Source organism: Akebia trifoliata, chromosome 4, assembly GCF_017979445.1.
Source record: "Akebia trifoliata isolate Shusen 1 chromosome 4, ASM1797944v1, whole genome shotgun sequence".
Lineage (NCBI taxonomy): Eukaryota > Viridiplantae > Streptophyta > Magnoliopsida > Ranunculales > Lardizabalaceae > Akebia > Akebia trifoliata.
In genome coordinates, this window is record NC_141378.1 from 18,641,161 (window position 1) to 18,766,554 (window position 125,394).

The 125,394-nt window shown below is 34.1% G+C and overlaps 5 protein-coding genes across 9 annotated transcripts; 1 reads left to right on the top strand and 4 right to left on the bottom strand.

The window, feature by feature from the left end:
• Window positions 1-9,353: 9,353 nt before the first annotated feature.
• On the top strand, window positions 9,354-10,037 carry LOC147404306 (uncharacterized). Its single transcript, XM_086437725.1, has one exon. The coding sequence runs from the start codon at window positions 9,476-9,478 to the stop codon at window positions 9,872-9,874; it is 399 nt and encodes a 132-aa protein (XP_086293851.1). The 5' UTR covers window positions 9,354-9,475; the 3' UTR covers window positions 9,875-10,037.
• Window positions 10,038-14,489: 4,452 nt separating this feature from the next.
• On the bottom strand, window positions 14,490-54,836 carry ABCD1 (peroxisomal ABC transporter 1). 2 transcript variants are annotated; one of them, XM_086440188.1, is made up of 27 exons: window positions 54,527-54,836; window positions 51,301-51,499; window positions 50,505-50,636; window positions 49,081-49,357; window positions 48,539-48,763; window positions 46,630-46,827; window positions 46,009-46,463; window positions 38,975-39,113; window positions 38,802-38,880; window positions 34,647-34,885; window positions 34,249-34,553; window positions 34,042-34,153; window positions 33,708-33,866; window positions 32,472-32,571; window positions 32,285-32,393; window positions 26,725-26,815; window positions 25,492-25,616; window positions 24,897-25,046; window positions 24,694-24,766; window positions 21,664-21,844; window positions 21,422-21,580; window positions 19,346-19,495; window positions 19,016-19,252; window positions 15,903-16,063; window positions 15,747-15,799; window positions 15,594-15,672; window positions 14,490-15,176 (listed from the first exon to the last, which is right to left on the bottom strand). In XM_086440188.1, exons 3-27 carry the CDS (start codon window positions 50,564-50,566, stop codon window positions 15,066-15,068), a joined length of 4,029 nt encoding a protein of 1,342 aa, XP_086296314.1. In that variant the 5' UTR covers window positions 50,567-50,636; window positions 51,301-51,499; window positions 54,527-54,836; the 3' UTR covers window positions 14,490-15,065. The 2 variants fall into 2 exon arrangements, with proteins under 2 accessions (XP_086296314.1, XP_086296315.1); XM_086440189.1 differs by lacking the exon at window positions 51,301-51,499.
• Window positions 54,837-56,323: 1,487 nt separating this feature from the next.
• LOC147404308 (4-coumarate--CoA ligase-like 9) lies at window positions 56,324-61,644 on the bottom strand. The gene is made up of 2 exons (XM_086437835.1): window positions 61,624-61,644; window positions 56,324-57,307 (listed from the first exon to the last, which is right to left on the bottom strand). Exons 1-2 carry the CDS (start codon window positions 61,642-61,644, stop codon window positions 56,324-56,326), a joined length of 1,005 nt encoding a protein of 334 aa, XP_086293961.1.
• Window positions 61,645-69,890: 8,246 nt separating this feature from the next.
• LOC147404309 (serine/threonine-protein kinase SAPK7-like) lies at window positions 69,891-87,240 on the bottom strand. The gene is made up of 9 exons (XM_086440190.1): window positions 86,594-87,240; window positions 86,433-86,507; window positions 86,252-86,353; window positions 86,099-86,152; window positions 85,912-86,004; window positions 85,735-85,827; window positions 80,652-80,756; window positions 80,457-80,555; window positions 69,891-70,466 (listed from the first exon to the last, which is right to left on the bottom strand). The coding sequence occupies exons 1-9, from the start codon at window positions 86,711-86,713 to the stop codon at window positions 70,131-70,133; spliced, it is 1,077 nt and encodes a 358-aa protein (XP_086296316.1). The 5' UTR covers window positions 86,714-87,240; the 3' UTR covers window positions 69,891-70,130.
• An 18,372-nt stretch (window positions 87,241-105,612) lies between these two features.
• On the bottom strand, window positions 105,613-116,332 carry TH1 (thiamine biosynthesis protein). 4 transcript variants are annotated; one of them, XM_086440194.1, is made up of 11 exons: window positions 116,095-116,332; window positions 115,430-115,472; window positions 115,224-115,318; window positions 114,426-114,500; window positions 113,483-113,558; window positions 113,320-113,395; window positions 111,469-111,603; window positions 109,643-109,707; window positions 109,391-109,518; window positions 107,798-108,051; window positions 105,613-106,321 (listed from the first exon to the last, which is right to left on the bottom strand). In XM_086440194.1, exons 1-11 carry the CDS (start codon window positions 116,137-116,139, stop codon window positions 105,787-105,789), a joined length of 1,527 nt encoding a protein of 508 aa, XP_086296320.1. In that variant the 5' UTR covers window positions 116,140-116,332; the 3' UTR covers window positions 105,613-105,786. The 4 variants fall into 4 exon arrangements, with proteins under 4 accessions (XP_086296320.1, XP_086296317.1, XP_086296319.1 ...); XM_086440191.1 differs by having other exon boundaries at window positions 115,224-115,472; XM_086440193.1 differs by lacking the exon at window positions 115,430-115,472 and having other exon boundaries at window positions 115,224-115,429; window positions 116,095-116,331.
• Between the last annotated feature and the right edge of the window lie 9,062 nt (window positions 116,333-125,394).

Genomic DNA, 125,394 nt, shown 5'->3' on the forward strand with positions numbered 1-125,394 from the left:
TTCATGAAATATATGTTATCAGAGGTGATGTAAATGATCCTTCAATATTCAAAAAAGCCATGGACTCAGATAAATTTCAATTCTGGTAGGAAGTAATGAAAAAAATTGAGATTTATAGAAAATAATGAAGTATTAGAACTAACGATACTTCTAGAAGGTCGTAAGGTAGTATAATGTAAATAGGTTTTCAAAACTAAAAGAGATTCATAAGGTGAGGTCGAAATGTTTGAAACAAGGCTTGTGACGAAAGGTTTTAGGCAAAAGACAGGTATTGATTTCAGTAAAACTTATTCTTTAATTTTTTTTAAAAACTTACTAAGGATCATCTTGATAATAGTAATGCACGATGATTTAGATTAACATCATATGGATGTAAAAATTACGTTTCTGAATTATAAACTAGAGGAAATTTATATGGTATAACTTGATGGTTTTAAAGTTGATAAAAAAACATCTTATGTGCAAGTTGAAAATATCAATTTATGACTTCAAACAAGCCTCAAGACATAGTACTTGAAATTTAATTAAGTGGTGACCAGATAAGGATTTAAAGAAAATGTCGTCGACAAGTACATATATCTCAAGATGAGTGGGAGTCGATTCATCATTCTTGTGCTCTATGTTGATGATATGTTATCGGCAAGCAATGATGTTCATCTCTTGTGTGATACAAAGTCTTTTTTGTCAAAAAGTTTTAACATAAGAGATATGAGAGATGCTCAATATTTTCTAAGAATTAAAATTCACAGAGATAGACAAACTGGGTTTTTGGATTTGTCACAGAAGGAATACATTGAAAATGTGCTCAAAAGATTTGGTATGAATAAATATGTCCTTGATGAGGTTTTTATGGTCAAAAAATGTATTTAACCAAGATCAGCGTTCCAAGAACAAGATTGACAAGATGGAGGTAGATGCATCAGAATATGCCTCAACAGTTGGTCGTCTTATGTATGCAATGATTTGCATCTGATTCGATATCAATTACATCGTTGACATGTTTGGAAGATCTCAACAGAACCTCGATATTACTCATTGGATAGTAGTAAAAAAATACTTTAATATTTGTAGAGACAAAAGACTTTATGTTAATATATAGAAGATCGAGTGAGTTTTGAGTTGTTGGTTATTTTGATATAGATCATGTTGGATGTCGTGATAACTTAACGTCTACTTCAAGTTATATTTTCATACTTGGTCATGGAGTCATTTCATGGAAAAGTTCAAAACAGACCATTCTGATAGATTCGATAATGTATTTAGAGTTCATTGGATGCTACGAAGCAACCCGTCAAGCAATTTGGTTGAAGAATTTTATTGATAAATTAAAGATTGTGAATTCCATTGATAGACATATTGTTATTCTATTGCGATAACAATGTTACTACTGATTTTACGAATAATGAAAGAGTGATTAGAGAAAATAAACACATCAAAATAAAATAGTTTTAATATGTGAAAAGGATCGTGAAGGATTGATCGAGATTGTCAAGATAGATTCTATCAATATAATAGTTGACTCTCTCACAAAATGACTCCTACCAAAAATTTTCAAGGAACATGTAACTTGTATGAGAATTATCATGTCATTTGTTCATGTTATTTAAATGCTGAGTTTCTTTTAAGATTATTTTTTATTTATTTATATTTTTGATAAACTATTTATTGTTGTTTAAATAAATTAATTATGACTAGTCATTATTTATGTATTATTGTATACAAATATTATCTTTGCCTGTGAGTAGATGTACTCATAAAGTGTTAAAAATGTTTAGGTTAGATGTGACTTGGTATCACGTTGATGAAGTATTCATTATGGAACATCACATAATTGGTTGCCAATAAAATATTAAAATGACATACAATGAGTATGAAGCTGGACACCTAGGGAATGTATATACAGACTACATTGAGGAGCGTAAATTGTCTTAATACCACAGAAAAAGTTCATGCAAAGGTAAACTCCTAAATTCATTGATGGTACTAGTTTTGAAACCATAAAACTGTCTTAGGGCTAACAAATGAGCACTTTGTTACATTTATGATCCATCATTAGTGATATCTTTGAATGAAGGTGACAGTTAAAGATTATCTAAATTGTTTTGAACAATTATTTATCAAAAGAGTGTACTCGATTATTCAAAAGTTAACAATTCAAAAAGTCGTTTTAAACAAAAAGTATATATAAAAGCCAAGTGGGAGAATATTGGAATATTATTAGTATTTTCTTAATTAAAATTATTTTGTAGTTTTTTCACAAATACAATTTTCTATGTAAATACTGGATTGTAATTTGTTTAAAACATAATGGATAAAATTGAAAATCATGTTTATGGTCTGGCATTGGTTACCAACATCAAATATGATGGGTTAGTGAACATCTTATCAAAGTTTAAATGGTATTCACCTAATACTAGAATTCCACGATGGGTAGAAAACCTAGTATTTTTTTTTTAAATAGTTGGGGTAATTTGCCTATTCTTCGCAAATCAGGATCGGTATCAAAGTATTCTTTATGGATTATCGAAATAGTGAATCTAGGTATTTTAATATTTATTATTTCGATTTGATTATTATGCTTTGTTTAAGATCAAATTCTAAATCCATGTTTATTATGATTGTAGTTTTTTTCCCAACAAAATGACCTAAATGTGTAGACACCCCATTTTTGCACTCGCCTGATTAATCAACTCGTCAATCCGATTGCAATGATTCCCAATGATGGATGTGTATTCCATTGCTTTATTTTGTTACCAGATGTGTTTCAGAAATCCGGATGAGGTATCTCGAATTGACAAAACCTTAGAAACCACGCTACGCTAGGAAAATACGACCCCAGAAACATAGAAATCATCATCTTGCATACCAAAAAGAAGCTTCACGATAAAAATCACTAAAAAATTACCAAATTACCAAAATACTCCTAACCTCAAAACAACCCTAGAGCTTACGTGAAGCTTAGGAAAACTCTCTCGAACACATAAAATAACAAATCGGAACCAAATAAATCATTTCACCAATTTTAACAGAATTTGACAAAATTATGAAAATGCCCCTCATAAAGTTCACAATCATTTCACATAAAATTTTTCATAAATGACACAAACCAACATTCTCATTGAATTCCTTATGAAAAACCGATTCTAAAACATCCTAGAACATTAAAAACCGACTTGAAACGTGAAAAATCCTCTCCGGGGGCAAAACGGTAATTTCACAATTTTCATAATTAAAAAATTCAAAATTAATAAATAAAATATTAAATAATTAAAGTGAAACATTGATGAAATTAATTTAAAATTTTGAACCTAAAAAATCGATCAATCGGACTTTCGGGTAAAATTGTTGAGGGTTCGTGGGATATTTCTTTAAGGACCCCTCCATTTGGGGGTCCAAAGAATTAAAGAAATAATGGAGGGGGGTTCTCCAAAAATTAAAAATAAATCAAGCAAGACTGGAGTCAATGTATTAAAGTCAATCTAGTGAGACTGAAGTCAAAATTAAAGTCAATTAAGCGAGACTAGAGTCAAGATATTAAAAGTCAATCAATTAAGACTAAAGTCAAAACATTAAAAGTCAATCAAATAAGACCAAAAGTCATAATAGAATTATAATTGATTAATAACTCTATCTAATAGAGTTCTAACTTAAAAACAATTGTACCTAAAACAATTCTAATTAAAACACAATTCTACCTAAAATAAGTCTAACTAAAACACAACTCTAATTAAAAGATCTCTAATTAAACACTTACTCTATCCAAATCAACCCCTAAAAAAATCTATAAATAGAGGTGCTCACACCCTATTTTCGTATCAAATCATAAACCCTAAGAGAAGTAGGTCTAGAAGCTCCCCTAACCCCCCATAAACCCTAGTTTTGGAGCCCCAACTCCTTACCTAACATCCCTCCTTCAATTTTAGTCTAGAAAATACCTAAAATCCCTCCAAAAACACCCCCAAATCCGCAACAAACTTGAAGAGTTCAGATTAAAAAACAAGGAGATACCTTGATCTAGGAGATCCGAAGTCAAATTCGGAGACAGAACGAAGCAAGGGAGTACAGTACAAGGAGTTCTTTTTGTCAAATCTGAGGGAACAAAATCCTTGCTATCGGAAAGGTATGTAATTTTTTTTATTTTTATCTAGGTTTTTAGCAATGTGATATATTTGGGAAGTTAGTAGAGACCGACTTTGGCCGGGCGGGGTTGGTGCCTAACACCTTCCAATCCCGTAACATGATCCCCGAATTCAGATTTTTTGTGGTAGATTAGTTCTTTTTATCCATGTTAGAGTCAGTTTGGTTCCTAGACCACAATAACTAGGTGGCGACTCCCAAACCTCAAGAGTCAAAAGCGGATCCGCGCACCCCGCGGATCGAGGGCGCTTTCAAAATGTCATTGTCTTCAACCTCAAGCTAAAACCCTTGATTTTTCCTCTTAGAAAATATGTATATTCGCGTTGTTAAATTTTGGAAAAAATTAATTTTTTCTTATTCAAATTCATCTTCAATATACTGTAGAAAATCACTAACTTCCATACCCAAATCCAAGATCCTATATTATCATTGAGGTTTAAGGTTGAAGGAGACAAAACCTTAAAGCCTTAAGGTTGAAGGTGAGAAAGGAAAGATCTTTCAGCTTCAAGCTTTTAACCTACTCAATCTTTGTCTTCAACCCATCGTCTTTAATATCTAATCTCAATATTTTCTATTCTAAATTCCATGAGACTTCTACTTCATTGAAAATCCATTATTGTTCTTAAGGTTTGAAGGTTAACAAAAATAAAATATTAAGTTTGAATAAAACAATAAAATTTTATCCTAAAGTTGAAGATGACTAGTTTTGATGAGAAAAATCAACTTGAGGTTGAAGATGAAGGCATTTAGTTGGCCTCTCATAGAAGACTTAAGTCAAATGAGGCATGCCGTCAGTTTGAAAACATGAAGGATCTATCTAAATCATCCATGCTTAACCAACCCAAGCCCAATTATAGTTTAAATAGTTAGTGGACCCTAAAATCAAGTTTGGGTTTGGCTTATTAAACCAATAATAAAGCCCAGGCCCATTTCAATAGAGGTTTGGCCTTTGGTTTAAAAACTTATGCCCAATCCATTGACTTGACCAATCTCGATTATCCGTGTTTTAAATCTCTTTTATTGGTTTATCATTTTGGCTCTTTTTATGCAAGTTAGATATGAATAATATGCACCAATCCGTGAATAGGTGATCAAATTGGGTGATTTGGACTTTTGACATACCCCTCTACATTTTGGTGAATATTGAGCACCCCTTATATTTTCAAATTGATGACATGCCCCTCTTGACCTTAGCTTCCTATTATTTTCAAAATTATTTTATTTATCTAAAAATCATATCTTGCTTTAAGACTTGAAGGTTGAATTAGTTAAAATCTTAAGGTTGAAGATTATTGATTATGGGAATGAGAGAAGAGGTGAAGTTGAAACAACTCCTCCCAAACCTTGCATTTTAAACTTAGTTAGAAATTTTAGGAGTGTAAATTGGTCTGGTCCAAACTGAGAACCGAACCAAACCAATGGCTTTGGGTTGGTTTGGAACAAGTTGTGGTTCATTTATGAGTTAAGAAAATGAAAAATCAATCAATTTGGTCCGGTTATTGGCTCAAAACTTGTATAGAATTTGTCGTGTATGTGAATACTTTTGTGAAGCTTACTTAGTAATTTGATGAAAGACCTATTGGGTATTTTACCAAACACCTTGTATGTTACACCTTTCAAGACCTTGCTTGATAATGACAATAAATGATAGTCCAACTAATAGAAGTAAATGCAAAGAAGATAAACAGCTATACAAATAAAGAGTAAATAGCACAATACCCACAACATAAGATTTTACGTGGTTCACCCAAAGGCTACGCCTATGGAGGCTTGCACAAAGACTTCGTCATCCATCCCAAGCCAACAAGATACAATCAAGACACGACTACACTCCACCTGATATCACTGTATCTTAAACTCAAGATGTTGTATGGGCAACTGGCCTTAGAGTAGTGTATCAAGCTATAGGATAGGAGCAACCCATAATCATTGATGAAGAGAAAGATTTGGAAAAGGGATTTCCCATATTGTGGATAGCGTTGGAGTTTGATTTTACTATAAAGAAAACGGGACAAATTGATAAAAGGAAATACACCCTTTTTATTTAACTTCACTTTTTTCTAGATCTCAATATTCTCGAACCTCTCAAATTGTCCTCTATTGGGTTTCTTTATTTTTCTACTCTCTTTTCTATAAAAGTTTTAGACTTGAAGTTAGATTTCTCAACAAAAGAAAACAAAACCCTTTTTAGAAACACCACATAAGTAGGCATTTTATATAACTTACAAGCCCAACCCAAATTACTTTGGACCGACCCAAAAAATATACATACTTGGACCAAACCTAATTGATTTTAAGTCATACTTCAATAGAGTTGAACTAAACTGACAATCGAACTCATAATAACTTACTACATTTTAAAGGATTATTTATTATATAGATTAATTACTTTATTTTATGGATTAATGAATGACATTTTTGTATGGATCAATTAATTACTTATTAAATGAAATTTCATATTCATTGTTTATTTATTTTTATTTTCATAACAAATATGTTGATTCCAAGTAAAAATAAAAAGATACTGGCAAATCATAGAACTGAACCAAATTGACCTTTGATTGGTTTGGTTCTATGGGCATCTCAGTTTGGTTCTAATTCTTATCTAGTGGAACTATCCTTCGTCGGTTCAGTTCTAATTTTGCTACAAATCGAGCCAACTTGAACCAAATTGCCCGTTTAACAAATTCTCCTTTCACTAAAACATTTATTTTCAAGTATTGGGTGAGGGAAACTACCTCCGTTGGTTCCTCCATGCCTATGTTAGGATGTAAGCTGTTTTCTTCTTATCTTATCGGTGGGGGTTAACTTAAACTCTAGGAAAAAAAAGTCTTTTTGGTTGGTGTAATTCTTCAAGTTTTATTGTGATAAGTCAAAGAATTTTTTGATAATTAACTTGGATATGTCGTCCATTAAAGTGAGTTGATGGCATCAGGTCCTAATCTTGACTTTCATGCAGGTAGTGTTGTTTAAAATTAGGGAGAAACCCTTTCCATTAAATGAAATTTGGCCTTTTATGTTTTTGAACTGATTCTATACCCTTGATCTTGGTCTTCTTTCTCGTATTAATGCAAAATGACCTTAAAACCATTATCATCATCATCCAATTCATTTGATAGATGACTATTCAAATCTTTTAAATCAACGTAAAATTATTTATTAATACACACACATATATCAATAATAAACCTTTAAATTATTCAATCATTGATTATATTGACATAAGATCTTGATTGTGTAAACACAAAATACAATGATTGATATTTTATGCGCATCTCAATGATACATATCCCTTTAGTTCTTATCTTAAGAATAATTTTCAACCATGGAGTTTTGTATCTATACGATCAAGATCTTGTGTCATTTCCTTAGTAAATGGAATCCAACCCTATATTATATTTTTATATATATATATATATATATATATAATATATATATATATATATATGGGTCCTGCTCAGCAACAAACATTTTGGCAAATATTTTGACAAAACATTTTTCAAAACATGGGTTAGAGGTTTTGGAATGGGCTGATTTTTGGTGAGGATGATCTCTACGGTGAGGAGATCATCCTCACCAAAAATCAGCCCATTCCAAAACTTCTAGCCCCAGTTTACAAGTTGAAAAATCATGGACCGTCCATTTTTTGTAAACCATTTTTGATGGGGTTAGAAGTTTTGGAATGGGCTGGTTTTTGGTGATGATGATCTCCTCACCGTAGAGATCATCCTCACCAAAAATCAGCCCATTCCAAAACCTCTAACCCATGTTTTGAAAAATGTTTTGCCAAAATGTTTGTTGCTGAATATATATATATATATAAAGAAATATGATTAGATTGACTCAAGATACTAAAGATATCAACCGAGTTATCTTCAATCTCGAATAAATCAATGTGATGACTCACGTTGATAATCTTGTCTGTTAGCCTCTAAGATTGGAATGACTTATGTGATGAATCTCAATCTCACACAAGTTCTAAAACCATTAGTAACATTTTAAAAATCAGATCGATGATTTGAACAAAAGCTTGTCAAATTGGTCAGACTATGGTGTAACTTGGTTGTACTAATTTATATCTATTAATGTCTTATAAAAACATATATAGTTTTCTCCTAAATTACCACCATATATTTTCATTAAAAAAAAAACTCACAAGATTTGGTTGTTCACCAATCGAACAAATTTTGATCAAACTTGATTAAACCATTGATTTAATTCGGTTTTTAAAACCCTGGTCATGATTAGGCCTTTTCTTAAACATATACATTTTTAGAATCTCCAAAAATCTAGGGTTTCACATTTTCTTAAAGACTAATAATAAAATCACACACTAACACATATGATATCTATCCATAGTTGACATGGCAGGGGAACGGAATTGTAAATCTTTTTCTTTGTATATCTGGAAGAATTTTACTTTTATGGTTATGTGCCTTAGCCATGTCAGCCGCGTACAGACCATGTACATTTTAGCGCGTAAGTTTATCATAGGACTTAAAATGAGTCGAATTTTATCTGAAATTTGAGTAAACTAAATTTGATTTTTTAAAATATATCCGAATTAAAATATGGGTTGGATATGGGTTGATGTCCCTATATCCGCTTATATCTGAATGATATATTATTTTGTATATCGTATGTTATATTTTTATATAATTTTTAGTCTATCATTCATCAACAAATGAGTATTAAGTGTAGTGGTTAGGATTAAAAATTTGGATATGAATACAGGTAGACACATATCCGACCCAAACCTAACCCGTTTTAAGCCCTACTTTACCATGACTCTTTTAAGAAAGAGTCGTGATTTTCTAAATCCCCCCCAAATTCTTGTGGCGTATCTGTAGAACCATAGATTTTTTTTCCTTGGGATACAAAATTGCATATCCTTATAAACATGTACAGTTGTGTATCCCGAAGAAATTTATGATTCTATGCATATGCCACGTAAGGAGAGTTTGGAGGCAGTTTGGCAAGGGGAGTTGGAAAATAGAAAATCATTATTCTTCTTAAAAAGTGACACCCTTAATAAGGTGAGATGCGTTACCATGGTACTCTATATATATTTTTAAATATGTACAGGTGTCACTTTTGAAGGTCTACACTCATCAAGTTGCTATCTAATAACAACAGCCAAAATTTTCCCACTTATATATATATATGTGGACATCACATGTGCTTTTATATATATATAAATAAAAAATAGAAAGAATTATTATAATAATAAATTGATAAATTAAAAGATTGGGAATGGCGGAGAAGAAAAGAAGAGCAGAGGCGGGAGACATCGAGATTCGAGAATGAGTGGGAAGCGGAGTGGAAATCAACGGTGGTGATGATGCTGATGAGGATGATGGGGTGGTGGCGAAGTCGAAGGAAGCTCTTTTTATTTCTGATTCTGTGTTTTTCACCACTTCTCATCCCCTTTCTTTGCGTCACTTTCCCTTTTATCTGTGTTGCAGAGCTATGTTGTCGAAGACGAAGAAGCAGAAGTAGAATCAGAAGCGATAGTAAACTTAAAAAGGCTTCGATCGATCGAGATGGAGATCAAGGGAAGTCCATCTCTATCTCGGTCAAGAAGGATGAGGAGGAGAGTCAAGAAGGAAGATTGTTGCAGAGATATCTCGAGGATCAACTTGATCTAGCCGTTCGATCTGTTTCCTATGATTGTGGTGATGTTGATGATGATGAGTTTGGTGATCTCGAGGATGAAACTTCTCTTCTTTTGCCTTGATGGTTGGCGATTCGACTTGGTTGGTACGGCTGAGTTCGGAATTGGGATCAATTTCACTAAACTTTTTTTTTTTCAGTTATTTAATAATAACTGATTAAATTAGACTTGTAAAAGATCAAAATTACAAGACATGAAGTTGAAATTTTAGGGTTTTTTTTTTTTTTTTGTTTTGTGTTAATTTTCTTTTCTTTTCTTTTTAATTTTAAATTATAATAATGTAAATGTATTTACTTATTTTAGATACACAAGTCAACAAACTTCTCGGTTTTGGTGATAATTTGAGAAATCCCTATGTTTTTAAATTGATGACATACCCCTTGACCTCAGTCCTTATTAAACGACTAATAGAAAATTATCTAATGCTCCCTTCTTCAACCTTTAGCCAAAAGAGAGATGTGTTGAAGAGTTTGAACTTTGAATTTGCTAAAGATTGAAGCGAGGGTATTTAGGTCATTATTCATTAGTCTATCAGAAAATACTGAAGTCAACAGGGATATGTCATCAGCTTGACAGTTGAAAACGTCTGGGGGTATTTAAAATATTTACTAAAAATCAAAGGGGTTATCTAAAAATCATCCAAAGTATATAACTTGGGTTCACACTTGGACGGTGGGCCATGTTAAATGCAAGATCTTGGCGAAGACGGCAAGCATAAATTCGCTGTTCTACCATGATATAAAGTTTGATGTTAGGTGAGTCTATTTGCAAACAACGAAATGGCTCAACGAAACCACTTAATTGACTTTTGTAAAAAATTATAAATTATCATTTTACCCTTTCATTTTGACTTATCATACACATCACCACCTACCCAACAAAAATAAAAAACCCACTTTCTTCTTCTTCTTCATTATTTCTTTCATCCTCATTCTTTTCTTCTTTTTCATATTTATGTCCATCTAAGTTGCGTGAGAGGTTGAATCACTGAAGATTAGGTTTTAAGGTTTTTCTTCTTCTTCTTCAAATTATCTTATTTATTTATATATATATTTTTTATTTTTAATCATCAAGGAAGATGAAAAATCGTTAATAAAACCTTAAATTCAGAGATTTGTTATAGTTATTTTCAATAGGCTCAAATCGAACTTGTTTTAGCTAATTCAGTAAGTACTTATGAATATTACTAAATAGATTCGGTAGGCACCAATCAAACGAAATTTTATACAAAACATTATAAGATTGATTCAGTAGGTACCTACGGAACAAAACTTTCTCATATGAACGACTTCAACTTGATTGAAAGTATTAGGGTAAGCAAAATAAGTAAGATCAAAACTTTAAACCCTCATTGAAATCTTTCAAGATGTGAAAAAGAAATGAGAGAGAGAGAGGGAGAAAGAGAAGAAGAAGAAGAAAAAATAATAATTTGATACCTTTAAATACGTGTAATAAGCAATGGAGGTTAAAACAAATTATTTGATGTGTGCAAAGGGATATTTTAAAGTTAAAGTGGGTATAAAAAGCAAGTGGGTGAAATGAGCCATTTCGACGTGTGCAAATAAAGTCATCCTTTGAGGTAGCCCTCTACATAATGAAATTAGTCAAATGTACTTATTACACCCAGTTTCTTAGATTATTTATCACATCATCTCAATTAAAGATTAAAAAATACAATCTTCAAACATTGCAAATGTTTGGCTCAAATTGTAATCTCAACATACAAAACATTTGAACAATCGTTCAAACAATTTCAATAGTTGTTTACAATTATGATTAGGTTCATTCACTTAATTTCTTTATTTTTAACAGAGATTTGCTGGACAGACCTATCTATTACAATTTAATTACAAAACTTCCATGCTTTTATCAAGTTTGTTACTGAATGAACATTACTTATAATTAGGGTTGTAATGTGGGCAGGTTGGATAATCAACCCAGGCTCAACCCAAGTTGTAGAACCCTCAACCCGAGCTCAACTCAACCCGACCATTGGTTTAAAGTGCATTAACCCAAGCTCAACCTAAGATTGAGCTTCTAAAATTGGGTTGAGCTTGAGTTAGCCCAAATTAGGTAATTTTAGGCGGATTGGGCTCATTGAGCAATCCTAATTTCAATTTGATTAACACATAATTTTTATTTTATATCTTAAAATATATATATATATATATAATATAATATATAAAAAAATCACTAGTAAATAAATTTGCACACAGCCTCTAAATTCATAAAGTTTTTTCCTTAGTTATACAAATATATTTAGGAAGAGAAAATAATTTTTTTTTAAAATAAATAAAATATTTATATGTGAATATATACCATCGGGTTTGGGTTGAGTTGGGTTATTCGGAGCCTCAACCCGAATTGAATTCGAGTTGATATTTCTTAGTCCAGACTCAACTCATTTTCCATATAACCTAACCCGGGCTCTCCCATCAATCAGGTTGAGTTTAGGTTAGCCCACTAAAGTTGCAGTCCTACCTATAACCCCGATGCCACAAATTGACGTTGGTAGAATCCACTCTAAGGTATGTTAAGTAACAAATTAACCACAACAATTTGAACATAATGATGTGAAAACCACTCTACAATTTGTTGGGTAACATATTTGATAAAGTAAGGTCTGATAGGTAACAAACTTCATAAAGTAAGGTTTCTTGGAGTTTTCATAACTCTAAGGGAGTTTTTTAATAAAATTACAACAGTTAGGCCTTCCGTGTAAATTTTTCTATTTTACTGGGGGCCTAATAAGTAAAAGTTGGAGTGCCAATGTAGCTCTATAATAATATAATAGTGAAAGTGTTAACCAATACTGGAGTGATCAAACGTTTTGTGTTTCCATGAAGTATTAAATTCGAATTTTTAAGCGTTTTTACAGTAGCTTATAGCGGAGAAGTATTGATTCAAATCATTTTGATGTGAAGCTTCCGCATCAAACTCAGTTTTGAAATTGATATCTAACCGTAGACTGCCTTCGATACCTTCCAGGCCCACTTAGATGTGTTTGCAAACAATATATCTCTAAGAAAAGCGTTGGTCATGTAATTTTACTATGAGAAATTTAGAATATTTTCTCGATAATATAAAAAAAGGAAAAAAAAAAAAAAAATTCTTGACTACTCGGTTGAATTGAAGCTTAAATTTTTAAACTTAATTTTTGGGTGGCATGAACGATTGCGAATGAGTTACAAAAATTAGTATTTATGTAAGTTTAATTAATGTTATATTTATAATTATTTTAAGAGACTATTTTAAAATTTTCTCTCATTATGACATTCAAGATTAAAGAAATAATGAAGATAAAATTTTAGGGAAAATTTTCTGAACTTTAATACCATATTTAAAAAAAAAAAAAAAAAAACTGGCTCAGCAGATGGTCAATGTGAATTGTCCATCAGTCCCATAAATATCGACAGATTTTAGATGTACTAGTCAACTGTTATTTATTTATTTATTTCTTTTGTCAAACGATTTGACTAAAGTTATTAATATAAAAAAAGATTTTGTGAAGCTCATTTCATTGACTCAATATAATTAAGATAAAAATTCCTAGTAATTGATGATGGTTAGTAGGGCTGCCAATGGATCGGATCAGACATGTGGAAGGTTTTTTAGGTCATAATCCTCGGGATGTGTTATGCTCTTGATCAGGCTTGATTGACCTTGATCTGTCGACTCATCCACTCCAATGAATGTCTCCTCAATCTTGTTCCCTCGCTTTAAGAGGTAAGGTCGGATCCGAACTTCTACTGATAAAGATGGAGACGAATGAGACCCTGGTGTGATGACTACCAATAATTCTTTGAAGATTAAGTTAGATTAGAATGATATTGAAAGATAAAATTGAATTCAGATAAAATTTAGATAGCTTAGGAAAGATGATGAACAATTAATTAGGAAGGGTGATTGTGTTAAGCCTGATTTATTCTCTAAAATGTCAACCCCTTGGCTTAATGTGAATGTGGTTTTTATAGTCCTGTGTTGTTGGACAAGTTTCACTATATGCCTTATTCAAATGTACAAACTGAGTTAGTTGTGTTCTTGAATTCTATTCCCATAGCTTCATTAATTAATATTTGCACTATATTCTAATAAGTGTTAGTATATATCGCATTAAATGTGAAGATTTTTTTTATTTATTTTCAATTTAGACCACCTTGAATTCTTTGTTGAGGTAAATGCTTGGATGTTGTAATCTTTCCTTTCCCGCGATAAATATTTCCATGTATTCTAAGGTGGGGTATTGTAATACCTCCGGTTCTTTTGACACACGTGTCATTTCTCTGTGTTGTGATTAAAATAGGCTCCCAAAACCCAAAATAAATCTGATCATTTGATTGACTCCAGAAAAACCCAATGGCTACAAAACCCAGGGGTGGAATCCACTACTTTTGAAGATCAGAAAATCAAATTTCTTTAAAGATTTTTGTGGAGAAGCATTTTTCCGAGTACAATTTTTTTGGGGTCAAGGCATGAAAATGATCAGACCCCAAGAAAATTTATTTTCTTCAGCCCCTAAAACAATGAATCAACCTCATTTCTGACAATTGCCAAATTGGGAAAACATCCCCTTGAAAAATCTACTTTCTCAAAAAATATTTTCTCTATAACATTCATACACATTAAGAATCGGACTAGGCTGTGCTGACAGACCAATTGGTGATAAAACATACTGTACTAAATAACCTGATTAAACAGGACTTCTTTAAAGAATTGTTTCGTTGATTATTCTTGTGTAAGTAGTCTCAAACCACAAAATGAGTAACTAATTGGATTACTTTGTTTGATTCCAATTACACATCATTTGAAGAAAAATCCTATTCGAGGAATAAATCTAATAGCAAACACAGACAGACGAAACTTAGTTTCTCTCGTCATTTTATTTTATAGGTAGACTGATCAAATGAAATATATTTCATTTTACATTGAAAATACAAGCATTGAAATAACACAGGCATGCTTGTAAACAAAAGGTTTCTGTGTTACATACAATTATTATGCTCCACCCTAGTTAATAAATCACTTTGTTCTTTGCTTTTGACTTGCTTTTCACCTCTTAGGCTCCAGCATTGTTTTTGCGAGTTGCGATCAGTTTATGCTTTTGGTTCAGAACGGACATATATCCCCAACGCTGGCCAGGTATCACTAAATTACAAGAATTCCCTGTACTCAACATTCAATCTCATCGGGGCTTAGATAAGCTAACACTGCAAGATCCAGCCAGAAATGATACCCAATGATATGGAGCAAAAGCTTAACTTTGCTGATGTTGACCGACTCCTTGTTTAATTAGACGTAGTTCCCATTTGCCCTCACCATCGATCAAACGTAACTCCATGGAATGAAATGGTATCAGAGCTGGCCGCTGAGATAATAGAAGCACAGCACAAACAAAGGTGAAAAAATGGACAATCGTGTAAATCTTGTCCGAGACCTAGATGACTTGTCCAAGTCATCTCAATATCATCCATTAATGAGACGGATAGATAAGGCATCTCACATGTGCAAATCTCACGAGATCACTTGGACAATATTTCGAAAACCTTGGCCGAGTAAGCAAAACTTGTCCAAGTCAACCAAGATTTTGTATATTTTAATTAAAATAATTTTTTATATATTAATATATAAGAATAAATAATTGTAAAACGAGTTAATGGTTATCATGTCCAAGATTCGTTGACTCGTCCAAGACAACTTGGTCTTGTTCATGAACGAGACAAGATGTCAAAACGAGTTTTGAAACCATGGTAAGGGTAGCCTGAATAATGAATGCAATACTTACTTGAGAGGAGGTCACAACAGTGATGCCCATCTCATTTGCTAGCCTATAGAGGTGTTCTTCAACATCGATACTTGTAGCACTGTCAAAGGAAAACAAAATGATGAATCCATGAACAGGTACAACTTAAAAATAAATGTGGTTTTTGCAACATACTTGGTACACTCGTCGAGGATGGCAAATTTAGGGTTGTGAAAGAACAGCCGAGCCTGGCAAGTGTGGAGTGGTATGTTGTCAATTCGGGGAAAAAAAAAAAAGAGAAACTGACAAATATCCAAATGAATTCTGAATTATTGGGTTTATTGAGCTCACCATGCCAAGTCTTTGTTGTTCTCCAAGAGACAGAACGTCTTCCCAGTTCAGGTTAGCATCCCAACCTCCCCCTCTTTCAAGAAGGTAGACTAATCGAACATTCTCAAGTATGGACAGTAAATGTGCGTCCAGCACACTTGCAGCATTATCAGAATTTTCACCTAATACATACCAACAATTACTAAAGAGAAATAAATAGATTTCCTTGTCAAAATACCTACAAGAGAATTGGGTAATGTTGGACTTTCTATGTGCCTGAATGTCAAAACACAGCTCAAGTTTCTCTTATGCATTAAGAAACCATCACAGACTTCACCTCCTCTACAAACCTTAGCAAAAAAAAGGAAAACAATTGTGTGCGTGGGTGGGGGGTTTTTTTTTTTTTTTTTTGGGGGGGGGGGGGGGGGGCGGCGTTGTTAAAGGTGGATTTTTCTTTTTAAATCAGTAACATAATTTCTATTTAATATAAACTGGGGGGGACTAAATGCACAAAATACCAAACCAAACACAATTTTCTTCAATGGAAATAGAGAACGTTGTAGGAAATAGGTTCAAAAGTTGATTTTCAGAATTCTCCAAGTAGAGCTATAAAGTTTGACTTGTTTGCAAATTTTTTGAAACATCAATACCATACCAAGTGCAATTTTCTTCCATGGAAATAGATAACATTGTAGAAAACAGGTTCAACTCTTTTCTCCAAAGAACTTGGCATAGTGAACAGATAGGTGATGGAAAGACCTTTGGCATGAAAGTTTCATTTGGTGAATTGGAATAGTGTTTCTTTTCCAAGGAAAGGAGGGGGCATTGGGGTTTTGAATTTAAAGAAGATGAATCAAACGCTTCTAGGAAAGTGGTCATAAAGATTTGGAACCTATCATAATAGCCTTTGGAGATCAGTCATTGCGGTGAAGTTTGGCGAGGGGAATTTTGGTTGGCTTAGTGGTTGTTCTCAGATGTCGTATGGCTGTGGTGTTTGGAAAAGAATTCTAAAAATTCACCCTTTGTTCCAAGAAATGATTAGTTTCAAGATTGGGAATGGACCAAGGGTGAGGTTCTGAGAGGATCATTGGTGTGGTTTGATCCCCTTAAAGAACCAATTTCCGGATTTTTTTGCTGTGTCTTTGAAAAAGGAGCAAATGTCATTTCTAGGGGCGGAGCGAGTAAGGAGCTGGTGGGGGCAATTGCCCCCACAGAACTTTGAGACACCCCTATATTTTCAATTAATTACATGTCCCATTTATCCCCACTCCCTCACCTCTCTCCCCATTTGCCCCCACACTCATCTCACTCCAATTTTTGCCCCCAGACCCTCATCTCCCTCCATTCAAGTCCTTCAACTATACAACTAATCATAGTTTGCCCCCACTACAAAAAAATCCTGGCTCCGCCCCTGGTCATTTCCTTCTTGATTCCGTCAGACAAAGGTGTGGTGTGGGACTTTGGGTTCAGACGTGACTTCAATGATTGGGAAGTAGATCGTGTGGGTATGACAGCAGCGATATATAAGCTTAAGAGAGTATGATGCATGTATTTGGGATCCGGGTAAGAAAGGGTCGTTATTCGTCAAGTCTTTTTAAAGCGAGTTGGTGTGGGTGCATTATCGGTCTTTTCCTGAGGAGGATTGGGGACCTAAGGTTCCTTCTAAAGTTGTCTTTGTTGTAGGAGGAGCTTCATTAGGTAAAATCTTGATGGTGGATAATGTTATCAAGAGAGGCGTCATCGTGGTAAATTTTTGCGGATTATGCAAGGAGAATGGCGATTCCATGGATCACATTCTTGTCCACTGCAAGGTGGCTTCAAAGATTTGGGCCCATTTTCTTGGGCTATTTGGGGTGGCTTGGTGTGCTCCAAGCTCCTTTCGTAAGCTAGTGGAAGAGTGGCTAGCTATAAGAGTGGTTTTTTGGCGTTGAGAGAAGACTGGAGCATCACTCCTTTTGTGATTTGCTGGGAAATTTGGAAGGAAAGGAACCTAAGAACTTTCGAGGGGAAGGAATCTTCAGTTCAAGGGATTATCATGTCTATCTTGGGGTCTTTATTTTTGTGGAGAAAAGTTTATGGTGAGTCAAAGGGGGTCTTCTTTGAAGACTTTGTATTTAAGTGGGATTGAGTGTGCAGTATTGCTGTTTAGTTTGGGTTTGTTTTTAGCTTTCTTTTGGTTGTTTGTACTTTGCTGCATGGTCACCTAGACCATGTTATGATTAAAAATCCTTGACTTGTAAAAAAAAAAAAAAAGGTTCAACAGTTGATTTTCAGACTTCTGTAAATAGAACTATAAAGCTCGACTTGTTTGCAATTTTTTTTGAAAGATCACCCACCGATCCAGCCCTAAGGTTATACAACAAAATCTTCTTGTAGTGGACAAGCAAGTGTAACCGGTTCTAGAAGAACAAAGGGTCAATTTCCTCTTTCCGCAATTAATTCAAATATAGTGTACTGATACTCCCTGAATGTTGAAGGTTTTACTAAAACATATTAGTCATTTAGTTTAATATTTTGAACATTGACATTCATTCAGAAATGCAAGAGGTATCCTTGGGTACTTAAGAATGCAATTAGGACATATGACTTTCCCCCAAAAAGAATGGAATGCATGGACCAAAATATCCCGTAAAGCATTTCATTTTTACTACTTTCCATACATAGTAACAAGAAAGTGAAGTATAGAAAACTGAGTTCTTCCAGTCAATAAAAAAAGTAAGATTTATTTTCATCATCCTTGAAAAAAGTGATATTTTGATTATTCTGAAAGAGAAGAGAACAGAAACAGTTTGCAATTGTGCATATTCCATTAGAGGACAATTTTAGAATCTAATTGAAGAGAGGGGGATAATGGCAAGATATACATCATCCTTATCTTGGGTTTTCTTTTCTTTTGGTGTAAAATTTTCAAAGGTTTCAAGAAGAAAAAATTCCCAAAGATTTTCTGTGGAATTGGGTTAAGGTTTTTAGTTTGATATGTGACTCCTAATGGTCTGTTGGGATTGTTTGTTGTAAGGCTTGGTTAGCCTTTGCTGTTTCCTCTGTGGAGTTGGTCTCCTCTACCGCCTTCTTCAAATGAAAAATTTTACTTCTCAAAAGAAAAATAAATAAATAAATAAATGCAACATGTTTACCTTTACCAGACATTTTTAATGCCCTTAATTCTGCTTCCTCGTGGGAGAGAGGGTAAATTATTTGATCCCTTAGCTTTCCCAAACAAGTATATGGCCCCTGAGGAACATAAAACACACCACAACTGGATCCTACCCCAACATTGACATTTTGGACAGGCTTAGTGAGTCTTCCATTTGCAATGGGCCACAGACCTCGAAGGACTCTGAAAATAGAACTTTTTCCACTCCCATTGGGACCTTGAAAATTGATTCCAGAAGGAATTATTAGATCATTTCCAAATAGTAGTTCAGAGGAATCCATGGAAATAATGAGGAGATTATTTCACTAACCAGTAACAAGCAGGCTCTTCCCTGGTAATATATCACATGTCAACTTCCCGGCCAATAATTTCTGGGATGGGGTTATAATATCCACCTCAGAGAAGGAAATAATATCTTCAGCAGAAACATCATTCTGAGAGGTATCAGGTAGAGGAATCTCTGTGTCAACAACATTTGTTAGTATTTCAATTATCCTTATGCTTAAAATATGAAAGGACACCGGAGGCTAGCATCTATTGATGAATCACACAATTCACAACATCAACCAAGTGATCTTCATTTGCGAAAAGTACAAAAAAGAAAAAAAAAATCAAATCAACAGTGGTCCAGCACTTCTTAGCAATCTGCTGTTTTATTCATGAAAAATTCATGAATTGTTCATTTTTTTAATAAAAGTATTAATCTTCCGAATACTAGAATGATTCAAAAAATTTGTGTAGTTTAACGAGAAAACAAATTATTTGAGAAGCGAATAAAATGAATTTTTATGAATATTGTAATATTCAGCAAAAAAATGGCATTAACGTAGGTTACTAATGAAGCTTCCGTCTCCTCCATCAGTCGGACATCTCAATCTCTCCATTGTTCCCACTCATTAAATCATCCACTCATCGGAATTAACTGTTTTTTGGATTCTAATTTATTATATGTATGCCATGTATTCTAGATTCTAGAGCTCACATAATTGAAAAATCCCTAACTTGAAAACCATTGGATTATGATAATTATATTACTATATAGGAGGATGACTCCCTTTCGAAGTATACCAAATTATTTGTTTCCAAATTTTTGATGTGGGAGGTACAAAACACGTATGAAGTATATGACACATATTTCCCGTTTAGCAAATTTTTGACTGGATTTTTGCAACCCAAAATCGAATAAACCCCGAATTTTTCACGTATCGAATTTTTGCCATATTCGGAATTGCTAAGAAGGGTCCGACACTACAATATTAAACTCTGTCGATGCCAAAACCTCTTTCAATGATCGGTACATCCAAGGTATTAAATTTCGATTTCGGTGTCTATTTCGCTTAGTCTGGAAATGGAAACATTTCGTGGAAATATTTCGATCAGTGTGGAAATGAATACAATTACTGGAAATGATTGAAATATTGAAGAAATTTTCAAAAATGACAAAATAGGCATTAAAACACACTCGTTAAGTCATCAAAATAAAATAAACTACCATATGGAGTATGAAATTGAATATCAACAACATTTTGTTAACACATACGCACATGTATTGAGAAGTTGACAGTGGAAATAAGAATAGTAATGTTGCATTAACTACATGCAACTTAATATGTAAGACATTAAAATGAAGAAACTATTAAGTATTGCATTTCATGCATTATTATATTTTTTAATTTTTTGAATAAGTATATGAATAAATTGCTAATGTATCCAACTAATTGAAACATGATAGATCATATGCGTACTTATATAAATGTACTAATATGCTTAGAACATATTAAAATAAGATGATATAGATAACTAATTAATCATAATTCATTTATATTAATGGATGAATGTTATATGCAATTTTTTATTGGTAAATACTATGTAATTTATAAGTTCTTTTTAAAAGCAATTATAATTTTTTTTTTCAAAAACAAATATTTCTATCAAAATTTACTATTCATCAAAATATTTCCACCAAAATATTGCATTTTTATACCTAAGATTTGATCATTTCGGTCGAATTTCACTATTCATTGAAATATTTCATGAAATGAATAGTGATTTCCATCGAAATATATACAAAGAGAAACTGCCGGTTAAATTTTGTGTTGGAACTTGAGGAAATGGAAATATTTCAGTATATTTCGTGGAAATATGTCGAAATTTAATACTATGGGTACATCATAATAACAAACGAAATGATATTTACAAGCTCAAGTCCTAAGCACTTATTATAACTGATCAAAGAGAAAAAAATCTCTTTCAAGATCTTTAAATCAATACATAGAATAAATCAATAAAAACTTGAGAAGGAAAAGGTTATAGAAAGAAAAGATCAACATTCAAATGATTTTAGTTTAAAAAACAAAAAAATAAATCAAGATCACAGTGGACATACCGTTTTGAGCAGCATCAAGAAGCTCTTCAAGCTCAAAAACCCGATTGATACCACCAGAAAGTTCAAGAAATTTTCTATTCAACTCAAGAATGTCACCGAAAGCTAGGAAGCTTTGTGATACTACAGATGCTAGGAAACGCAAAGCATGTGCCAGCTCACCTGAAAATTTTATAAGTATAAAGAAGGAGACAACATAGTTCTTCTAACCCGTAAGTCTACAAAGTTATCATGATCTACTTCACCTTGAGTAGATGTTAATGCTCGATCTCCCTTGTGGTCCATAGCATATAACAAACTCAGTCCCCATGTCACATTATGCGGGAGTTGCTTCGTGACAAAATCGTCCAGTATACCAAACACCCATTTCTTCCTTAGAAGCATCTTCGAATGATCAAGCAATTCTCTGAATCTTGAATCAACCATCTGTTTAATATGAGAAGCATCATCAAAGGACTAAAGACTGCAGCAAACTAGAATAATGGTGAATGGAGATATCAAACCATAAGTGGAAGATATTGTGTAGATGTGCAGAGAATACCACAAGCGTTGGAAAGTCAATAGAACAGTGATTCATGAAATATACATAGACAAACTGATCGATGCCTTTATTAAAGATTTTGTTTACAGTAGTCTAATGTGTTAACCAACCAACTAATCCAAAAGATCAATCTTTTGGAGAGGGGGAGAACTATAAATATAAGAGGGTCACGGAGCTTAACTGGGGTATGACACACCCGGGAGTGGAGGAAAATATACACTCGACACTACCCTTCACCCATAAAAGGGTGGAAAGATTCAAACCTGTGACTCATACGAACCTAACGCTCTGATACCATGTTAACCAACCAACTACTCCAAATGACAGATCTTGGAGGAAAATATACACTCAACATAATGCACATATAAAATCGGGATAGAGAAAAGTGTCAAGGAAAAGCCCAATCCAAGTGGAAGTCAAACCAACACAGGCGAACTCTAAATTGCATGTGAAGAACATTCTACAGGAGAAATTTATTCCTACCATGCAGCTAAAATAATGGTATATAGAACAAGATAGAATTCAATCACTGTTTGAGCCAGATTTCTAAGAGGAAAACCAGAGAAAACATCCTGCAAACTGCTCCTCCCAGAAACCTAGAAGTACTCAAACAAACTAAGAAGCCTAAAGGTAAAATCTTCATTCAGTTTTTTAAAAGTATCCTTGCAATGACCCATCAACCACTGTTTATAAGAAACTAAAACCCTGTCGCTAATTTAAGGCCAATGTGAAGCAAATCCCAACCATCAATCTAAAGTAATATATTACATATCTTTCCATAATGATCCATCATCATCAAAGCTTATCCCAAAAATTTGAGGTCAGCTACCCAATTATCCCTAAATTGATTCATTAACCACATAGTTAGAAACGACACATTTTTAAAGCCTTGAGACGTTACAATGTTGACAAAAGTCTGGATATAGCTGTTGGCCAAATCTCAAAAAGAGCTTTCCAGTGCATCTAATGACTTCTCAGTTAAATATTTGAGTAAAAAGGTATTACTCTAAACAGGTGATTGTCTCTAATCAACAAATTAAAGAATTTGTCGATATTTATCACTTTCTGCCACTTGATTTGGAATAAATAATGGGTTGCATCATTCTCCCTAATTGGTTTAGAACTCGACACCAAGTTTGATTTGAAGCCTTCTTTAGATGGGTCCACGATGCGTCACCATACCTCGCTTTTAGATAATTCCTTCCACTCTTGAAGATGTTTTAGCAACAACGTAAAATATCATTGAAGGATTTTCAAACAACATAAATAGAAATATAACTGAAAGTCAACAAAGATATCAATATGCACTTTTCAAACTAATCCATCTCTTGAATCTATTGGACGAGCTGATACTGAATCTATTGGACGAGCTGATACATACTCCAAAAGGAGTTCTTTTGATTCTTCTATCACCATTATCAACAAAGCCTAATCCAAAAATCTTGGGGACAGACGAACTGTGTTCCAACACTGTTTTTGTCTAAAGCCGTGTCTTACATTAATTTGTGTGGGCTATTAATGATCTACATTGCACATGAGCAAAACATGTCAATCAATTTCCCCTTAGTTTATCACCTATTGTAGCTACTACATTTTTGCAAATGCATTTATTTCTAATTTTATTTTGCTTAATTTTTCCACACATCCATCCTAGCGCATAGTTATTACCTTGACAACAAAGGAGAGTTTTATCCAACGCTTAAACTTTGTCCTATTTGATCCTGAATTGATAGTAGAATTATTCTCTGAATAGCTGAATCTATGAGTATGTCTCTTGATTGTCCAACATTCAGCTCCACAAAGCAAAGCCAGATTTACTGACGTCCCATAGAAAATTTTCTTTTAATCTGATTAGGATAAATCAATCACATGGTACTCTAGAAGCTACTTCCACTTCAATTCTATGCACAACATTACCAATCTCTTCATCCTTATGGATAACAGAACCAAGGTAACGAAATGTCACTGGGGTGTTTCATTATCAATTTTTACTAGGTAATGCTTCTTCTCTTGACAAGTATTACCTAGGAATGTTCAAAAACCCATCAAGGTTTAAAATCCAGTTTTAAACCATTTTTTTTTATTTTTCAAAAACTGAAAATGGAACCAAAACATTGGGAATGTATCGAGATATTTCCTTTAAACCGATAAAAATTAGTTTTTATCCACAAATAAATAAACCAAAAACTTTGGGATACGACTTTGATGATGATGGTTCATAAACAACTAGAGAAAACTGTTTTTCAGCGTTAAAATGAAAATTAGAAAGAAAAAAAAAACTTTAGAATTCATATGCATTATAAATGTTTTGAAACATTCCAAAACAAACAGAAGTACCTTGAAACATGGCACTTTAAAGCTGGAAAAGATTGTTTAATTTCATTAAAGGAATCTTAGGAGTAGTGAAATTTGTTTAATGCTTAGTTTACCACATTTGGCCTAATGGTAAGGCATACGTTTTTCTGTACGGTACTGATAAATTACAAAGAATTCGAAATTTCAGTTAAGCTCCCCCCCCCCACAAAACAAACCAACATACACACTATTTCAGCCTATTTCACAGAACATTACCACATGCTTGAGATTTGAAACAGATGGCAAGGTTTCATTTCGATGTATTAAAAAAAAACTGGAATGTTTCAGCTGAAACATCTGGCGTGGAACAAACTTTGAACCATGCATACACCATCTAAAATATAAATATGAAATGAAGAGTAAACTGCAAGTAGCTTACAGCTCTTTCTCGTGCACCTCCCCCGAAGAAAGCAACAGATTCGGCATGAGTACGGAGTCTTGTGTGCATGAACCTAGTTAATGAATTATAACTGATGTTAGATTCCCAAAATTTAAACAAAAGTGATTTACATTTGAACACTTTCAATTTAACTTAAATTGCATATTGCAAGAAGCAGGAACCAAGATGAAGCACAAAATAACCTAAAGGTTCCTTCAAGTTGTTGTTCTCGACTTGTTAGGTCACCAAATTCAGGTGTGACACTCCTTAGAAAACCCAGACCCAGTAACATATATGCATACAATATAGCAACTCCTCTTTGGCCAGTTAACAGCTTCATCCTCCAAGTGAACCTGCAGGGTAGCAATTTGAAAAATAGAATTGTCAAATCTGACATGGCATGCTACAAATCAAATTTGAGAGAACTAAATATATTATTCAAGTATCATGGCCATAAATTGTTAAGTGTATATTTTCCTCCACTCTTGGGTGTCATGCCCCAGTTAAGCTTTGTGACCCTCTTATATTCATAGTTCTCTCCCTCTCCAACAGATCGGACTTTTGCAGTAATTGGTTGGTTAACATGGCATCAGAGTGCTAGGTTTGTACAGGTCACGGAATTGAATCTTTCCACCCTTATGCGTGAGGGGGAGTGTTGAGTATATGTTTTCCTTCACTCTAGGGTGCGTCGTACCCAAGTTAAGTCTCGTGACCCTCTTATACTCATAGTTTTCCCCTTCTCCAACAGATCAGTCTTTTGGAGTAGTAGGTTGGTTAACATAAACATCATGGATTTACCAGAGAATATCCACAGTAGGCTTCACCATTCCCGTGACAAGTCCTGACAAATCAGTCGTCAACTTCTCCACATCATGTGTTATTCTCTGATCTGCGTCAATATCTTCACCTGCCATATTGAATACCTACAAAGAGAAGTATTTTTAACATGTAATTTTTGTATAAGTACAATTGACAAATATTTGGCACCATCAATATCTGCTTAGTATATGATATAACATGTATAAAATGCACAAGATTGTATAGAAAATCTAAAACATGGTATGCATGAAATTCCATGATATAATTTAAACACACTTAACAACGGAAATTTCAAAACAAAATTTATTATAGGAATTTGAAGACCCTACCAGTCTATTGCACGTTCAAATGCATGACTACTTGTTTTATGTATCCAATTATAGATTTCAATTTCGATATATTCCACAAAATATTTCATTTCCACACTGATCAACATGAAATTTAACTGACAGTTTCTTTTTGTGTACTCCATGTGGAAAAATCACTACTACTCATGTCAAGACATGTTTTGGTGAACAATACATTTTGACTGAAATAGTCAAATTTTAAGAGTAAAAATGCAAAATTTTGGCGGAAATATTACAATAGGCAATAAAATCAGACAGACAAATTCTTTATGGCAAAATTCTATGAATATTGATTAAGTTTATAAAAAATAATAACAATGATAAAATACTGGTAAAATCGACTTGCAAATTACACAAACTATTTATCCATTAGTAGAAATGAATTACTCTTTACTTAGATATCTATATATAGCTCATTTAAATGTAATAAAAGCTTAATATTAAATTTTGATAGATTTCCACAAAATATACCAAAAGATTACTATTTCTACAAGGGTTGACATTAAATCCAACCAACAGTATCATTTTTTAAAAATATTTCTCCCGAATTCACTATTCATTTCGCGAAATAATTGACGAACAATAAATTTTGACTCAAACAATCAAATTACAATTATAACTGCAATGTTTTGGTGGAAATATTTTGATAGACAGTACAAATCGACCAAAATATTTTTTTGGAAAAAAAATATTCTAAAGCATTTCCATGAAAATTTATTACTTCTATTTTCCACATTTATCAAAAATATTTCCATTTTCAGAATGACCAAAATAGACATTGAAACTGAAATATAACACTGTCATCCCACAAACAAGATAGGTTGAATTTTGGAATTAATTTATTCCCAGGACCTTATTTAATTACCTTGTAAAAAGCATTATTTCTCAAGTAGCTTCTCAGTAAATGTTGAGTCAAACGAATTCGCCACCCAAGGGCCAGCTTGGCTGCCAAGTATCTGTAACAACAAAAAATGATACACTTTAAATATTTTATGTAAAAAAAAAAAAAAAAGACGTCTAAGCAAAATTTTCCTGTCTTTTGTGGCCAATAGTATTGTCGTTGGTGGACATACAACATGTAATACTAGACTTTATAGTGATCTAAATGAAAAAGTTTAGTGAATGGAATTTTGATGGAACCTTCACGTGAATCAAAGATGTTTGGTTAAGCTTGTTGTGATAGTGCAGGCATACAAGATGCTTTAATTAAGTTAAGTTGCCAGAATTATCTCTTTGGGGTGCAATCCTTTCGAGTTTTTATTGGTGCTCAATGAAATTGCAATTTTTAATGAATGATGCTCCAACAAACTGTTTAGCAACATATAATGAGTGGTGGAAAGATTATAATTGTGTGATATCATGGTTACTAAATAGTATGAAGCCCCATATTAGTGAAAATGTAACATTTCAACAAATCGCAGAGGGAATTTGGAATGCAATAAATAAGATGTGCTCCAATGACAATATCTCACAAGTTTATGAGCTATATATGAAAAGATAGTAATTTTCAAGAAGGTGATAAGAATCTCAATGAATACTGTAGCACTCCCTATGGTATGTGGGAAGAGTTGACTGTGCATAAGCCTCTTTACTTCTAACGTAGAGGTCTGACAAAAGCAACGAAGAATTTCAGGTTACTATATTTCTATCTGGACTCCATCTAGACTATCAATCCATTAGAGAGAAAATGTTGACTAGCGACAGTATCTCATCATTGACTAGGTAGAGGTCATGGTACCCATGCACGTGGTCGAGATTTGAGGGGAGCTTGAGGTAGAGGTTGTAGTAATTGTATATGCACACATTGTAGTCACTTTGATCACAGTTCTGATAAATGATGGGATACGTTTAAGAAACCTTCATGGGTCAGTCTGGCCTCAATTGTAGCTGATTATTATGATATTCATCAAAGTAACATTGTTGAGCACAATCCCTATATTTCTCCCTTGGTGGTGATGTAGTGATTGTCCTTTCTAAGGAGAACAACAAGTTAATGAAGCAACTGCAGCAACTTTCTACTTAGAAGCCTTGAACAATTTCTAATGTTGCAACTACTTTGGCACTCATCAAGCACCATTGCACTTATTACTTCCCACCCATTCTTGTTTTGAGTAATAGATTCCGATGCATCCACCACTCCTATGACAGGTAATTCTATTTTTTTTTTTTTGTCTTTGCCCCAAACAGTTCATCACTTATTAGTTGTTTTGGAAGAATTGTAGAATGTGAATCTGTCTAGTCTCAATGACAGCTTGGCAATGTATTTATAATAATCAAGGTGAATGGACATAAATGCCCTTACATAGAGAAGAATGGAAAGCTAGAAAAAGTAAAATAAAAACATAATAACAAAGACATATTTCAAATACTCCCCCTCAAGTTGGTGCAAATATATCAACTAAACCCAGCTTGACAAGATGAGAGTAAGTGACAGAAGGATCAATAGACTCCGTAAGCATGTTGGCAAGTAATATGAAGAAGATACGAATACTGTTTAAAGGGTACCAAATCGAACTTTCTCCCTGAGAAAGTGACCATCAACCTCTATATGTTGGTTCTCTTGTCAAAGACAGAGCAGAAGTAAGCATGATAGCACACTTGATATCGCAAAACAATGTGGAGGAATCAGAAACAGGAAATCCTGACTCCGCCAGTAAAGAACGAAGCCAAATAAGCTCACATGTGCCAATGGCATAACTCGATACTCAGCTTTAGTAGAATAATGGGAAACCACACTTTGTTTCTTACTTTTCCACGAAAATAGGACGCGACTTCAAGTAGAAAAGAAAACGTAAACAACATCAAGATAAGTAGTTTTCTAATTCTATTATATTTATATTTCTATTTCTAGTAGGATTTCTATTTCTACTTCTAGTAGGATTTCTATTTCATAGTTATATTAGGAGTACAATTCATTGTTAGTTTTAAATTTGTTTTAAATTCGTTTTTATTATTTAGACTATAATTATAAGTACTTAGAAGTCTCCAATTTGAGTTCTAATAGGATTAGAAAGTTACTATTTTGTTATAAATAGGTTGGGAATATTAATTTTTAGTATTTTAGTAGGATTACAAGTTGTTATGATGGAGTTATCTATATAAAGAGCTCCAAATCCGAAAATCAATCAATAATCAATTCAATTATCTTTTCTATTTTAATTATTTTTTTTAGCTTTATGCTTTATTTTATTTCAAGTTATTGCTTGTTTATCAATTGAATCTATTGATTCAAATTGATTTTGATTGTTCCATTGAACACAATCTATCGAATCTATTGATTCACACGCTTCTACTACGTCAAGTGGTATCAAAGCTCTTACTACGATCCACATTCATGGTTGGTGAAGGAGAATTCATCACTGAAACTGAATTGGAAGCCCAATTCGAGAAGTTTGAAGAAGGTGAACATCTTAGTTGTATTATCCGCAACTTATTGCTAGTACAACATGTTGATCCTTCAACTCGACATAGTCTTTTTCGAACTACATGTAAGGTTCAAAATAGATTAAATTGCTTTGTCATCTATTTTCGTGCGATGATAGGTACGGTCCTAAACAAAACAAGTGCACCCAAAACTCTAGATGTAATTGGAAAGATGGTGTTATCAAGGCGAAGAATATAAAGAGGCACTTGTCCCCCTAAGGTGCAACTTGGAACAAAGTTAAGAAGAAAAACTGTAATGAGGATCGCCATATTCCAATATAACTTAGGAACATGTATTCCTCGAAGAAGGCAGCGGACAATGTTCATAAGGTGGTGGTTCTTGTGTTTCGCCACCCCATTCTACTCAAGAGTGTAGGGACGGGTCAACTAGTATAGCATACCATGCTCATGAAGGTGAGAGCAAATCCCATCAGAAATATATTCACCTCCATTATCAGACCGAAGGGCTTTAACAGTTATGTTGTACTGGGATTGAATCATTTTAAGAAAATTAACAAAAATAGAAAGCACTTCAGACCTAGATCGCATCAAATAGACCTAAGTACAACGAGAATAGTCATCTATAAATGTAACATAATACCAATGACCGATCAAAGTAGTAACAGAGGAAGGCCCCCATACATCAAAATGAAGTAAATCAAACATCGCATTAAATCGATGCATGCGAGGGATATATGAAGTACGTGTATGTTTGGAAAGCTCAAACACAAAGCACTGAAACTTATGCCCACTACAATAATGTTTTAAAGTAGGAAATAAATAATATAAGTGCTAAAAATTAACATGTCCTAAGCGAGCATGCCACAAATCTAAAGACTAAGATAAGAAAGTATGATTCCCAGAGGAGGGTAGCATAGAGGTCAGAACAACAATATGCGGAGATCCAAATAGGTACAAATAGGAAGACTACAATTTGATGAGGAATAATGTATGATCAAATTAACATACACTTAATGTGCAAAGGGGAGAAGAAAACAAGCAGAAAAACGGCTGAGGCATAAAAACGAAGCTTTGCCTTGAAGGAAGGTCTGCTGCGATCATCGAAGAGGCTAAAAAATCAGCACAATTGCAACACATCAACATCATCTGATCACAGAAGGACACATCAACTCAATCAAGCAGTATAACTGTGTTGCAAAAGCACCCCAGAAACAAAACAGCCAGCAGCCTTTATCGCAGCCTGCAGCACGGCCCAACACAACCAGCAACCTAATCACACAGACCAGAAAAAACCAGCCAACCCAGCCAGCAGCCTAGTCATGCAGTCCAGCTCTCTCGAACATACCAAAAAAAAGCAAGGGTGGGGATCGAACAGACCAGAAAACAACATAAACACAGCAGCAGCCTAGCCTCGATCATGTCGCACAGCCAGTAGCCCTATCACAAGGCAAAACCACAGCAGTTCTGTCGCACAGCCAGCAGCCCTATCACAGCAGTCCTTGTGAACCTTGTCACAACCCAACAAAGATGGGGCAGCCAGAAAAAGAATTGCAGGGGATCAACAACCCTATCAAACCAGAAAAAAAATCCCTATTGCAACAAGCAATTATGAGATATCAACCCAAATAATAAAAAGAACCCCCGAAGGGGAGAAATCCCAACGAAACTGCTACTAGGGTTTAGGTCTCAATAGTCTAAAGAGATGATGAGGAGAAGAGAAAAGAGAAGAGAGAGGAGTAGCGATGGTGGTGAAACTTCAAGGATCCAAAAAATCGAAGAGAACAAGAAAGAGGGGCTATCGATGGGTCCTCAACCTGTTTTGATACCAAAAAGAATTGTAGAATGTGAATCTGTCAAGTCTAAATGAGAGCTTGGCAAGGTATTGATAATAATCAAGGTGAATGGACATAAATGCCCTTACATAAAGAAGAATAGAAAGATAGAAAAAATAAAAGACAGACGTAATAATTAAGACACATTGCCAATAGTTCTTGTAGATAGTTCATCTTCTATTGTTATGAGAGAAGGTGATGTTCATGTAAATTATTCTGTCTCTTTCATCTAATTTATATGTACCTAAGTTTTTGTGAGCCTTTTGTCTGTTCGCAAATTGACAAAATCATTGAACTACTCTATAACTTTCTATCCCTCTTCATTTATCTTTCAGGGTCTCCAGATGAAGAAAACAATTGGTGGAGGGCTTGAATCGAATAGATTATATTATCTCAAAGGAAATCAATGACTACTAAGATTGCTCTCCATTCTAGTGTCGTCTTCAATGGCATTTTTGGCTTGGTCATCCTTCACAATAAAACCTCAAGCAACCAATTTCTTCTATTTGGTCCATATTAAGGGGTGCGAAGTTAATGTCATGATATTATGCTGAAGTCATAAATAATACAGTTGTTTTCAATCTTAGGGCTCTCAGACAATTTGATGGGTGTGAAGTTAATCTCATATTATTATTCTGAAGTCACAAAATAATACAGTCGTTTTCAATCTTAGGGCTCAAGATACTTTGATCTTTGTTCCACATTTGATTTATTGATGATCCATGAGTATGTCTTCATGTAGTTTTATCATTCCTAAACTTCAAATGAAATTTCAAGAATATTTCCATCATTTCCATGAAAACTGTGTTAATTGCCACACTGATCAAAATTCGGAATATCTCCCATTTCTAAGCTAACTGAAATTGAAAATTTAATACAATTCCACATTTGTTATTGTAATTTGATTGTTTATATGTAAGCTTTCGTGCTACAGTTTAAAAGAAACTTTTTTCAATATTTCCATTATTCCACATTCGCAGCCCATTCACCGTGGCATAGAGCCATAGACAATTAAGAACTGAAATGACAAATATGGTAATATGTGATGGAATAAAAGTTCAACAGAAAAATGCACAATTTTGTGAAGACGTAACTAAATCAACCATGTTGGAACAAATATTCCAGATCATATTTCTTTTTCTATTATAATAGCTTTTCAAATGAACAAGTCAAGTTTATGCTGTTAACTTCCGAACTACAGAGAATTACCTCAAAGAAGGTGCAACAATAGAAGATGCGGCACTTTGGAGAACACTAACACCAGTCAACCAAATAAAGGATGCCTTGTCCTGTTCCAAAACATATTTTACGGTTGTCCCTGTAAAATCCAACAAGGTTAAATAGCAAAAAGGAAATTTGCTAACTTTCACGTGTTGATCAGATAACTTCAGATTACCATTTAAAGAAGCAATACGGTCTGAAATCCATGTCCTTGATACAACAAGTAAAGCAACTGCAAACAGTTGTGCACCCTGCTTATCAAATAATGTGGGTACCTAGAAACACAGCAGTAACAAGGTCCGAAAAACCCATTAAAACAGTATTTTATTTTATTTTTACTTTAGTTTTTGGTGGGTAAACTGGACTTGAACCAAAAGTCCTGTATCTCAATCAACAAAGATCTTCTTAAGAGAGTATCGTAATTCCTATATATTTCACATAAAAAATATTTCAACATAACAGATAAACCAAATACTATACAAACAGTAATCTTGATAAAAAATTCAGATAAGTTCAATTGTTTCATGCCAAATAGTTTTGAATCCATAACTTTAACTACAGAAGTAACTTGATAGGTGAACTAAGAAAAAATATATATGCAAGCTGTTTCATTAGTTATGACTTATTCCATAGTATTCTATGATATGCATATGGGATTTTTTTTTCTTCGGTAGACTTCATGGAAAAGCAATAAAAAGAACCCATCCCCAGCCCAATTAGGTTGTGATGGCCTATAATGGAGGTTATATGATGAATAACATGGGAAAACAAATACCAAGCTCCCTAAGATATATCACAATTCCTTACTAAGGATATAATCCCACCTAAAAACAACCCTCTAAATTCACTAGAAGATTCGTCGATGCATAAGACCTATAGAAATAAATTATATTCTGAAACTCATCTTCATTACTCAAAGATTCCTATAATTTTTTTCTTTACAAATATCCCAAAGAATCATGAAAGAAGGATTCTCCCAAATCTCCCCAGCCACTTACCTAGTAGAGGTGTTTTACATATTATTTACATTTAAAAACCCCATGACTACGACAGCTCTTCGTTTAACGTTAGCATATTATAATGGATTTACTCTGAAGACTTAGGGTTTCTTTATATATGTTAGCTGCCTCTGTTTAGCTAACAAAAATCATCATCAACATCAAATCCTTATCCCAAAAAGTTTGGGGTAGACCAAACTGAAATTGTTCCCCCATTCAATTATATCTAAATCCATATCTCTTGTTAATTCAAGTGTGTTCATATCCGCTCACTACCTCAACCCTTTGGTTCTCTAATATTGAAAATAAACAGCCAAAACTAGTCACTCAGTAATTGAAAGCTCCCTTTCAAACCTTCCTACAATATTAATTTAAAATAATCCAAAATAATCATCCAACTACAAGATACTTACTAGTACTTTAACCATTGCAGCTACTCGTAACGGTAACACCCTTGGATTCTTTTTCAGCTGGGGAACAACAGGCAATCGATGCTTATAGTCAACATTAGGAGATGTTGCTATTACCTCTTCCACATATGATTGTGCTTTGGAATCTGAAAATGCGTTTTCCTGGTAAATGAGAAAATGTGTAAACCCAGTAAAACAACTGTAGACATTCCAATACAAGTAGCATAAGCCCTATAATGAGAAGAAATAAAATGTATTTCTTTTAAGAATGATGACAACAAATTGCACACACAAACAGTTTTATGTGACTTAAAGGCTTGCTAGCCTTGCATCAGACCTTCCTAGAGAGAGAAAAAGCTCGTTGAACAGTCATTGCATCACTTTGGCGGTCTGTCTCAGATGATTTTGTCGGGATGGACCCAACTTCACTTGGTGCTGAAGAATCATCCCTGTAATTTTCAGGAAATTATGATGTTAAAATGTCCACAAAATCACTATTTATAACTCAAAAATGATAAAGAATTCAGAAAGTCACAAACACAACCTTTTAAAGTGAACACTCCAGCCTCCTTCCCCATCCAAAGACAAAACCATATCATGAAATGCAACAAGTGCAGGGCGGTGTGATATGGTTATGCAAGATGTCCCCATTGCTCGAACTTTAGCACAGAAACGTTCCTCCATATCAGTAGTCACAGCACTGGTGCACTCATCAAGAATAGCAAACTTTGGTTTATGGTAGAAAAGTCTCGCCATCCCCAATCTTTGTTGTTCTCCAAGAGAGAGTTCATCACCCCAGTTTATCTCCTTTTCAGGTGGATAACGATCCAATAAATATTCAAGATCAACCTACCAAATGATTCAAATTAAGCCTTAAAACTTATAATATGGATATGAAGTCACAGAAAAAGAGAGACAATACAGAGACTAGAGTGAGTATACATTTTTCAACAGCTCAACCATTCCACTACGAGTGAGTGGTTCCATCTCTTCATTTACTGTAAGAGGATAAATTAACTGGTCACGAAGTGTTCCTACAGCTGTATATGGTCTTTGAGGCACATAAAAAATCTCCTTATTGAGATCAGAACCAATCCCAGGTTTTACAATGTAGCCAGATATTAGTGGCCAAAGACCTCCTAGAACTCGGAAGAGGGAGCTTTTTCCGCTGCCATTTGGACCTGTAGCAGAAAATACAAAAATAAAACATGAGTTCTCAATGCCAGAATTATGAGCACAATAGATTTCAAAGCATAAGCAAGTTCTTAACACTATTCACCAAACATTTTTCAAAATAAGGGTTAGAAGTTTCAGAATGGGCTGATTTTTTGTGAGGATGATCTCTATGGTGAAGAGATCATCCTCACCAAAAATCAGCTCATTCTGAAACTTCTGAACCTAGTTTATAAGTTGAAGAATCATGGACTGTCCGATTTTTGTAAACCACTTTTGATGGGGTTAGAAGTTTCAGAATGGGCTGATTTTTTGTGAGGATGATCTCTATGATGATTTTTGGTGAGGATGATCTCCTCATCATAGAGATCATCCTCACAAAAAATCAGCCCATTCCGAAACTTCTAACCCATACATTGAAAAATTGTATGGCTCTCTTTAGGGCCTCCGAACGCCACCCTATATATCTCTGTGGAGTATCACAAATCATCATAAATTTTTACATTGAAAAAAGCACTGTTAAACAGAGTTGCGGAATTCCAGTGAAGAGCTCAAGGATAAAAAGGCTACAAGACAAGCAAAACAAACTTATATTCAAAGTATACAAGTAAGTTGCAAGTGCATCATGTTTTTTCGTATTTTCAAAGTGAGATTAAAAAAAAAACTTAAATATCGATGAAGAAAGTGTTTCTGAAAATGCAATGAATGCTAAGGGCCTGTTCGTTTGGGCTTCCGAAGCCAGCTTTTTTAACTTTTTGGGCTTTTAAGCTTAAAAAGCTAGATCAACCACGTCTGTTTGGGCTTTTTTGACTCCAACGAATATCAACAAAAGCTTAAAAGTAGCTTTTAATTAGAGTCGTGTAAAGCAGGCTTCTTTATTTGCTTTTGCATAGAGCTCGTAACCGAAAACAATTTAGGTAAAAATATCGAAATACCCTCCCTCTTTTTTCGAATTTCCAACGAAAATGTAAATCGATCTTCAGGTTTTCAGCACAGACGGCGTCATTCTCGGTTGCAAGAGACAATTGAGAAGGGTTCGGAAAAGGTAGATACAAAACCCCAACTCTCCTCTTCACCTCTCTGTCATCTCTTCTTCTTCCCCAAAATTACTCATTAGCCAACTCCCCTCTGTTTGTTGTTTGCTATGAACAAGAAGAAGAGGAAGGAAGAAGAACTCGGCTTAACTTCCTCACGAAGTAGGAAGCGGTAGGGGAACAAAGTGATTCATCCTAAGGTGGTTTTGGGTTTTAAAACCCACATCTCTCTCTTCTGAGTTTCAATCTTCAAGTCTGTTATAGTCTTAGTCTCGGACTACCACCAACACTTCTCTATTATTCAGTGTTTCAATCTAAAGCCCATGTAACAATGGAGGCCCAAAACCCACCTTCTAAGCTTGCTCACTCTTCAGATACTAGTACTCTCTTTCTTCTCTCATCATCAACCACAAAAATTTTGTTCTTTTGTTCTTGTTTCTGGGTTTTAATTCTGATCTAATGTGTTTTTTTTTTTTGAAAAGGAATGGGTTTGATATGTGGAAGAAAATCACCAGCAATTGGGCTTGATCTTGGCCTTGGGTCTTGTCTCACCCATGGAAAATCTACTTTCACTCTACTTCAATTTCAAGAACTAGAACACCAAGCTCTCATCTTCAAGTACATGGTTTCAGGTGTCCCTGTACCCTCTCATATCATTCTTCCAATTTGGAAAAGCTATTTTAGCTCTCCTAGCTGTAAGTCCAAAACCATCTCTTGGGTTTCTCTTAATTACTCTAATTTCACTTTTTTTTAATGGGTTTTTAACATATTTGAGATGGGTTTTTATTGATTTCTTTGATTTTCACATTTCTTTTTCATGGGTTTTAAACAGATTCGATTTGGGTTTTTGTTTTTTTCCTTTGATTTTAATCTTTTTTTCATGGATTTTTAACAGATTTAAGATGAGTTTTTGTTTGTTTCTTTGATTTTTTTTACCCTTTTTTCATGAATTTTGAACAAATTTGTGATAGGTTTTTGTTTGTTTATTTGATTTTTACTTTTTTTTTTCATGAATTTTTAATAGATTTGAGATGGGACCTTACATGATGATGATGATCAAGCTTTCAAGTTTTAAAGAGTGATTGGTATGTTATTCATAGATAATTTGTAACCACTAGATTTGATCATTAATTACTAGCTAGATCTAATGGATAGAAATTACTAATCATGTTGAGCTTTTGTATCTTGGGCTATGAAGAGGTTGGTTCAATAATTGTATTTGTTTCTCCTAAATTATCCAAAATTATGAAACATACCTAAATTTACAAAGTTTTCATGCAAGTTGAAAATTTATAATAGTTAAAATATTAGAATAATTATTTTTAAAGAATAATTTGTATAAATATGAATGAGTGTACAACTTGTATAAATTATTCATAATTTTTGTAAATTTAATAGGAAATTGGCCAGTGATCTTTAGGATTTTATACAATTGTCTCAATAAAATTATAATCATAAAATTTTATAATAAAGTTTTGATGCAGGTATTTTTTTTATCAGGAAAATTTCATACGTCCATTTTTGAGAAGAGATGTTGTCGAAATTTCAATAGAATTATAAAATTTATAAATTTATTTAAATTGAAAATAATTATTTTTATGATTTTTTTAATATAAATTTATTATATATATAATGTAATTAGATATTTATTAAGGTATTCTGATAATTTTTTATGCATTCTTGATGCATTATAAATATTAAGGGTATTCTGGTCATTTTACCAGAATTCAATACTAAAAAACTGTCAAACGAACATCAATTTATGGCTTTTGTGTTTCTGTAATGAACAAACTTCTGCTGGATATGGCTTTTTAGGCTCTGGGCTTCTACTTCTTCTAGAAGCAAGCTTCTGGAGCTAGAGCCGGTTTATGTAAAGAACAGACCCTAAATATCGAATCAAAGGTACCTGCCCTTCTTAATGGACCCTCAAAACAACAATCTTTTGTAGGCTGTTACATCCTTGTCTACACCACACGCGATGAAGAGTAGGTCAGATTGAAGTCGTGCGATGTTGAAGACATGGAAGAAATTGATCACGAAAAATAATGAATCACATTGGCTCACTTTTCAATTCCTCTTGATGTATCATGTAAATGATCCTTTTTTACTCTCTTTAGAAGTCTTTGTCAAGACAACCCATCTCTCATTTCCTTCTTACGAATGTGAGAGATGTTCAAGTAGTTTAATGGATAAACCTGAGAACAATTATCCTTTTAAAGGAGGAATAGATTGCAGATCTGGCATCCTCATTTTCCGGAAAACAACATAATATTGCATGAGGTTAATAAAGAGAAGATTCCCAATTGAAAAGGATAAAAGACAAAAGTTTGAAAAGAAAAACATATTAAAATGTTTCGAGATAATATTGGGAAAAGATCAACTTAAGAAGTTTGGATAACTGAATTTTTTTGTTCCTTTTTTTTCAGAAACCCATCAGGAATCACTATCCCCACTTATTGACAAACCTTGGTGATCCTCATCAAAGGAGATTTGTGTATCTGACACATTCAAAAAGAATGTGCCATTATCTTTTTTTTTCATAAGCTTTCAAGCGTCTAATGTTACAAGCTCGTATACAAGAGCATATCTGCAATTATTCTCTTTAACCTTAGTAATGCTTTTAGACAATATTTATTGTTACATTATCAAAACAATGCCCACAAAACCATTAACAAATTTTTAAACACTAAGTGTTTAAGTAAATGACAAACCATAATATTGAATTTAATCAAGCCCCCATTTTATTATTTACATTTTTAAATGGTAAGGATTTATATGGGACAATAACAAACCAAGGATATACATGCTAGACGTCAATGAGATAAATAAACATTGAAAAATAAAAGAAAAGGATGCCAAATGGAATTCCTCTAAAGTTAAAAGAAACTACCTGTAATCAAAAGATTGGATCCTGATTCGACCCTAAGAGTCAAATCGTCCACCAATACATTACCAGATGGTGTGACTACCTGAAAACACCCACTTAAGAATCAGAAAATTATAAACAAAAAACAAAAAAATAATTTGAAAAATCAAGGTAGTTGCCCACTGAATTTCGAGTACCTTGACACCAGCAAACTCAATGTAGTTAGCTTCGCTAAAATAATTTCTACTACCATTCCTTTGAACAGAAGATTTATCATGAATAATACTTAGCTCCCTTGAAATGGCAATTAATTCGTGAATGCGGTCGGCGTAACCACTGCAAATATCATAGGTGCAAAGTTAAAATAAAATTAAAAAACACCCATAACACAAAAACATATAATAGTTCCCATTAATCAAATCTGTTACGTACATAAAATTTCATGACACTTGAAAATGTTTAAGACAACCAGGAGATAAGACACAACAAAGCACTCCTTTTTTTGTTAAGTGATGCATAAGATGTAATATTATTAAGTCATTATTTAAAGTTTTGTACTGTCTCAGCCGAAACATCACGATTTCTATAGAGACCCAAAAAAACTTTGAATGATTCAAGATTGTCTTCGAATGTCTTAGATCATTTCAATCTATATAGTCTCAATTTTCTCCTTAAAAATATAATGCCTCGAAGCCAGATTTAAACCTTGGTAATAGTGCAACAAAAGAGTAAATGCAAAACTAAAACCATGGAGAGAGAGACATCATAAAGTAAATGTAAAGACAAGTAGTATTGGAAATAATGTAGTTAGCTGATTTTAACTCTATGTAAGGGCATTTATGTCTATTTACCTTTTAGATTATATATATATATATATATATATATATATATATATATATATATGGGAAATGTTCAGCAACAAACATTTTGGCAAAACATTTTTCAAAACATGGGTTAGAGGTTTTGGAATGGGCTGATTTTTGGTGAGGATGATCTCTAAGGTGAGGAGATCATCATCACCAAAAATCAGCCCATTCCAAAACTTCTAACCCCATAAAAAATGGTTTACAAAAAATGACGGTCCACAATTTTTCAACTTGTAAACTGGGGCTAGAAGTTTTGGAATGGGCTGATTTTTGGTGAGGATGATCTCCTCACCGTAGAGATCATCCTCACCAAAAATCAGCCCATTCCAAAACCTCTAACCCATGTTTTGAAAAATGTTTTGCCAAAATGTTTGTCAAAATGTTTGTTGCTGAACGGGACCCTATATATATATATATATCAAGCTCTCATTAATGTGACTTGAGAATTACTTTTCTAAAATTCTTCTTGGTATCAGAGCCATAGAGGACGTCACAAACTCTTTTTGGGTTTGTCTCTTCGATTCCTCTTGAAACCTTGAATCCATTTTCTTCTCCTCTTCCTTTTTCTCCTCCATTCCCAACATCTCCAGATCTTGAGACCTAATAACCTAGCCGAAGCTTCATTAAAAGGTCTCCCCCTTCGGGGGCTTCTTTTATTTTTCTGATTCTTTTATCGCATGTTGCGATAGGATTTTTTTCTTGTTTTCTTCACATGCTGCAATTCTACGCTGTGTATATTTCTGCCCTTTCATAGGGTCCTTTTGTTCTACTCTTGTTGTCCTACAGGACTTTTGTGGGGACCTACAACAGCCACAGGTTGCTGTTTTTGGACCTACGACAACAACAAGGTGCTGTTTTTTGGACCTGCAACAACAGTAGGTTGTTGTTTTTGGATCTGCGACAACAGCAAATTGCTGTTTTTTGGATCTGCGGCAACAGTAAGTTGCTGTTTCTAGACTTGAACAGCAATAACTTGACTCTCTGGACCTGTAGTAACAGTAGAAGTGTTGTGTGGGTGCCCTACGATAGCAGTAACAACAACATATTTCATTTTTTTGAGACCTACGATAGCAGCAGATTTTTTTTTTGACACACAGCAACAATAACATCACATCAAGAAACCGAGGACTCCAACATCAATCTTGGAACAAACCTCTCAGCCCAACGCATTACTAGTACCCTATTAGATGGTCGAAAGTTCCAGTCTTGGTCTCGGTCAGTAAGACTTTATTTGGGAAGTACAGAAAAATATGGATGGCTTTTGGGTAATAAGCCACCTCTTACTGATCCAAAAATTAAACAATGGGAAATTGACAACTGCACTATCCTTGGATGGATCTTTAACTCCATGGAGTAACGTATATACACCATGTTCATGTATCATGAGACAGACTCTTCATTGTAGTTAGCCCTTACTCAGACATATGCGCATGCTCAGAATAATTCGAGGATTTACGAACTTTATCGAGACATCGCCCAGGCTATCCAAGGGACTCAAAAGTGTAGTTGATTACTTTGCATTCCTTCAGTCTCGTTGAGAAGAGCTCTCTCACTATAATCCTACGTCCGAGTTGTCTGCGAAGGCAGCCCAGTATGTGGTTACGAGAATTGCTCAACATCAGACATATCAGTTCCTCATGGGTTTACGTCCTAAGTTTGAGTCACTTCGGACCCAGATCCTTAACAACACCCCATTACCTCCTTTATTTGAGACATTTGCGACCATTGATAATGATAAGCGACATCGTCATGTAATTCCCTCTCAGACCTAGACGCCTAGTATTATCTCTGCTCCAGGTACAGATTAGATGGCTTTAGAAACCAATTCAGGTTTTTTTAACTCTCGTACTCAGGGATATAGGAATAAAGGTCGTGAAGGCCGTTGCCATGGTGAAGGAAGTGGCCTTACTTGCAATCATTGTGGGAAGATTGATCATGAGAAGGCCCCCTGCTCCCAACTCAATCCCCATCTGTTGCGATCATTTGCCGCTCCTTTGGGACAGTCTGTTCCCCGCGCTGCAGCTGTGGAGTCATCATTAGTTCCTCCTATTGATACTTTTACTCCCATTGACACTATTGATCTACGAAAACTTCAGACTCAAATTATTGCTATTATACGGGATCAAATCCATGCTCATCCTCGACTATGACATCAGTTACTACGCCTCCAGGTACATCTTATGCATTCTATGTTACTTAGTCTAGTTCTACCCCTCTGACTTAAGTAAATGATTCTAGTGCCTTTAATCATATAACCGGTGAGTCTAGCCAATTTACTTCTTTTATTTTACCTGCTACCATAAGGAGGTTCGCCTTGCTGATGGGTCCCTTACTCTTATCCTCAGCAAGGGTACCATCCCCTTATCTTATGGTTTTTCACTTGACTTCGTGCTTCATGTTCCTAACCTATCTCTCAACCTTTTGTTTATGAGTGGTATTACCAAATCTTTAGATTGCTCCGTAATCTTTTTTCCTACTCACTGTACTTTTCAGGACCTGACTTTGAGGAGAATTTTTGGCAAGGGGTATGAGAGAGATGAGCTATACTTGTTTGAATCTCAACTTACTACAATTATGACGTTTGTGCTTCCACTCTTCGGAAGTCATTTTTTCTTCTCAGACCCTAGATTTATGGCATGCTCTCTTACGACATGCTAATTTCCAGCATTTATATTCTTTATTTCCTGCCTTAAAAACTTTTTATAGTGGACATAAGTTTAAGTGCTCTGTGTGCAAAGTTTCTAAAGACACGTACCTCTTATATTTCTTACATGCATCAATTTAATAAAATGTTTGATTTAGTTCATTCTGATGTGTGGGGGACCTTCCCCTATTACTGCTTTTAATGGTCATAAGTATTATGTTACATTTATTGATGACTATTCTCATTGTATTTGGATTTATTTGATGCGTTCTCGTTCTAAGGTGCTCTATATTTTTGTTAATTTCCTTAAAATGATTCAGACTCAATACAACATCACAGTTAAATCTTTTAGGTCTGATAACAGAGGGGAATACATTTTTGATGGGATTTGATCCCACCTCCTTGAGCATGGTATACTTCATCAGTTGACTTGTCTTTACACTCCTGAACAAAATGGAGTGGCAGACGCAAGAATCGTCACCTCATAAACATTGTCCGATGTCTTCTTCGAGATATACATGTTCCCAACTTATATTGGAATATGACAGTCCTCATTGCGGCCTTTCTCCTTAACCGCGTTCCGAATCGTACTTTATGGGGACAATTGCCTCTTCATGTTCTTTGACTTGATAGCACTTTCTTCCCCATTACACCCAGAGTCTTTGGATGTACTTGTTTTGTTCAGGATAGAGCTCCTCAGTGCACGAAATTAGATAACAAAGTCATTCGCTGTGTTTTCTTGAGTTACTTATCTATGTCAAAGGGTTATCGTTGTTATGACCCCGTCTCATTGCGTAATTCATTCTCTGGATGTAACATTTTTTGAAAATGTTCCTTTTTTCGTACTACATCATCTTTGTAGGATCATTCTTCTATAGTACTACCCTCTCCAGTTTTCTCTCCACTTTCATCTTCTTTGCAAGACTCTTCTCCTTTGTCGGATCCATCTTCCTCTTTGCCACCTCTTAATGTCTACACTCGTCGCCCTCGCCTCTCATTGGACTTGCCAACCTCTTCTTTTAACTCAGGTATACCCTCTTCTACTCTAATACCCATTCCTTCCATTTCTGACTTTCGCTTACCTATTGCACTTTGCAAAGGTAAGCGAGGGTGTGTTACTGATCACCCTATTGCCCAGTTTGTTTGTTTCCTATCAGAGACTTTCTCCTTCTTATCAAGTCTACTTAGTTACCACTCATTCCATTCGAGTTCCCCGGTCTATATTAGAGGCTTTTGCAAGATCCTAAGTGGACTGAAGCCATAACTGTTGAGATGGATGCTTTGCAGAAAAATCACCTAGGAACCGGTTCATCTTCCCTCTGGGAACGGACTGTTGGTAGTAAATGGGTGTTCATCGTCAAGTATCTCGCAGATGGCACTGTTGATCGATACAAGACCTACCTAATCACTAAAGGATTTACGCAAACTCTAGGAAAAGATTTTAATGCTACATTTGCTCCAGTAACTAAACTCTCTGCAGTCCGCCTCCTCATCTCTTTACCTACTTGTCATTCTTGACCTCTTCACCAGCTTGATAAGAAGAATACCTTTCTAAATGGGGATCTAACTGAGGTTATCTATCTGGACCCCCCCTCCCGAGTTTCCTCTTCAGGGGGAGTATTCTGGGAAAATATGTCGTCTTCTCAAATTTCTGTATGATCTAAAGCAGTCTCCACGAGTATGGTTTCAACGTTTCTCTGAGGTCATTTAATCTATGGAGTTTTCTAAATGCCATTCAGATCATACTTTTTTTGTTTATTGAGGAATGGATGGTCGTTACACTATTATATTGGTCCATGTGAATGATATTATAGTAACTGGAGATGATACACAGTGGATTGACAGGGTAAAGATGTTATTGGGTCGTGTGTTTGAGGTTAAAGACTTGGGTTCCCTCAAATACTTCTTGGGGATAGAAATGGCCCGCTCTCATCATGGTATTTCGCTATCTCAGCGCAAATACACACTGGATCTCCTTCAGGACACTAGGATGCTTGAGTGTCGTCTTGCATCTTCCCCCATAGATCAGAATCATCGTCTTTATACCAAAGTTGGTAATTTATTATCTGGTTCTTCTTTTTATCAGAGACTTGTAGCCACCTAATTTATCTGACTAACACAAGATCAGACTTGACCTCTGTAATTAGTGTGGTTAGTCAATTCATGCATGCTCCACGCACTTCTCATCTTGATGCAGTTTATCGTATTCTTTGATACTTAAAGTCTCGCCCTAGTCTTGGACTTTTCTACTCCTCCACTGCTCAACCACATTTGTCTTGCTTCACTGATGCGGATTATGCTAGTTCTCTTATAGATAAGAGATTTATCTCTGGGTTCTGTACTTTCCATGGTAGTAACCTGATCTCATGAAAAAGTAAGAAACAAGATGTAGTTTCCCGCTCTTCCGCTTAAGCTGAGTATCATGCTATGGCCCTTAGCACTTGCAAGCTTATTTGGATTAGATATGTGTTGATAGAGCTCGGTTTTCCGATCTCTGGCCCTTCTACTTTGTTTTGCGATAACAAGTCTGTCATCATGCTTGCCTCTGATTCAGTCCTTCATAAAAGAACCAAACATATAGAGATTGATGTTCACTTTCTTAGAGAGAAAGTTCACTTTGGTACTCTACAGACAATCTTTGTACCTTCTTCAGAACAACTTGTTGATATGCTTACGAAGTTTGTTGGTGCTTCTATTAGTAACTCTCATTTTGTCAAGTTGGATTTAGTTGATATATTTTCTCCAACTTGAGGGGGAGTATTGGAAATAATATAGGTAGCTAATTTTAATTCTATGTAAAGGCATTTATGTCTATTCATACTACGTAAGGGTATTTATGTCTATTTACCTTTTAGGTTTTATATATATCTATCAAGCTCTCATTAATGAGATTTGAGAATTACTTTTCTAAAAGTCTTCTAATAGTACCAAGACCAAAGACTAAACACTAATCAAATTGATAGGCATGAGATACATAAGGTGATAGCTCCATTATTTAAGTTCAGCTATCCATAGAGAAGAAAAGATTTGTGAGGATTTGATCCATAGAATTTGTGTTGGGTTGCTAAATTGAAGACATGCTTCTAAAGTTTTACTAATGACGTGTACAGATCAAATTAAAAGAAGTGCTACAATATGGCAAGAAGATCAGGTACATTTTATGAAGCTGAATCTTGACAGTCAAGATACGTCATGCATAGAATGGGCATAGCAAAAATGAGGCTGTTGAGGAGGATTAGTAATACTATGAAAGCCAAAATTAAACCAAGTACCTTCGATGGAATTTAGGAAAGACACATTTAAGACAGAAACAAATGCAAGCCAATTTATTCACTGAATTCATCTATTACCATTTGTTATAGCTTCTTTTCAGTAGCTTAACAAAGAAGTATCCCAGTTTTATCCTACAATATAGTCAGTAAAATAAGCAACTAAATACCAGAAAAAAGTCGAGCAAAGGTACCTACAATTTATTTCCACTACGGAGTTTAATATAAAATTAAGCACTATGAACAATTTGCCTCACGTATGTGAGACTCTACTTCTCCAACAATAACTATATCATATCTTAAACATTTGAAGAAAAAAAATGTATGAAACATACACCATGTATAACAAAATCGATCATATTAAATGGCTGTGATAGCTTCAAATGGTAAGGTCTCTAGTATAACTTTCAAAACACATAAATGGACCAATCAACAATAGCTAAAGCAACAACCTGAGGCGATTTAATCGTCTTGAGCTGATAGAAAGAGTCCCTAGGGACTGAAATAAGGATATTATAACACTTGTATGATATCTGAGATTACTTAACATCTCTGCTCGTCCTAAAGTTGAAGCATCAGGTCTCAGATTGCCAGAAAAAAACGGCTCAATAATCAAGATAACTGCTACTGTAGCACCAAGATACTTCAACAGGAAGTCTTGAATCATTCCAAACCACCAATGGTCATGAAGAACAAGCTTCATATGCTTCACAAGACTCCTGAACTTCTGTTGAATGTGAGATTCTTCTCTATTTTCTCCTCCATAAAATGCTATACTTTCTGCATGTGTCCGCAACCGTGAATGAAGCTGCCGATACTCTCCTTCCAATTGTTGCTCTTTGGACATCAGAGTTCCAAATGGAGGAGAGAAATTTCTAATCGTAGTCCCAGCCCCTAGAACATAAGCCTGAGAAAGTAACAAAAAATTTTACTTGACACTAATTACAAAATTATCTTTGAATGGGTAAAAAAGGAATTCAGTATCCTATGGAAAATAATTGATATTAGAAGCCCTAATCCTCACTATTCCAGAGAAAGTCTTAAGAACAGTGATTCCATGGGGAAAGAAGTACCAAAATCCAAAAAAAATATTTTGGGCTCGCATAAGAACACAAGCGCCACGTATAGAGCAGACCATCAGTAACTGCTGTAAGATCCTCCTGTACAAGGTCACTCAGTTCTGAACAGAACCTCGGTATGTCACTCGCGATTCGTTGTTCAGGGTTGGTGATTCGACCATCGACATGTGACATTTTGTAGTACGCCATATTCTGAACCCCAAAAACAAACTGATAAGTATGCATCAAGAATCCAATGTGAATATTTATTAAATATCATGTCCCATCATCAGGGTTGCACATTAAAAATAATTTAAAAGAAAAAAAAAAAAAGTTTACAGGAAATTATGCAAAAGGTTTTACCTGTTGACATGACATAAAAACATTAAATTGTTGGAACCGTATGGATTCCCATTCCTAAATTGTTTGATCTTACAGCCATTAAACAAAAACATAATTCTAGTTTACCTAGACTATCAGTATAGGAATATCTCTCCACTAGGCATTTTCCGTGAACAGTAAATAACAAGTGGAAAAAATCCAGATTCCTGGTATGAAAAATCAAGATTTTGGAGGAAGATTTCGATAAACAGTAAATTTCAACAAGAATTCTTTTTTCAAAAAAATAATTCCATATAAATTGATAAAATTTATATACACACAAACGTTTATAAACTGCTTGGCGAAAGGACTTCTAATTACACATGATCTTTGTTCACTCGCAGAAATGAGTTATACTGGTCAATCAGATGCCAAGATCATATGGCTTAAGTTCCAGTCATAATGGACAGTGTTGAAATACATGAGATTATATAATGTGATAGGTCGCAGAGTATTAAATTCCACAGTATTCTTTTTGAAAAGGATTCCAAATATATAATAATATCTATAAAAATAGAAAAGTAAAGAAATTGCTTGGAGGACTTGTATATTACCCATAATATTCATTCAGTAGCATAAATGAGTTGTGATTGGTTTTATACGTACATAAATATATATACTAGTTAGTTGGTTATTGATCATCATCAATATCATGAAAGCCCCATGCAACAGACTAATAGTTTATTGATAAAAACAGGATAATTCCCATTTCCTAGTACAATATATTAATTTTTTGGCTGTCGGGCTCAGATACCAGCGCCAACTAGTAGTGAACCATTATCAATCTTCATTTCGACATCCTATATTGTTATTTATTGGACTTATCACTATGTTTTCATGTTAGTTTTTATCAGTTGTCCAAAGTTTCAATTAAAGTGTCCCCATTATTTCCACAACATTTCCATGATAAAATCATATCAATTTCCACAATAATTGAAATATCTTCATTTCCTGACTGACTGAAATAAACATCTAATTATTATTTAATACCTTGGATCATATTCAGTGGATTGTATTTAATAAGATATTTATTCAGTATGCTTCCAAACCCACTAAGTGGATTATATTAAAATAAACCATTACAGAGTTATTATTTATAGAATGCATTACTTGGAAGACCAACCATGTCCAGATGGTTTGAACTTTGAAGGACAATAAGATGCCTCAGAAAGATAATTTTAATCTCTTTTCAGTCAACATGGTAACATATACATACTGATAGAATTAAGTTTGGAATCAGGAATGTTAAGTGTTGCAACTAACAAAAGTAAACCGACAGCAGATGTCACATGTATTACACCCAAAAAATGGTTTGCTAAGAAAATAGCTCCATGCCAGTAATAATAATAAAAAAATTGTTGAAAAAACCGGAAAGGGCTCATGAGATATTCACTAAATCGAATAGCACTTAATAGATTGGAATTAAATAACAATTCAGGATCAAAAGAAGATATTTAAGGATCATCTAATAAGTAGTAGCCATCAACAGATAAAACATACAGTATATTGACACTCTCCACCCAGAAATTATGGCAATCGGTACCTCAAAATAATGCACATGGACAAGCTCGGTCAATATTTTTCTGAACCGTAAACTTAATCTCCCTGTTATGTATTTTGAAGTGGAAAACAGGGTTGACTGAAGGAAACACAAAAGAAGATTCTCAATGATCAGACGTAAAAAGGTTGGTACACGTCGAAGAAAAGCAGCACGGAACAGGAACCCTTGCACTTTTGCCAGTCTATTGCTCAAAGCAGTTCGCAACGCCTGCAACAGTTGTAGAAGTTGATATTATTGAATAAATTATAAAACATCAATACTTGTGATGGAGAGTATCAAAACCTCCCTACATATTTTTTTTTTTTTTTTTTTATTTAGTCCCTGGTGTTTTGAGAGGAAAGCACAGAAGAAGGTATGCATTTCGACTTTGTAATAAATGTCTACAACCAATGTATGCTAGATCTAAAATAAGAATTTAGAGAAATGCACATATCACCTGAATAACAAAAAATATTCCCATTAAGAGAGAAAGAAGAATATCAGACATTGATGTTTTAGTATGCCAAAAAAAGAAAGAAGCTTACCACTATACCGACTAGAGTTAGAAGGTCCTTTGTGCCCATTTGGCCCATCTGAGAAAGGATGATTGCTGCTAGGATTTTAAGTGATCTTAACCCTCCTTTCTTTAGCCTAGATTTCTTTAAAATGCTCTCATTTTCTTCGACTTTACTTGATTTTCCTTTATTATTAACAGGTTTGGTGCCAAGAGAATCAGGCCTACTGCATCGGCTCCGTCGTGATTGCATGTAAGCAGCTGTTCCACCAGCAACTAAGATACCCGTGGCTACAGCCAGGGTTCTCCTGTTTGACAATAATAAAAAAACATAAATGCTCTGATGGGTAGCTGAACAAGTGACACTTTAAAACCATTCTGCCAGTAAAAGTCAAGGGACACCAAAAATACAAAACATAGATAGTGTTAGATCATTGGTAAAAAGAATCAACTCCAACCTCTTAACGTAACACCATAATGAAAGCCATAAATGACCTTTATGTTGTTACAAACGACCCTTCTAGACCTTAATCACAAGCACATGAACTATTAACAATTTCCCTGAAGAACACAGAAAATATGTATAATATGGCTGAATTAACTATGACTACACATCATTATGTATTTTCAATAAATACAAATAATATAAGAACAAAAGAAGCTCATTTGCTTGCGCCAACAAGCTAAAACAAATTGCATGAATCTGTAACTTAAAGGCTTCTTATTTTCTTATTCTAAAGTTCTATATTTTATTTAAACTCGCATTATTTTAATTTGGAAAATAAGACTATTCATACTCCAAGCAGAGTCCCCAGCAGTGTCGCTCCTTGAGCTGGAAAGAGCACCCAACTGGACCACCATATCTTTAATCTTCGTTTTAGAATAAACTTTTACCACATCTGATTCCCCGTTTTAAGTATAAAGAACGTTTAAACAGTCTACGAAAGGAACCTGCTTAAAAGTGCAACACTAGCACATCAATGGTATGTGTACTCCAGCATAGCAGGAGAATAGAAATTTGTCTTTTACTAATTGATAACTGATAACCCTCTCCACAAAAAAAATATATATATATTTAATAAAGAGAGCTTCTATTACCAAATCAACTTTTACTAACAGCACCCCAAGATGTGCATTAATTCTTTGGTGATTTACCTATGAATTGGGGTACTGTTAGCAAAAGTTGGTGTGGCAATAGAATCTCTCTTAGTAGAATAGAGAACCTTAACTAGTTGCTAACCCACAAAACTCCAAATTCTGTTGAAACATAAGGTAAAATCTCAAATAAATTACCAAAGATGATATAATCAGGATCTACAAAAAACCCAGTTGACAGATGTACATGCACCCAAACCAAGTGGGTAACCAATTAATTTGACCAATAAAATGACACAAGTTTCCTCGTTGAACATTGAAATTGCCAACTGAAAAAAGGAAGAGAAGAACTTGTAGTACCTCCTCGAAGCCAAAAGACTTCGACCATGTTCAGTCAACTGCAACAACTGAAGAGAAGGCATAATTTGAAGACGAATCTTCTCTGCAGTTTAAAATTTAAAATTCTGCAGTAAAAGTTCTCTGCCGTTTAACCTACAGCATAATGATTGAATCAAAAGTTGAGAATGAGATGTTACTGTGCATAAACAGAGACCAGAAATAAACAAAACAGGGATATCACTAAAAAATGATCAATAAAGTTCAGAAATTTCATTAAAAAGTGGTCGAGATAACCATGGAAACCAGAATACATAAAGAAGATGAGAAACCAAAGAACCAATGACCTAATAAATCAATACATTACAAAAAATCTTAAGGTTTGAGAACATGTCGATATCATTAAAGAATTGTAATAGCATTTGTAACAGTGAACTATGGCACTTGTGCAGATTTCCCCAAGTAATGCTGAGATAAGACGTTTGTTGAACATCATTGAGTTGCCCCGAGCTTATAAAGGGGCAACAGATATATAGGGATTAAGCAGTTTGGATATTGAAGCTAGAACCCTAAATCTGGTACAGTACAATTCCATTACTAAAATGAAATCTTGATGCCCATGTCAACAATTAAAGAAGAAAATTTGACTTCTTCATTTTATTCCCGTCCCTGATGTTGTTCGTAGCCATTTCTATTGTTATTTAGGAGGTGGTATTCCATGATAGATCTGTGTGTGTCTGTCAGTATGTTTATGTGTATGAGCGAGAGAAAGAGAATGTTTGTCTGTACAATTTACATAAGAGAGAAAGAGATAAGATACCTTCCAAAGGCCAACCATGCTCTGATATACACAGAAGTTGGTAAAATGACATTTTGCAGGAAATTTCAGCTCTGATTTCTAAATATCAAATCAGGAGCCATGTTTTTCCTTGCCAACATTACCAGTAGAAAAGGTAATGATCTTCGCCAAAGATCAGGTGTAATGGTTCCACGATCCTATGGCTGAAAATCAGAATAACCTGAAAAATGACACAATAACATGTTACAAATCAAAGGGTGACAAGAAAAAGAACAAAACATATGATCTTCCTCTTCTGGAGCATAACCAGAAAAAAATAAGATTTTTTTATCAACACTGAAAAAAATTGAGTTTTTGCTCAACTTACAACCATTAAACAAAAATGGTTGTGGGTACACACTTTTCGTTATTTGTTTGCAAGTGCAAAACGCCCAAGTAGTTGGAGAATTGGTGATGGGGACATCAGATCATCACCCTCTAAATATTACCATAAAAGAGGAAATCATAAGCTTCCTTGTGGATGGTGATAGCTACAGAGGGGACTTGAAGACCCCATGTGCAAGATCTTTAAAAGACTCCACATTGGAGAGTGCATGTAGGTTGCATTTGAATAGAGGACTTGTCGGTTGAATTAGAATGACCAACTTGTGACAATAGCGTTAGAATACTTAGGATTTATTTAATTTTCTACTTTGGGCTTTAGTTTTTTTAATGTTTTTGAACTTTTTCATGTTTTATTGACCTATGGTCTTGGGGGTAGTTTTGTAACTTAAGTATGTCTTTTTCTTAAGCTTATAAGGGTTAAAAGTTTAGGATAGAGAAAGTTACGAAAATTAGAGAATTTTTGTAATTTATCTTTCATTTAAGGATAACTTAGGTATTTTTCTCTTTAGGGCTTTGTTTTACTATTTAAGCACATCTTTATATTATTTTATAGAGTTTTTTTAATACAATTTACAGAATTTCTAGTTTTCCTATCTTGAATGTTGGGACATTCATCTTGGTGAGCAAGAATCCAATTTCTTCTTGGTTTGTAGGTATAGTCTAATTTTCTTCATTCTTTTTTCATAGTATTTTGTGACTTTTTTTTTTTTTTTGTAAACCCTAGGTCAACCCTTACCAACATCCTTTAGAGATCCTACACATAATAGAACTTACCAAATCCTCTCTCAAAACTACCATGTTGCTGCCTAGAAAAACCCTAACCGAATCAACCTAAATCAATCCAAAAATCATCCTTATTTGCTGGCCAATAATTTACAACAAACTTAGACCAGCCTAAAACCTCATTTTTATTAATCTAACATCTTATTCGAACCCTAGATCTAACCTTAGGAACCCTAATTTTCTATATCTTCTCAGATATTATTAGATTAATACCCTAGACTTGTTGGAAATTCTATCTGCCATAAGATTCATCAATTTAATTTTTTAGATTCAGACCGGTGGGACTTAACAACATTGTATAGAATTATTTGTTAGTTATTTATTAGACTTTTCTCATTTTCTATGGTAGAATCCGGTGGTTTATAATATTCATTGTCATTGGTCATTTTTTAGTAATCTCATAACCATCATTTTAGTAATAGTTTCATGGTCTTGCATCAATTGGAGCTTTTTCTTTATATAGTCTAATTGTACGATTGTTACTTTCCTTCGGGTTGCTACTCAAGGAAATTTAGAAAGAAAGGAATCTCATCCTTCTATTAGAAAAAAGATGGATGTCCAATAGATTATTTTGAAGATAAAAATCTCCCTTATCATGATGGTCTTCAATCGTGCTAAGATGTGAATGTCCTTTCTTTATTTAAGCTTGCCAAGGGCATAACCTAATTTCATTTGAAGGAAAAATAAAAGAGCATAATATAGTAGCTCACCAATATGAAGTTTTAACTTGGTGAAATTTCGTAAGAGACTGCTATATCAATAGAAGCAAGTTTTGGTAACCAAAAACAACAATAATTGTTGCGGTTTGTTGAGCCTGATGGTACTAGTCAATAAGGAGGTCCTGTTAATCATGGCACGCGTCCCGCTAGTCAAGCAGAATTGATTTTCTTTTTTATTTCACAGTTTTTATGCAAAGCCCAAATTCGTTGGGGATATATAGTGGTTTTCTGCATGAGAAATTAGGTATTTTTTCGTTTTGGCCTTTGAGCATAATGGAATCAGTGCACCTCTGTGGTTTTTCCCTGTTTTAGGGTTTTCCATATAAATCTTGTGTTGTGGCTGATATTCTTTTTTATTTTCTTTCTTGTTCGTTCACTTCAATTTTTTACGCATCTCGGGTTGAAGGTTAAGTTTTCCCAACAATAATGTGACTACATTCATGCATTGAAGTATGGGAAAATTGGGAACCTCAAATAAAAACCAACCAAATCTACGAACTTTCACCTAGGATCCAATCAGAATGCCTAACTAAGATTCGACAAGTTTTAGCCAATGCCATGGAGAAATGAAAAGGATGAGTTTGTAATGGGCATTATCTTATGCGCTAAAACCTAACATCCTTCGTAGAGACTGAAATCAAAAGCCATAAAAGGAATAAAGTAACCTTGATGGATCCAATTTCTATCTATTTTGTACTGATATCCATTTTTTGCAGGTTAGGGTATTCTAGATTTTCCATTTTCTCTCCGGCCATTACTCTCTATTGAAAACAATTAAAACCCTAATCATCTTCATCAAATGAGACTCTACTGAAAAAGAGTGTGAAACAAAATTCAAACTACTATGGGTAATGTCAAAATAATATTTTACAAGCTCTTATCTTTCAGTACAACAGCAAAGCCTTATCCCAAAGATTTGGGGTCAGCTACAAGAATTTTATTCCTCCATTCCTCTCACTCTTTCTCAGAACCTTAAACTTGAATATTTCTTCTAAGTTGGGCTGTAATTAACCTTCCTTGAACATGCTCAAAACATCTCAGCCGACTTTCTCTTAATTTATCGCCAATTGGAGATAATCCTACATCTTTCCAACTGCCTTCTTTTCTAATTTTATCTTTCCTAATCACTCCACTCATCAGTCACAACGTGTGCCCGAAATGATTTCTCTTTCACAATTGATAATCAATACTCTATAGTTTCTTTGTTGAGATATAATCAACCAGAACAAATTAAGTCCCATTGTACCTTTTTCACATTCAGTAAATTTTTTGTCTATCTAAATAATAATTTAATCGACAATTATGGAATTAGAGAGAACAAGTAGAATCTTCAAATTCAAATAAATATGAGAGAGATTTACCTGAGGACGAACTACAAATCGAAAAACTGCAGAAGAGACACTGAAACCTCTCTAAATCTCTCTCAAAAGCGCAAATCTTTGGATTCCAGGTCGAGAGAGATCACTCTCTCCCCGTCGCTTGCACGGCAATAGAAACAGAATTGAAAAGCCCTAGTTTTATTTGATTTTTCCTTAAAAATCCATGAAAAATAAAAATAAAACAGAAAATCCAAACCCTAATTGTGAGAAAGTTGGATCGAAAGGGAGAGACAGAAGAGAGAAGAGAATGGCGGGGATGCTCGCGCGCGTGTGACAGAGAGAATGAACGAGAGAGATACGAAACTAGTGAGATACTACGATGATGTACTTGTTTGTTGCGGCAGAAAATAGGGAACTGCTATTGGCACCCCAAATTTTACTTATTACATCTTATGTTCTTAACTTTTTTATCACACTCCTCCGATTAAAGATTAAAACACAATGCTCAAGCATCACAAAGACTCATCGCTTAAATTATAAGTCAAACATTACGAAACATTATAACACTCATTCAAACAATTTCTGTAGTTTACAATTAGGCTTGAACTCATGTAAAATCTTAAACTTAAACTTTTTTTTTTTTTTCTAAATAAACTTAAACATAGAAATCTATAAAGATATAGATGCATATATCTATAGGGAAATGTTCAGCAACAAACATTTTGACAAATATTTTTCAAAACATGGGTTAGAGATTTTGGAATTGGCTGATTTTTGGTGAGGATGATCTCTACGGTGAGGAGATCATCATCACCAAAAATCAGCCCATTTCAAAACCTCTAACCCATGTTTTGAAAAATGTTTTGCCAAAATGTTTGTTGCTGAAAGGGACCCTATATATATAGGGTCCCGTTATTTGGCCAACAGTTTAGCAAACACTTTTTCAAAAAATGGGTTAGAGGTCTTGGAATGAGCTGATTTTTGGTGAGGATGATCTCTACGGTGAGGAGATCATCCTCACAAAAAATCAGCTCATTCCAAAACTTCTAACCCCAGTTTACAAGTTGAAAAATCGTGAACCGTCCATTTTTTGTAAACCATTTTTGATGGGGTTAGAAGTTTTGGAATGGGCTGATTTTTGGTGATGATGATCTCCTCACCGTAGAGATCATCCTCACCAAAAATCAGCCCATTCCAAGACCTCTAACCCATGTTTTGAAAAATGTGTTTGCCAAACTGTTGGCCAAATAACACTACCCGGGTTCCTGCGACACACATATAGACAACGTGTTTGTCTTATATGGGCAAAAATGTTTGGAATGAGCTGATTTTTTGTGAGGATGATCTCTGTTATGAGGGGATCATCCTGGCAAAAAATCATCCCATTCCAAAACTTGTAACCCCATCAAAATTGATTTATAAAAAATGGACGGTCAATAATTTTTCAACAAAAATTAGACGGTCTATAAATTTCATAATGAGCTGATTTTTGGCAAGGATGATCTCCTCACCACAGAGATCATCCTCACAAAAAATCAGCCCATTCCAAACATTTTTGCTCATATAAGACAAAACACGTTGTCTATATGTGTGTTGAAATGGTTGTCGTTTATATATATATATATAGGGGACGGTTCGAGGGACGTGTTAGAAACCGAATGAGAAACCCATGTTTCTCGTTCGTTGAATTTAGAGAAAACAATGGTTGAGATTTCGTTTGACACCAATTCCAATTAGTAAAATAAACTCGTTATTTTAAAAAACTCCCTCGTTTTTTGTTTTTTTTAAATTAAATTCAATCCAACTCTCTGTTTAAGGAAATAACTCTATGTTTCCCTTTCACTCGACTGAAATCCAAGTCTCTTCTCTCTCGATTGATGAAAACCCAAGTCTCTTCTCCCTCGATCGACTGAAATTACAGGGAATATCTCTCTCTCTCTCTCTCGATGGGGCCACCACAACAAGCATAACCTTACACTCCACTACCACCTCCATCATCACTGTAGTCTCACCCATCGCCACCGACTTCACATAGTAAAGAAACCCATAAACATGAAAGTACGGCACCGTCGACAACATTACGAATGAAAACTCCTTCGTTTTCCGACTCGTATGGATTTTGGTCACTGCAGATATAAAATTTTTGTGAGTCAACACTACGCCTTTGAATCGTCCAGTTGTACCAAATGAGTATAGAATCGTTGCTAGATTGGATTGACTCACCTCCGTTTTGGTGAACTTTCCTCTTACAATCATTTTCATGGAGTGGAAATCAAGCGAGTCAATGAGAATCATTTGGTATTTAAAAGAAGGGAGTTTGTGAGCAGTAGTGGAGATCGCGAACGCGATTACTGGTTTGGAAAGCTCGATTTGGCGGAAAATTTCAGATTTGGTACTTGTTGGATTGGCAGGAGAGATAACGACACCTAGAGAGAAGTAGAGAATTAGAATTTGAATGTTGGATGGAGAGATTACCAAAGTGGAATCTCCTTTGGAGAGACCGATTAGGATTTGAAGAGAGGCGACGAGAGTTTCAATCTGATGGAAGAATTCTGAGTAGGAGATGTGGTTACTGGTGGAGGAGTCGATCAGTGTAGTGATTTCCGGTGAGGAGGATATGCTTTGGAGATTGGAGACATGATTGGTGATGGAGAGTGGATAATTCGTCGGAGGGATGGTAATCGTCGGAGAGAGGGTAACGGCCGGTCGGAGGTTGTGGTAGATCTTCATTTCCAAACAGAAACCGCTCTTGGTATCCGCCATTAGAGAGAGAAGAGATTGAGCTTCGTGTGAGACAGTGAGAGTGTTTTGAAAAGTTATTTCCTTGTTTAAAAAAAAAAAACAAAAAACGAGGGAGTTTTTAAAAAATAACGAGTTTTTTTTACCAATTGGAATTGACGTTAGACGAAATCTTAGCCGTTGTTTTCTCTAAATCCAACGAAAGAGAAACATGGTTTTCGCATTCGGTTTCTAACACGTCCCTCGAACCGTCCCCATATATATATATATATAGGGTCGGGTTCCTGCAACACACATTGCGACACACATATAGACAACGTGTTTGTCTTATATGGGCAAAAATGTTTGGAATGGGCTGATTTTTTGTGAGGATGATCTCTGTGATGAGGGGATCATCCCGGCAAAAAATCATCCCATTCCAAAACTTGTAACCCCATCAAAATTGATTTACAAAAATTGGACGGTCTATAATTTTTCAACAAAAATTGGACGCTCTAGAAGTTTCATAATGAGCTGATTTTTGGCAAGGATGATCTCCTCACCACAGAGATCATCGTCACAAAAAATCAGCCCATTCCAAACATTTTTTCCCATATAAGACAAAACACGTTGTCTATATGTGTGTTGAATGGTTGTCGTTTGCACCTAACCCATATATATATATATATATATATATGGGTCCCGTTCCCCACCCTAACCTTTACCCTACACTTTAACAAACGTGTTTTGTCCTACATGGGTTAGAAGTTTTGGAATGGGCTGATTTTTGGTGAGGATGATCTCTATGGTGAGGAGATCATGCTCACCAAAAATCAGCTCATTCCAAAACTTTTAACCCCATCAAAAATGGTTTACAAAAAATGGACGGTCCACGATTTTTCAACTTGTAAACATGGGGCTAAACATTTCGGAATGGGCTGATTTTTGGGGAGGATGATCTTCTAATCATAGAGATCATCCTCACCAAAAATCAGCCCATTCCAAAACTTTTAACCCGTGTAGGACAAAAAACATTTGTTAAAGTGTGTGGTAAAACTTAGGGTGCTGAACATTTCCCATATATATATATGTGGGGTCCCTTTTAGCAACAAACATTTTGGCAAAACATTTTTCAAAACATGGGTTAGAGGTTTTGGAATGGGCTGATTTTTGGTGAGGATGTTCTCTACGGTGAGGAGATCATCCTCACTAAAAATCAGCTCATTCCAAAACTTCTAACCCCATGTTTACAAGTTGAAAAATCGTGGACCGTCCATTTTTTGTAAACCATTTTTGATGGGGTTAGAAGTTTTGGAATTGGCTGATTTTCGGTGATGATGATCTCCTCACCGTAGAGATATATATATATATATATATATATATATGGGAAATGTTCAGCAACAAACATTTTGACAAACATTTTGGCAAAACATTTTTCAAAACATGGGTTATAAGTTTTGGAATGGGCTGATTTTTGGTGATGATGATCTCCTCACCTTAGAGATCATCCTCACTAAAAATCAGCCCATTCCAAAACTTCTAACCCCATCAAAAATGGTTTACAAAAAATGGACGGTCCACGATTTTTCAACTTGTAAACATGGGTTAGAAGTTTTGGTGGGACTAGAAGTTTTGAAATGGGCTGATTTTTGGTGATGATGATCTCCTCACCGTAGAGATCATCCTTACCAAAAATCAGCTCATTCCAAAACTTCTAACTCATGTTTTGCCAAAATATTTAGTGCCGAACATTTCCCATATATATATATATGGGTCCCGTTCCCCACCCTAACCTTTACCCTACACTTTAACAAACGTGTTTTGTCCTACATGAGTTAGAAGTTTTGGAATGATGTGATTTTTGGTGAGGATGATCTCTATGGTGAGGAGATCTTTCTCACCAAAAATCAGCTCATTCCAAAATTTCTAACCCCATCAAAAATGGTTTACAAAAAATGGACGGTCCACGATTTTTCAACTTGTAAACATGGGGATACAAATTTTGGAATGGACTGATTTTTTATGAGGATGATCTTCTAATCATAGAGATCATCCTCACCAAAAATCAGTCCATTCCAAAACTTCTAACCCATGTAGGACAAAACACGTTTGTTAAAGTGTAGGGTAAAGCTTAGGGTGTTGAACATTTCCCTATATATATATATATGGGTGGCGTTCAATGGCCAACTTTTTGGCAAAACATTTTTCAAAACATGGGTTAGAAGTTTTGGAATGGGCTGATTTTTGGTGATGATGATCTCCTCACCTTAGAGATCATCCTCACCAAAAATCAGCCCATTCCAAAACTTCTAACCCATGTTTTGAAAAATGTTTTGCCAAAAAGTTGGCCATTGAACGCCCTCCTATATGTATATATATAAAGATTAATAGAGAGAGAGCCACTATTGAAAGTCCAACTTTTATTTATCGTCCATCATTTATTATTTTTTTATATTTTTATTTGAGGGGTTACATTATTCATTTTTATTTCCAAAACATATTTTTCAGCGATTTCAACTCTCTTATTATCAACGATTTTGTTGTTAAAATACCGACGATTTGGTTGTTAAAAATATCAAGGGTGTTTTGACTTTAATTTTACTTGCAATCTCACTGATAATTTATCCACAAGATCATTAATTGCAAAAGTGACAATTTCATTAGAAAACATATTTTGAAAAAATAAAATGAACAGTGTATGAAAATTTGGCCATAAATTGGGCACGTTTATAAGAAGAATGATGTTGAAGTCACCTCAAGATTGATAAATGGAAAATATGCGGCATATGCTTCATACGTGTATTATCCATTTCATTTCAAAAATTTGGACATATGATTGTGATGATGAAATTGGAGATGTTAATGGTGACAGTAATAATAGTGGTGGTGATAATGAAGGCATTGCGGTATTGTTCCATTGATTTTTAAAAGAAGACCAAAGTCAAGGGACAAATCATCAATTTGAAAAATTAATGTGTAATCTCAAAAAAATATAAAGGGTCGTGTCATTATTTTTTTTTAAAGATAAAATGAACATTTGTTGTGTAGAAATATGGATTCCTTAAAAATTTTGAAGCATGACCACTTCAAAGTCGACTTGTGTTACACGTCACAACTTACAAGTTTACACTTTATAACATACAACAAATTATAGTAATATTTTTTCCATTGAATTTTATAAAAATTCGTAAAAAAAAATGGGTTTTAATGTGTGTTTGGTAACACTTTTAAATTCTGAATAGAGGTGGTCTACCTTTAAAATTCAGACTTCAAAAGTTTTATTTTCGTATGTTTCAATTCAAATTTTAGATTTCAGAAGACTTTAACGAGCAATAAGGGGTGCTAGATGAAAATTTCTGAAGTCTAATTTCTAATTTTAGACTTCATAAGTGTTACCAAACATACTCTTATTATTTTCAAACTTAAAATCCATGAATTATTTATAATAGTTCAATGTCCAGAAAATAATATTTTTATAGAAAAAAATAAATTCATGAATTTTTTAAGAATTAAATGAGAGATTGCTAACAAGATTCTTATAAAGTTTCACATCAGGAGATGCGATATGAAGTACAATCCCGAAGTTACTCATTTCTCTTTCTTTTATTTTTAATTGGGATGAATAAGTAAGAGTTGGGGTGCCAATAACTGCTCTCCACAAATGACTAAGCTGTTATTTCCCCATTGTTAGCGCGCGTACGCCATTGGCGTGATTTGTTATTTCAGCTGAGTGTACGGTACGGAGCTAAAAGAAAAAAGGTAAAATAGACATTTTCCCCTCTCAGTTTTCTTTATTTATTATTATTTTAATATTTGAGATATCCTTTGAAAACAAGTAGGTGACATACACTCCTTGACCTGAGTCTTCTCTGAGAGAATGATAGAAAATGCTCTAAATGACTCATCTCTTCAAAAACTTTTGTCAATGTGAGGATTCCAACCCTAGAGAGATGGGTTGTAACTTGGACCATCTTTAATCCCCTGTCGAGCTTAAATTGGCTAAGTCCATTTAGTTGTAACAAACTTCAACAATGTTCAGATTGATTAAGCTTTATGAAAAAATATTAAATTTATGAATCTTTTGGAGCTGTTTGAGATTATTTTTCATCAAAATAGGTGTTAAATCCTCATCTTGGTTAAAAAATGGTTTGTGATAAAAGCAAACTTATTCTGTTATGATATGTTGTACCCCTTTTTTTAATAAAAACATACATCTAACCATAAATAATATGCATAACCCCCATGGGGTTAACCTAGTGGCAAGCCAATTCTTGACAAACTCTTCAGGAAGGGTAGGTCAACTGTTTGAAACTGCATGAAACAATGAATTCCTTGGAATCACTTTTTAGACACTCGACTCAACCAATTGCATGTAGGACTTTTCGAGGGGGCGATGCTTGTGATCGTGAGATTAGTCTCACCTGAAGAGTGAGAATACCCATGATAAGCCAAAAAATATATATAAATATTATAAATAAGTATAGTATAAAGTAACATTTGAGATTAGACTGGGATGGGCATTGTTGGGTCCATACCTAGTGTAATGGCTTGAAATTTTTTTGATCCAACCAATCTTTGTGGATTCAAGGCCAAAATCTTAAACCCTTTTTTTTCTTTTCCTTTTTACCTTAAAATTCTCTCACCTCCAATCTTCAAACCTCAAAAATAAGACATAATTTGCATGGAAGTTGAAAGTAATGGGTCTCTTTTATTAGGAAAATCAAGGGTTATTTACAAGAAGTTGAAGACAAACATAAAGAAGATAAGGATGAATAGCTTGAAAAAATTACCTTAGATGTTGAAGAGTTTGAATATGATATTTTTGGGAAAATAGTAAAAAGGTTTAGATCAGACATTGAAGGTGAGGGTATTTAACTCATTCTATGTTAGTCTCACTTTGAAGACTTAGGTCAAAGGATTGGCCAATTGGTATGAGAAGAAAGGGGTATTTAAAATATTCACCTTTAGGAGAGAGTACGTCTAAAATCATCCCAGAAAACGTCTGATAAGGATATATTTCTAAATTTCATTAAAAATGTCCCTCGTAGTGCCATCTGGCATAGTTCTAACCACAAGATATGGATACTTTTTCATCATTGGATTGGAAGCATCTTCTTTTTCATTTTGGTTTGCTTTATTATCAAGGAAAACACTTTCCTTGATAACATAGTAAGATTTTAAACCTTACTAATGGTTGTTTTGCTCAAATGGATTATCACATTAGCAATCTAACACCACATTCCTCTAGATTTCATGGAAAAACTCATATAAAAAAAATAAAAATAAAAAACTTCTTTTGGCTTGATTCAAGGTTTTGAAAATGAATGACTACCGAACTTCCATCTCACTCCCAAATTTAAAATTAAAATTCAACCGTAAAAAATAACTATGCCAAAGTTTATAAAATTTTGTTCTCTATGAACATCAAGTAGTGGATCATGTTTTTGGATTTCACAAGGTGAGCCCAAGGACCCTTGGTAAGGGTGGAATCCTTGCTTACTTAGTAGGGCTAGTTGGACTCTAGGTGGGCCTAAAAGTCACGTGTATCTTACTATGGTTTAGAGTTGTATGTGGGAAACGTTTCCCTGAATTCGAAGGAGCACAAATAGATGTCAAATTTCACAAAGCATGGACCATCATTTGTAAATACATTTGAAAAAAAATAAACAACCGGCTATTTGGGGAGAAGACACCATTGAAAACATTAAAGCAAGAATTCACGCAAACGATAAACATAGGAAATTTGGGGAGACTCATAGCAACTTATAAGGTCAGGATCAAAATTTTCCTTTTCCGGGCAGGTAAGAAACTACTTTTTGAGCTAAAAAGATCGATTTTTCAATTTTTTTAGGACGGACCTTACTCTATTCCTTGGGCAAGGAATAGCGGTCTTGGGGATGGTTGTCAATTAAACTTATGAAGGAACTAAGGTGTTCGATCACTAATAACATAAAAAAATATACACAAATTTTGAAGCATGTCGTTAGGAGTTCTAAAACCAGCAATAAAGTCGGTTTATACTAGACAGACCTGAGGCTCTAATCTGTCAAAAAGTAGTCACTTCAAAGTTCTAGGCAAAAACTAGGCATAAAGATACAAGTAAAAGTTCGGTATATGCCGATAGGTGAGTTCGAAGGGTTTCAAAATGTTTTGGTACATTCCAATTTCTATTAAGATCATCACGAAACATTGAATGTTTTCTTAGAAATGTTTTGGAATATTGTAATGCTTCGAAATGTTTGGTGATGTTTTGATATTTTTTTGTTTTGGATAACCGGGTATCCCTATAAAGAGCGGATCAAGCCCATATCTAGACTTTGCTCATTCCATAGACCATGGTCTTATCTAAGGGCTAGTCCTGGACATGTGACGCTTGCACATCACATGCACCAAGTAAGCAAGGGTGTGTCCTTACATCTTACAATTAAGTTGGCATGTTTTCATTTTGTTTTAGGCTTACCAACTTTTACTCCTAATACATGTGAGAGATTTTTTGGATTTCCACTCTTCAAGATACGTGATGCAGTAAATGATCAAATCTCCCTTAAGATATGTGTTACAATGAATGATTAACTCCTCTTTGAGATGTGTATTACAATAAATGAACAATTCTGATAATCCTATTCGACGAAGCTTATAAGTTTTGGTTGTCTTATTTGATAAAGCTTCTAAGTTTTTAGTCGCAATATGGTGTCACCTTAACATGAAAAGATACCAGTAAGGTACTGTTCATGGAACCTCCGACAATCAAGTTAGTAAAATTGCATAACAAAAAGAAAATAATAAATATAAGAGAATTATGTGTGGTTTGTGTATCATGATGTGAATGTGATTAGTCTCCCTATTTATAGGTTGTACTAATTGAATGGGGTAGTAAACTCGATTAAAACCTCTCTCCCATGTTGTTTGGTATTTATGACAATTAAGGCCCACGATGCATTGATGATAATAAAAACTCACTCTCATGATTCTTGTAATATATACGAGGAGTGGCCTTAAATGTGTAACTCACTTGACTTGGTGGAGACTTAGTTCTCGAGTTGCCTCAGTCAAGTTATGTAGTCGTGGTTCCTTCGGGCACCATGTATAATTTGTGCTACTTGGGAAGTTTGTCTCCCTTGTCTCTACAAGAGTTTTTCCTTAGCTTGGTGGTTAAACCACATTTTGACTGAATCACATAGTAAGTACGTTTGAATGAGGGGTTGGCCAAGGAGGCCAAACCACTTATGGTGAGTACGTTTGAATGAGCGGTAAGCCCAAGGGACCAAGTCACCTAGTGGGCACGTTTAGATGAGGGGTCAGTCAAGGAGGCGGAACCACCTATGATGAGCACGTTTATGTGAGGGGTTGACCAAGGAAATCAAGCTACTTATGCAATGTTTGATCTGACCTACATTGATTGGGTTGATTCGGGTTAAACCGGATCCTAATGCCTCAATTTAGTAACTTCACTAATCCCAAAGAAAGTGATTTTTTTCCCTAACATTACACTAATTTTTTCAACTCATGATTTTTTTGAATTAGTGCAACTAAACCTGAAGCTCTCACTCATAGAATCATATTTTAGTTGAAAATACAATATCTGGTACATCACCTGAAGCTTTGAAGGTGCATCTTGTTAGGCTAATTTTTCTTGTTCAGTTGCTCCTTACCTTTCTTGTAGATCATAAAAGTTCTCCTCCAAATTCTTATAGGGAATTGTTATTAGCAAACCAACTTTTACTTACAATACACCAATTCATATATATGCTTAATTTCAAAAGGGCAGGTGTCTTGTAACTAAAAGTTGGTGTTGGTGTGGTAATATAATTTTTCTTATAATACATTAATTTCTTCTCCTCCAAATGCTTCCTTTGGAGAGAGATTGAGTCCATTTATTTATTTTTTTGAGAAATTTCTTACAGGGAATTTTTTCCCCTTAGATTTTCTAAGAAGCCCTAGAACATGAATTTGGTGTCCCTTTAATCTTAGTTGGTGTATGGTGCATAATTCCATTAATTGGTGTATTATAAGTAATAATTAAAACAGCCATGACAATCTACTTCACCTAATTTTGTCACTCTCATAGTTAATATTGATATCTATATATTCCAAGCTCCATTTCTTGGCCATACACTTGTCATGGTGGTCTTCACAAATCAATTTTACCATAAAACCCCCCAAAATTGAGATATTTCTATGGACATCAAGCATTCCAAAGAATCAAGCCAAGGAAACAATGCTCTACATCATTTAACATGATCAATCTCCACCTTGAAAAATAGATGGAGAAGGTATCACTGTTTAATTTGTGTCCCGACAAATCTCGATCAATCCATTAAGGAAATAACTATTATTCATGTATCTCGATTCTCGATCCCCGATCCTTGTTTAAATTGTTCATTTTATAAGAATTTGTTAATAATATATTCACCAATGAAGACCTAAATGTAGCTCGTGATGGTAGGTATTATTTTAACAAGAGCTTCTATTGCCACCCCAACTTTTACTTATTACACTCCAATTGAAAATACAAATAAGTGAATGGTTGAAAATAAGTAAAAGTTGGGGGGCCAATAGATTTCCATTTTTGAGTTTAGGATTTTATATCAGCCCAATCATGATTGTGAACAACTATGAAAAGTATTTGAATGAGTGTTATAATGTTTTGTAATGGTGAGATTATAATCTTAACCAAATATTGATAATGTGTTGAAGAATGTTTTAATCTTTAATTGTGGTGTAATAAATAAAAGTTGGGGTGCTAATAGCAGATCTCATTTTAATTCATATAAAGTCTACTAAACATGTGACATTGAGCCCGTGCAATGTCTATATATCAATAAACCTAATACATATTAATAAAACTTTAAAACTAGATTATGGTTTTTAGGAAGCTTATTGTGAGTCCTCGATTCAATTTATTGAACAATGGGAAAAAAACTGTCCCTTTTAGCATAATAACAAACTTCAGATTCGGTAGGGGTTCAATTTGGTTAAATCCGGGAAACTTTTGTAAAAAATTTGACAAAATCTATTATCTTCAACCCTCTCTCTAAACCCTATCTTATTCTTAATGTTTGAATGCTGAGAAAACTAAAATTTTGGAAGTGAACAGTAAAAATATTACCATCTTCCACAATTCAACAAGGAATTGTAGATTAATTCGCTAATTTGTCAAACTAATTAGCTAATCCCAAATTCGGAGAATTTTACGCATTTGTTGTAAAAGTTGGAGAATTTTGTGACTATGCCTTTTAGTAGGCGAAAGAAGAGAGCTTAAATTCCTCTCATAGTAGGATTCATACTCCATCAAGGTTTTCCTTAAGACCATTTAATATGATTAGGACCATTTAATTACTAGACTTTAAAATTAATAGAATTATTAACTTATCAAAATCATGAAGGTCAATGGAGCCATACCACACACGTTATCCATACCTACCAAAGTTTATTTGTACTATTTTTTCCCCCTTATCGTGAGTATCCCCACTCTTCACGTGAGTCCGACTTTGAAGAAACCTACTTATGTTGATTTTTGTATTTAATACACATTTCATCAATAGTTGGGATACCTCCTTGAAGACGCTATGTGTACTTCGAGAAAGAGGATTCCTTCAAAACTTTGAAGCGGGCTGCCCGCTTCTAAGCTTTTTCCCTTCAAGTGAGACTAATCCCAAGGTCACACACATTACCCCCCATCAATTAGTTGAGTCAAGGGTCAACTAGACCTTGGACGGTGACCCCAAGGAATTCATTGCTTCATGGGGTTCTGTACACTTGACTTACTCCTCGACATTTTTTATATTAATCTCCTTGAATGAGTCATGACCCAAATATTCATTCTTCAAACTTTGACGAATAATAATGCATGAGCTTGAATATGCACAAAATAGTTGACGATGCAATGCAAGTTCCTCCATCAAAATTTGAAGTGACTCGGAAGCCTTGTGGAACCAACTCAATTTTATATGGTCTCTTGCATTTACGATTAGAGTAGGGACCCAAAACAGTATCCCGTACCTAATCAAGGTTAGGTGGCACTCCGTTTTATGCTATGTGGCATTTTTGGTATCCACTAATCATATGGATATGCAGTTCTTCCCTTAATGAATCTACACTCAAAAGATCATTTTGATTGGTGATGGGCATCCATTGATGATATTATTGTCTTAAAAGGATGATTTCTAATTATTTGATTTAAATTAATTTCAAAAATTTAGATCTAGTGGATACAAATTATCAAATAATATGATTTTTGGTATGTAGGTTCACCGAAGGATGGACCATGTATCCATACAGTGAGTGGTTCCTCCAAAAACTGCCATGTGACATTAAATGGGTGCCCTCTGACCTGGTTAGGTACAGTACGGGAACATTTGGATCGCTACACTTACTATTGTATACTTTAATAATGGGGGCGGTTCAAGGGCCATATGTAAAAACATATGGAAAAACAATGGTTTTTCAAAATATGGGTTAGAGGTTTTGGATTGAGCTGATTTTTTGTATGATGAGAAGATCATCCTCACAAAAAATCAGCTCAATCAAAATTTTTTAAATCCATCAAAAGTGATTTACAAATTATTGACAAAAATTGATAAAAAATCGACGATCCACATTCTAAGTCACTTTTAATGGGGTTAGAAGTTTCAAATTTGACTGATTTTTTTTTTTCAGATGATCTTCTCATCATAGAGATCATCCTCACAAAAAATCAGTTCAATCCGAAACTTCTAACCCATATTTTAAAAAATTATTAATGTTACATTGTTTTTACATATGTTTTCTCGTGTGTCCCTTGAGCCTGACCCTTAATAATTTGAATAGAATGTCAAATCATGTGTAATGGATTCACTTCAATGAGTTTTGGTGTGAGTTATATTTATTGCGTTGACATTGGATTTCCTCATTTCATCTCATGGACTCTTTTTCTAAAAATCACATCTCTTAAATATGATTAGACATCTATTAGGTCATTAAAAAAAAAAAAAAAATCTTATATGTATATATAAATTTCAAGACCTTACTGAGGCATTATTAACATTATTCAACACTTTTTATTTTTTAAGTAATACATTTCTTTATTTTATCTTTTAATAAAAAAACAAGTGTGTGTTAATCTTTTATAAAATAATTTTTTAATTATAAAATTAATAGAAATCACAAGATAATATAAAACTAAAAGAAATTGTAAGACACAAAGAATGAGGCAAATTTATTCTTCGAGAACTTTCATGTACTTCTCATATCTTCACGTTTTCAATACCTATATTTACAAACTTACACCAATAATGAGAGAGAGATGAAAAGTAAAGAGTTATCATCAACTAGTATGGCACATAAAGAGATAAAGAGGTAGAGGTTATGAAGATGGTAATTGTTTGATCATTCAATATACATTTATGTATTTATAACAATTTTGAAAATTTCTTTTTGTCCACGCTCCCCCTTCTTTCCCTATATAACCAAGTTGTTAGATCTAGGGGAATTGTGCTAGAATTCTTCTCATGGCAATGTTGCTATTGTGATTATGACCTACACATAAGGAAAAAAAAAGCCCACCACCACCAAGGCAATGGACAAGCACATGTCCACACAAGTGAAAGTATATGCAAATGCGACAATTGTACCTAAACAATGTCCCATGCCATGCCATATGACATTAGGTACTGATGATGATGCCATCATCTAATATTGCAACAAATGGGCACGAATTTTGCCCTAGAAATGACCAAGGTACTGGCTCATCTAGTGGTAATCTTTCTCCTCACGTTTCCCCTCAACCCTCTATCCAGAAGAGTGGGAATGGTGGAATATTTTGAGGAGTGGGAAGGGTGGAATATTTTGTGTGTGAGAAGTACAGTAGTATTGGAATTCAAATGTACCCATCTGAGAGAAAGAAGTGAGGAATCCTCTTTTTGACTCTGAATCTCCCACTTCAGTCGTTGCTTTTCTTTCTATTACTTTGAAAGTCTTTTTGACTCTGAGTCTCCCACTTCAGTCTTCTTTCTATTACTTCGAAAGTACCTGCTTCAGCTTCTACCACTCGAATTTTCGATATTCCTTTTTATTTCTCATCAAACAAATGACGTCTTTTAGAAATCATAATTATTCTTAACATGATATTGGAGAATCTCTTTGCTATTTTACTCAAACAAGCATGAAAGAGTACCAATGGGTACAAAAATCATCGATACCCTCATTGAAATTGGAACCTGAAACCTCACTAAAATCCAGAATTGATAAGAACCAAAATCGACTGGTGGATATTCTCCATACCTTGATTTCAAAAATCATCCGAGACAAGGATGATTCAGAGGCCAACCAGCGAGATAGTCAATGAGAATTCTCCATCACATTAACTCATAGATCCAACACGACTAATCTGATATTAAATATCAACCAAATTTTAACTTGGCCAAGTCTACTGGCATTTGTATTTTCACTCAACATCAACTGATCAACCTTAACAAAAAAATTATAATTATTCAAATATAAATATATTAAAACTAGATAAGATGATTTAAATGATTTAACTATCCCAGCCTAGTCAAGTCAACTTGGTTTCGGTGGGGGGTGATAAGATACCAGGCAAGAGACGAGTTGAAGGTGCCAACTTGACGTTTAACTCGCTTAGCCAAAACATTAAAAAAAAATTGGCAGAAAAATAAATGGTAAGAGCTTAAAAAAATAACATGAAAAGAGATAAGAGAGAAATGGCTTACATAAGTTACACCCATTTTTTCACATATTCTGGAGTTCATAATGATATCATGCTCTGCACCCACACATTTCCCAGTTGAATAGATAAACCTCTTATGGGACATCAAGTCGGGAGTTTACAATCTTTTAAAACCCTAAGTTCAAAACAGTATCATAACTTTATACAAACATAAGAGATCAAATTTTTTTTTCAAATTAATAGCGAAAGAGGGGAAAATAATCCTTAACTGATATGAAACTCTCCACTTGCATGCACTTCCTTGACTCTCTTTTCGTACTCGTCTTCCTCATCTTCCTCCTCCTCCTCTTCGTCTACATCTTCGTCCTTGCCTTCTTCCTCGTCATCTTCTTCACCTCCCCAGCCGAAGCTCCCAACAGACCTTGACGATGGAGGAGGGGTTCTTGCCTCCCCTACGATTTTCATTATGTCATCGACACTCTGGAGGGAAAAGCTTGGGTTGTCTCTCTGATAATAAATTGCTTGGGCCGTCTCGGTCAGCTCCCTGGGCAAGTTCTTCAAGAACCATGGGTGGTTCTTGATTTCGTTGATGGAAATCCTCTGCAAGTTCACCAACAATTTAAGTTTCCAAAATAATAATATCCCAGAGTTCAGAACAATGTAAGCTACTTTAAACAAAACCATGATATATACATATTTCCCTCGGACCTTATCTACAAAAATAGCATGAAATTCAGATTGCCATGAAGTTGGCAACTTTTGATCTAGAGCTAGAAACTTGGATAACCTAAAGACAGGACGAGGTAGCAAGATGTGGCCAATAACATGATTTTTAGGCTATGCGCAATCCACAAGGTTGCTTCCAACTAACAATTAGGATTATGATTTGGTGGGTAAGCTATATCGTAATTGAGGGCAGTAAACCAGAATCATAACAAACTCATACTACTAAAAAGCTTAAGGGTCTGTTTGAAAACCGCAAGTTGCAGGTGAGAATCCACAACTCGTGCGAGTTGACTAACATTGCACGTTTGGCTTGGTTAAAGTAGGAGAGTTGTGAATTGTCCAACTCTCAAAATTTTGGATTTTAGTGACTTTTCAACTTTCACTACTTTCAGTGAAAGTTCCCAACTCTCTCTCTCTCTCTCTCCCCCCTCCTCCTCCCCATCCCTGGTCCACCCCTCTTCTTCTTTCAGATTTTGTTTGTAGTCTGGTTCGATTAAGGTATTTGTTGAGAGAAGAATGATAATGAAGTGCTCCCTGCAATGGTGATAGAAGAATTAGGGGTTTTTTATTTTAACTTCTCTTGTAAACCAAACACAAGAGTTGTAATTAACTCTCATCCTAAACTGTCGAGAGTTCAACTTCAGATGGTTGAACGTTCAAGAGTTCTACTCTCAAGATGAACTTGCTGTTTTCAAACACACCCTATATTCTGCAACAAAGATGCAAGCCTGTTGAATGAAATATCATAGCAACACCTTCGAAATTTTCTATGTAGTAAGGTTGGGAAAGAAAATCGTGCATTCTATTCCTAATCCATGGAAGCCGAAGCTGAAACCGCATAATTGGAATAATGAGCTCTCTCTCACTCTCTCTCTCTCTCTCTCATGTCATTAGATGACACTATTTTTAGGTGACCGGAAGTAATAGTAGTGTTGCCAAATCAATTTTTTCTCCATAGGTGCCAATGAGGAAATCCATGGCTGAACTATATATGATCATGGAAATGGCCACAAACAGGAGCAGCCTCTACACTAAAGAGGTGAGACTCACTGGGAAAATAATTGCTTTCCTAAGCAGGTAAATCACTAAATATTTTGAAGCAAATAAATAAATACATGAAACCAATCTCCCGAATTCAATGCCCATGCCCAAACTCCGTCAACTTCTTTGTCACATATTTGCAAATACAGGTCTTGCAACAATAAAGATTAGTAACAGAGCTTTGGCGTCTCTTCGACAGTCTCCTATAGGGCTTTAGATTGATTCACCAGTTGGACAGCTGAAAATGTCTCTGGAAAAGCCAACTCTCTTTGGACCATTCTCCCATTTGATATTTTCCGGTCCATTCGGAAAAAGAGGAAAAATGGTATTCATCACAGGACGATGTAGTTTTGAAGGTCAATATGCTCTTGTAGAAATGAACATGTATTTTGGAGGAATTCAAGGGCATTTTGAGAACTTTGCCTTTTGTTGGGAGGGCCTAATTCTTAGGTGCATAGGATCATTTAGCTTACAAATGTTGGATAAGGCTTTGAGCACACGTGGTGCCAAATCACCTATAAGTAACTCCAACTCCCGCCTAAACCACGAAGATGGCCGTCTGGGCAGGGGCGGAGCCTGAATTTTTGGTTAGTGGGGGCTAAGTGCTAATAATGGTCGACCAATAATCTCGGTTTCTTCTATGCAAATGTTTGCTTCATCACTACAAACAATGATTGACCAATAATCTCCATAAGAGTAATTGAAATTCTTATAGATACATGGATTTTTGGGAGAGAATGGATGTTTAGAGAGAGGATATAATAAGAATTTGATCTAAAGAAATGAGGGTATTATAAGCATTTAATCTTGAAAAACACTTTCCTTACTTGGTATGATTTCAATCTTACTAAGGGTCATTGAGCTCAAATGGATTACCAAATTGGCAATCCAACACTACAGCCTTCTAGATTTCATGGAAAGAGTCGGGTCAACAACAAAAAAAAATCAATTTCTTTTTTGTATGTGTTGGGGGTGGGGGGCTTGATACAAGGTTTTCAGGACAGCTACGACAATCCCACCTGACTCCCAAATTCAAAATTAAAATTTAACGCTGAAAATAACCTTTTATAAGGGTTTTCAACGTTTATAGAATTTTGTCCTCTACATCCCTATGTGGCATTGAATCATGTTTTTGGATGACACAAGGTGACCCCTAATAAGACTTGAAGTCTTATAAAGTTAGTAAGGCTAGCTTTACACTTTAATCTTTTACTATGATATGAGTCCCACTCCAAGGTCTGTTGAGAAACAAACTTCATAAAATAAGAAGAGAGAGATTTAGGGCAGACTTAACTGTTGCATTCAGACAACTGAAACGGGACCTTACTTTTGTTACCCTGCAAACCTTGGAGTAGGGATCCACCTCATAAAAATTTAATTGATGGGGTTAATTTGTTACTCAACAAACCTTGGAGGGGTTCCAAACCGCATCAATTTGTGGCATTCAAAAACATGATCTGATGCCACATGATTATAGAGGACAAAATTCTAAGAGCTTTGAAAAAAAAGGGTTAATTTTCAAAGTTAAATTTCAATTTTAAATTTGGGAGTTTGATAGCCATCCATTTTCAACACCTTGGATCAAGCTCAATTTTTTTTTTTTTTTTTTAATATTTGACTATGAGTTTTTCCATGAAATCTAGAAGGATGTGGTGTTGGATTGCGAATTTGATAATCCATGTAGGTCCAACGACCCACACTAAGATTTGAAATCTAACTAAGTTAGTCATTCTAACCTGATTCATAAAGTAAGGTTTGTTCAGTAACAAACTTGATAGAGTAAGAAGTTTTTGTAATAAAATTGCAATAATAGGTCAATCTCGTACAGTGGGGGATTGCATGTTTTCAATTCCTAAAACACATGAGGTATCTCTATACCAATCAAAATGTAGGGAGTCAATCCCAAAATTTTCTTTTTCAAAAAGTTCAATGGAGGCTATAGCCCCCACTCGTCTCTACCAGGCTTGCCCATGCTTGTGGGTATTGTTCTTTAAAGGACCAATGTTGCTCGTCTAGTCTTTTCAAGATGAAGGGTGTGGGGGTAGCAACATTGTGCATGATCTAAGCTAGACATGTAGAACTCGATATACGTATCAAATTGAGAATAAAGAATCACAACCAAAATGTCGTTTTAAGAAGGATCTCTAACCGAAAGATAGTTCTAAGGAGGCTATCCTTAATTGAAAGATGTTTTAGGGAGGGTCCCTAGTCCAAAAATTACTCTAGAGAGGCAATTCGGATTATCCTTCATTTGAACCCAGAGATAACATGCTCTTGATTTCGAATACTACCCATTTCAAATCCATTGACACTCAACTTCTAACTAGAAAATCATTTGCCCCAAGTTTGAAGATTGCTTAGGCAAGATTGAAAAAAACTAAAATCGAGATGCATTTTGAAGATCATATCGTAATTTTCAAGAAATATATGACGTGATTAGTGACAATTAGATGAAATGACAGCCAACCAACCCTCCGTATTGACCTTCAAAAAGCATGTTTATTTAATGTATCACATATTTAACCTACCCTCAATGTATTGTAAATTGAGACATAATCTCAAATGTAAGGGGGATTTCTTGGCACATGCAATAGGGGAGAAATACTTAGAATTAAATTGCATCTAGTGAATAGGCTCAAAGAGCTCAAGCAATTTGGCGATGAACCGGTAAAATTCTTGTTGTCTTTCTCATTTTATTTTTGTTTTTCCATTTCTAATTCGATCTATTATGTTTGTTAAATCTAAAAAAGTTGAGTTTGAAGCCCTAGAGAAAATTCAAATACAACGAAACCATAGGTTGTACAAATGTGAATTGAACCCATAGGTTGCTCAAATACGAACTGAATCTATAAGTCACTCAAAACCAATTGAGAACCCCTTGGTTGCTTGCACTATAAATTCACAAAAACAAGAAACAACAAAAACAATCCCCAATATAAAATAACCAACCATGGATGCTCTCATGGGGTCATAAGCCTCCAGACAAGTTATTTTGATCTAGGCTCTTTTGGCAAGGCTAATTGTGCATTGAGTGGAGGGGGGAGGGGAGATCCACAAGTCTTATGGCGATTTTTACATACTGAGTTGGCCTTGACTTAGTGTAATTTGACCTAGGCATCATTGTCGAGGAGATTTTACACACCATCTCGGAAGTGCAATTCTCAATCTACCTGTTTCATTTTTTCAACTAATCAAATGGCCCACTTTGACACTATTGCTTCATGCTCTTTATCAACCAAATAGTCATATTGATACGACCATCACATATCTAATACAATCGAACTATCTACCTTTAATCAACCCTTACTAATCAAAAGTTCTAAATACTCCAACAGAATAATCTTGACGCGACTTTTAACACACATGTGCATGGACCTACTCGATCGACCGATCAAAGGCAAGCACATGCATTCCATTATCGAATGATCTAATGGTCCATATGGACATGTTAATCAAGTGGTATGAATTGGTATATTGAGGTTCCAAGACTTCAATGGGCCATGTCGCTATGTTTCTCTAAAATTGACTAAGGCACGACGGATCTACTAATCCAATGGTCCATGAGTCAACTCAACTCTCTAAATTGAACAATCAAATTAAGTGATCATATTATATCTTTTAATCAAATGGTCCAATCTAGTGAGCCCAAAGATGCATCACATATCATTACATCAAATTTTGACGCGATCGGATCCAGAGCTCACGAAACAATTGGGTTTTGGACAAATTTGTGCCCAAACTTAGGAGTAAGCTGACATTTTGTTTAACAAATTATGTGGAACAAATATGATGCTCATGTCCCATGACTTATTACTTTATTTGACCATGTTAGGTGCTTATGCAAACAACACCTAAGACATTTGCTTTCCCACCAACAAACCATGTGCGTCAACATTTGATGCTCATACTCCACGAGATTACAAAATTCCCTAATCCTATCACTTCACACGACCAATCACTTTCCAAAGTAAAAGCACAAGGGGTGACAATGAGTTACATGATAAGGATGAAGTCTTGTCCTATCTTATCTACTTTAAACGATCAGAGATTGGTATGAATGATAGCTAGATACCATGTCTCACTCTTCTTTGATGATGAATGAGAGCCAAGCTACCTCTTCATCTTTTCCAAGTAGCAAACAGGGGTGTTAAAGATCTTACTAACGATTGTGAGCTCCAACATTTTTTTTTGGGGGTGGGGGAAAGATTAGCTAAATCATGACATCTTTTGCAAATGCAAAAGTGATATCAAAAAATTTAAATGAACACCATTAGCTTTTGATACTCTTGATCTCCCTTGTCCAACAAAAATGAGTTGGTAATTCGCCTCTTTTGCCCAAAAACTCCTTGTATGACAATTCTTTGAAGAATAGTGTTTCAAAGAAAAACAAATTATTCTTATTTTTGTGCAGTGGGATGTAGGGAGGAGAAACACACTTTTCTCGATCTCCTTTAACTAGGGATGTGGAGTCCCTTTTTCTCATGATCTACAATGGTAGGGGGAAAGAAATCCCATCCCCCCATTTTTTTTTTAACACAACTTTTTTCCTCAAACAAGTAAATGCAAAATACCACAGATGGCGCTAATTTTTCTTGGGGATTCAATACGACTTTTTCAAATGTAATGAACAAAACAAGAACACATAATTTTACAGGGTTCGTTGCGAAATCGACAACCATTCTTGTGGACTCTTTGAACTAATAAACTAGATATGATTTAATTACAAACATTAATTCCCCATTACATGTGCCAAGAAGCCCCCTTCACTTGAAACTAAGTCTCTATTTATAATATATTGAGGATAGGAAAAGTAGGTGATACATCAAATCAACATACTTTTTCATTTTTTTTTTCAAGTAAAAGATCAAATCAAAGGGTTGGTCAGTTGTTACTTTGTCTAGTTATTTTACTGATCACATCATATCTTTCTAAAAGTAACAATTTCGCACTCGTAGTGCGTCTCAACTTTAAGAACTTTTGACTCTGCCCGGACAATCCTCAGATTAATGAGTGGGTGATTTTCTAGTTCGAGGTTGAACACCAGTGGAACAAGTAGTTTTTGGATTCAGGAATGTGATATCTCTGGGTTCAAACTAAGGATAGTCTTCTTATTCGTGATTGCCTCATTGGAACAATCTTTTGATTAAATAACCTCTCTAAGACCATCTTTCGACTAGGGACAACCTCCCTAAAACTATCTTCCAGCTAAGGACCCTTCTTAGAACTATCTTTTGTGTCAAAATTCTTTATTCTTATTTTGACACGTATTTCGAGGTTCTACATGCCTGATTTAGATCATACAAAATTTTCTTGTTATAAAAACTTCTTATCTAGGATATTTCAATTGTTTGATCCATTCTCCCTTATCACAATGATGCTTATGAAAACCCTATTATGATTAAATAGTGAAAATATTCAAGTATGCTTTTATAGTACACTATCTCCACGATACAAAAAATCAATTTCAAGAGATGCTTGCAAAAGAATCTCTTCTACATTTTGAAATTCTAGGCCCAAATGGAACTCCTTATGTTAAGGGTCAAAGCCATCGTTACACTTTTGACCAACTCTTCTCACATGAATAAAACATCTTTTTCACATGGCCTCCTAATCATTCGTGGTCACCCAAGAAATAAAGGCGACAAATCAACCTCACCTCAATCCAATCTTTCTTAGACTAAAAAATATTGCCCGTTGGGAATGCAACCCTAGAAATCTTTGATAGTCTTCTATTTCACACACTACCTCAATCCATTTTAAGAAGAACATAAGTAAGATGAAGACAATGATAGATGAAAAGAAAAGGTCTCAAAGGACATATACCAGCAAAATATGAACAACATACAACCTCGTATACCACTCAAGAAAGAGGGCTTACAAAACTTCTACCTAGGCCTCTAAATGGCTCTCACCAACTAATGTGTCAAAACCAAGTTTGTAAAAAATGTGTGTTTCATTGCATTTGAGAGAAAAATGAGGTTGAAGAAGAATAGAAAAGAAAGAGAGATGTGGAGAAGCACTGAGACACAAAGATGCACACACACATCCGATCGGATGTCCTTCTTTCAACTCTAATGTACATTACCTCAAAATAGTATTTACAAGAATTCCACTAATAGTGAATTAATTCGAAATGCCAATATTACCCCTAAACTAGTTATGTAATGAGGTAAACTATGACTGTACTGCATTATAACTACATTAACACTACCCCTCGAGTTGGAGCATACATATCCTCAATGCCAAACTTGGACTACGGATGTAGATCACTATGCCTATATGCCTTGGCGAATATATCGACAAGCTGCTTTATGGACTTGGCATAACTTTGCTTTTTCAAATCCTATATACTTTTGTTGTCTCCATCAATTACAACAATATCATCCACATATACTCAGGTTCATCCTTCAACCGATATATATTAATTCCTACCTTGGATCTTTCCACCTCGATGCTAAAAAGTATCTACGTTGTCCAAGCCTCTCGTGTCTTTGGTATGAAAATGCTTCTTCATATGCTTTTTCAAATCCTATATACTTTTGTTGTCTCCATCAATTACAACAATATCATCCACATATACTGCCACAACAATGTGACCAGACCTGCTTTGACAAATAAAAATTGAATAGTCCAATTTGACTTTGACAAAACCCAGAAAACACAACTACCCCATTGAACTTATCCAATGAAACTCAAGTGGTTGCTTCCTGTAACAACTCCTGTACCTCACCCTGAAAAATATATTCTTCACATTGAGTTGGTACAATGATCCATGCATGCCCGAATTGAGATCAACTTAACAAGAGGTGAAGTTCTCAGAATAGTCAACTCCACATGATTGTCAGTGTGTACTTAATGAGTTTTGAGACAATTTTTGCCATTAGGAAGATAACCAAACCAAAAATAAAAGATCTCAAATAATTGGTATACATGTGAAATATTGCTCAAACGAGTACGTGTCACGGAGAGTTTCCTATATGGATTTGACCCAATCAAGGAACATGACATTTGAGTGAACTCCATAATATTCTAAAGCAATGTTGTAATTCAAGCATTATTATGAACACATTCTCTATACCTATAGCCTTTATAGAAGGTTTTTCCTAAGTAAGATAATGACTATTTTTTGTCCATAAGGAAAACCATGACTGGTTAGCCTATTGAATGTAATTTGTGCCACCTAACTCCATGGACATGATTGGGCCACCCAAGACATCACAGCGAGAGGATGTCCATAAAATCTGTTTTCTTAATTATTTTGAGATTGTAACAAGCTGAAATTAATGGTAGCATCCTACAAAGGAAGCTTAGTAACTTGGCACCATACAGGTATATGATGCATGAAGAGCATTCACACATGACGTGGCCAATCAGCTACATAACCAGTAAATCAGCCATATACCCTTGGGTTTAAAAAAAAATTCCTAAGGTAGAGAAGGGTAAAAAACTAGTTTTCCAAGGAGGACAAAAGTGATGTGAGGAAAGGAATATAAACCCTAGGTTTGTTTCTATAATACCATGTAGGGAAGGAGAAGAAGGATACAGAGAAAGAAAGAAATAGAGAAGAGAAGAATGAGGGGGATAAAGTGAGATGCACATTCATCTTATTAAGCACCCCTCTCAACTCTAATATATATATATATATATTACTTCAAAACAATATTTACAGGAATACCACTAATAAGTGAGTAAAACCAAAACGTAGATATCAGTCCTAAACTAGTTATCTAATGACATTAAACATGCACTTAATTATGACTACATTGACTAAGTCAAATAACAGCCAAGTGTTGCCATTGTCTGTCCTAATTCAAGTGCCAAGACCTTTCTAGGAGCTGACAAGCTACTGAAATAATGTCAGAGACACAATCAATCATCCACCTAATCCTGAGGAAAGTTTGTGTACCATTCATGAACAGAAAGACCCAAGCAGTTATGGGGAAATAGGGAGGGCTTGTAAACCACTTACATTTGGGGGGACAAACACAAAACTAAGGCAAGAAGACATGTTGTCTAGTACCCGAATTAGATGGTGTTTTACCCATTAGTAATATAGGCATTGTCAAGGCACAAATATTTGGAAGTTAGCCATGCAATATTTCCGCCGTGAATACAAGAAAGAGACCATATTATGGTGCACCAAGGAGCAAAGAATCACATACTTTGTCATAAAAGGGATTATGCAAGTGTCAACAAGAAGAAGCTTAAAGACATACGAAATGAAAAATCACTAGTAAAGTCAAGTTTTTTTAAAATAATCCTCATATTTTGTATGTAAAGTAAACTCTAAACTCAATGTATTTGTAAATTATGATTTAAAGGTTCAGAATGGTTTACTTTATCAAAAAATAAAAAATGGTTCAGAATGGTTTAGGAAGTTTGAGAAAATAAGTTTGGAAAATCAGTTATCTCCTCCTGTTATTAGCATTAGTTTAGGAGGTTTAGAATTTTCCAAAGTAGTTTTACCGGTACTAGGAAATTAACAAGTTTGAAGTTTAAGTTGCCTTAGGTAGCTAGCCAATAAATAGAGGTTCCCATAATGTAATTTTTTTTGGATAGATAATTCATAATGTAATTGACGTTTTAATTATTGTGAACCGAGTGATGTTGGATTAGAGTTTTGTCCCATGTACTACTGTTCCATTGGTTTGAACGTCCGGCAGTGTCTATTGAGGCTTGGAATCAGAGAGTTCTATCTTCTCTTGTTGTTTACTCAATTTGTAATGGAAACTAATTTGATTCCTTTTATTTTCACAATATATGTACAGTACTACTCTTGAATCAAAATACTTCACTAATCATTAGATTCATCATTCGACATACCCTGGATGGATTTGCAACGAATATGCGAGAAAGGAGTTGCCTGCAATCTTGAGATACGTGAACATAGTCTGGGATTTTGTATTGAACAGCCATTATTCGCTGCAAGAAAAGAAATTGAGGAAATTACAAATAACGAATAAGGTAGGGACTTGCAAATAATTAAGAAAACAAACAAAGAACAGGGAAGGCACTTACCCCAATGGTTTTCCTGAAATTCTTGGGGTCTTCTTGGTCTTCAAAAGGGTATGCTCCCACCAGCATAACATAGAGAGTTACTCCACATGACCAAACATCAGCCAACTAAAAATAAATAAAAGTAAATATTAATGAAAAATTCCAAAGAGGGAATGATGCAAAGTCTCTTATGTGAAAACAAACCTTTCATGAATTAAAATAGTCAAAATTAACACAAAAAATGTACTTTCCGAGCATAACTTCATTCCATCATTTCCAGGCTATCCCAAATATTTGGGGTTGGAAACATAAATTCTATACATTCCATGATTCAAAGCCATATCTTTAGGGTTTTTTTTTTCTTTTTTGACATTTTCCCACCAAAATTTCTTGATAGTCGAAATTTTTTACCAAATATCAACAAGTCATAGGAAAACAAAAATGCTAATGCAAGGAACAAATGAATTACCACAAAATGACAAAAAAGGAAACTCATGGAACGTGGGAAAAAGGTATGATGCACAGATGGTCCATCATCCCAAATCAACCCAGCACATGTCATACATGTGGACCGCGAACACATTGATCTGAAGCTATCAATCAATGGGCCACCACAGGATAGTCCATCATAACTAACAGGAAAATACAAATTCTCAAAGCTATAGATAATACTTAGATAGGTTTTATGGAAGAAGATAAGCTCCTAGAGGCATAGTCACCAAAGTCGTCAACTTTAAAAAAAAATCATGTTTAAATCGCAATTTTAAATACTAGTGATTAAATCACGACTTTTTGAAAAAGTCGCGATTTAAACTAAAAAAAAAATGTGATTTTTTTTTTGCTGAACAAACTATTTTAAAAGGGTTTTTTCAAAGACCATTTATTCAGTTAAAAATAGGATTTGATGATATAAATGATAACATCACTTAATAGAAAAATATATATTGTCTTTAACACTTTCGATTTTTTTCCGATTTTTTCGACTTTTTCCCTTGCCAACTTATTCTCGAATCTCGCCTTGGTGACTATGCCTAGAGGTAGAATTCTGATTGCCGGGTGTCCCACATCCGAATGGTGAATGAACCAAATTGATAAGCAGATAAGAGTTTTCTTTCCATAGGTTTACCTCTGTCATTCACTCACGCAAATAAAATTTGCCAGCTCCTAACATAAATTCTATCACACATTTCAACAGAATTGAATTGGGGAAAATGATTCCCTCAACCGCCCCCATATTTGGGATAAGGCTTCAACGAATATGAGACATACACGCATGAGATCTTCGTAATAATATGATCTTGACAATTGGGATTCACACATTTTTCACAAAAGCAGTGATCTGTTACAAAGAGTATTTCTTTCTGTTCCTATTAGATATTAGATGGTTAGAATCGTCCTCGGAGTTCCCCCCCATGGGGGCTTATTATACTACAGCACATTGGATAAATGAATTCAATATTCCTTTATTTCTTTACGATGTGGTAAGCCATCTTTTTCATGTCTTTCTAGTTCTAGGTTCCTGATATAGGACTATCTATAGATCTAGTTAAAATTTTAGGTAATTTCCTAATTTTAGTAGGATTTGTTCTTATTTTCTAATCTTGTAAGATTTGTTTCTATTTTTCAATTTTAGTAGGATTTATATTTTCTAGTTCTAGTAGGATTTCTATTTTCTAGTTACTTTAGAAGTACTATTTCTTGTTAGTTTCTATTTCTGTTTAAATTCGTTTTTATTCTTTAGGCAATAATTAGAAGTGCTTAGAAGTCTCCAATTTGAATTTTAATAGATTTAGAAAGTTGTTATTATGTTATATATAGGTTAAGAAAGTTACTTTTTAGAGCTTTAGAAGGTTTCTAAGTTGTTATTATGGAGTTATCTATATAAGGAGCTCCAAAAATGAAGTCCAATGATTTCCAAAAACATATCAATTTAATTATCTTTTTTCTCTTAATTACTTTTTAACTTTATGCTTTATTTTCTTTCAAGTTAGTGTTTGTTTATCAATTGAATCACCTGATTCAAATTAATTTTGTGTGTTCCATTGAACACATTATCTTAATTCCTATCAAATCTATTGATTCACGTGCTTTTGCTACGTTAGTTCCAATCATCAATAAGATCTAACTACTGTAAAGTTACTTGTTGTTTCTGGATAGCTACAAATAGGGCTGGCAATGGATCTGTTCAATACCGAAATTAGTACCACTCCAATACTGATCCAATTTTTTTTTTTAAATGTACCTGATCCGATCCGAATGGATTAATGAATATCTGAACCGAATCCGATCTGTTTTATTTCATCCTTAATTTGAAATAGATCCAATCCGAACACATGCCTTATTTTCAAATGATCAATGTTCAAAAAAATATAAAATTTTAAAAAATCTACTTTCCAACTACAAATATAGAGGAAAACCAAAAAGACTAAAACGTTTCATCTATATGTATTTATATGAAATTAAGAATAATATAAAAAAATATTAAAATATGTTTGGATCAGATTTTTTTTGGAGCAGATTGGGGTAGATCCGAATCCGATTAATCACTTTTTTCAGATCGGATCAATTCGGACTGACTCGGACATTGGGTATATTTGGATCATTGCCAGCACTAGATTTAATACCAGCAAGAGATGTTAGAAAAGATTTAATATGGAAGGCTGAGGTGTTGAGTCAACTGCTCAATAAGGTTATAGGCCTTAAATACAAAAGGAAAATGTTCAAAGATTATTTGGGATGAGTACCATACCCACCTTGCTCCCTAGTCCAAGAAGGATTCGATGAGTGCAGATTCTTACTGGCTGTTACATAAAGGGGGTTCTGGTTTTGGGGGTCTTCCCTCTCTCTAAAGCTTGACTTGACCAGCTTACCGAGAGAGACTTGTTAAGGTACAATACCAGCAGTAGATAATATTAGATGAAATTAACAGAACAAACAAAAATTGGAACAATCAATATTAGTGACTCAAACATTTGTTGCATTAGAGCCAAAGTTTCCTACTTGACCTACTTAAAAGGATGGGATTCCGTGACATAATGGATAGAACTTGACCATGACTAAACCAATCTGGAATTAGGCAAGTTTTCTATCCTTATCTGCCCATATTTCATTCTCTTGGCCACCTTAGAGCCAAAGTTTCCTTCTTGGTACTTACAAGGATAGGACTCAGTGAAATAATAGATAGAACTTGACCATGATGAAACCAATCTAGAAGTAGACAACCAAAAAGGTTTTTGGCCAATAGCTCTCTTAACAGGTAGACGCAGAGCATTGTTGCAAGTGATAGCTAAATTTTGCTACAAGAATTATTCAAGCAAGATCCTATGCAAACTCCAACCTAGCAAGCGTAGCATTCTTTGGAACAAAACATCCTACTATAGTTCACTCCCCTAGGAATAAAACAACCTGATCCACAATCAGTTAATAGCAAAAGACAAATTTGTCTGACTCATAATAGCAAGGAATATAGAAATCGATGGATTCAAAATTCATTTTCTTCACTAACATAAATTAGTGTAGACGTAGATTTTGTCTGTGGCCTACTTTTTGGAGTCACAACCATCTGTTGAGTTTGAAATGGGTGTGAAAGACCACCCATATTGATATGTATTTTTAAATATTTTCTCTTGCAAGTGACTCCAATCTGTCATTGAATCAAAGACTCAAGTTTAGGGATTTGGTTGTGAATCGGGGAAGATGTTAGTCACCCCTACTCGCCCACCTGCGCAATTGCTCACTTAGTATCCCTTAATTTTTTTAGTTTCCATTAATCCTCCCATTTTGTAAAGTATGTTGAGTAGGATCTCAAAATTTCATCTTATCTACACCTAAGAGTTTTCGGCGCATACTCACAGTTATGCCTTTCATTCATGGGTACTAGACAATTTGAAAATCTAAGTTCTATATCTATTTACTTTAAAATCACACTTTTGTGATTTCCTAAAGTGCCTACTGTGTTTTGTGTGTGTGATCTAGGCAGTTCTAAATATAAATTAGAAAATTATTTATTTATTTAATATATATTATTCACACTAGAAGCAAAATAACAATTTCAAATGTAAAGAAGGAAACGTTGAATTATGTTATACTAGAAAGTAAAAAAGAAAAATAAGATGTAAAAGAAATCGCAAAAAATTTAAATACCTATGAGCAGAGCTTCCTCTCTTTTTCCCAAAACTTTTCTTCTCTAGAATTTTTTTTTTCTTTTTCAGGAAATAATTTTTAAAGAAAGGTTTTTGAGGTATGAGGTTTGGCGTAATTTTTTTTTTTTTTGGTTTGGGTTGGGTGGGTGACTTTTGATTTAGAACTGTGAGAAAAGACAACACACAAGGGACACATGCATCATCTTTGGTTTGTCCATCTTGGGAGCATGATTTGATGCACACGTGTATTCGCGGAATCATGTACCCTCAAAAGTTAACCCACTTGGACAAGCACAATTGCTATCATTCCTACTATTTAAAAGATTCTCAATATGAGAAATCCAATATTTCTGTCAGTGGATCGGTCGATGACCAGATCTTGCTCAACAGAGGTAGAAATGAACTATTTTATATTACTCAAAAAGTTAGAACAAAATGCTAGGTATAAAATTCCTGCAACTAGAATTACCATTGGCGAAATAAGAAGCAAAAAATCTATTTGCTTAGATGGTGCAAGTGGGAACAAGTGAGAATGCATCCCACATATCCTTCCCATTTGGGTAAATTAGTACCTAAGATTTTCTTGAGTCAATTCTCAAGCTGCACCCATCATCTCCAAAGCCTTTCTTGATCAATGGTCCTCACAGCATTATTTCTTTTTTTCTTGTTTGGGGTAAAAATTGTTACTCATACATATATATATTTGTATATGAGCTAGGAGTTTTGAAATGGGCTAATTTTGAGGCAGATGTATCAAACATTCTTCCACCATGGTTACAGCATAATATTTCTGCAGCTGTAGTGACGTAACCACTGTTTCGTACGTTACACGTATTAAAGAAAAATAAAACGATTACAAAAAACGTGGCGCATGAACGCTATTATCACAGAATATTTTGTTGTAAAGCGCAATCACACTAAAACATATTTGCCCAAAACCGGAAATGAAATTACGAAATTACCTTGCCGTCGTATTCTCGCCGGGAAAGAACCTCCGGCGCTATATATGCTGGAGTTCCGACCGTAGATTTAGGCCTCGAATGCAGCAGAGAAGACTACATTACAGAAAACCCCCTCAAGAATGAGTAAATTTACAGTTTTCTCTATAAAAACTGAAGATTTCTTTGAAGATCCCTCACCTTGGAGTACCCAAAATCACAGATCTTTAAGCGTGGCGCAGGACTTCCATCTAAGAGTGTGTTCTCAAGCTTCAAATCTCTGTGACAGATTTGCTAAGAAACACGAAACAATAAATTTTTACGAAAAAAATTATTTAAGTATAATCTCTCAATTTTAATTTTTAAAATAAATTTCAATTTAATTTACCATAGAATGACAGTAGTTGACGCCTGATATAAGCTGCTGAAAGAAATATCTCGCCTGATTTAAAAAATAAAAAATATAAATAAATCACAAACAAAAAATAATAATATATTTAAAAATCTGAAGAAAATCAAGATAGAGAGAGAGAGAGAGGACCTCGTCTTCGCTGAATCTGCCAGCGTTGCAGATTCGTTCGAAGAGTTCTCCACCAGCAGCGAACTCCATGACTATGGCGAGATGCGTAGGAGTCAAAACGACCTGTAAACATCAGAAACCCTAAGAATTCAAATTGTGAAAGATTGTTTATCGGTTTATCTAAATAGAAACAGAGCCTCGCCTCCTTGAATCGGATTATGTTCGGATGACGAAGCGATCTATGGTTTATGATCTCTCTCGCAACATTTTCGTCGATCTACAATCAAAATCTAATTTTGTTAAAAAATCGGATCAAATAAACTACAAAAATTGATTTTGATTTTGATTTGATATTTAACCAACCTTATGTCCTCGCTCGATGTACTTCATGGCGACGAGTTCTCTCGTCTCTTTGTTCCTCATCAGCCTCGCCACACCGAAATTTCCAGATCCAATATCCCTCATCAGCTCGTACTTGTCCATTTCTCCTTACTGATCTTCTCCAATTACGCGAATTTTTCTATCGATTTCAACGTTTTTTTTTATAGCTTCAATTCATGTCTCCAAAACCATTCAATATCAATTAAGCTTGGTAAAAGAGAGATTTCGCATCACCGACAACAGAAACCTTTTTCGAATGTTCTTGACTTCAAAGAGGGGTAGAAAATTTACAAGTCGAAATCAAAAATTTCAATTTTTAAAAGAGAGAACGTGAGATAAAAGATATAAAAATGGTTTTGGATCCCATAGTTACAATCTTTCCATTTATTTACTCCATTTTTTGTAAAAAATTATTCTTCTGCATCTGCTTCGATCTCCAAAATCGCCGCTCTCTGAGGAGAAAGAGAGAGAGAGAGAGATTTTGACCTTCGAATCTAAACTTCGTTCGAGGCAGTGATGAGTGGGAGTTAGGGTTTTTTCTTTTTTAATGGAGAGAAAACTGTGTGTTTTAGCAGTTTTGAGATGGATCGAAGAATTTAAACAATCTTTTCATCTACAAAAGAAGGATGAAGAAGCGAGTAACCATTTCCACGTACATAATTACGTAATTTAGGAATCAAATTTTCCTCGACTGACAGAGGAGAGAGTAACTCTACACTGTTGTGGTTATTGACAGATGAAAGAGCCACGTGTGTCCACCACATAACCCCACGTGTCAAGTTACTTTATGCAAAACCCAACGTTTACAAGTCCAAGGATGTCAATGGCACCCATTTAAGGAGGTACCCTTAAACCTTGGTTGGATCCGAGAAGTCATCTTAAGGACCTGATAAGAATGGGTTCTTATTCCAATACCTTAGGGATTGGCTTAATGGAAAATTTCGATCGATAAGTTGCTAATGCCCGTTAGTCATGGATTCGTTACTCAATACAACCATTAATTCCTCAATGGCCAACTATGAGCGTGCACCCTTACTTAGTTGGTTTGTGTGATGTGTTGCAACTAGTCTTTAGACAAGACTATGGTCTATGGATTTTACTTTTTCTCTTCGTGAGTTTTTATTCATTTTTCTTATTTTTATATGATTTAAATGATGAATAAATAGTTTATGCTATAATTTTCTACTATTTTATTATCAAAAATTTGATTTGCTTGAAAATTTTATTATTAATCATATTTTTCAATTGAGGAATTACAATTAAAATTATCACATTTACAAATATTTGTCTATTTTATTAGGTATTCGTATTATTTTTCACATTAAAGAAAAGACTATCGAACCATTCTACACTAACTTCATAGGACACTGGCTTTAACACTATGCTAACATGACAGTGTGCACAAGGCCATTGATTTTTCACTCGTACCCGAAGAAAATTATCTATGATTTTGTACACACTACCATGTCAACGTAGTGTTGAACATAGTGTCCAAGGAAGTCAATTCACAACAAATCGCATAAAATTATTTGTAATCTTTATAAATTGTTGTTGGTTATGGGGTACTAGAAATAAATGTATCAAAGCTTTGATACAAAACGATACCCGCATCAAAAAAATTTGATATGATGGACATTCAAGAAAAGACTATCGAACCATTCTACACTAACTTCATAGGACACCGCCTGTAACACCATGCTGACATGACAGTGTGCACAAGACCATTGATTTTTCACTCGTACACGAAGAAAATTATCTATGATTTTGTACACACTACCATGTCAACGTAGTGTTGAATGCAGTGTCCAAGGAAGTCAATTCGCAACAAGTCACATAAAATTATTTGTAATCTTTATAAATTGTTGTTGGGTATACAAAATGATATCTGCATCAAAAAAATCTGATATGATGGACATTCGAGTTTTAAAACTACGGTGAATGGTATTCGGGTTGGAGAGTATTTTTGAAATAAACTTTTAACATTCATGGATGATAAATGTGTATAAATTTTTTGATACAAAACGATATCCCTATCAAACTTCTGATACAAATTCATTTATGCTTATAGGATGTGATATCTGTATCGAACCTAGATAAAATACAATCCAAAAACTTAGCTTTCACATATATTTAGTCCAGCCCTCGGTGCACTGCACACTAAGAATGATAAAGGAGTGGGTGATTTCTAGATTTTATTTTCGGTACCAAACAAATATCCAAATCCAATTGCTATATTCTTAGGGATAGGATAGGATTCGTGATTATAATATAGTTGATCCAAAATCAATTAGATAAAGTATTAAATTGCGTCTTTATTGAGAATCCAAATCCTCTGATCTAATTCTATTCCAAGGGCATAATCGGATTTTGGGTCTGATTTGAGCCATTAACCTTATCAAATATTTGAAGAAACAAGGATTAAATTCCTTTCATTATCATTATCTTATTTTAATTTGATCAATTAAGAAGTATGAGGCAACTAAAGAAGTGAAGAACAACGATGTCTCGCATTGTTTAAAACAAGGTTTTAAATAATGTATTTCATTGGGTTGGGGAAATGGTGAACATATTATACAATTTTTATTTATTCTAAGTAAATGTGTTTTATATTTCATTATCAAAGTTAAATATTGAAAATAATTAAACGTGAAAAAAGTAAATAGTAATAAAATTGTTATATGTTTAAAAATCTTTTTTTTTCCTTAGATCAAAATCTAAACACTTAGATAATGATGTAGCAGGCAATAAATAATGGTATCTACAAACAATAAATTGATCAAATAATCAAATACCATTATTTATTATAAAAAAAAATTAGTCAATTGGAACACGAAATGACCAATTTTATTATTAACAAATGTTACTTATAATTGTAGATGCAAAAACTTGCATTCTCTTGAGATTCACACTTGTTGCTTGAGATCTTCAACTCTTGATCTGTTGGTGTGTTTGCAACACAACCTTTCAAACTCTCAAGACAAGTTAAGTGTAGAAAATGACTTAGTAAAACGTATATGAGAATCCACCCATCACAATGTGAAAAAAGACTAAATTTGACAGACGAAGGTGTTGAATTGGCATCGAATTTTTCATTGTCAATTTTTTTTTTTCGACAGGTCAAAACTACTAAATAAATGAAAGATGAGAGAAATTCGACAACTCTAAGCCATCAAATATGGGAATATCTAGAATTTCAATTGTCCTAAACTATCAAATTTTAGTTTCTAAAATTCGTGGGCCTTGGCCCATCAATTTTTTCTATCGAATTTTCCAATTTTCATGTAGTGCATAGGTTGCCTAAGTGGTAAGGGCGAGCACGTGAAGTGACGTTAGGCGCACGTCACTGGTTCGATTCCCTCTCTTGGGTTTTCCCATTATTTATTAGGGGACCGTGATAATGGGTTGCAGTGATAGTCCTCCTCAAGATTAGTCGTGGTCCACGCAAGCTGGCTCGAACACTCGGTTAGCAAGAAAAATAAGAAAGAAACAATATATGAAGTGAAAAAGCATACCTTCTAGCATCTTTCCTTAGGTATTTATAAATGTGAAATTCTAAGATCATTTATCCAATTTGATCCTTACGCCCTTTAGGATGTAGATCTTAATTTGGAATGTATCAAATCGAGATTATGTCCTTATTCACCCCTTCTTATTAGGGATCCCATTTTCAGAACTTTGTGGGATTAAGCCAATTTTACGTCAATCTCTAATTTTTCAGGATTTAGATACTTTCGCATTGTGCCTTGACCTCCCAACCAAAAATAGGACAAATGCCTAGACTCTTCATAGTCATATGGATTTGAGTCCTAATAAATATCCTTCAATTGGACTTGAGTTGACTGATCTCTATAGGTGCCAGGAGTCCTCTCCTGGGACCTCATGAGAAATATCCCTCACGATAATAATGGATCAATATAAACTTTTTAAAGATTTATACTACGTATTTTTATTTTCACGGTATAAGATATTTCAAGAATTAAGGGATTATATTTTGAATGTATTTTATTAAACTAGGAATCTAAGATGGTTGATATTGAAAACACATACTCCCAATAACTAAAACAAGAAATCAAATAGTCAAGATGATACATTCTCCAGACATCCTGAAAGTTGGATTCCTTGTTTTAATGGTCAGGATTGTGTGGCTAGTCATTTTTGTGGGTCCATGAATCCCAATCCATACGTGGCCTCTGATGATTTTATGGGCATTTTATTTTTCGACAATGGGAATGTTTGATTGCATGGAAAAATTCTTACGATGGAAAATGGTCATTTTCTTGTGTTTGACGTAGCTAAGATATTAAATTGGCGGGAAAATCAATTTGCCCGCACATCAAAATTTTCAAAGCGGAAGGAAAATCTTTTTCTTAACCCCTCCCCCTTGGAGATTAGTATGCCATCTACACGAAATGTACAAAGAAACAAAAACAAAACAAAAAAAAAACAAAAAAAAAAACTATATTAGAAATCTATTTGCTTTGAAAATCTTTACACCATTCATGAGAAACACTTTCCTAACTAACTTAGTAAAGATTTGTGTCTTACTAAGGGCAGTTTTGCTCAAATGGATTATCACCTCCACAATCCAACATTACAACCATCTAACTTGCTTCGAAAATCTCAGATAAAAATAAAAAAATAAAAAATAATTACAAAATCAATTTTTTTAACTTGATCCAAGGTTTTGAAAATGGATAAACCTTTTTTGCTTTGGCGGGCGCACGTACCATCCCACCCGACATGATATGGACAGACCTAACTTCCACATAACTCACAAACTTAAAATTGAAATTCAACAGTGAAACATAAAATAAAATTAAAAAAATTAGAGATTTTTTTTTCAAAGTTCATAGAATTTTATACTCTACAACCTTGAAGCATTGGATCATGTTTTTGGATGCCACAAGTTGAGCCCAAAGACCCTTAGTGATAGTGAAATCCTTACCAACTTATTAAGGCTGGTTGGACTTGTTTTAATTTAATATGTTTGGTTTGATCAATGCTTTAAATCATACCCTCAATGATTGTATGTTAAAATGAACTTTTTTTTATCCCATTGTATAAAAGTGGTTTCTTTCAACTTTCATCGAAAAATTATGCAATTTTGCAAGATTTTGTTATGCTTTTATATACTTATCACAAAAGTTAAATTAAAATAATAATTTTTTATTATTTTTTATTTCATTCAAAACAACAAAATAAGTTTTTGCCAAAATTTCCATGATACGATCAAATGGTTGCAAAGGATTTACCTGACAAATGATTCGCCCTACAAATTTTTTCCTGCAATCAAGCATGCCCTATGTTCTTATAGGATTGTCTTGTCACCATTGTTTTGATTGTTTTTTTGTTTTGTTTTGTTTTGTTTCTTTCTCTCCTTTAGTGAAGATAATTTATAAAAAAAAAATAAAAATCATGTAATATACATGTGCTTCGCACCCAATAAAAAGGCGAAACATGGAGAAGAAAAAAGCGATAGTGTGATGCAAATGACGTTTTGACATAACTTACAGACCCTACCAAGGCTTATAAACTAATGAGAGGTGTTGATTGAATGATTAATTAACAAGAATTGATGAAATTCAAAACCCTTGATTTTTTTTTTTTTGAAGTCCATTATTTTCAACCTCTTCATATTGCGGGATAATATTGTTTTTAATCTCTTGAATAAATAAATAAATAATAAAATTCATCTATATTTTTCTCGAATCTTGAAGGTTCAACTAAATATAAACTTGATGTCGAAGACACATGTAAATTTCTATTTTTGCCTTAGACGTTGAATGAATTTTTTTTAGGACTTTAAATAAAAGATTTTTTAGAGTGGAATGGAGGAATGTAAATCTTTTAGACGACCTCAAATAATAATAAATAAATAAAAAATACTTCTCAAGGGTACAAAAATAAATTTGTCAAATGATGTATATAATTCCAAGCCCTAACCCTAAGGAGACATGCCTTCGTTGGCTCTTCGAGCGGTCTTAAACAATTATTTGGTCCAATTCAACGATCAAGATTTTTGAGTTTTATAAAAATGATCAATTTTTTCATTAAAATTTCATACAAGTTTTATTAGAAAATAAATCACACATTATAAATTAATCTGAAGAACCTTAAAGAAATTTAAACAATCTTTTTAAGACTATCCAACAAATATTTTCTAATGAATGTCAAAATTAATGGTTAAAATAAAATATTATTCAATAAATAAAATGTGTATGTTCAATATAGCAAGCTGGAGTAGGTTTTAAATCTTTTCCTAGATTGAGACGAGTCATTTGATATGTCTCGGTATCGACCTCCAACGATAAAGATAGATAAGTCATCTCAAATACTAAAATCATCCTCAAACGTCATTGATTTAAATCAATCAAATGTCTCATCGAGTCATTGTTAAATGAGACGACTCGGCCTCGTTCATGGACGAGACTAGACATCAAAATGAGTTTTAAAACTATAATCGGACTAGATTAGATCCCAAAATGCCAAATAACTATTTTTTTTATAAATAATAATAATAATAATAATCATTATTATTATGAAATCGGATATAAAATCATTTTAGTAATTATGGAAAAAAATAATTGATTAAATAATTTCTGTAAAATAAATAGATGGGTAGACTGACACACGTCACATGGAGATTTCGGATCTCTAGGCCCAACTACCTTATCAACTCAAACGATTTTAAAAATATTCAATGATGGTTACTTTTCTCTCTTCATGTCGGTAGGTGTAGATAACCCGTAGTCAGTTACAATAACTGCTACGGGTCCCACCTAAGTATGGGAATGAAAGAAAATCTCTGTTCAAAGCCGACTGTCGAGTTGAGACTTTTGAAAGAGTGTGACTCCATACTACCGTATTTATTATAATACGTTAAGTACCTGAGAAATTGGTGCAACACATGTGGCACATGTAGGAGAGTGTCCAGTCCCCATTCCATCCCTATTAATAAAATGGTAGGGACCTATCATATGTACCAACTATGATACTAAGGTGCAAAGCATCCCATAAATAATATTTAAATGAGGAAAATTATTTAATGGTCTATGATCTTGAGAACCACAAATGATTTCTATTTGACATTTTTTTATTGGTGTTTTTATATTACATCGTAGATTCCGAATCTTCGAGATTTGTGTTTTTTATTTATTTAAATTGTACGAGAAATATTCCTCACCGACATTTTCTTATGGTACGATTAGTAAAAGTTGGTGTTTGCAATGATGAAAATGTTATTAATGATTCATAATAAGAATGTTCACTTTCACATCATCAATTCTTATAATTAATTTTAAAAAATCACATTTAGAAATTAGTAAAATAACCACTTAAAAATTAAATTAAAATAAATATATAATTATTTCATTTTGAATTATTTTTTAGATTATATCTATATTAGTCATGGAGTCAAAAACTCTAGTGTCAATGACACCATTTTTGACCTCTCTCATTGGAAAAAGGCACTTAAAATTCACTCGCTGATGTGGATGTGTACGGAACCATAGATTTTTTTTTCCTTGTGTATCACGGAGAAAGAGATCTATGGTTCTGTGCACATGCCTTGTTGACGAGTGAATTTTCGGTGACTTTTTTCTAGTCAATTTATCGTAAGTCTTTTATCAATGTTTTCTTAATATTTTTAGATAGTTGCTATTGGCACCCCAACTTTTACTTATTACATCCAAATTAAAAATAAAGAAAATAAGTGAATGGATGAGAATAAGTAAAAGTTGTGATGCTAGATTTCTATTTTTTGGGTTTAGTATTTTATAAGAGTAAGTCATAATTGTAAACAATATTGAAATTGTTTGAATGCGTGTTATAATATTTTGGAATGTTGAGATTATAATTTAATCCAAACTGAATGAAGTGTGTTTAAATTTTTAAACATTGCAAAAAAATTATATGGACCACCTAAATTCTTAAGAAATTCCATTAAATTGTTATCAATATACAAAATTCCACAAACATCTACAAATGTTGTTCAGCCTTCGACCCCACACTTGCATTCTCTTATCTCTTTCTCTCAAATGTTCTAAACTAACAAGCTTAGTTAAACAATTACAAATATTTTCTAATAATAATAATAATAATTGTGGATGATATTTTCTCTGTGTTTGCTTGCATTCTTTTATAGAAAACGATTTTTTACAATCCTCAAAAAGTCCCACAAAACTTAAATTTCATTTTTCCTCTTAAACTTATAGAAAAAATGAGGTGGAAAAAAAAAAAATGAAATCCACCTTCATTTTCTATCCACAAATCAAAATCCTAACTTTATATCTTCTTCTTCCCCTTCATCACTACCACCATAACTATCATCACATTCACCCTCTCCATCGTCGGTGCCAGCCATCCTCCTCTTCCTCTTTCTCTGTCTTCTTATTCTTATTCTTCTTTATACTCCTCCTCCTCCCTCCCCCTCTCCTCTTGTTGTTGTTGTTGTTCCTCTTCTTTCTCCTCCTCTCTCCGCCCCAAACTTCTCTCTCTCTCTTCTTCTTTCTTATAATTTTTTTTTCATGATTTTTTCTATATGAAATCGAACAATGAAATTTGATTTTTTAAGCCTACCCATTTTCCACCACTATTTTTTCATGGATTCCAAATTTCATGGAAAGTTAGTTTCCATGCAATCAAACATACTATTTAATTTTTTTTTCAAGTGCTGATAATATGATGTCGATTTTGTTGCATACCCTTGGCGCCCCTTGACGTGTTTACTCACAACGCTACAAATGTTTGACATGTGGCACAAATGACATCAATAATAAAGAGAGCTTCTCTCTCTTACCCAATGCCCACATATTTACTTTTTTAGATTTCAAATCTTAAAAAAGGGTCTTGGGCCCACATTGATTATCACATTGAGAATCCAACAACACAACATTTTAGATTTTGTGAAAATAGTCATATTAAAAAAAAATAATGTTTTTTGAGTTTAATCCAAGGTGTTGAAAATGGATGGCCACCGAGCACCTAAATTTAAAAATAAAATTCAACGGTAAACAAATAACTAATTTTTTTTTTTTAAGTTAATATAATTTTGTCCTCTACAACTCCATTGCATCGAATCATGTTTTTGAAGGTCACAAGGTGATCATATGAGAAAGTTTTCATCTTTTTTCTCTAATGACCAGGAGAGAGAAAGGGTCGTTAGGGGCATGCGTAAAAAATGGCTTCATATTATCAAAATTCTTTTTTTTTTCTCTCTAGAAAAGTTGCTAGCTTTAATTTTTCCCACATTTTATTTCAAAAATAAAAACATAGAAAAATTTTTGTTGGAAAAATCTAATACAAAACATTTCCAGTGTAATTGAAAAATCTGATCTTTTTGGTGGAGTTGTCCATTGTCTCATCAATGATTTATGGTCATTAATTGGATGTGAGTATTTTTACAATGGACTTAAAAGTCAATGTCTTTTACACGTGAACGGATGCTATGTATCGCTCTTTTCCTATAGCGCTCTGTAGCTCTTCTTTTATAGTAACAAAGTATCTCTTTTAAAAAAAATAACAATTTAGATATCTTATAATTATGGTTTAAATCATATTTGGTTTTTTTATTAAAAAAAAAAAAAAAAAATCTTTTTTAACATGATTCGTGACAATGAAAATGGATGGCCACTGAACCTTCAATTTTCTAACACTTTTTAATGGTGTGCACTATAGGAAAAAAGTGCTACAAAGGATCCACTCCCCTTTTATACAAGCAACCCCAACGATAAATAAATCAAAAAGAGTAATTTAAAACCCTCCATTTCAAAATGACGATATTAGGTTTTATCCATATAACATACAATATTAGATTTACAAACTTTACACTTGACCAAAAGTCAGCATCCATTTTATTGATAAATTAAAGGTAAAATTTTGGTTTTTTTTTTTTTTTTAAATACTCTTCAAAACTTAAATTATTAAATGAAATTTGAATAAAATCAAAATTTCACAGTTAATAATAAAAGATGTTGTCTTTTTGTAAAAGACAATAAACCTAATCTAGCTCATTTCACGGAGGATTCTACTAAATTATTCATTAAAATAAACTCAAATCTATTAACGTCTTGTCGGACTAATTTTGGTGAGTGAGTCCAACATTAGACTAATCAAACATCCATTCATTACATTCACCTTTCAATAATACTCCTTGTCCATTTTATCTTCTAATGAGAAAAATAAGGGTATGTTGGTATTTTACATAATAAATATCCATTTTATGATTTACCCAAATGTTAACTCATTTGGCGTATGATCCAATCCATTGACAAGCCCATCTTAAAATCCAACCAAATTGAATTGAATCAGCTCAACCGAGTCCTAAGTCAGTTCGATGAGTTTTAAAATTAGAAAAAATCATTATAAGATGATTAAATATTTTAATATTTACAAAAAGAAAAAAAATATATTTAAAAAAAAATTATCAAAAACGAATTAAGTTATTAGACAGCCCGAAATTTTAGTAACTCGTTGGACTATCTTTTACCAAAAATACCCTCCAAATTATTAGCATGTTAGGCTATCCAACATTTTAATAACTTGCCTTAGCACCCACCAATTTAACCTTCATTTAAAATTTTTGACAATCCTCCATTTAATTCATTTTTAGTAATTTTTTAAAAATAAATTAATTTTTTATTTATAAATATTAAATATTTAATTCTCTTTTAATAATTTTACCATAAAACTACATTTACTTAATATATACTACCGTACAGACCATGAGGAATCTTAGTAGGACATAGCCCACGTGACCATGAGCTCTTCTTACTCGTCTACACATTCAACCTTAAGGATTAAGCTATACGTTCTTGAATCAGCCACGTGGGTCTTTGGTGGCGGTCCCCACTCCCCACAACTATAACAAGTTGCACCATCCACCAACCACACCCATTTCTTCTTTCTTTGTCGTTTTATCTCTGCGTTTCTTGTGAGCGAAAAAGACGGTACGTGGTTGTGAATTCGAAGCTTGACTTTGACTAATTAGTCGGAGAGGTCTATCTAGCAAATTATGAATACGTGGCGTCATGCATATTAATCGTGATTTTACAATTTTTTGGATGACGTGATTTTACATTTAAAGATAGGGTTTTTAATTAGAAAACTTTAAAAAATTGGAAATTCCTAAGTTGACTTCTTACGACACTGCCTTCTATACAGTGCTGATGTCGTAATGTCCTTAGAACCATAGATTCTTTCCTTGAGATACTAGTGATAAGATCTATGATTTTCTTTTTACACCACCACGTCGGTGCAGTGAAACGTAGTCTTGTGGGAAGTCAGTTTAGAAGGGTTCTAAAAAAAAATATAAAAGGAAAATCTTGAAGTGAATGAGCAAGACACTTTGCTGATGTGGATATGTGCATGAAATTACAAATGTTTTTTCTTGAGATATGAGTGACAATCATCAATGGTTACTTGCACACCTCCGCATCAACCCAATGTGAAATGCAGTGTAAGGGCATGGTCACTCCAGAAAATGAGTTCTAAAGAATTTATAATGAGTTGTGCTGGAGTGACCTCAAGATTGGATCTCATATCACACATCTTGACGTGAAAGTGGATAGAAATCATATATGCTTTTTCAATCGTATCATGAGAAAAAACATCTATGATTCTCATTCACTTTCACGATAGGGTGTGCGATGTGAGGTCCAATTTCAAGGTCGCTTCAGCATTATTCATTTATAATGGAGAGAGCAAGAGAGAAGGTTAGATGTGACTAACAATGATTCTATGGTTGGATTGATGTTATTTAATTGGAACATTTTTGAAATATCTTATTTTGATTCTTAGAAAAAAAGAAGAAATAGAAATGTGAAAAAAAAAAAAAATTATCATTAAAAGTTGGCAAAATTTCAAACACCAATACTGTACAATTGACGATGAGAGAATACTATGAAACCTTTATTCAAGAGCCTATATACGAAATTGACAATGGGTCATTCTTTAAAGAAGCACATGAGAGGGGGCACAGTTAGATATACCACGACACCTTTTTGATATGTGCCAACATGTATGGAAAGGATTCGTATAAGGCACATATCAACATCTCTAAAAGTAATCTAAGCATAAGCCATATCTTTGAAAGTGTATGGGAAATATGGATTATTTTCTTCAAGATATGAGTGAAAAAACATCTATGCTTCCTATTTACTTTCATGTCAAACTGTGCGAAATGAGGTCCAATCTTGAGATCACTCCAACATGACTCTTTAATATATATATAATTTTATGAATTAATGTATTAATTATAGTAAGATTTGCTATATAAACAGAAGGACAAAGTATCATTTTGATTTTAGATAATTATTCATTTTATTTCCCAAAGTGAATAGCGAGATCACTAGTTTTTCAAGTGACAATCTCTAAGGTTTAAAGTGACAATCTCTCTGAATATTTTTCTTTTTTTTCAAAGTGACAAGCTTACTGGTTTATATAGTGATGATCTCGCTAAGAATAGTAAACTTGCGAGATTGTCACTTTAAACTTGTAAGATTTAACCTGTGAGATTGTCACTTGAAAAACTTGAGATCTCGCACATCATGTGTTTCGAGAATTAAAATGAATAGTGAGTTGAAATCGAAATTTTGTCAAAAGTTGATCACATCACGTGGAATATTTCTCTAAGTAGAAATTCTCCTCTATAATATTCAACTATTCAACAAGAGCTGCAGTAAATTGACACGATAAAACATACGTGTTCTATACACGACAAGGAAAAAATCAACAGTTCTATGCCCTTGCCACATCAGTGGCGTACGTTTATGTTTTGCCGTCTATTTATCATTAGTCATTCAACAATTCATCTTTATTAACTAAGCAATGTCACTACTTAAGTAACACCTGTGGTAACGTAAAAAGTCCTATATAATTAAACTTGATTTGACCGTGCCATATTGATGACTTTAATATAAAAGCTTGTTTTATAATAATCCAAGATGCCAAAATTTTCAAGGACATAATAACCCAAAGATCTAGCCAAAGATTGTATATTTTACTTTATATTTTAAAATAGGATCTTTAAGCACCGATGGACCATATCAAACTAGAAATCTAATCAATTGGATTTGGATTCCTGTTAAAGCCTACAATCGGACAACTAATGAATCATTGAAAAAAGAATCGTGCTGGAGTGATCTCAGTAAGGGACACAGGTATTAGAATTAGGAATGATTGAACTTTTTGTTCATCTTTTTCATTATTCAATACACTTATATATACAAAAGGAGAGTAACCAAAAAGGTTTGTTACAGATCCTACAAATTAAAGAGGTTAAAACTAACTCCCAAGTCTGCTATTTACAATTAATAAAGATTTGAATAAAACAAATTTGAATAAGTCACAACAGACTCCTAAAACTAAGGACAACAGATAACAGTTTGCTATTAAGAAGGGGGACACCTTGACGTGATGACATGCGTATGTCCGTAGATGCATTTTATTCCTAGCTCAGAGAAATGTATCTATGGGCATGCGCGCGCCACCACATCAATATATCCCATGTGTATCCTCCCCCCAGGTCACTCTAGCATTAATCTAAAAAAGATACCCTAATTATAAAAAATTTTAAAAAAAATTTAAAAAAAAAATGCTGAAAGACCTCATATCACACTTCTTGATGTGAAAGTGCATGGGAACCATAGATGTTTTTCATTGAGATACAAGTGAAAAGTATCTATGGTTCATATCTACTTTCACATCAAGAAGTGCGATATGAGGTTCCAACTTGAGGTCACTCTACCACAACTCTTATAAAAACCATCCCTATAACATATTACTATGACTAATGATAATGTGACTTAAAAAATTTCACTCGATCTGTTCTTAGTCGACGTGGCAAGTGCACAAAATTATAGATCTTTTTTCTTGTGTACCTCAAAGAAAAAGATTTATGGCTCTATGCACTTCCCATGTCGACCAAGTACTAGTCGAGTGAATATTTTCGAGTCAAAATATCGTGACTCTATTACTATTTATAATTAAGGTCCTAAGAAAAAAAAACTTATTATAACAGCTGGATTGAGAATCATCTCACGATTGGGATAAAGGACACATAAATAAATAAATAAATAAATAACAATAATATTTCATCTTCTTCTGTGTTGATGGTAAAAGATTACTCCATCAACGCCGATTTTGCCTAAAAATTTTCTTTGGTGGGGCCATCATAATTATGATGTGGGCCTCACTAATCTTTTAGCTGGCTCACTAATCTAATTATTAAATATTTTGAAATCAATGCTTTTTTGTCCAGATGAAATGTTTTTTTTTGACTTTGAAATAGATTGTGGGTCCCGCTTCCGTGAGTAAGACCTTAGTATACCAGCAACTTGGCCTTATAGGCTTATAGCCGTGGAATATCTAGGAGGCCCTTTCAAAGGTATTTTACCAAAACGGCCAATTATTTTTCTGGAATTACTGGATCAGTCAAGTTTTTTGAAATATTTCTCAATAATAATAATAATATACCTGTTTTAGTATTTTTTTTTATTATCAAAATGGGCATGTATATATTGGACTGACATTTAAATGAATTTATCTTTATACCCATTTTTTATTTGTAATTCATACGAATGAGCTAATGCCCTTATTTTCAACCTGAAATAAACCATAATCCCTATAGTTTTGGCTTTTTTCATAATTTTGTAAAAAAATAAAATTGATCTTTTATTTAATATAAAATATAATTAATAAAAAAATGTAATCCTAGGTACCCATTTTGATAGAAATAAATAAATACCAAAATAGATATATATCATTTTTTATTTGAAAACATAGACGTTTGGATAGTAATTTTGATCTCATATATGACTGATTTGGTATTTTCCCCAATTTCAAAGTAAGAACATAATACTAACCAACTCTCGTGATAATTGGACAAAGAATAATGTTGAAGTGACCTCAAGATTGTACCTCATATCACACATCCTAACATGAAAGTGTCTAGGAATTATAGACGTTTTTCATTGAGATACAAGTCAAAAAGCATCTATGGTTCCTACACAATTTCACACCAAGATGACGATATGACTCCATCACGACTCTTGGACAAGACCACACTTGTGCAGTGTATTAGTTTGTCTGCTTCGTCACGATGTAGACAAGTACTCAACCATAAAACAAAAATTTCTTTGTTCCTACATTATGATTCTCTATAGTAATAATCACCCGTCCACTACCACCACCACGAACAATTTTACATGCAACGAGTTATCCAAATATTATAGGTTGGTTCAATGAATGATCTCTTTGTGTTCAATTTGGTAATCGTGTCTTCTATTATTGCAAGTGTGTTTATATTCGCTTTCACTATCTCAGGAAAGAGAATTTCGTTACTTTCTATCCATTTTTCTTTCGGATCTTCCTCTCATTTATGTTGTTAATGGATCAGGTATGGATCATATCAAGATCCATATGGGATCAACTATTGAGAGTAGGATTGGATTAAATCGATCAAATTTGTTATATAAAATACTAATTTACATCTTGTATCAAAAACAAAATATGTAATCTAATCTTATATATTTCCACATACTATTTGATTGGTTCTATATCAGATCAGAACATGATTGATTGAAAATCGATCCATTATTTATCGAATGTGATATTTATTGGAACCCAAATCCTTGATGATGATCATCATCCAAGATACCATGTGATATTGTGAGCATAGAAAGATAACTAGGTCAAGGTTATCGTACCTTTTCCCTTGTTCTCATGGAAAGTGTATATTAAATTAATTATTTTTATTTCTAGTTAAGGTTTTGTTAACATGTGCCCTAAGTCACACGTTAAAGTGCATTAAATACATCTTGAAAATTTATTTTCCTATAAAAAATATCCTAAAAGAATTTTCTTATAAAAAAATAACCTTAATTGCTTTTTTTTTTTTTTTTTAAGATGTATTTAATGCACTTTAACGTATGCGCTTAGGGCACATGTTAACAAAACCTTTCTAACTTAAAACATGTTATAAAAAACATTAAACTTTGAATCCACTATCAAAGTGCTCCAATCAAATGAGTAGACACCACCAATTAGGTTGTTTTCTTGTGTCTACTTCAATTAAAGAGAGGACAAAAATTCATGAAAACATGGAAGCCATAGCATCATTCCTCAAATGTATTATTGAAATATTATATCTACCTAAAACCCTAATATTTTTTATGGGAAAAAATAGTGTTTTGGTGTATTTATTTAAAAATTAAAAATTGTGTTTTGATATATTAATGGCACTTTTTGACTAATAATTAAAATAACTCTTTTCTATAATTTTAATGGTGGTAGATGTTTTTTAATTTTATCTTTAACACATTGAGGAGTTTATTTTCCTTACAAATAAGTACAATTGTCAATAGAGATTCAAATGGTAGTCAGAGGAGTTTCCGAAAGGAAATATTATTTTTTTCGAGGGACTCCACTCCTTGCAAAGAAATTTTTGTTTATCTCTATTTTATTTGACTCCATTTTTAAGATTCAGTTCTGTGGACCCTTTAATTATACTCTGACAATTAAGTTAGTAAAGATTTTGACAAAGTAACGTGGTCACACATATGATCCATACGATAGAAATTGCATTTTTTCTTTGCCTTTGGTCGATACTTTTTCAAATCTCTAATTGTATCACATGTTATCCTTCCCGTATGACATTTGAAAACGTCAACATTTATCTCTTTTAAAGCTTCATAAATAACTTGTTTTACTTCTTGCCTACATGTTGGTAGAGTCAATGTCATGGTCCGTCAACTCATTATGTAATGCACTTCAATGGAGGGATGTGTCTGTCATCGTTCAACACTTAAAATATGAATTGTCAAGCTTATCTCGTCGACATATCTGGTCAAGCATTCTCAAATTAGGGTATGGTGTTTACCCCACAAACTTGATGGTTTGCTTTGGATTGCACTAATCGATCAAACCATCTGTCAAACACAAGCTTATTCATAATATTTTTGGGAAAATTAAACAGTTCAATTTTTAAAGACAACTACAATGACAAAGCATTATCCTAAAGATTTGAGATCCGCTAATGAATCTTGTTCCTTCATTCCACTTTGTCTATAACAGAATCTTTTATCATTGAAAGTGAGTTTATATCTTTTTTTTTTCTCTTGATCTCTATTTATGTTCTTTTGGGTCATCTCCCTCTTTTACAATCTTTAACTTGAATTAATGCAATTTCTTTACTATTATAATGAGAAAAGGTGGAGCAGAAGTAGTTCGACACTAAAATTTGGATTCCAAAAATATTGTCATCTTAACATTTTAAATTATATAAAATTAGAATCATTTTGGTCAAAACGAAGAAAAATGCAATCGCACGCGTTGGTTAGTTTTTAGAATTCCAAAATTTCCTTATCACTTGTAATCTTTCAAATCACCATTTAATTAATATTTTAAATTACAAATGAGCCCTTCAAATACATGTGCATTTGCACATGCCACCTTCTCATTTAATATAAAATATTAATTAAAATAAAAAAAAAAAGACTAAGTTATGACCCATCCTAGCCCTTTCTTTGTTGGACTTATAGTCCAAAACTCAATCAATTGGTGATTTCTAAATGTTGAATTTGAGCATTTTTTTTTATCATTGAATAGGCCTACAGGCCTATAGGTAAAATCATTTAGATTGAAGCCCATATCCATTAAAAACAAAGAAGAAATAAATAAAAGGAAAGAAAGGGGTCCTATTAGCTTCTTTTCTCCACATCAATTAAATGGAATCTAAAAAGGGCTTTAACGCAACCTTTAAGGGTTTTTTTTTCTCTTTCAATTTTGGCCCACCAAAATTGATTGAATCTCTCGCTCTCTCTCTACACCCAACACTTCTTTTTTATGTGGGTCCAAAGTACTCAGTTTCTTTGGTTCATCAATCATGAATAAAGAGGTATTTGTGCTATGGCTTGCCCAACTTTTTTTTTAATTTTTTAATAAATTCTTGTTCACCCACTTAAATCCTATTTTTTAATAAATAACAAAATTACTCATCACACTCACTTTGAAAAAAAAAAAGATTAATTTTTTATTCCATAGGATTTTGTTCGGTAGGAAACTACTGAAAACTTTGATAGGTTCCTACCAAATCTATGTTGACGAATTCAGTTCTGATCTACCAAATGAAACTTTGTTTGAAATTTTATTTCCGCTATTGAGATTTTCTAATAACTACTAGATTAGAAGTTGAGATTTCACAATCATTGCTATTCTTTTTTACAAGCTCTAAGGATATTGCTTCTTGTACCACAAAACCCTAGTTGAAACTGATGTAGATTCAAAGAAGAATGAAAAAAAGGGAGAGGCAAATGACAGAGAGAAAACGAAGAAGAAGAAGAAGAGGAGGAAGAGGAGATCGAAGCAGACTTGATAGGGGATGGTGGGTGAAAACAGTAAAGTGGGTGAGATGAGAAAAAAAAAGGGTGCATATAGCAACCCTCACCCCCATTCTGCTATATGACATTTATTAGGAACTTTTTAGGGTGATTTAGAAATATACGCTCCATCCAGTAGTTTCGGTGAATATTCAAACTGATAGCATGCCCCCTTTTACCAAATTCTTCTCTTAGATTAATTGAAAAGGACCTGAATGCCCTCTTTAACTACTCAACAAAAAACAAAACAAAACAAAAAAATCAATAAAACACAAAAAAAAAAGATCATTTTCATGGTAAATTATTTTTAATCTATTCAACCTCACCTTGGATACATCATTTTCAACCTGGCCCTAACCCGTTGAAGAAAAGCCCTTGATTTTTCTAGTCCTATACTTATTCAAAAATTCCGAAGTTTTTTTTAACGATAGGTAATCCAATGTTGTTCTTGAGGTTGGAAGACTGAAATAGTAAAAGCCTTAAGGTTCAAGATGAGGGCATGCATGTCATTTTTCTTAGTCTATTAGAGAAGACCCAATTCAAGTAGGGCGTTTCATCGGTTTGAAAACACAGGGTATCTCAAATGATATTATTTAAGAATCATCCTAATTACTGAGATCAATAATATGAATCTTACCAGAGCGAACTCTTCATTAGCAATGCATTTGTCAAACAATAACATCCTCATTGAATCAGACTGTCTGTCTCTAATTCTGAAATTCTGTCTCAATTGTTATGGTATTATTGTTCCAATGAAGGGTTGTCAGCTTAACGGCTGATTCCTCCTGATTTGAACATATTTTACGCTTTTGCCATCGACAGAACATCCGTTAACACCGAATGTAGCTTCCTTGTCTCGCTGTCAACATGTTCACGATCAAACACCGCTGACACAACCGCAATGCCTTTCAACTTAGGGGCACTAATTTCCATTACAGAACGTGCATTCGTGAGACCGATTCCACCAATGGCGACAACAGGTAGTTTAGAAGCCAAGCAGATGGTTTTCAACCCATCCAAGCCAATAGTCCGATTGTTTGCCTTCGTAGACGTTGGAAAGACACCACCACAGCCAATATAATCAGCTCCATCAGTCCATGCTTGTAGGGCTTGCTCTGGGGTCTTGCACGAGACACCAATGATCTTTTCGGGACCAAGAAGAGCACGAGCGACACGTGCTGGTATGTCAGACTGACCGACATGCACGCCATCGGCATCACAAGCAAGTGCGACATCTACTCGGTCGTTTATTAGTAGAGGTACTTCATGGGAACGACATATTTCCATGCATGCTTTGGTTAACTCCATGAATTCCCGGGTTTCGACGTCCTTTTCTCTGTTTGATTAATAGAGCAAACATTAGTTAGATACACATAGAAAATTATCTTCTATGTGGTTTTATTTTCTATAGACACAGGAGAGTATGGCGTAAAGCTCTGAGAGGATATATTTGGAAAATGTAGTTCAAGGTACAACGGGCTCACAATTATATTCGGACTACACTCAGGATAAAATCAGTGCTTTAAAGGCATTTGGGGCTTAGTTCTCCAGGCTTGCCTCAAGGTGGGGCTTTCTAAAACCCCCTACTTAATAAAAATTGGCAATGTCTCATGAGGTTTAGGTCTTGAGGCTTGCCTAAGACAAGTAATTCAGTGTAGATATGACCATGGTTACCAAATTTGGCTATTGCTTGAAGAGTCACTTAAATGACAACTTTTTTCCTTCACTGATTTAATCACGAATTCATGATTAAAATGAAAAAAGCCGTTTCTAATGTTGAGGGAATAAATCTATTTTGAATCTCAGCCCCTAACTTATTACACAACCCTAACTCTTGCCCGATCTTTTCCCGAACTTCCCAACTTTTGCTGTTTTTTCTGAAATTTCCCCTTGCCAACTTATTCCTGACTTGGCGATTTTTAGACAAAAATCCCCCAAAGTTTCCCTCATTTAAAAAATAATGCCACCAACGTTTAAACAAATGTGTTAATTCCATATCGACTCAAATATTTCCCAAAGTTTTCCTTTCCAGGGGCTCAAAATTTATCTTGGCATTGAAATACAATAACTTAAATAATAAGGCTAATAGCGTTGGACGGGGTTCTGCAGTGAGATGATTGCTAAAAATCAGCTCTTGACTTGTTTCATGACAGCCCCATAATCTTATTCACTAAGTGTGTCCAAAAAAATAAGTGTAAACCCATGATCTATGTATGTATAGCATAGTCACCAAGTCAGAATATGGGTTTAAAATGGCAAGGGGAAACTTCGGAAAAAAGGGAAAGAAATTAACAAATAAAAATATGCATTAAGATTATGAAAAAATATAGAATGTCTACACATGTAAATAATACATTAGACATTTATTCAAATTTTCCAATATATTTTTGAGTAAAAAATAATACTATTGAATATCTATGCATGATAACATGTTTCTGCACACAATTATACAATTTATAATGCTAAAAAAAGTACAATCAACGTATTTTTTGAGCAGAATAAGACACTAATCATAACATCAAGACGTTATCATCAAATCCCGGGTTAAAGTACATTTATGAACAAATTACAAACAACCATAAAGGCTGCAAAATTAACCATAGGCTTATAAAAAATAGGTTTATTACCTTTAAAAAACGTGTTTTAAACGTAAAAGAGTGTTTTTTGAAAAAGACAATTTTTTTTTAATCGTTAAGAGTTACAAAATGCATTTTAAATGTGACTTTTTTGAAAAAAATGGCGATTTTTGTGACTATGATGTACAGGTGTGCTGTGGATAAACCTTTTCACTTTTGAAATTCAAAACACTAACCTCAGCTGAATAATGGTGGCCCCTCCTTCTATGGCAGCTTTTACAGCATCAGTAATGGAATGGCCCCACTTTTTATTCATCCTCGAGTCCGTAACGGCATACAAAAGAAGATCATTAGGATCAAACCCTCTCCTTCTAGAGGAATTGTTTGCATGCCTTAGCTTGAAAAGGTGATCGAACGGACCTTGAGGCCCTTTTCCAATGACAATGTCTTTACTGTAATCAAGGGCGGTCTCAACAAAGCGTTTAGCTACCTAGAAAAACTCGAAGAACTAAGATTTAAGAATCAAGTGTTCATAAGTTGACAAAGTAATTGGAATAAAGAACCAACTTCACAAGCACCATTCACAGAAACACAAAACAAAAGAAGAGGAAGAAGAAGAAAATTCACAATATGAATAATTGTAACATAGGTATATCATTGTTAATAACAGGGGAAACCTGATTAAAATTCGGACATTCAAGAGGTCAAAAACCAACACCATTGTGGCTAACAGAGAATAGAGAGAACTAAGGAGAGGAACAGTCACACCTTTAAAGGAAAGGAGTTGTCTAATGAAGACCTAATCAAAGTTTTCAAGGTGTTAAAAGGAATTTTCTTTGAGGAATTTCTTGTAAGGTGGGGTAGAGTCTGTAATCTTAGTGAGGAGTAGCTCGTTGTGTTGGGGTGTTGTTTCTTGTGGAGTGTCTGTCTTCTTGTATGGATGGTCACCTCAACCTCCATTTCTTATTTTCTTAATAAAATTCTATCTTTACCTATCAATGTGAACGCCAGTGCAAAATGATTATAGAAAAACAAAACAACAGATTATTTAACAATATAGTAGGTTTCACAAATCAAGAATGAACTCTGAATAGGGGGAGAACACTGTCTCTCATCTATTCACTCCACATTCATGCAGCGGGTATCATGAGTTTTTCCTATATTGAGATTTTCCCAGCAAGAGATGGTTCCTCTATCATTTTATCACTTTGGTACAAGGAGAGGAGAAGATCCCATATAGCTACTTTAAATAGGAATCTCATATCTTTTAAGGGTCCTTCCTAATGAGGCTTCCATCATAGCTGCATACAATGTGATTTCCATGAAAGGAAATCCAACTACAACTAAAATTTACCTTGGCATTCCCTATTGCGAGCTGTCATAGGAATGAAATTTCCAACTAAAAGAAACTTAAAAATAAAAAATAAAAAATATCACTCTACACATAACTAGGTTATCTTGGTTGTTCAACCAACTAAAAGATGCCCCTTTAAGAAGAAGGTCCACCCATTTATGTCTACTAATGAAACAAGAAAATTACTCTCTTGGGTTATTCTGCTCCCGCCTCTTTTCTCGTGAGCATATTTGACACATTCAAATCACCATATATGCATTGAGGAGATCCAACATGCTCCCCAAATCACCTCTGTTTTGGTATGCCTATGTTATAACTAATGGACTTAACCATGCTTTTAGGTTTGCGAAAAAATTAATTGACAAATAACAAAACAAAATCATAAACATCCTTTTGAGATTGAAACTTGCCATGAGCATTGGTAAAACTATTACAAATTACCCAAGCATGAAAACTTAAGTAAATGAACCATCACCTGGACAGCTGGTAACATGGGTGAGCCTTTAGCTAGCTCAGCCGCTATACATGATGCTAGAGTGCAACCAGTTCCATGAGTGTTACGTGTTTTTATGCGTGATGCACGCAACTCATGGCAATGCTCTCCTACACAAACAAGTTTCTAAAACAAGTTGAGACTCTAACAAACACAACTTATAAATCTAAAAATGAGAAGTAGAAAAAATTAGATAAGATGCTCAAGGGTTTCCAAGAAATACATTAATCGTACCATCAAATAGTATATCAACAGCATCTAATGAACCAGGGAGATCGCCACCTTTGATAAGCACATATCTGGGAAAAAAAAAACATCATTTGGTACAGCACGAAGCTCATATAAATTATAATATCGCGGTTGCATATTCTTTGATTTTTTTTTTTGTGTGTGTTTTGTTTCATTTTTGTTTTGTTTTTTTTTTTTTGTTTTTTAGAGTTGATAGGATATGTAACTATACTATCAGGTGAATTTATAGTCAATCCTAATGGGGAAACTGCCACGACAAACAAAATAAAATTCAAGTCAGAAGAAGATTTATGTTACATGAAGGCGGAATATGCTGATAATAGGACTCTATGTAGACCGAATGCAGCAAGAACAAGAAGGATATTTTGTGGCCTGACGTGGGATCTAAATAGATGCTAAAATCCTCAACTTTGTCTAGTTTTACCAAAATTTCCATAAGGGTAGACAAGGGCTTTATCTTCTTTCAAGAAAACACATAACAAAATACATCCAAAACTGGCTCCTCTCTCACAATGAGTTTATATAAGTATAACAAACCATTCTAGTGTCCTAGCCAGTCCACATCATTGCCTCGTATAATCTCAGCCCTAGCAACTTTGAAAAGCTAAAATTGGAGTTTTCTGGAGGTCACACCCTTTGGGCTAAGTGGTTATGGTGATTTGGCTAGGAGCATAATACTTTGTGGAGAAAATTATTGAATCAAAGTTTGGGGAGAAGGAATTCAGGTGGGTTTGTAGAGAGTCAAGACAGACAAATGGGTGTGGGGTGTGGAAGGAGATTATGAAATTATACCTGAATTTTCTGAAAAGAATTGGGTTCAAGGTAGGGGTTGGTGATAAGATCCGTTTTGGTAAAACTGATGGTGTGGGCATACTCCTCTGATGGATCGATTTCCTTCCCTTTACACCCTTTCTCAAACGAAGTCTTCGACGATTATGAGCTTTCTTTCATGGGTGGGCTCAGATGCATCTGGGGATTTTGGTTCAAAAGAGCTTTTAATGATTGAGAAATCAATTCCATTTCTATTATGGTTAGCAGTATCTCACAAGTTACTTTGTCACCTTAAGAGGATGATCGGTGGGTGTGGGCCACTAGTCATGATGGGGACTTCTTGGTGAGAACTTTCTGCCACTCACTTCAACAGCGAGTCAGTCAGAATTCTTCATTCCCTTTCATACCCGTTTAGGGACCCAAAGTCCTTTCAAATGTTGCATTTTTATTTGGTTGGCAATCTCCAAAAAGGTACTTATGATGGATAATGACCCTTCAAGGTGTTTTAGTAACAAATTATCTCTATGTGCAAGTGTGATGTAGGGCCCAAGGATCGCCTTCTTATTCATTGCAAGGTAGCTTAGGAGACGTGGTCTCATTTTTTGACCCAATTTGTTGTCTCAGGTCGACTTCCTAAGTGGATATTTTTTCTGAGAGTTGGCTTTCTTACTGTTCATCATGGTTGGCTTCCAAAAGGAGAATAGAGTTTCCCCATTTGTAGGGGTTTATGGAGAGAACGAATAGTCACATCTTCAAGATTAAGGAGCAATCAATACAGAATATCATTGTATCGATCTTGGGGTTTTTTTTTTTTTTATTGTTGCAAATTGTTCAAAGAATTTTAAGTAGATGGGATTGAGTATGTAGCCTTTCTTCTGAACAGATTGCTCGGGGCTGGGGATTTTCTTTTGTCATGTATAGGGTTGGTCACCTCGGCCTCTCTTTTAATAGATTTTACTAATAAAATAATACTTCATTTTATTTTGTTTTATTTTCTGAGGAGGGAGGGGGGGATTTGAAAGCCCTTTACAAGAGCAGACCTTGAACCCAAATCATGTATTGATTTTGCAGCAGATCGCATGTCAGCCACTGTTTCCAGTTGAACACCACCTAGTAAAACTGAGGCCTCTTTCAAATTTGGTGTCACAATATCAGCCATTGGGAGAAGCTCCTCCCTGCAGTACAAGATACACGAAATTAGAGTTGCAAGGGATTGGAAGAAAATTGTAACTAGTCCATGGCAACTTCAATTAGAACTAATATAACAAATCTACAGTTACTATCATGAGAACATATGGCACAATGTATCCTTGAAAATGCACCCACATACGCTACTCATATGTATCTTTATCTTCCCTTTGCCCTTGTAAGATGGAAATACGGGACATGGAAAGTTGCTACTACTACTACAACTAAATAATAATAATAATAATAATAATTGCAATGGTGTGGTCAGGGATCTTTTCGAATCTTAGCTATATTGGCGCGCTTCTTTCAGAGCTTCAAAGCATATTTTATGGAGCCTTCTTCCTTTCTTCATTTGTTGGGGGTTATGGGAGGAGAGAAACATACGTATCTTTGAGGGGAAGGAGCTTCAGCTGCACGATCTTATTTTATTAATTCTGGGTTTTTTGTTTTTGGGGGAAAGGGTTTCAAGGAGTTTAACGGGATCTTCTTTAAAAATTTTGTTTTAAGGTGGGATTATATTTGTAACTTGGAGGTGGAGTGGTGGAGGTGTTTTTTTTTTTTTTTTTCTCTTTCTCTTTTTGATAAGTTTGTTTTATCTGGGGGTCATCTCGACCCCTCTCTTCTTTTTTAATAAGATTTTTAACTTATCAAAAAAAAAAAAATTGCAACGGTGGTGGAGTCGAGCTCAGAAAAAGTGCTCCTCAGTTCACATATTCACATTCACTTTCCTATTTCAACAACCATGGAAAATAGAATACAACAAATTTTCTTTTGGCAAGGTATAGGACGTTTCATCAATATCATCTTCTAGGTTGGAATGTGGCACGTAATCTGGAAATAAATGAGGGGGGGCTTTGATTTTAGATGGAGATACTGCAAGATATTAAACCATGCCAACACAAATAAAAACCAAAAAGACTCTCATTATGTCATGGTAACAATACATAAAATGGTTTAGATGGAAATAATCAGTAATTCAGTATTAAGCTTCTCCCGGCCCAGCTTTGCAATTTGATTTAGTAGATCTGGATGCAACAAGAAGCGTACATTTGTAAAAAGGTCCATATTGCTAAAAATATCGAATCTTTACTATTATAATGAGAGAAGGAGGAGTGGAAGTGGTTCAACGCCAAAATTTGAATTCCAAAAATGCCCCCACCTTGACATTTAAACTTAATATAATCAGTGCCATTTTGGTCAAGAACCAAGAAAATTGCAATCGCACGTCACCACAATCGCATTGGGTTAGTTTTCAATACAAAAATATCCTTTTTACTATGTAATCTTCAAAACAACCCTTATTTAATATTTTATATTACAAATAAGCCCTTTAAATACATGTGTTCTGCACATGTCACCTTCTAGTGGGGGATAATGAAAGGTGGGGGAGTATCATTGCAGCTTTCGGATTGCAAATACCACTACAAATGTTTTTTTTATAGAGATGTTTCACGTAAATCACACAATCGTCACAATGGACACACATATGGTTGTTCCATTTAATGGATAGAACACTCTTTCTTGTAGTTAGTATAGGTGCAAATCATACATGTTTCAAATGGTGACCTAATACAAAGCAAGCAAACTCATGAATAGGTAAATTGCCTATGTTACATCTCAGAATGAGTGAATTGGTCCTGGAGTCTTATAGGAAGAAAGTCATCAAATAGTACTAAACGTTCACATAGAAGAATTTTACATACCGGAATCCAGCAAGGATCGAAGGATCAGCCAGTACATCTCCACTTGTAGATACCATAACAGGATCAACCACTAAAGCTGTCTTCAAAAGTACGACCATAAAAATTTAAAACTAGCCTCAATTACATAAAAAGAAAATGCAGCTAATTTGATATGAGTGCATACCTCGAACATGGAACTCCTTAAGACTTTGACATAAAATGTGGACTACACCAAGAGAAGGGAGCATTCCAGTTTTAACCTGAGAAATTAGCAATTTAGAACTATTATCAACTGCATAGAAAGCAACAGTGTTCATTATAAGCACTCTTTGGAGACCATTCAGACAAGGAGGATCATGAGTTTTTTGTGCCAAGTAAAAGAAACCAAATCATAGTATTTTAAAAGTTTTAAATCTATCTGAATAAAATTATAGAATTCTTTTACCATCTGCAATATTATGTAATCTGTACCTATGATACCCAATTCGTTGGTACTACTCCAAACCACAAACCAGTACGAACCAAACCAGCTCGCAGTACGGTTCGTAAAATCAAGCGAACCACAAACCCACCAAATTTTTTATTGAGTTTGGCGAACCAAACAATTTGGTTTGATGATCCAAACTAATTTTTTCATTGTTTATATTTAGAATTTGGATTATTATGTTAATTTGCTTCTATTTAACTTAGAAATTTTTAACATTATAATTGTACATATAACTAGTATACTTGAATTATACATATGCACAAGCAGACAAAGCTAACTGATCTAGGGAACCAAAGAGAACCAAGAAACAAATTATCTCTACCTACCCCGACAAACAGGGTTCATTCTAGAGTGGAAAACCTTGACCCGAATTTGAAGCAAGCAAACCAAGTAAAATAGGTCTGTACAAATGGAAGCTTTCCCTAACTTTTTTAAAAGTATTATTGAACTTGAGGAAGCCAAGGACAGAAGGTAATACACCAAAAATGAACCTAAATAGAAGCTCACCCTAAAAATAATGACAAATTACTTCAAGGGGGTCTTTTTTGAGGATTTCGTTTTTAGATAGGATTCCTTTAAACTGTAAGTGGTTGGATACAGGTGGCTTTGTAGGTTTGTTCAATTGACTTTCATGACTTACCACATCAACCTGCATATCAGAGAGGACCGACCTCAATTGTGCTGCAACAAAATCCTTGGGCACAGGGTTAACTCCCTGGAAATAAAAGGAAAATTTCGAAATGATCATGATGATGATAATTCAGCTAAATACATAGAATACATAGAGTTATATCTATCAAACTAAATACAAAATATGAAGAAGAAAAAAAAAACACCAATGCTTTTTTTTATGGGTAAGCTGACAACAGTGGGTCTCACTCCAGCTACAGCTGTAGGATATAAACGTCCCACACTCCCACTCCAGCTACAGTGGAGTGGGGTTCACACTATCCCACTTTATTTCCTTTCCTCTTCACTCACCCCCTTCAATTTTATTGTCTTTCCTCTCCTCCCCCTACCCCCTTCCCTTTCAATAATATCCCTCTAATTTTACTATCTTTCTTCTTTTACCCATTTTTCAATAATAACCCTCTAACTTTACCATCTTTCCTCTTTACCTCTTTAACCCCAAAGAGGATTGCCCGTGCCATAGGCACGGGCAAAATCTAGTGGAATAATACGATATGGCAATGAAAATTATCATAATATGTTCTAGGATGTGATAGAGTGGACAAACGGTCCATAACAGGGACATGGCATAATGGATTATGCGAATCTTGTGTCAACAATAACATATCCTTTTATTATATTATTAATCATACAATATGGTACAACATTCATCAGGAATCGGTATGTATGATATACAAACTATGATTACAACACGTAGTACCATGATAGTAAATTATTATCTGTTTTGAGGAAAGGATTAAAATGCAACCTGAACCCCGACAGTATTCTGCGCAGTAATGGCTGTTATAACAGTGGAGCAGTAAACTCCGAGCGCTCCGCATGCTTTGAGGTCTGCTTGTATGCCTGCGCCAGCTCCCGAATCAGAACCAGCGACGGTTAATACGTGTGGAATTTTATGATTAGAACACCTTTTGTCTTGCATTGCCATCATGAGAGGCAGAGTTCTATTAGTACCTGTAGATATTGTGAGTGGCACACCGACACGCACACCGGGAATCTGTAAATTTTGAATTCTCCAGCATTTGTTTAGAATTTCAAGCATACAAGAAAATGACAACTTTACAAAGAACTATGATTCTATGACAACTAAAGACCTGTTTGAGTTGCCAATTTGTTGTCAATAAAAATGAATTTTTTCAATCTATTTTTGTTCAAGAAGAATAATGTACTTTTGACACCCACAAACAAAGCTTATTCCACATATTGAAAACTAGAACTCTACAAAGAACCCTAGAAACCAAAGACCTATTTGGGTTGCCATATTTTCACCAATAAAAAAAAAAAAAAAAATTTAATATGATTTGTGCAATAGAAATATCTCTTTTGGGGAAAAAAAAAAGTGACCATTCAAACAAGCCCTGAGTTTTAACATTTTCAGACATTTTTTTATTTTTTTGTTAATTCTTGTACACAACAAAAGCTTATTCTACAAAGATTGAAAACTACAATTCCACAAGAACCCTGGAAATCAAATACCTGTCTGGGTGACCATTTTGTGAGAGTTAATTTTTAATTTTTAATTTTTAATTGTTTTTAAACAAACATGCCTGGAAGAATTTAACACCTTAATTAAATAAAAACCATATTAATATATAAGAGAGAAAGGGACGATACCTTACCTGGTAGGAAAGAGGATGAGAGAGTAATGTTGCTGGGTATCCCATGAATAAAAAAAATAAATAAATAAAGGAATTCTAGAGTGTTTTATTTAAGAATCAGAATCAGAATCAGAATCAGAATTGAGAATCAGATTCTACAATCTGAACCAAATGCTTCCTATATGACATCAATTTGTGTGAAGTTGCAGATAGTCCACGGCTTACTAGTTTCTCTGCTAACATTGGGAATCCTTGGAGCTGTTCGAACTTCGAAGGGGTTTAGAAAAAAAAAGTTGAGTTAAATATACCCCTATGTTTTAGAGAATATTTGAGATACCTCCTCTGTTTTCAAACTGATAACATGCCCCTTGACCTCGATCTTCTCTTAAAGAAAAATGGTAACTATCCTGAATCAATTTCACTTGCCAAAAATCTACTCTTTGTACCCCACCTCCCACTTAAAAAAGGGTAAATTAGTAAAATTTCCCTGCGATATTGGAAATATTAGTTTACTCCGTGCAGAATTAAAGCTACTTTTACCCTTAGCAAAAGTCACGGTCTCTTATTTTTGGTCGATGAGTTATGTATGAATTTGGATTTTTTTTTTTTTTTTTTTTTGTGGAAATAACCTTTAAAACTTAATTATTAAATCAAAATTTGAATAAAATCATTTATTTTATGACAGGTTCTAGACTCGTAGGCCCGACTAACAGGGGTGAGGCAATTGGCCTCTTAAATAGGGTTGGAACTCGGGTGAGTTGAACTGGGTTGGGGATCAAACATCGGGCATGGAATTCTCAACTTGAACCCTACCCTAATTAGGTTAATAATTCCTCATTAATATTAGGTAATTTAGTATAGTTAAGGGTTTGTATAAAGATAAGTCGCATGTAAAAAAAAACTTAAAATTTACTGTTATTTTTCTTTAAAATGTATTTCAAAAATTTATATACATAAAATTATAAGCAAATTTAAAGAGAGAAGAAAATTAATAAGATTAATTAAAATAATCATTTTTATATATTAATAATTATAATTTTCAAGAAAAGAAAGCCATTTAAAGTTGTAATATAATCATTGTATGACAATATAGAATTACACTTAAAGTAAAGCATTGATAACAAAGATTGATTATATATCTAATGAAAATAATCACACATTGAAAGCGCCCTTGATCCGCGGGGTGCGCGGATCCGCTTTTGATTTTTGAGGTTTGGGAGTCGCCACCTAGTTATTACGATCTAGGAATCGAACATTGATTCTAAAAGGTAAATAACACTAATTTACGAAAGAAAATACAGGTCCGAGGATCACGTTACGGGGTTGGAAGGTGTTAGGCACCAACCCCGCCCGGCAAACACCAGTCTCTACTATTTCTCAGGAAGACTACATTGCTAAAAAGACATAAATAAAAAATAAAAAATATTTACCTTGATGATCACAACGGTGGTTCCCTCAGAGCTGGCGGAGAGTATCCTCGTATGTATTTCCTTACTATTCTCCTGTCATCGGATCTGCTTCTGATTTTCAAGTTAAGGTATCTTCTTTTTAGATCTATGAGTTTTCTAATTTTTTTTTTATGGATTTCTAGGTGTTTTGGAAAGGTTTTTTGGGTGTTTTTTGAACAAAAATTGGGGTATAGATGTTAGGTAAGGAGTTAGGGCTTCAAAATTAAGGTTTTGGAAAGGTTAGGAAGACTTATTGACCTACTTTTTTAGGAGTTTTTTAGATAGAGTTAGTGTTTAATTAAAATTCTTTTGAATAGAGTTAGTGTTTAATTAGAATTATTTTAGATAGAATTAGTGTTTGATTATAATTATTTTAAATAGAGTTAGTATTTGATTAGAATTCTATTAATAGTTTTAGAGTTTAATTATGTTTATTTTAGATAGTTTTAGAGTTTAATTATAATTCTATTAGGGTTTTGACTTAAGTCTCACTTGATTGACTAGAATTTAGGATTTTGACTCAAGTCTTACTTTATTGATTTTAATTTTAGGATTTTGACTTAAGTCTTACTTGATTGATTTTAATTTTAATTATGATTTCACTTTACATTAATTAATGTTTTAAATATTAATTTCAGAATTTTTAATTATTAAAATTATAAAATTATCATTTTGTCCTCGGAGAAGACTTTTTGCATTTTAAGTCGTTTTTTAATGTTCCAAGATGTCTTGGAATCAATTTTTCATAAGGAATTCAATGGAAATATTGGTTTGTGTCATTTATGAATTTTTTTGTGCGAAATGGTCGTGAACTTAATGAGGGGCATTTTCATAATTTTGTCAAATTTTATGAAAATTTACGAAATGATTTATTTGATTTTGATTTGTTGTTTTATGTGTTTGAAAAGGTTTTCCTAAGCGTAATGTAGGCTCTAGGGATGTTTTGATATTAGGGGTATTTTGGTAATTTGATCATTTTTTAGTATTTTTATTGTAAAATTTCTTTTTGTCTACAAGATAATAATTTCTATGTTTTTAGAGCACATTTTCCTAGCGTAGCGTGATTTCTACAGTTTTGTTTGTTTGAGATTCCTCATCTGAATTTCTTGAAACATATCTAGTAACAAATAAAACACTGGAATAATTATCCATCATTGGGAATCGTAGCGATCAAGTTGACGAGTTGATTAATCATGTGACTACAAAAAATGGGGTGTCTACACACATTAGTTTTGATATATGAATAGATAAAATCATACATATTGAAATGTGACTTATGAGTGTGAAAGAAATCAAAATAAGAAATATTTTTAAATTATAATCATATTAAGTTAGTGTTTGGGTTCGGGCAAATCAGGTTGGGCAATGCCTATGCTTGCATCCAATCTGATTTGAGTCGAACATTTTTTTATTGCCCAAACATAACCCAAGGTTGGGTTCACCCTAGTAGATTCGGGTTTTACCCGCCAAGTTGCAACCCTACTCTTAGAGCACCATATTTTGCCCAAATCCCCTGGGTACATGCAATACCCCACAAACCACACATACCAAGAAAGTAAAGATAAATTCTTGGGGGCAAGGAGGGGCTTGAACTCAAGACCTTTCCTTTTTTAATAAAATCAAATTTTCATATACTTGACTTTCGGTCAAGTGGTAAACCCAATATTATATTTCTGCAGAGATAAACCTAATACCACCAACTAGCAAGGGTTTACTTAATTACCCAAATAAGATGATACTCATGCCCCCACCCCTCCCTCCCCATTTTCCCTATTATATAAATTTTGATAAGGAATGGTTTAATTAATTGTAGAGAGATTTCATGTAAATGTTGAGATTAATTTGGAGTTCTCACTTAATGTAGAGTAGGTGGTATTGATGATGGGCAAAAAAAAAAACAAGAAGTCCAATAAAGTGTAATCCAAATTTCATCCTTAAAATAGTATTAGAGAAATTACTTAATATAAATTTTTATAAAGAGAGATTTAATTTAATACATAGAGATTCAATAGATATAGAAACCTATCAGTAGGGGTGTCAACCGGTTGGTTCCACATATACCCAAAATCATATCCTAAATAAAGTCTGAATTCTGGTTCTTATCAATTTAGATTCCAGGTATGAGATCCTTGGAATCAAACCCGACCTAGAAATACCTTAGCCATCGGGTACCCGTTAAGATAGATAATATTTTTCAATGAAAAAAAAATAATTATAAACGTAACCATATAACTTGCAATTCCTCAATTAAAAGTTAAGATCAACAATGAATTCTTCAAACAAATCAAACTTTTGAGAACAAACTGTAGAAAACTATGGTAAGGACCATTTATTCGTCGTTGAAATTGCAAAAAAATAAAATAAAATGAATGGACATTCACCTAAAGAAAAAGTAAAAATATATTAAAGACTTCACCTTCTCTTTATATTTTAATTTAGTTCAAGGACATTTACTTTATGATATTTCTTTGTGAGTATTTAAATAGACTATTAATTTTTTTTAATAAATGTTGTAAATAAAATAAATTTACTTATTGGCACCCGAAGGAGACTCGATTCTTATCAAGTCCTTAAGATAGCTACCTAGAACTGTACCTAAAAATGATTGAGTCCATAATGGTAGATCCAAAACCAACTAATCAACTTTGAGTACATCGGTTAATTGGGTACCCAATGGCACCCTTAGCAATCAAGAGTTGTCATTTAAGCGGTGGTGGGGTGTTTGATCATAGGCTAAACAAATTCCATTAGGAAAAAAAAAACGAAATATCATCTTAAAATATAATATAGAAATTTCTCTAGTAAAGGCATATTCTTGGTTACATACTTCTACAAAGAACTCACTAGAGGTGGTGATCCGTCTTTTACTTGCATTACGATTTGGGGTCTTAAGGTGCCTTCCAAGGTAGTGTTCAGTGTTTCGTTCGTCGTGTGAGAAATAATCCAAATGCTAGATCTATTGAGGAGAAGGGGTTTCTATGGCCCAAATGTTTATTGTATGTGCATGAATGATGAGGAATCATCTAACAATTTATTGCGACATAGCGGGTAGCCACTAAGGTGTGGGCTCATTTCCTTTCTTGGTGGATTAATCTATTCCGAGCACAGTTAGAGATTTTCTTGGGGAATGGTTTCATGTTGGGGTGGGCTTTCATTATTCCAAGAGGTTGTTGTGGAGTATTTAAAACCATTCGCGATCTTGTGAGGCATTTGGAAAGCTAGAAATGACAGAACTTTTCAAGGAATATAGACATTTAAATCATGAGTTGGTTATTTCAACTCTTGGTTAGCTTTTCTATGGGTGCAAAGTCTTCAAAGAGTTTTAAAATATGTTCTTTCAGGATATTTTGATCCGATGGGGATTGTATTTTGGTTCAGTGGGACCGTATACGGATAAGTTTGAAAGTGACATGGTTAGCTTAACTCAACTAGTTCATGCACTAATGAAAGATAAGAAGAATAAGAATAAGTACAAGAAGAAAAAATCATCTACATTTAAAGTTGGAGGTCCTTCTACTTAGGTAAGATGTAAAAACACGTTAACTTTGGAGATTCTTCAATTAATTTTTCATTAACATTTACATCATATAAATGATGGATTTCAAATTACATATCTAATCATAAACAATAATTTTATTTTATAGGCGATATCAGATTTCACAATTCCTAATAAGAGAGGAGGTTAAGAACCAGTATCAGAACTATTACCATCATTGAATAATGGTAGGGTATGTTTATTGATAAACTTTAGAAGGAATGTGATATATGTCAAACGAGCACTAGTAGATCTTGAGAAGCTAGATAAGGAGTTATTCAATTTGTATCAATGAGATCATCGACTCTTCAACAAAGCTAATGGATAGAACTGGACCTCATGGGATTTTACTTGATATTCTCTGTGGTGAGGTGATTAGATGGCCTAGGAGCCACTGTCATGTTTTTTGAGAGACTCGTGTTTTGTTAATTTTTCTGTAACACATTTTCACATATAACTTTGACTTATATAATTTAGATAAGTGAAAATTTTTTGTAACATGTTAAATCCTTTTTTTAAAGTCTTATTATTTTTTTTATTAGTATGGATGGGATGTAAATAGATGAGATGTGGATATGGATGTGGATGGGATGTAGATGTGGATATGTGATTTTTTGGCAGGTACATGTTGAAGACATTTAGCATTTGGGGACATAAAGAAATAGCCTCTTATTGGGCTTTATAGTAATTCGACATCTCAAAGCCGTCGAGTTTATGATTTACTGCCAGATTTGACTGTTCAAAGCCGTCAAATTTATTTTTTTCGATGGTTTTCAAGGCCGACGAAAATAATTTCTATGGCTTATAGACATCAATTTTTTTTCAACATGGCCCAATTTGATGAACAATTTTGATGGGTGAGGCTATCGAATTGTGAAAATTTTGAAGGTTTTGGGCCGTCGAGTTAAGGGTATTTTCACTTAGTGACGCTTTATGTTGAATCAATGTTTTAATTCCATGACAGCCTAGAACAAAATTAGAAATTATGATGAAAAACTGACTTGGAATTATGCTATTTGGAGTTTAAAAAGATCGATTGCCATTCTTTTATAGCATGATAGTCGTGGTTTGCCTTCTAAACATTGGGTGCTCGCTTGCCTCTCATTGCATCCTTTGCTATCATATCCTAGAGGATAATGACCCACTAAGTGTTCTTATAGCAGCTTAATGGATTTTTCTATATCAACTGATTATAGAACACCTTCTAAGGTATCTGTAGCATGCTATGTGTAGCATTTTCTACTGCTATTTTTTTCCATTTTGATTCAATTAGAGTGTATTATGGTATTTATCGACTCCAATTTCAGATCAGTTTATTAAAATAAACATAGATGGTTTGCTATCTTTATTGGCAAACTTTGGCTTCATTAGTAGAGATAGAAATGGGTGTTTCTTATTTATGTGTTAGGTGAAGTTAATGCTAGTGGTATCATTTCATGGACCTCTATGCGTTCTTCGATGTGTTGAGATTTGCAAATTAAAAGAGCACTGATTGAGTTGATATACATGTGTCATTTCTACATATATATATATGGCGAATGCTAACATTCAAGACCTTCTGGGGATGTTAGCATTCTCCAACACATTTCTTTTAATTAAAAAGATAGTATATTAGTCTTTTTACATAGTAAATATTTGTCTTTTACGTATTAAATACAAAGGGCATTTATTCTTTAGACTTAAATCTCTTGGTTGTGGTAAATGTTTGGAATTAATGTAAACAAGCATTTAATGTGTAAAAGATCAACATACCCTTATATTTTTCATTAAAAGACAAATTGGATAGGGGTATTATTGAAAACAAAAGTGTTGGAGAATACTAATGTCCCCAGCATCAATGGTGAAATGGTGCCTTCTTGGAAGTATATTTTCTCATTTGAAAATTTCAGAAATTCTCCATATGCACCTTCTTTTGTACTTGAGGAAAGCTAATCGTGGAACAAACCATCTTGCAAGAGTTTTTGTGTTTATTTGAGCTATGATTATATCTCCATTGAGCTAGCTATGATCCTCGTAAAGCTCCTTTCTGTTTTTAATTGAAAGGGTTTCCCTTTAAACATTGAAATAGAGAAGAAGTTGGACACTAGACACCTCAAGTGTCATTACATTTATAGGTCCCTACAAGGCATCTGTATAAAAATAAATATACTACTTATTTAGTAGAAAAAGTGAGCCTAGTTAATTGGTTTTGATCTCATTTATTTTTGGGCAGATACACTTGAGCCTATCCACACATTGTGCCTTGTGGATAGTTCTTACTCATCTCCTGAGCCATTTGCCAAAAAAGGAAAAAAGAAAAGAAGATATGACAGAAAAAAATTGAAGGCATAATGAATATAATACAAATGAATATAAATTGTAATGTAATTATGATTTGAAGAATTCCAGTTTCATTCTACTTAGAGGATGACCATGAGTGAAAGTAGGGAACAAAAGATTGATATTTTATTATGAGATGGTAACTCCTCACCCATAGAGAAGGCCTATCTATTAGTGGTAAACTAACAAACACTAGAACTCCTTGTGCAAAGTTTTACCACACTTGAACGAGTCAATAGGCTTGTTGAATGAAGGGTTGAGCCATACATGTTTGACTCTATCACCAAATTAAATGTTCCAACAAATGGATTAAGTGTTAAGTCCTTGGCTTTTCTAGTAGCATTATCTTCAAAAATAATGTTGCAAATGGTATTCAGGTTATGGTTTGCACAATTTAATATAATATCTCCATAATAGTAAAAGAAACAACATTTGTTGGTTCATTAGCGAGTGCAACTATAGTATCATTTATGTTGTTTGGTTGCATTGAAGGGGGTTCGGTGTAATGGAGACATAGAGAACCTCAATTATTTAATCATCACGAGAGAAAATTATTCGAATCAGCTTGTACAACCAAGTTCTTATTACGTGTGCAGTAGGGCCTACAAGTTGGTTAATAGTTTTCTTTCAAGGGAATAAGAGAGAAGCATAACTACCCAACTTTCAATGTTTTCCTTGGCGGGGAGTGAATGGATTATAGTTGCAAAATAGGAAGATAAGAAATCATTGTCCATTCAGTATCCCCTATTGAAAGTTTAGTAGGTTTACTACTCCTTAAAAAATTTAATTAACTGACATGTAGGCTTCATGGGTAAAATTCTATATTGGACAAGAGATTCATTGCTTTATGGCTTAGAAGAACATGGTTACTACAAGTTGATTCATCAAGTTTCTCTTGTGATGATAAGACAGGTGAAGCTCTAAAAGAGGAGTCAATTGCTCTTGTATCCATTACATTCAATCATATACATATATATAAACGATACTACAAGCAAGAGGTGGTTAATATTGGAGGTGAAGTTGGGTTCAACGGGATTTGAACCTAGGTCATGGGATCATGAATACTTTTTGTAATGTTATTTTACGGGACTATGCTGCTAGGAATTTAAAGTCAATGTCTTGATACTTCATCTAATTGTTAGAGCATCTAATGAGAGTTTAAGCACACAAGATCAACACTTAGTGTAGCTAGCCTATCTTCAAACATGAGTAGTGAGACTTCAACACGATAAATTGGAATTCAAATGTACCTACATTACAATTTACTCCTTTTTATTATATTCTGCTTGTATTTGTTTCTCATGGGTTTTTTTTTTTTTTTTTTCAATTGAGGGTGAGGTAATATTGTGGAGGAAGTGAGGATTAAGCACACTCCACAAGCCACAAAACCTCAATACTATGTTGAAGAGTCTCCAACTCACTTACACCGTAGAAGTTTTGATCGTTACATGCTGAACAAGAATAAAGCATACAGCCCAAACAATTGGGATAGATAAAGCATCTCCCAAATAACAAGTTTAAGCTATTATAGGGAGAGAAGACGAAGAATAAAACAGGCAAGAATTATGCTATTCTATAGCTGCATTCGTAAGAGCATCAGCTACTAAAGGTATGCTGGAATTTCCAAGTGAGGTTAGCTAGCTCAGTTTGGATCTTATAAAGGCATGGAGAAATCTTCCATGGCACTCTAGCACCGTTCATTCCTTTAACTAACATAAGAGAGTCGGATTCGATAATAACTCTTGCACCTGAGAGCTTAAAATCCCCAAAGCTGAAGCTAAAGCTTGATATTCGGATTCATTGTTAGTTGCAACATCGAAGAACCAACTTACAGCAAGAAGGATATTTCCACCTGGATCTCTCAAAATTAACCCACCTCCTGTGACTCCAGGATTGCCTCTACATGCACCATCAACATTGAGTTTCAGCCACTCAATTTGTGGTTTGATCCATCGAACTGCTACCAATATGACAGCCGGGTAATGTTCCAAGTTGAAGCCCAGATTAAGCAGTGTTTTG

Bases quoted from the DNA above. Each gene is read 5' to 3' on its own strand.
- LOC147404306 (XM_086437725.1), top strand. From the start codon at position 9,476: ATGATGCTGATGAGGATGATGGGGTGGTGGCGAAGTCGAAGGAAGCTC.
- ABCD1 (XM_086440189.1), bottom strand. From the start codon at position 50,566: ATGCCTTCTCTTCAGTTGTTGCAGTTGACTGAACATGGTCGAAGTCTT. The intron at 46,828-48,538 runs GTACCGATTGCC...TTTGGGGTTCAG, and splicing joins TCCATGTGCATTATTTTGAG to AATATGGCGTACTACAAAAT. The intron at 33,867-34,041 runs GTCTGATGCAAG...CTCATTTACCAG, and splicing joins CTTTTTCTCTCTCTAGGAAG to GAAAACGCATTTTCAGATTC.
- LOC147404308 (XM_086437835.1), bottom strand. From the start codon at position 61,644: ATGGGTATTCTCACTCTTCAG. The intron at 57,308-61,623 runs GTGAGACTAATC...TTTTTAAACAAG, and splicing joins TGGGTATTCTCACTCTTCAG to GAAATAACTTTTCAAAACAC.
- LOC147404309 (XM_086440190.1), bottom strand. From the start codon at position 86,713: ATGGACAAGTACGAGCTGATGAGGGATATTGGATCTGGAAATTTCGGT. The intron at 86,005-86,098 runs GTAAATTAAATT...CGTGTTTCTTAG, and splicing joins TCAACTACTGTCATTCTATG to CAAATCTGTCACAGAGATTT. The intron at 85,828-85,911 runs GTGAGGGATCTT...TCTGTAATGTAG, and splicing joins GTGATTTTGGGTACTCCAAG to TCTTCTCTGCTGCATTCGAG.
- TH1 (XM_086440191.1), bottom strand. From the start codon at position 116,139: ATGGGATACCCAGCAACATTACTCTCTCATCCTCTTTCCTACCAG. The intron at 114,501-115,223 runs GTTGCATTTTAA...TTTTATTTCCAG, and splicing joins AGAATACTGTCGGGGTTCAG to GGAGTTAACCCTGTGCCCAA. The intron at 106,322-107,797 runs GTTAGTGTTTTG...TTAATCAAACAG, and splicing joins GCCACCATTATTCAGCTGAG to AGAAAAGGACGTCGAAACCC.